Source organism: Hemicordylus capensis, chromosome 5, assembly GCF_027244095.1.
Source record: "Hemicordylus capensis ecotype Gifberg chromosome 5, rHemCap1.1.pri, whole genome shotgun sequence".
Taxonomy (NCBI): Eukaryota; Metazoa; Chordata; class Lepidosauria; order Squamata; family Cordylidae; genus Hemicordylus; species Hemicordylus capensis.
Genome location: NC_069661.1, coordinates 96184045 through 96328223, shown reverse-complemented (window position 1 = coordinate 96328223; position 144179 = coordinate 96184045). Strand labels below are relative to the sequence as shown.

Genomic DNA, 144179 nt, shown 5'->3' with positions numbered 1-144179 from the left:
AAGACTGCATCTTCTAAAATATTTTTCTAAGAACGTAGACCAACATTTTGTCTTGGGAGAAGGAAAAGGAAATGCTGTTAAGTGATTATGCTAGCTCATTTGGTTAGTTTTTGGTTTGCATTGGGCCTCATGCAGTGGCAGAGGGAGGCCAGCGGCGGACCATGTTCAGCCACTGCCACAGCCCTCTCACCCCAAGCCCTGTGTCTGATGTCAGACGCAGAGCGCGCTTAACCCCGCCCCCCACGTCTGACGTCACACATGGGGGCATGGTTTAGCTCCGAACGGGGCAGAGCAGCCTCGTTCAGAGTTAACTACACACTCCGCGTCTGACGTCAGGTGTGTGTGTGGGGGGGTGTTGGGGCCATGAGGCACGGCCCCTGAGGGCTGGCAGCCCGGATTCTTTGAAAACTGTCGCCCAATGTTGGCTCCACCCCTGGGCTTGCTGGTGCACTCCCATGGGTACTCTAAAGGTAAAGTGTGCCATTGAGACAGTGTCGACTCCTGGTGACCACAGAGCCCTGTGGTTGTCTTTGGTAGAATACGGGAGAGGTCTACCATTGCCATCTCCCACACAGTATGAGATGATGCCATTCATCATATCACTGCTGCCCAATATACCATATTTTATGGACTATAAGACTCACTTTTTTCCTCGAAAAATATCCGCCAAAATTCAGGTGCGTCTTATATGTTTTAACAGTTTAATATGTTAAAACTCTGAAAAACCGGATTAAAATTAAGGTGCGTCTTATAGTCCGTAGCGTCTTATAGTCCGTAAAATACGGTAGGTGTTTCTCATAGTCTGGGAAACATACCAGCGGGGATTCGAACCAGCAACCTCTGGCTTGCTAGTCAAGTCATTTCCCTGCTGCGCCGTTAGGTAGCTGTACCTGGGTTCATTGTCCAGAGTTTGAAAAGAACTCTTATCCAGCACATTTTCAAAAAATGACATTGTGAAGCCCTGTGTCAAATGCTTTATTGAAATGCTGATGAGAGATATGGTGTTCTCTTCCTCTTACACATATTGTAATCTTTTCAATTTCACCAAAGGAAACAATATGGACTGTCACTAGGCAGGAGCTGCTCCTTAAAAAAAAAAAAAAGCATGCATGCATAAGACATATTCATATGATCCGCCGCTGAGCATCCAAAGATAATGAAAATTAAGCTATGTCTCCTTGGTTTCAAATATGTTTCTTAGAAGCAAAGGGAGTTTTGAGGACACAGTGTGAAGTTGTGATCTGTATAGAAATCCTATTTTTTCATGCTTCATGCTTGGTCAGCTCTGCTGCTATAATAGGCAGGAAGTGGCTACATTCACCAAGACAGAGAAATATATATTGCAATAGCTCAGGAATTGGTTGAAGACATAACAGTAACCACAATGGTCATTTGTATCAGATTACAAGACACACTACCTGCTTGGGGAAATGCTATTAATGGTTGATAACCTGACCAGTTAAACTCTACAGCAGTTGAACTCTACAGCAATCATTCCCGCTGTCCCATTCAAAAAATATCCTTCTTCGATATATGAACTTAGCTTATACTGGCTGACATCCTGACTAGTGCTGTGCATATGCTCCTAACAGCAGCATGCACACAGTTCTAGCCTAGCTTTTCTAAAGCATGGATGCTTTTGTACACGAGCGTAAGGATTTTCACTCCTCTCCGATTGCTCCAGAAGAGCTGTTTGACAGCAGATACCTATCCCTGAGGTTGCATAGCAACAGAGCTGCCAGAGCACAGGGAGAGGGGTGAACATCATTGTGCTCTTGTGCAAATGGACTGGAGAGGGAAAGGTAAGAGGCTTGGAGTTTGCCAGCTAGTCTTTTCCATTCAGACTGACTGATGCCTCCCACCCCTCTTTCCCAGCCAGGCGCAAAGGCAGACCGCCGGCGGTCCTGATCACCCACCCCAATGTCTGACGTCAGACATGGGGGGCGTGGTCTGGCTCCTGAATGGCGCTGCACTGCGCAGCTCCATTCAGGAGTTAAGAGTCCGGCTGGCACTGTGTTGGCAGCATGGCCAGGAGCGGCTCTTCCCTGCCTTAAAGGCAGGGGAGAGCCGCTTCTGGCCGCACTGCGAATGCAGCGTTGGCCGTCCAACTCCCGAACGGGGCCGCATAGCTGACTGACATCAGACTGACATCAGTCTGACATCAGACGCTGGGGGCGTGTCAGGACTGCGAGGCACGGCCCCTGATTGGCGGTGGCCTGGGTTCTTTGAACCCGTTTGCCCAATGGTGGCTCCACCCCTAAGCTCTGCTCTGCTCTGCTCTTGCTCGGCTGTTGCTCTTTGTTGGAGCTGTTGCTCTTTGTTGCTCTGCTCTTGCTCTTTGTTGGAGCTGTGTCCTTCCTTTCCTGATTGCCTGATCAGCTGTACCTGCAGGCATTAATTACCATCAGCCAAGTCTCTGAGTCTCTTGTGAGAGGGACATGGCTGCCAAAGGGGCATGACCTTTGGTGTGGGACTGAAGGCTGGGTCAGAGTATATTCTTTCATGGCTGTTTTAGAAGCTGAAGTTGTTGTTTAGATAGCTTCTGTTGTCTGAGTCTTGAGTGAGATTAGTCTAAAATGTATCTAGGCTTGTCTGGAGATAGTAAGATAGGGGACACACTCATTGATTATGGGGCGGCTATTCCAGTGGTGGTGGGGAATAGATGAAGTAACTTTGGCAAGTCAGCAGGCCATTATGGGGGCAGGGAAATGAAATTTAATAGCTGTTTCATCATCCGGCTGTCCTGCCAGTAATTTGGCCTTGGGGAGCAGTGCCAAGCACCCACAGAGCCTCACCTTGCTCCTTTGTAATGCCAGGTTGGTCCAGAATAAAGCAGAAATCATCTATGATCTGATTATGGATGAAGGAGCCAACCTGGTATGTTTCACAGAGACTTGGTTGCGGAGGGGAGGGGGGAGAGGCTGTTGGCCCAGTCTGGCCCCAACTTCATCCTCCAGGTTACTCTGTTGAGAAGCAGGTGAGAGGACTTGGGTAGGGAGGTGGAGTGGCTGTGGTCTATAAGAACAATATCTCCCTTGCCAAGATTCCTGTTGAATGTCTGACCATATTAATGTGTGTACTTAAGTTTGGGGACCAGGGATAGACTGGAACTTTTGTTGGTGTACCGATCAACCCACTGTCGAACAGAGTCTCTAACTAAGCTGACAGACTTGGGCTTGGGCTTGGCATTGGAATCTCCCAGGCTTATGGTGGTGGGAGACTTCAATGCTCACTTCAAGACCAATTTGCCGAGGGCAGCTCAGGAGTTCACGGTGGCCACTGTGCCTATCCCAAGTGGTCTCTGGACCTATGCATGTTGCTGGACACACACTTAATCTGGTCTTTTGCTTTGATCAAGGCGGTGTTCTGTGGTGGAGACTCCTGTGATTTCTCCATTGTCATGGACGGACCACCATCATGGATGGACTCGCAATCATGTCCCACCTCTACAGGGATGAAGGGCCCATTAAGATGGTCTCCCCAAGAAAGTTATTGTATCCAATAGGATTGCAAGAAGCCTTGGAAGGATTTAGTGTTGGATCTGCCAGTGATTCTGTTGATGCCCTGGTGGAGTACTGGAACAGCAAACTCACCAGAGTAGTAGACACGATCACTCCTAAACATCCTCTCCGACCCACTTCAGAATTGGCCCCTTGGTATATGCAAGAACTATGGGGGCTGAAGCAGCAAGGTAGACAACTGGAGCATGAATGGAGAAAGATTTGACTAGAATTTTACAACACAGAGTGCATTTAAAGATCTATGTTTAGGCAATACATGTGGCAACAAAGCTATTCTTTTCTGCACATACTGCATCACAAGCTTACATCTAACGGAACTGTTAGGGTTTTGAGTGGGCCCTTCCCACTTGAATCAGAATTTGGAACTACCAGTTACCTGTTGTGATATTTTTAATGAGTTCTTTGTAGATAAAATCTCTTGTATTCAGGCTGACTTAGACTTAGACCCCCACAGTTATTGCAGAGTCTAATGCAGATGTGTCCAGCAACAACTCTTATGTAGTTTAGTCTGGATCAGTTTCAGTTTGTGACTTCTGATGATGTAGATAAGCTGCTTGGAATGGTGCGGCCTACCACCTGTTCTCTTGACCCTTGTACAACATGGCTTATGCTACCTGGCAGCGGAGTTGTTATAGAAGGCCTGGCAGGTATTATAAATGCTTCTCTGAGGAAGGGCAAGATACCTTCCTGTTTTAAAGAGGCAATCAGACTTCTTTTGAAGAAGCCTGCATTGGATCTCTCAGTGTTAAGCAATCATAGGCCTGTCTCCAAACTTCCATGGTTGGGCAAGGTAATTGAGAAGGTTGTAGCCTCCCAGCTCCAGGTAGTCTTGGAGGAAATGGATTATTTATTTATTTATTTATTTATTTTTATTTTATTAATTGAATTTATATACTGCCTAATATAGAAAACTCTAGGTGAAATATACCCATTTCAAACTTATTTCAGTGGGCTATCGGGTGGAGACTGTCTTGGTTGGCCAGATGGTCTTAGTTATCTCAAATGGGGAATTGACTGAGGGAGTGTGACTCTGTTGGTCCTTTTGGATCTTTTGGTACTATCCTTCTGGAATGTCTGAGAGGGTTGGGAGTGGGAAGCTCTGCATTGCAGAGTTTCTGCTCCATCTTCTCAGGCAGATTCCAGGTGGTGTTGCTTGGAGACTGTTGTTCCTCAAAGCATGAGCTTTTATATTGCGTCCCCCAGGGCTTCATACTGTCTCCAATGTTCTTTAACATCTACATGACACCCCTGGGGAGAAATCGTCAGGAGATTTAGTACGCTGATGACACCCAAATCTATTTCTTCATGTCAACACCATCAGAAGAAGGCATAACTTCCTTAAATGCTTGCCTGGAGGCAATGGTGGGCTGGATGAGGGATAACATCCTGAGACTGAATCCAAATAAGATGGAGGTACTTATTGTGTGGGATCAGGACTTGGGAGACAATTTTTATCTGCCTGTTCTGGATGGGTTCACACTTCCCCAGAAGGAAAAGCTACACAGTCTGGGAGTGCTTCTGGATCCAAACCTCTCCCTGGTGTCTCAGGTTGAGTCACTGGCCAAAGATGCTTTCTATTGTCTCTGGCTGATATGCCAGCTGCATCAATTTCTTGAGATAAATGACCTCGGAACAGCAGTACATATGCTGATAACCTCCAGACTTGACTACTGCAATGCGTTCTATGTGGGGCTACCTTTGTATGTAGTCTGGAAACTGCAGTTGGTACAGAATGTGGCAGCCAGGTTGGTCTTCAGGTTCTTGAGGAGACCATATTACTCCTATATTAAAAGAATTGCACTGGCTACCAATAAGTTTCCAGGCATAATACAAAGTGTTGGTTATAACCTACAAAGGCCTAAACAGCTTAGGCCCTTGGTACTTAAGAGAACATCTTCTTCGCCATGAGTCCCATTGAGATCATCTGGAGAGGTTCGTCTGCAGGTGCCACCAGCTCGTCTGGTGGCTACACAGGGAGGGGCCTTCTCTGTTGCCCAGGTGTGGAGCCAGCCAAATGGCAGCCTGGGTCTGACCCCGCCCTGCAGCCCCTCTAGCGACATCCTGTGCATGTGACATAATATGTATGGGACATAGCTCGGGCTCTGGGAGAGCCCTGAGATCATTCCCCCCACCCATGTCAGGGCTACAGAGAGCCCCAAGCGAGTGCTCCCGTCCTTTTCAGGCAATGTTTGCGTGTGTGCAAAGGTAGCATGGCCTCCTGCTTCAAACCACTTACTCCAGATCATATTCTTGAAAGAAAATAGCTAGAGAGACAAGGACCAAAGGCACATCATTTCCTAAGTGGTGAGAAGTTCAGGAGCCACAAGGTTTAGTTTCCTTTGGAGAGAGAGCACTGGAGAATGATGGTATCTTTGTAATATCAATTTTATTTACATATGTACAAGTCAAGCTGAATGGAAATAGACTCCAGGAAACAGGCAGCAGAACCACTGACCCTGGATCAGATTCCTGAGGCTGCTAAGTCCAGCTAACTCCAGTTAACTATTCCCATCCCTCTCTGCCTTTGTGTCCAAATTGAAACTGGAAAAGTCTCTAGCTTTCTCTGTGTCCTTCCTCAAAACTTTGATTAGTGTCACATTCCAAAGGCTAGAGGTAGATTCCAGCCCATTAAAGATGCTGAACACCATTTTGTTATGTCCCCATCAAGTCTATCAGGCAAAACTGTAGCGGTATAGTTAACAGAAACAGCTAAACCCATAGCAATACTTCATTGGGAAGGTATATAATGGAATTTACGTAAACTTGTAAACCAATGGCAAAGCTCAGTGAATGACAAGCAAAGTCTAGGATTGCTGCTGTCTGGAGATGTGTAAAGACTTCTGCCCTTGAAGTTTCCCCAAGAATGTGCTTACCACACAAAATGAGCAACATTGCGCCTCTTATATTAGAAGGTGAATCAGTTAGTTAGTACACTCATCACATTATCAAAGGAACCATGTGAGCCAAAGTCTTCAGATGTACTCAGACCTCTATCACAGCACCTGCAGGGGTGGTAATGACCATGTCACTAAAGATATATGGGTCCCATATATAAGGGACCTATTAGGATGGTCTGCCCAAGAAGGTTATTGGATCCCATAGGATTTCAAGAAGCCTTGGAGGGATTCAGTGTTGGCTCTGCCGGTGATCCTGTTGATGTCCTGGTGGAGAACTGGAACAGCAAATTCACTGGGGCGGTAGACATGATCGCTCCTAAGCGTCCTTTCTGACCTGCTTCAAAACTGGCCCCTTGGTATACGGAAGAACAACGGGAGCTGAAGCGGCAAGGTAGACGACTAGTGCGCAGGTGGAGAAAGACTCGGGTTGAATCCGACAGATTGCAACATAGAGCTCATTTGAAGACCTATGCTCAAGTGATACGTGCAACAAAGAAGCGATTCTTTTATGCCCGTATAGCAGCCGCAAGTTCAGGTCCGGCAGAGTTGTTCAGGGTTGTGAGAGGGCTAGTATGTGCCCCTCCTCCCTTGAATCAGAATCTGGAAACATCGATTACCCGCTGTGTTGTGTTTAATGAATTTTTTGTGGAAAAAATCTCTTGTATTCAGGCCGACTTGGATTTCATCTCCACACTTACTTCAGTATCTGATGTGGAGGTATCCAGCGACTCCTCTTACATGGTTAGGTTGGGTCAGTTCCAGTTTGTGACTCCTAAGGATGTGGACAAGCTGATTGGAACAGTGTGGCCCACCACCTGTCCTCTTGACCCTTGCTCGAAATGGCTTATACTATCTTGCAGGGGGGTTGTTGTAGAAGGTCTGGTAGAGATAATAAATGCATCTCTGAGGGCAGGTAGGATGCCTCCTAGTCTTAAGGAGGCAATTATTAGACTGCTTCTGAAGAAGCCTACCTGAGATCCCTCAGAGCTGAGTAACTACAGGCCTGTCTCCAACCTTCCATGGCTGGGCAAGGTAATTGAGAGGGTGGTGGCCTCCCAGCTCCAGACAGTCTTGAAGGAAACTGATTATCTAGACTCATTTCAAACTGGCTTCCGGGCTGGCTATGGGGTGAAGACTGCCTTGGTTGGCCTGATGGATGATCTCCAGCTGGGAATTGACAGAGGAAGTGTGACTCTGATGGTCCTTTTGGACCTCTTGGCGGCTTTCGGTACTATCGGCCATAGTATCCTTCTAGAGCATCTGAGGGGGTTGGGGGTGGGAGGCACTGCTCTGCAGTAATTCCGCTCCTACCTCTCGGGCAGGTTCCAGATGGTGTCCCTTGGAGACTGCTCTTCTTCAAAATCTGAACTTTTGTATGGTGTCCCTCAGGGCTCCGTATTGTCTCCGATGTTGTTTAACATCTACATGAAACCGCTGGGAGAGATCATCAGGAGATTTGGTGCAGGGTGCTATCAGTATGCTGATGACACCCAAATCTATTTCTCCATGTCAGCATCATCGGGAGAGGGCATAACCTCCCTAAATGCCTGCCTGGAGGTAGTAATGGGCTGGATGAGGGAGGTACTCATTGTGCTGGGTCGGAACTCGAGAGATGATTTTGATCTGCCTGTTCTAGATGGGGTCACACTTCCCCAGAAGGAACAGGTACACAGTCCAGGGGTGCTTCTGGATCCAAGCCTCTCCTTGGTGTCCCAGGTTGAGGCAGTGGCCAGAAGTGCCTTCTATCAGCTTCGGCTGATATGCCAGCTGCGCCCGTTTCTTGAGATAGACAACCTCAAAACAGTGGTACATCTGCTGGTAACCTCCAGACTGGATTACTGCAATGCGCTCTATGTGGGACTGCCCTTGTACCTAGTCTGAAGACTACAGTCGGTCCAGAATGCAGCAGCCAGGCTGGTCTCTGAGTAATCTAGGAGAGACCATATTACTCCCGTATTGAAGGACTTACACTGGCTGCCGGTATGTTTCCGGGCAAAATACATGGTGTTGGTCATAACCTATAAAGCCCTAAACGGCTTGGGCCCTGGGTATTTAAGAGAACGTCTTCTTCGTTATGAACCCCACTGCCCATTGAGATCATCAGGAGAAGTCCATCTGCATTTGCCACCGGCTCGTCTGGTGGCTACTCAGGGACAGGCCTTCTCCATTGCTGCCCCGAGGCTTTGGAATGCACTCCCTAGTGCAATAAGAGCCTCCCCATCTCTGACAACTTTTAAAAAGTCTTTAAAGACGCATCTGTTCACCCAGGCTTTTAACTGATAGTGTTTTGATTGTTTTAATGCTGTTTTTAGAATATTGTTTTAAAATTTAAAATTGTGTTTTAAATTTCTTGCTTTTATTTTTTTGTTTGTTTTTAATTAATGTTTTGCTTTTTAAAATCTTGTTGTAAACCGCCCAGAGACGTAAGTTTTGGGCGGTATAAAATATGCTAAATAATAAAATAAAAATAAATATGTAAAGGTGAAAGATTCATATGGAAAGAAAAGGTGCCTTTGAGCTTCTCTTGCACTGTTTGTATCACTGTTTGTGATGTGGGGCGATGCATCCTGGCACCCCAACTCCCCAAACTACTGGGAGCAGCTGGTAATTGTCTGGGTTGGTGCTCCACCCACTGAAGAGGGAGCCCTCGATTGTCTGCGAAGAGGTAAGCTTTTTAAGGCTTCCTCCCCACTAATCCTCTTGCCCTTTCTCACTGCTTGTGAGAAAGGGCTAATTTGGGGGCTTTCTATTCATACTATAGGCCTACTTAATACAAGTGGTGTTCCACTATGCAATTGTCTTGAGAGAGAGCACAGGGCTGCAATTAGTTCTGCTGCCAACATGGTCAAAACTGTATGGGGAAACTGACTCTTCTTCATGGATTGTGCACCAGGCGGGGTGGGATGCTTTGTGACTGGGCCATAGATTCCTGTTATACACAAACTAATTTAATCCTCAGGTGCGGAAAATCTTCCAAGAGCAAACCTCTTTTACTCAGAGGGATCAAAGTAAGATGGAGTTCAGAGCTCTATTATCCTCTTTCTGCTCCAAAGCTGGTAGATATGAAGATGATCTAAGAAGATGCACCACTATCACTGACCTCTTTTATTATGATCCTTCATATTTGCAGATAATTTTAGTTTTTCCCATAAGGGCTAACCATTTTTTTTTAAATGGACAAAACCAAAGAAAAAGCTAAGCAGTTTAAACAAGTTCACACACTGCAGTTGCAGATACAGCATCAGTTTTATAAACAACATCACAGCAAATGAATGATTCTTTACAATATTTGCTGCTGTTCAGATGAAGAGCAAGATTCTCACATGAAGTTATGAGAAATGATTAAAGGGCAGAAGAAATGAAACAGCGGGTCCTGATCTTGAACAATGAGGCAATTTATAATTTTTGCAAATATATTTTGGGATCACTAATATTCAGATGCAAGTTTGGATCCTATTGTAAGGATTCACATGCAGAATCTGAATGCCTCTAGATATGTGCATTTTAAAAACAACAATAACTACGACAGTCCTTAAGTTAATATCTCTTTAAGGTTACTGGCAGGCGTTCCAACATGGATCAGTAAAAGAATATGCTAGTTAGCTGATAATTTATGCCTAAAACTGCTTAATGCCATTTTCTTTTCCTGGGGCATAATTTACACATCTCCAATTTCAGATATGCACTGTGTTATTTATTAGTATGCAACTTAATCTTTAGCACATTTTCTGTAGGATTTAAAACACCATGTGTGCTCTTTTAATTTGGGTTATTGTTTCGATGACATTTATATTTACTTTCTTGCTTTCTTATGCTGATGTTAGAAATGCCCTCTAGCAATTTGCTGCGCTGTCACCCTGTGTGGGTATGTTGTTTTCCTCCAACAACTTGTATATTTGGTAGTACTGGGAAATAACATCTCTAGAGCTTTTAACTGATCTAGGAATTATCTATATAGTCAAACTATCTTCATTTGATTAGCTGTGACATTATCACAATTAAGCAAGAGATCCACACTTTCCACACACTTAGATCAGGTTGCCAGACCTTCTGAATTGGCCTAGGCTCTACAGGAATCTACATCAATCCCCTTGTGAAAGCAATCCTTGGCAAGGGCATAGCTAAAATTGAACAAGGGGCAGGGGAAATGCCTCTGGGCCCCTGAGGGAGGGGGGGTCACTAGCAGCTGACAGCTCACTCTTTGCTTTGTTGATATTGTATGAATATATCAAGTGACTGTAATAGGCATATAGGTTCAGAAGTGTTTCTGATCCAGGGAGATGTGTACACACAAGTGTGTCTCTGTGTGTGTGTGTGTGTGTGAATGTGTCCATGGGGAGTGTGTGATAATATCTGCATGCCTGTTTAGTCAGGCTCTTAGCTCATAGTTTTAAAGTTTAGAGTTTTTAAACTGTATTTTAAACTGTTTTAATTGTGTTAATGTTTTAATTGTTGTGTTTTTAGATTGTGAACTGCCCAGGGACTTGCATATGGGGTGGAATAAAAATGGGTTAGATAAATACAATAAATATAAATAAATAAGAGTAAGAGGAAAAACATGCTGAGAAAGTTTTGTTTTTTTAGCAAGTTCTGGCAGTCATTCTGCAGGGAGAAGGCCAGAGGGCCCCATCTTTACTTCTTGTCCCAGGGCCCACTCCAACCTTGCTATACCTCTGGATCCAGGAGATGATAATGTACTGATATTGTGGAAAATATTAGAGGTGGGAAAATTCCCAGAGTAACTTCACTCAGAATGACCCATCTAAACATGTGCTGCAAATGTGCGTGTTGGATATATCTTTTGATGTGAATCTAAATTTAACAAAATTTCTTCCTCCCACAACAAGGAAATAACTTTGCCTTGTGGAGTCAAATGCCCAGACACAGACTCTTTCGTACAAAAGATCACTCTATATGATGATACAACTGAAATCTTCAAATGAGATCTAGATTTCCCCAGGCTGGTGATGAAGGAAGAAGTAGCCAACTCTGTTCACAAGCTCATTCTTAGCCTTTCATTTCCTTAGGAGTCAGGATCACATGAACCCTTGAAAGTGCTGGATCGACGATGAATATAAAATCATCATTATTTACAGTGGCTTACAAGCAAGCCAAGAAAAGGGGAGTCAGACACAACAGATTGTAAACTGTAGAAAATAACATAAAGTTACCAGTGAATAGAGAAATGGCTGTTACACTCATAAAAAGGGGAACATTCTTCTATATCTCCCCAAAGTCCCATGTTTACTTACAAATAACATTATTTAACATACTAATACATTTCTTTTGCATTCAAATGCATGCTGTGCCAATCATGATATTGTTATCTTTTGGCCCAGAATAATAAGTCTGTACCAGAGAATTATAGATCTCTCATTTCTTTTGTTATGTAAACTACTTTTGTGAACCTTTTGTTGAAAAGTAGTATATAAATATTATTGATGAGCTACATTCTGTGTGGTCCCTCATGAACAGTAGCAACCTGGCAGGGCTGCTGCACAGCTTCAAAGGCAGCCCTGACGATGTTGCACCGGGGCTGCTGTGGAAACAACGGAAAGGAGTGCTGTGTTGCTGCCCGGATGCACTTGAAAGTCATTCTGCAGCAGCCCTGTTGCCACATTGTTGGAGCTTTGAAGTTGCACAGCAGCCCCACCCAGCAGGTCACTACAGTCAAAGGGGGGGGGGCGCTGAACAGAATGTAGTCCATTCATAATAATATTCATTCAGTCTTGACATTATGAAGCATAAGCAGCTGCGGTGTTTAATAAGATGTCGGTTCTGCCAAAGCCTTGGTGGCAATTCATGGTACTGTATTGTAGCCTCTTTGGATATATGCCTTCATGGGTGGAGATGGATATCTCCTCGTGGAGCTGAGCATTAGCAAGGGGCCCCTATACATCCAGCTATGCTTGTATTGGTTCTGTACGCATGATCAAGGGCCAGTACAGCTGACAAGATGAAAGTTTGGGGTGATATACAAATTTGATAGATAAATAAATAAATAAATAATAAAATAAAATAAAATAAAATAAAATAAAATAAAGCAGCCTGGCACACACGATAAGAAAGGAGTCACGCCGAGAGCATACCCACCATTATGTCAGTGGAGGCCATCCCAATGGCTCCCAATGTGTCTTTATTATATGAGGGGACTGTTCATCTAAATGGCCCCTCTACAGCTAATTGGGGTGTGTGTGTGTGTGTGTGTGTGTGTGTGTGTGTGTGTGTGTGTGTAGGGGCCATTAAGATGAGCTGCTCCCTCTCGTGATAAAGGGATGCACTGCATGTACATTAGGAACCCCCCGTCAGTGTCATAGCAGGTGTGCTATAGGTGCAGCCTCTTCCTTATTACGTATATGTGCCTGGCTCTATATCATGTATGTGTACGTGTGTATGTACCTGGCTCCATATCAGCTGTACCAGCCCTAAGAGTTCCACTGGGGAATCTACAGGAATACAGTTGTATGTTCATAGATCCTCTCTTGAGAACATTACAAACAACATGCAGGCATTGAGGATGGAGTGGGAGGTGTTAAAGAGTCCTTTGTCTGTGCTTCACTTGCATCAGATACAACAATTTAAAGGCATAATAATGGTGGACTAGTTCTTGGGAGCCAAATAAAAAGACCCTAGAGAGGCGGACATCAGACTTGAGACTTAGCCACAATTGCTGATCTCTACTCTATGTGGTGGATGATCTGGATAATAAAATATTCTTAACCATCTTCTTCCCCCAGCTTCAAAGTTCTGGGATAAGAATATAGGAAGAGCTCTGCTGGATCAGATCAAAGAAGCCAATGAACAGAGCATGAAAACAATAGCTCTCCCTCACTATTGCCCCTCAGCATATTGCCTCTGAAAATTTAGGCTGTATCAGTGGCCTTTGAATTCATCTGATCTCCTTTTAAAGCCAGGCCATTGCCACATCTTGTGGCAATGAGTTCCATTAACTAATTATGCTTTGTGTGAATAAGCATTACCATTTATCTATCCTGAACCTTATAGGCCAGCCTCCCATTTGCTTCAGGAAATCCAGAGCTAGAGCATCCTCAACAGAAAGCTCTTCAGCATCTGCTTGAAGACCCTCAGCCAGAAAGATCCCCGCTACCAGTAATTGGTTGTTCAATAGGTTCCATTGTTCAACTTCTAATGCTCAAATGGGCATCATTTCTAACCTAGAAGCCACAAATGCTTCAGCCTTTCCTTACAGAGAAGATGCTCCAACTCCTTAATATGGTAATTTTGGATCTTTCCATCCCTATTTCCATTTGTGATATGAGATGACTAGAACTGTACACAGGATTCCTAATGTGGTTGCACTGTAGATTTATCTAAAAGCTTATACTAACAGTTTATAGAAACTTAGAGGGGCGGTTGTCGGGGTTCCCGGGTACCCTATGTTACTCGTAGGGTCATAGGACGTCACTTTGCAAAGTTTGGTCCTGATAGCTCAAAGGGTGTGGGAATGTATAGGGAACAAACAGACAAACAGACATTCAATTTTATTTATATAGATCAATTTCCTAACATTCCTGGCTTGCAATTTTTCTTTTTAATTGCTGCTATACAATGAACAAACATTTTCATTTCGCTGTCCACCACAGCCCCAAGATCTATTTTATGGCTAGTCGCTGCCAGTTCAGCCCCATGAGCATATATATTAAGTTAGTTTTGCCCCAAATTAATCACTTTATCCTTACTAAAATAAATAATCATACTGAATCTCAGTTTTCATTTTGTTATGCATTCATCCAGCCGGGAGAGATCCTTTTGGGATCCTTCAGAATCCACTTGGGTTTGATACCATTCTTCACAGTCCATCTTGAAAAGTTTGATCCCATTCTCAAACTCTGCCCCTCACTGTTCATCCCTGACTCCAGACCCCCGACAGATGTTAATTCAGCTAGAACAAAGACTCGCTCATTCAGTGAGAACAAAAGAAAGCAGCATTGTAGTGGTAGTCTCTCTCTCAACCTGTGTGCATTCATGTGAACATCACCCCTCAAAGCTTAGGGCACCCTGGCCTTCTACAGTCCTTGTGGCTCAGAACAGAGAGGAGAGGGATTTAGACAGCACTCAGATCCTCCTCCTTGCTTTCAGCTTCCTCAACCACCTCCGCACCTTTGAGAGACGGTGTTAGCTCTCAGCCATCACTGACAGCTCTTTCCTAAGTGGGTATATGGAAAGTGACAAACTATGCATGTATGTGAGAACCAAGTGAGACTCTATGAAATACATCTAGGGTCCCACAGGGGCCAAGTGGTGTCACCATTGCCATGGCATCGCTGCTTGCCTGTGCATTGGCTCATGGAGCCCTCAGTTAAGGTCTTGTGACACCGGTATCACCGAATCAGCTGTGGCCATTGGGGGTTTTCTTTTGTCCTTCCCACATTTCATTGGGAACCTCGTTGGGACCCGTGACACTGGGTGACTTAGCTGGGTCATTCCCACCATTGGGGAGTGGATGTGATTCTGGACAAATTGTTTTAAATTGTTTTAAATTGCTGCCCTGATTTCCAGGGCTTTTTAGCTGTTTGAATTGTTTAATTGGTTTTATTTTGTTTTATAGTTTGATTTAACTGTTAACTTGTTTTAATTGTTTTTATCGTGCTCTAAACCGCCCTGAGCCATTTTGGAAGGGTTGTATATAAATCTAATAAATAAATAAATAATAAATAAATGCATATAGATTGAGGTGGAGCCTCAGCCTGTTGCTGCCACTATTCAACTATGCTCCACACACATTCGTTCTACCCAAATGAAGTTCTCTAACATTTGTAAACTAGTTAAATAGAATGAGTTCGAGTACAGATCCTTGGGGGATGCCACTGCTTACCTGCCTTCATTGTGACAACTGTCCGTTGACTTCTGCTGTCTCCTTCTTCTTCTTCAACCAGGAAGAACAGAATCTGTCCTATTATCTCATGTCTGCTGAAAGTTATATTCCCCAACAGAGATGCACCTAGGTAATTTTGGATTGTGGACCTAAAGGCCTTCAGAGCCCCACCCCCACCCCCTACTCAATTTTTATTTTTAACACAATTTTATTTTTAACACAATTTTAACATGACCACACCAGGACAGACTAAATAGGATTTGGGGGCTCCAGGGGGTGTGGAGGCCCTAGACTTCAGCCTATACCTGTAAGTCCAGGGGTAAGAGTGCCTCTGTTCCCCAAAGTTATCTATCTATCTATCTATCTATCTGAAATGTCTTGTATACCGCCTCCTCCAAAGACTCTAGGCGGTGAACAATAACAATAGCAATAACAATAGCAATAATTTTTAAAAAAAATTAAAGGGCAAAAGCCTGGTGAAAAAGGTAGATCTTGGAAGGGCCTTAAAAGCCACTAAGAAGGGGGCTGAACAAACCTGGGAGGAAGGGTGTTCCAAAGAAGAGGGCCGACCACAGAGGAGGCCCTCCTATGAACCCAGGCATCTCACACTACACCAGGGCCCAGGGCATAGATCCTAAATCAACGAAACACAGTTGTCCATTGTAACAACAACCACAACCACCACAACAACATGACATAATGATAAATAACAATGGGAAGAGAAAACCTGTGTCTTCAGGCAGCTCAGATGGAAGGGATAAGGAAATTGGCCATTGCCTTCTTCTTGGCAATGCTTGCAGTGCTGAGAAGACCTCAAGCAGAACTGCGCAATTTCACAGACTAAACAAAAGGACTACAACTGAAAGACAGCATGATAACTTTCTGTTTATCACTTAACTTGAAAAAATAAAGGCTCCACAACACTTCGGGGTTTTTTGTTGATGGTATCATGTAGCAGCTGGTAGATCCAAAGGAATCAGCATCATCTTATCTTTTCCCAGAGATAACAAGCCAAAATACTGAATGACTGTGGAATATTACCTAAAATGCATACTGTAATGACCTTAGCATCCAAATGTGCATGTGCTAAATGTCTTTTCAGACTGATTTTGAAGGACTACATTCTAGGTACTGATAAGTTTGCTTCTAAATTATCCAACATCTAAGAAAAGCAGAGGATTTTGTTCTGGTATCGGTATATTGTTCCGAGTCCTTGACTCCACATTCTGCTGCCTATCGTTGAGAGAGAGAGAGAGAGAGAGAGAGAGAGGATAAGATGACATTCTGGGCATAATGTTTGACAGTGGGGAGAAAGAAACTGGAGAGGTTGGTTATCAAGGGATATTGGTGATTCTTTCATCAATAAAGACATATCATCTCTACCTCTTTTTCTCCCACATTTCCTATCTCTACCAGTTAGATCACTGGGTGGAATAACTTGTGCAGCTCAGCCTCATCAACAAACTCCTAGAAGGAGCCCTCATAAAACCTAAAGATTGTTGATATGCTTTGCTCTATGCTGTTTTTAAATTCCAATAGGATTATAGTATATATGAAATACACAAGCTGAACATTTAATAACAGTGAAGTCAGGAAATTAAAAAAGTAATGGTTGCTACTACCAATCCATTTCCACTACCTAATATGTGAGCACATCCAATATTTACAAGCACATAAAATATGAAAATAGACTTAGCAGTAGCTGAAGAAAGTACACCTCTACATTTCCCAAGAGTTTATAGTCTCAACCATCATTTTGCAGTAATCTGATCTTTCAGCATGGCATTTGACAATTCTGCATTGTATTCTTGTATCATTATATTCTAATTTGATATAAACAAATTATATTGCTGCTTAAAGGGGGAAAACATCTGCTGCTGAGAGCTAGAAGAGCTAACCTTAAGTTTCTGTAGGAATGCCTTGTTACAAAACTCTTTTATAGCAATAGCACTTACATTTATATACCGCTTTATAGCCGGAGCTCTCTAAGCGGTTTACAATGATTTAGCATATTGCCCCCAACATTCTGGGTACTCATTTTACCGACCTCGGAAGGATGGAAGGCTGAGTCAACCTTGAGCCCCTGGTCAGGATCGAACTTGTAACCTTCTGGTTACAGTAGGGATGTGCACGGTCCGGAGAAGTCCGGACCGGCACCGAAGGGGGGCCTTGTTTTTAGGGCGGGGAGGGCTTGCTTAGCCCTCCCGCCTCCTTGCCCCCGCCAGCGCCCGTATTGTACTGTATAGGGGCGCTGGAAACCAGCCGCCCCCCCCCGCCGCCGCGGCGGCGGCGAAATAACCTCTAAAATCATCCAGCCCTCCCTCCCTCCCAGCTAGCTGCCCGCCCACCCAGTCGCTCACCCGGTCGCTGGATAAAAAGCGAGAGGAGCTCCGGCACAGAGCTCCTCTCGCTTGGAAGGCCTCCAGCAGAATGGTGGCTTGCGCGCGCGCACATGCGCGCACCGCAAACCACGCCATTCTCCGGAGGCCCGGTCTACCCGGCGGGAAAGGGCCGGGTAGACCGGGCCTCCGATCGCTGGGTAGACCGGGCCTCCGATCGCCGGAGGCCCGGTCTACCCAGCGATCGGAGGCCCAGTCTACCCGGCCCTCTCCCGGCGGGTAGACCGGGCCTCCGATTGCTGAGTAGACCGGGCCTCCGATCGCTGGAGGCCCGGTCTACTCAGCGATCGGAGGCCCGGTCTACCCGCCGGGAAAGGGCCGGGTAGACCGGGCCTCCGGCGATCGGAGGCCCGGTCTACCCAGCGATTGGAGGCCCGGTCTACCCGGCCCTTTCCCGCCAGGTAGACCGGGCCTCCGGAGAACGGCGTGGTTTGCGGCGCGCGCATGCGCGCGCGCGCAAGCCACCATTCTGCTGGAGGCCTTCCAAGCGAGAGGAGCTCTGTGCCGGAGCTCCTCTCGCTTTTTATCCAGCGACCGGGTGAGGCGGGCAGCTAGCTGGGAGGGAGGGAGGGCTGGATGGTTTTAGAGGTTATTTCGCCGCGGCCGCGGCGGGGGGGGGGGGGGCGGCTGGTTTCCAGCGCCCCTATACAGTACAATACGGGCGCTGGCGGGGGCAAGGAGGCGGGAGGGCTAAGCAAGCCCTCCCCGCCCTTAAAGACATACCCCCCACCCGGACCCGAACCAGGCAGGGCCGGACCGGTCCGGCAGTTCGGCCATTCTTTGGAATGGCTGCCGGACCGGTTCGGACACACCACTAGGTTACAGGGCGGCAGTTTTACCACTGCGCCACCAGGGGCTCTTTTGAAAGAAAGAGGAAAACTCTACTGAAGGAAGGTTCTTTGTGCAATATCTAACATACCATTTCTTTGGAGCTATTGGTGCAGCAGGGAAGTAACTTGCCTAGAGAGCAAGATGCTGCTGGTTTGAATCCCCGCTGGTATGTTTCCCAGACTATGGGAAACACCTATATCGGGCAGCAGTGATATAGGAAGATGCTGAAAGGCATCATTTCATACTGTGGGGGAGATGGCAATCATAAACCTTTCCTGTATTCTACAAAAGAAAACCACATGACTCTGTGGTCGCCAGGAGTCGGCACTGATTCGATGGCACAAGTTTACTTTTTATTGGTGGTATGGTTGGATTACATGGATGAACAAGTTGAACCTTCAACTCAGTAGGAGAGGATTAGCTTGAAACTGGATGATGGCACCAAAAATTGTGGTGGCTAAAAAGTAGGGGAAAGTACCTGTTTCTTCACTGAGTGAGTGTCTATCTAACATTTGAAGAATAGCAGAGATGTCAAAACTAACAGAATATATAAATTTGAGGGATGACAGGCAAAGAGCAGATAGCTTTATGAGGAACTGACTGCCATTTATTGACTTAATTAAAGAGATATACTTAGATATTAACAAATATAGTATGTTTTCTTGATTGTTTAATGATCCTTAGGAGCTCTTAACAGAAGGTTTTAATTAAGTTTTAGGGTGTGATATTTGAATTTTGCACATATATGTGCATTATTATAATTTATTTTAGGTTTTTAGGGGTATTTTAGGTTTTTAGGGTAAAAAACCTGTTTAGGTTTTTTTAGGGTAAAAAACCTGTTTAGGGTAAAAAACCTGTTTAGGTTTTTAGGGTAAAAAACCTGTTTAGGTTTTTTTGGGGTAATGTACAGTATTATTTTGTATTTGGGTTTTGTAACTTTTTATTTTTTCAGAATAAGACAAAATAAAAGCATCCATTGCTGCCATGTTTCACTGGATACAGGAATAAGAGGCACTTTTGAAAACTTGTTTTTAAGCTTCCACTTATAACAGTATAAAATGCCGTGTAACATGGATGTCACAGTACAAAAATACTTATCTACTCTGAACCTCGAAATCATTTGCTTGAACTGCAGATTATTATAGTTAATTAGTAAAAATGAACAGCTTGAAAATAAGTGATGCATTTTTATATAGGTAATAAGCAACGGTTTGTTTATAGTTCTTCCTTGCATAGCAGTGTAGTGTAGTGTAGTGAAGCAGTTACATTGCCATCCAAAATGGAAGTAGCAGTTTTTTCTCTCTTCTTGATAAGATGTGAGTACAGCAGTACAGCAAATTGTGTAATGCAAAGCTGATCTTGAGTGCCTAGCGTGTAAAGGCAAGATTTCTACAAGCCTGAACCATAATTTGTTATGGAACATGGAGCTAGAATTGCCAACCCCACAGTGTTGTACTGATCTAAAATGTCCAGTAAAGCTGTGCACTGTCAAATAACTAGTACTGAAGTCTGAAAAGCTACTGAGCTCCAGATTCTGGGAAATATCACCCACTACCTTTTAGCTTATGCCAGTTCCCAAATTACCAGGTATTGCACTGGTGCTGCCTATGACTCATCCTCCACTCTGACCTGCTAGATTCTGCCCTGGCTTCACTGAGCAGTACCTGACCTTACCTAATGTAAGGAGTTCAAATACTGATAACCATATTTAGGGCTCATATGCCACTCTAGTAATATCTGCATTTTCTTAACTATATCCTTAACTATATCATTTATAGTGATCCACCCTATCCATGTGGTTCTGAAATAGACACATCACCTGAGTAGCTTGGAGAAAAAACACAGGGAAGCAGCTCTCATGCTGCTGAGGTAAAGTGTGAATTGGACTTTCAGATGGTTTCCATGTTATAGATTGTATCCTTTAAGGTCAAACTCATTAAGCTTCATCATTTTATGCAGTGAAAACAAAGTCAGACACAAGACAACCCTCTAAAATGTTGCATCTTGCAAACAGGTCTTCTCCTTCCTGCCCGGCATAAAATCCAGCATAAAATCCAGTATGAAATCTAGACACTGGTATAAGGGGCGTACATGAGGTCATCACCAAAGGTTCATTTGGGGCATATTTTTAAATGGGAAATATGTAAATTTATCAAATATCAAACATTTCGTTTCTTCCACAGAACTAAAACTGATTTATAGTTTTGAAGTGCTATGCCATGTTGACAGAGCTGATGGTTCCCCCTACTCATTTATTTGATTAACAAGGGGAAACTGTACAGTACTCCTCTAAGAGTAACCATGATGTCAGTGTTTGGAACTCCTCTCTATGCTCCTCTCTATGCTCCTTTGCTATGCTCCTCTCTAAAGGGGAGAACCTCGTGACAGTGTTATTGTGACTGTGAATTGTGGAAAATTTTGTTCTAGAAATTCACTGAGGGAAGGTCGGTCTGTATACCTCCCTAGGCAAGTTGACACTGAGATTTTAGCAAATGGAATCAGAAGGGATTCCATTTGAAAAGACTGAGAGCCTATTCACACCAACAGACTGACCCAGGCTAGGGCATCTCAGCCTGGGTTGGGCCGCTAGTGTACAGCTCCAGGATCAGGTCAGATCCCAGTGCCGTCCTCCTGCCCAACCCGACTTTCTATCCGAGTCTTTCGAGTCAGATCCTGGTGCTGTCCTCCTGCCCAACCCGACTCAGGGCCGGAATGGGGGCACTGAGAGAGCGGTGGAATGTATGTGGAGAGGGCGCCGGGTTTTGAGCAGAATGGGTACTTAAGGGTGGGAGTAGTCATTGCTGCTGAGTGCGGCGAGGCACAGGGGTGCCCCACGGGTGGGGCACAATGGGAATATGCCCGGTTGCCCTGTGGGCCAGTCCGAGCCTGGCCAGACTTCCTATCCGAGTCTTTTGAGTCAGATCCTGGTGCTGTCCTCCTGCCCAACCCGACTTTCTATCTGAGTCTTTTGAGTCTTTTTTCCTGGCACAGTGCATTGAGGGATGCCAGAAGACTTCCTCCTCTGGCTCCCTGTTCTGCCACTCACCATGGCACTGCTCGTGTGTCACAGCGAGCAGCAGAGCTATCTACACAACTCTCATTGTGTGCAGCAAAGCAGGCAGGAGCCTGCTTTTATCTCCACTCTGCACTGATCGAATGCAGGCCTGTACAACTTATGTGACACACCACCACCACAAAGCTGAATGCCACTCACTAGTTATGTCTTGTCTCCTGCCACGTGCTTGACAACCCCCTTTTTTGCAATCCCAAGCAGGCAGCAAAAGCAAGAGATGTACTGAGCCCCTAATAAGCTTCCATATATATGTCTGGCAGGTTGGGGTGCATTGAGCTTGGGCAGATGTTGTGCTAGGCTGTTGTAAAGGAAAAACCTTTGAGAGTAGTGAAGAGTGATGAAGAATAAAGAATGAATCGTGAAGAATAAAGAATGAATCGTGAAGGTGTTTTCTACCCCATATTATGTAGCATATTATTATGCTACATTGTAAAAAGATTCACAACAAATTTACAAAACAGAATTAACTGCAATGCATTACTGAAATCTGACAAAATGAATGCCAAAATCGGTGAAAAGGAGATATTTGTGTCTTTATGCATAATCTTCAGGGAGACAATATTCAAGAGGTTGTACCATCAAATTATTCCAATTAAGCCATAATTATTCAGAATCAAGGATAGACAGACATCAAATGTGGTCTAGTCATGTGATTAAAACAAATCTTGGTTTTTCAAAGGTTATTTTCCCCCTTCTTAAAAAAATGCTATGAGATTTATTCTAATGTGAAATGGACTTCTAAAGTAAATTACTTGATGTAAACATGTCCATGAGCACTAGTAACTGCATTCTGCTTTACAGGAAAAAGACGGATCTACCAGGCGAAAGAGATTCACTGTCACAAAGATAAAAGCAAGCAAAGAAGTGGTGAGACAGCCATTTTAAACATACGAGGCAAGACTTTCATCTGATGCTGCCAGACCATATGGGATAAGGCTGTTAACCTTTGGGAAAAAATTGACAGTTTAGGGCACGAACAGACCTAACATCTCACCACTGGCAACTTCTTTGCTAGCTGACACCCTTGGAGATGAAAGGGAGGGGAAGAGAAAAAGATTCTCATTTATTCTGATAGTAGCTGCATTGTTATGAACAATAATATTTCTTTTGCTAAATCGGTATGGATTTCCTTTTGGCAATTGCTTTGAATGCTTCAAAGAGTAAATTATGTGCTGCCTTTGGAATATTCATTTTGAGAATAGAGAGTGTGAATGTCTTTATCTTTATTGAGGCTTATTGGATGCATCCACTCCACCTCCTCAGACAGTTGCCCAAGAGTCATGGGTACCATTTAAGGAAGATGCAGAACTAAATCCTTCTTTCCTCCGTGTGATTATCCATCAGGACTGTCTATATCTCTGGTCAGCTGCACTTGAGTGGCTATTGTTTGTTTCTTGTTTATTGCATTATACTCCCACCTTTCTGTTAGAATGCTCAAGGCAGCTAACAAACTACTGTTATAAATCTATTGTTATACATCTTCTCTGTGATACATCAGTGGTCTTCAGACTCCTCTCCTCAGGAAACCCTTTCCATATGGATTTGTCTGCCGAAGAACCTGGGCTCTTTGCTGCAGAATCTCTCTACATTACAGGGGATTTAGGCTGTGTTTTTGGGTGTAGTTCAGTCCACAGGGGGCACCAAACTGGTATGTTAGCAATAGCAATAGCAATAGCACTTACATTTATATACCGCTCTATAGCTGGAAGCTTTCTAAGCGGTTTACAATGATTTAGCATATTGCCCCCCAACATTCTGGGTACTCATTTTACCGACCTCGGAAGGATGGAAGGCTGAGTCAACCTTGAGCCCCTGGTCAGGATCGAACTTGTAACCTTCTGGTTACAGGGCAGCAGTTTTACCACTGCGCCACCAGGGGCTCTTTTGCGCCACCAGGGGCTCTTTGGTGTTGGGCCTGAGTTCAGTCCTCCCTTGCTACACATCCCAGAGAAAGATCAGTACTGGAAGACAAAGAGGTCGTTCACACAATCAAAAACTGTGTTCTATCCAGGTTTGGGAGCTGTGTGAGCTCCCAATTTTCAGTTGTGTGGAAGCAAGGTAGGAGGAAAACCTGGGTTCTACCCAGATAGAAGTGACTGTGTTTCCACAAAACCGAAAATTGGGAGCTCAAACAGCTCCCCAACCTGGGTGAATGACCTCAAAAGGTCTTTCAAGCCAGCTTATTTACTATTACTTATAGAGGCTATTGACACAACCTCTTGAAAATGGGCTAAGGGAGCCCAGCCTACTTTCAAGCGGCGGTTAGCCGCTTGAAAGTAGAGCCCCTGGTGGCGCAGTGGTAAAACTGCCACCCTGTAACCAGAAGGTTACAAGTTCAATCCTGACCAGGGGCTCAAGGTTGACTCAGCCTTCCATCCTTCCGAGATCGGTAAAATGAGTACCCAGAATGTTGGGGGGAATATGCTAAATCATTGTAAACCACTTAGAGAGCTTCGGCTATAGAGTGGTATATAAATGTAAGTGCTATTGCTATTGCTGCTATTAAGTACCCCCCCCCCCCAACACACACACACACACTTAAATGAGGTTAGCGGAGCTAGTACTCTGCTAACCCCGTTTTGGGAATTGCATCACTCCATGGCGACTCATTAGAAAACCCCTGACCAGGAGGCTCCAACTAGCCTCCTGACCTTGGGGGTCTCCCCAGAATCCTTATTTCTGGGTGGCCCCCAATCCTCACCACCCCTACCGGCTCCGTGATGGAGCCAGTAGTCGTGTGCGCAGCCAATCCAATCCAGCCGTCCAAGGACAGCTGGATGCTTGTCTGCGGGGACAGCAGGTCCCACTCTCCCCGCAGAAGCCCTGCAGGTTCTACACACTGATCGTGTGTAGAGCCTCAAATTCTCATTGAAGAAATGCTCAGAAATCTCTGAGGAACCATACTTCACATTTCCCAGGAAAACAATTTGAAAACACTTTTATGAACAATGTACGTGTGTACATTGTAGGACATGTGTACCTACTAGGTATAATAATTCATTGCATCACTAAAACAACAACTGTAAAATAGGTTTTACTCTTATGATTAGTATTATGAAGTGTATGTGTGTGTGTGTGTGTATATATATATATATATATATATATATATATATATATATATATATATGAAGAAACCACAACACACGTTCGTAAAATAAGACCTATTTTGTTTTGTTTTGCAACTTAGAGCAACAGTGACTTTGAACTTTGCTGTAAATCTCACCTCAATCTTCATTTGTCTACTAAAATGGAGACTCTGCTGAGAGCGCTGGGGACATTCCTCAAAAAAGCAGCAAGAGTCGTGGACTTCCTTTTCTTCTCAAAGTTCTCACTAAACAGAAGTATGTGGAGAAAAGAAACAATCATCACTTACTCTTCTGCTCAATTCTTCTTCAGAAACAACCAAAGGAACCCTTAAAACTAGTTGTACCCAACAGCATCAATATGGGTCTAGAGCTCTGCAGAGTTGGCATCTGCTGCAGTGATTGTAATATGAACAGGTCACCATGGGCCAGACGTACAACTTAACTAACATTTCCTTTCCTCATGTTGCTGTGGTGCAGCAAATGTGGTGCTTGTTGCAAGCCTTAACACAGCACAGCACAAAGCTAGAACACTTAACCAGGTCACCACATCATATCAAACTCTACACTCATTCACTTAGCTCACATTCTCAACAGGCCCACTGGGTGAATTAGGAGCTTTTCTGGAAGATACAGTAAACATATACATAGGGATGTGCCTGAACCACAGTCTGAAGCACGGTTCGAGCACGTTAAAGGAAATTAGAAAGGGAACTTTAAGAAAATGGAGAAGTGGTGGTGGAGGGCAGGTAAGCACCTGCTCTCCATTTTCTTAAAGTTCCCTTTCTAATTTCCTTAAAAGGGCTCAAACCGTGCTTGGAAATGTGGTCCGGGCACATCCCTACATGTACAAAATGCTACACTTGTTCTCATGGCCATTTTGAGGTGGGGAAGAGCCCAGTCGAGATGTTACCCTGTATGCAACACACAATCACCTCAGCTTGGTTCTGCAAACACATGAGCACAGCCACTGAGGGCACCAGTGATGGAAGTGGCAAGGCCTGCCCCTCCATGGAAGGGCCTCCAAGGGTGTGTATGCCATTCCAGCATGCTTTGCACTGCCAGCAGACTGGAAAAGCTTCATGATGTCAGCAGCTGCCAAAACTGCTCAAGCTTTGGGAACACAAAGTGTGCTTTGCAGGCTAGTGTGTCAGTTGATGTGCATTGTATGAACAGCTCTCCATGGTTTCTATGCAGGGGAGGGTGTGCTGGGTGCCAGTGACTGGGTAGAAGAGGTGTGAGGGTTCTCACAATCAGAGAATCAGGGTAAGAAGGCTCTCCACTACCGGGAAGACCCGAGTTCAAATCCCCATTCAGCCATTAAGCTCACTGGGTGACTCAGGACCAGCCACTTATCTCTCAGCCTAACCTACCTCACAGGGTTGTTGTAAGGATAAACATAACTATGTATGCTGCTCTGGGCTCCTTGGAGGAAGAGCGGGATAGAAATGCAAATAAATAAATAGATAAATAAGTAAATAAATGCTAGGAGCAACCTGGGCTGCAAGGAAATGTGTGAGTTCTGATGATCATGCAAATCTTGGGAGCTCTTAATTTTCACGATGGTGTGAACCAACCTGCTATAAAAGAGATTGTAAATAATAGTCTTGATCCATGCAAACTCAAGCACTTTTAAGTTCTATCACTTCCAGTGGAAGACTTATTTGCGCATAGTTCTCCCATTGCAATAGAATTTAATTGTGCTTAACTTTGGCTGAATCACGTTGAATACTCTTTAGATGCACAATCACATATGAACCCCAATGGCTTCCAGCGGAATGCCTCATAAAGAACCACTAAATCTTCAGCAACAACAATGATTATGAGAAATGTTTTCTTTGTAGAGTTTTGATGGAAGTGTGGGTAGCTTTCACGGAATTTGAGGCACCGTCGCATACGCCTTACTCCCCACACCCCACTCCTCCATAAAAGAAAACTTCTTAATTAAAATCTATCTCTTGAGAAGTTCAGCGACTTGGCAGAGAGATGTTTGATTTTCTTCCTCAAAGGGGAAATGACTCTTTAACTATCCATTAAAACGATTCCAAAAGATAGGGGAGAGCAAAATTGCCAGGTTTGAGAGAGTCAGGTCTCCTCCCCCCCCCCCAGCTCCCCGCAAAGCCCCTTGGGTTGGAAGCATGAATATTGTCTGCCTGAGCCAGTGGGCTGCTGGAGAGGGAGACAGAGGCGTGGTCGGAGGAGCGGAGCGGGGGGAGGCAGTGTGTAAGTGGGACTCCCCGCGCGGAGCGTCGGTTTGCTGGAGTGCCTGTCTCTCGGCTTCTACGCGTTGGGGACGCTTCGCCTGAAAGGTCAGCCTGGAGCGAGTCTCCGCGTGGAGGAGGATCGGACACGGGCAGCGGCACCATGAAACGCTCCTGGGCTTGGGGGATCGCTTTGCTGTCGCTGCTTCTGTGCACACCAACAGGTGGGGACCGAGGAGCGGCTCGAGCCTCCTTCTGGGGCTTTGGGCAAACCCGTCGGCGTGACCTGAAAGCTCAGCAGCCGAACAGGGGCGGGTAGGCAAAAACGAGAGGGGCGCGCCGCGGGTTGGCGCCGCGCCCTCGAGCTTGGTGCCGGGGATCGTGGAGCTGGGAATCGGCGAGCACAGAGCACGCTCCCACCTGAGGAGGCTAGGCAGCGAGATCGGCGATGCGGAGAGCGGGGTGCGGAGCCGAGACTCCTAGGCGGCTAACCCGCGTTGGTGGCTGCTGGGGATTGTAGTGGAGTTGGTGCAAGTTTGGATTTAAGCAGTTCACCACCTCCTCGGGACGATTAGGGTGGCTCTACCTTGCCTTCCATTGAGAAGGCTTGTCGAGCCGCCTGTGGCGTGTGTTACCTTGTGAGTGGGAGGGGGTGGGAAGTCTCCGGAACAAAATTTCGAGCCAAAGCCATCTGGGGATGCGCCTTCCTTGACCCTTACCATCGATCCACCGCCCCTCAATAGGAGAGGAGGGGATCAGTACGAGTTTGAAACGACTTTACGCGCCGATCACTGAACACGTTGCCTTAAAGGTAACTTCCATTGATTTCAAGGGAACTTTCCCAGGTCATGTATTTAGTGGGGTTCTAGTGACGCCTCATGGAAAAACACCAGGGCACTGTGCTCTGCTGGGCCGTCCTAAATGTTCTTGAAACAGAACAGATTCTTCTTCTTCTGCAAGAAACGTTACATCCTAAACACACTTTAAGTGGAAGGCAAGTTCTGCAGAAATCAGTGGACCGACGTATGTGCAGGGTTGCACAGGACTCAGGAGTAAGTCCTGCACAGTTCAGGGGGACTTCCCAGTCGGTGTGCATAGGATTGCAGTTTTATTATAAACGTATGTCAGCACAAAGTCAAGTGGTGTGGTTGTGTCTTGAAATAAGGGTCAAGGCTTTCAAACTGAGTCACTTGGTGACAACCTTAGATTGGGAAAACTCTGAAAGAACCACTTCCATGCATTGGTTTGCAGGATTGTTTGGATGTTAGGTTAATTGCATTGCTCTTTAAGAAGTGTTATGTTACCATGGGAAACCTCTACTGTGAAAAGCCAATATACTAAAAGCGCAGCATGTAATTTCTACAAGTCGCCTTTCCCGATAGTTTGTTTCCAATAGTTTGTTTTGTTGGGTTTGAGAACCATCCTCATCGTTTGGTCCGTATATCTTGGAGTGGATTCAGATGACAGTTTGGGTTGATCCACACAACCACTGGGTGTGTGTGATCACTGCTTATGAACCTTGCTTATGCCCACTCCAAGCCTGTGTGTAGCCAGTGATGTGCACATACTGTCATATGCAAGATCCAGCTTTTGGCATGCTTACAAATGCTGCTTTTAAAGCATCTGCCAAAATATGCTCATAGCTGAGCCTGCGCGTGGCAATGTATGCACACAACCAATTGGCCGGCACACCACAGAATTTGGAAGTGGTTCCATTTGACTACTACCATTGTCTCATTGAGATCAGCCCTTTCTCCTGCACCTTAAGGTGACCCCCCCCCATCATTTCACAGTGAAGCTACATGTTGGACATAGGAAGTCTAGCACGTGCGATTATGGATTATGGACCAACATATATTGAACGAATACCTGTGGCTTTTCTGTTTGGTTAAGTGCATGTCTGAAGCCACCCCTAATCCCATTATTTCAGTCATATAGTACAGTGAGATCTGCGTGGGAATGTGTTGTTGAATCTGTACAATATTGCTCTACACAACTCTCATGGCAGTGGGACATTGGAGAAGCGTTGGTCATGCCCCTTCCATGGCAAAAGTCTCTAAATTGTCAAACACATCGTGCTGACCACCATGCAAACAAGTAAATGTCTGAAATACTTATCTTTGCTCACATGCCTCAATAGGATTCCACAGAGAAGCAACCCCGTGATCACTCCTGAGACCTGCCTTCATGATTCTTTGACAGTATTTAATTTATTGGAAACAGAGAACATCACACATACAAAAAAAGAAATTGCCTTTACTTCTAGGATCAGGGTGTTAGTCCACAATTTAAATGAGTGCTCAAAGAATGATTGGAGGAAAGATGTTCTGGTATAGCTTAGTGGCAGATATAAAGCTTGACCACGATTAGTATGGATCTGGATTAAAATTCTCTAGAGATGCAGTCATGTTCCTTGGAAACAGTAGTAGATGTACATTAGAAAGGTTTGTAGACAGAAAATACTTGGGCAGAAATAAACTGTTAAATGTACTCAAATCAGTGGAAACTCTGCTCTTCCAACGTTTTGGCTTTTGTGCAGATTTTAACATACAGTAACACCTTTTAACATGCTCCTTTTTTGTGCATATCTTAACATACAGTAACTCCTTTTTATTTTTACGAAGGAATCAATGCTGCATGCTGTATAGATGCAGTTTCAAAAGTTGCCACAGAGAGGAGTCTTTAGTAACCATATGTGTAATAATTGGTCCTGAAGGTCTGCAAATCTGCCTGTGCTAACTGACTTTTAAAGCTTGATTTTGTGTGTGTATGCACATGTGTGTTTTGCAAACTGGTCTAGAGGCTCTGTCTGTCATCGGTAGAGAGAGTAAATTTTTCTGGGCTGGGCTGTTTTTGAGACAGAGTTATCTCCTAATCAGTACAAAATGTCTTTGTGGTTAAAGTGATCATTAAAAATGTATAACAGCAATGAAAATACACACAAGATTGAGGCTGTTTAGTTCTTTCTAGCAAAGATGAAACTAGAACTGTGTTTCTATTCTTTCTGAATGTAGATGAGTTTGTTAATTCTGTATTTCCCGGTGCTTCAGAAATGGTAATGGTTATGTGGTGCAGCTCAGCGTAGCAATTTTTATTTCAGGATTTCCTCCAATGGCTTATTAAGTAACCCAGCAATGTAATTTTGGCCACCAGTATCTTTTGATCCTAGCTGTGGGTTCCAAACCTGACCTTGTAATGAACCTGTCTCCTCTTAGTGTCTTGTGCTGCATTATGCTCAGTACCCACTGCTAGGAGCTTAGTGATATACCTGCATGAAACCATCTCAGGAAATACTGGTTTTCACCGCAATACCAAAATTATTAATTTGGAAGTAAAGGCCACTTTGCATGGTTTGGTTTTGTATTAATATACCTGTATGTGAGTTGAAAATAGATAGAAATAGGTATTTCTTATTGGTGCAAATAATTGGTGCCAGCAAAACATACGAGTGAGAGGAACCAGGCCTCTACTCACCTGAACTTTGCTAGCAAAAACCACAAACATCCACCCACTCATAAATGGCGATGTTTATATATGGTATTCCCCTGATAACTGGGCAAAGAGGCGCCTTTGGAAGTAGTGACCCCTCTTACAGTTATCAGGGGAGAGCAACAACAACGACTTTATTGGTTGGCCACCTTATAACAATCTTTCTCTAGACGACTCACAGTTGTTATCCATCTCAGTGTAGCATCTCTCCAGGTGGCTGTTGCTGGTGTTTCCTTTTAGATTGTGAGCCCCTTTGGGACAAGGAAGAAGGCACCATCTTCTCATTTCTTTTGCAGTATAAACCATTTGTGCCCCCCCCCTTTTTGTTGAAAAGTAGTATATAAATATTCTTAATTATATTAATTGTAATATTTTCTAGTCCAGAATTGGTTCCAAGCACAAACAGCAGTGTATGAAGCAGTTAACAAGTGTGTCAACTTTGATGACACACTTGTTAACTTAGGTTTGATCCTAATCATGATCCTAAGAACTGCTACATCAGAAATCAGTGTATACATCAGTGTATAGCATTGGTTGCATAGATCATAATATTAACCAAATATCACAATTCACTGTGTTGCACAGTTGGCGAAAACATGCAAGATATGGCATCGGCGTAACAGAAGTAATGCAATATTGACAACAGCTGCCATTATCAACAGGAGTCAGATAAATTCTTGGAGAATGTGTCTATCAATGACTGGCTAGATTAAAATTCCATGTTTAGAGACAATATATCTTTGAGTATCAAATATTGAGGATAAGCAGCCGGGATTGGTCATTTTCATCATTCTCTTCTAGTGAGCTTCCAGAGCCACCGAACCAGATGCTCTTGAAACTAAGCTGCTAGAGGAGATTAACTTTGGCCTGATCCAGTAAGATAGTTCCTGTGCAGCACTGCTGGTGGAGAGAGTCTCACAGCCAGCCTGAAGATCTTTGGCCACTGTGCATTGATAGGTCAGCATAAAACCTTGCATGTCTGCTGTATTGTAGAAACCTGATAAAACTAGATTGCAGTTGGCAGGTGGTATAAGAGGACAAATCTCCCCCATGCATGCATGTGCACACATGCACACAATTTGTCTTTGACAGGATGCTGCTGTAGCAACAGCTGTGCAAGTAAAATCAAGACAAAACCAGAAATACAATCCAGAGGAAGCTAAAACACACACTAAAGTTGTATTGAAATGAGTGTTCCATAACCAGCAGAGTTGATTTGATTTAAATCACAATTTAAATCACGGTTTAAATCGCTTTACAGAAAGACTCAATTTTAACGATTTAAGTCGTTAAATTTAAATTACTAGTCAGTAAGATTCTATTTAATCATCATTTTCTATAAAAGTACATTCTTGTTGTCTAATATAACCTTAATACATATTTAGAGATAGATGTAGGTTTCATTTTTAGAAGGTAGGGGTACACACTGTAATAGATACATTCGGATGACCAGGCCTTGTATTTCATTGTTGCACTGTTTGCATTTTGAACACGAACCTTTCTTATCCATAGGTGCAGGAATTTCATTAAAGTATTCCCAAATTGGGTCTCTTTTATGGCCTGCTGCCATGATAGATGTTTCCCTTCTACAATGGAGGATGCACTTGAAAAAAGTTTCCTCAGGATTGTATGAATATGTTCCGTTCACTTTTGGTTTCACTTTCTATCCCCCTTCCCATCCCATGCATTTGTAACCAGAATCCTCCTCCTTGCTCAGGTCTACTCCATTCCCCTAAATTATCATTCATTGACCTTCTCATTCACTGACTTTCTCCAAATCCTCATTCATTGACTTTATTTGTCTTTGCACTGGCAGGGTGGGAGCAAAGGCTTGATTATGTGTGTGTGCTGCATGTGCACTGTCTGCAGAATAGGACTGATCAGGTCTGTTATCTCTCATCCCCATATACTGCTGTTAACATGTTCATAGCATATAATGATAATTAATATTCATGATGATATCTTTGACCAGGTTCTTTATGACTTTTTTAATTTAAAAAATAATCAGCATCAATTTTCATCAGCCCCGATAACCAGATAGTAAAAACATCTAAGCCTTGTTCATTTTAATGGGACTTTGTGCACCTGTTGTCCTCTAGATTTCATCCAAAGCTTTTAGGGGGGAAATTTTCCAGCAAAAATACTTGGAAACCATTTTTGTTGAGGTGGAAACTTTGCTTTTAGATCATCTCAATGATGCCTTTGTTAATTTGACTGGTTACACACAAACCCCTAGAGAGAAGCTCATTCTTTCGTCATGGATTGGTTCATGGCTGGTGTGTATCTGCCATTGGAATTGCTCTCAGTCTGGTCTTTACTGTATCTTGCCTCAATCTGACACTTAATCTTGTTGTAAAGGACAGTTGATAGAATTTAGTGAGTAACGTTGATGGAATAAAACTGACACCTAATCCATGAAATTGTGTGTACAAAATAAATCTACTGACATGATCCTCCCAGGAACAGGGATCCAGTGGAGTCAACCCCTTGCTTGAACCATTGTTCGGAATCACTGTTACCAGTTCTCTGTGGTAGGGATGTGCACAGAACTGCGGGGGGAGGGGCAGTTCAAAGGCAGCAGGGGTGCTACTTTAAGAGCGGGGGAGGGTGCACTTACCCCTTTTGCTACTTTCCCCCTGCCAGCGTCCTTTGTTAAGAAAGCTGATCGGGGCAGCAGCATACCTTCCTACTGCCCTGTTGGCCCCATTGGCCAGATGTGGCTGGAAGTCTCCGATGCACCTGCATGCGCTGGCATGTCAGGGACTTCCAGCCATATCCGGGCAGCAGGGTGGCAGGGAGGTACACTGCTGCCCCAATCAGGTTTCTTAACAAAGGACACCGGCAGTGGAAAAGCGGTGGGAGGGGTAAGTGCCCCTCCCCTGCTCTTAAAGCGGCACCCCCTCTGCCTTCGAACCGACGGAATCACCAGTTCTCCGAACCCATTCCGTGCACATCCCTAGTCTTTTGCTTGGGAAGGCTTCATACATCTCTGAGCTGTATCTTCATACATGGCTTGCTTGGAATATGCAGCAGTTGTCCCTTGGCAAGAATACAAGTGCCAAAGTGTCCCTTCTGCATACAGGGCATTCTCACTCCCTTTCTGAACATATGTTTAGGTACCTCAGTACAGCCGTGTGCTGCACTTACAGAGCAGTTCTGCAATTTGCCTCGAGTAACCATCTCCTCACCCATTGATCACACACATAACTTGAGGTGTGAAGGGGAAGGATTTCACTAATTGGGTCTTTGTGCATGCAAGCCTCCACTTGGAACACTCACCTCATCAGTATTGTTATGTATGTGGTGAAGTGAAGGATGAGGCATGCACCTCTCAGTCATCAGATTGCAGCGTGGCCTGGTCAGTATATGAACTGGGCGTGCGTATGTGTGTGATTGGAATTGGAGATTGGATTGGGATTGGAAGCCAGTTGAAAGCATGTTTGGGTGTGTGTAGAAGCCCAGCCACTTGTAAACGTGCTGCATTTAACACAGAAGAAATTAAACAACTACATGCAAGGCTTAGGTTCTCCTTTACTGCTTTGAGTGCTTGAATGCTGGAGTTTTGGTGGTGAGGAGGGAAGCAGGCGCATCTCCACCAGTAACATTAATAATGGACCTGATAAATCCCAGGTGTCAGGGAGCCATGGCATCTAGATGAGGATATTTAGAGGAAGAGTTATTTTGATACACGTTTTATTAGTTCCAGGCAACCCTGTTTCTGTCCTAATTATGTTACTTCTAAAGAGGATGAAGAGAATCCCATTTACCTACTCCCCCCCACTCATAAGGTCTATTATTAAGTCCATTAATTTTCTCAGATGTCCATTGTCTGACTTCTAAAATTTGGGGCTGGTTCCTAGATCCAAAAATTTGTCAAGGCCTGACATTAATGATGGTCTATTTATTGCAAAAATTAAATAATGGTCAGAGGTACCAAAAACATCCTTCCCTGCTTGTTCTCCACACTTGTGATAGGTGCCTCATAATTTCTGTCCAATCTCAATCCCAGGAAAAACCTGGGGAAACCAGGCAGTCTTGCCACTCATTTGGAAGGGCATCACACCTTCTCAGGTGCTGGAGACTAGAAGTTACCAGAGTGATTATTTCTGCCTTCCGTTTCTTTGTTCAACTATTTTTGGACTTTGAACTTGATCTCCAGAGTCTCAGAGAAGAGAACATTGTTTGTTTTTGATTTGAGTGACATGCTGTATAAATGTATTAATATTGAGGGAAAGCATGCAGTACAGAAGGAGACACACTGCTCTAATGGATCCCTAGTCTCGGTAAACATTCACAGACATTTACATTAGGTTTAGTTTCTTTGTTTACTGTTCTGCTTCAGTCCTTCCAATAGAGGGGAACTGGCACCAGATCTGGCTTTGACTGTAACCTTCCTATGAAATTAAGCTGTTCAAGTCTTCAGCTCTCCCACTTTTTTTCACTTACATTTTGTGTCAACTTTGTGGCTTAATGGCCTTCCTCTGCAGTTCCTCCTGCTCACACCTTTACTGGAAAGTTACTGTATATACAGTGACCTTCCTTTTTTTAGTTTCTCCTATCCTATCCAACAGTGTTATGCCTAGGTTTTCTTTTAGAAGTGTTTTAGGGTGTTGATCTTGGATCATGGAAATCTCCATTTGACCATTAATCTCACTGGAAGATCTTGAGCAGATTACAATCTCTCATTAACGTTCCTGGCATGGTTGATACCATGATGAGTTAGGAGAATTTGAAGTACACCACCATGAGCCACTTACATACAGGCAGGATACAAATGTAATAATAGAAACTAGCAGTATGTCTACCAGCATCTGCCACTTGTTCATTTTTCTTTCAATTGAATTCATCTTCCCTACTATGTTGCATAACGTGCAGTTACAGAATAGGCTTTGTATTACTATATTACAGCAAAGACAGAGGCTGACATCCTGACTAAGCCAGCATCAATGTGCTAGGCAGATGCACCTGTGCTGTGGAAGGCTTCCAGAGCTCTCCAGTGTTGGGGGGGGGGCTATTTTCATTGATGTTTGTCAATCCCTGCTGTCCCCAGAAATGTCTCACAGCATTCAAAATTGTGTCCTTGAGGGCTGTGTGACCCTCAGGGATATATTTTCAGGTGGCATGTGACTCATCTGGACGGAGCAGAGATTGACAAAATCGCCCCCTACTCTACAGTACATAGCTAAGAAAACCTTTCACAGTGCAGGTGTGTCATCCTGGCATGCTGATGCTGGTTTAGTCAGGATTTCAGCCAGAATGTTCTGTAGCTATTGGCTGACATCTGGAGCAATGAAGTACTGGTGCAGGGAGAGGAACAGACTAGCAGCACTCCTAGACTAACTGTACCAGGGAAGGGTTGACTTTTGACCACCTCCCCTTCCCCAGGAAGCCCTGCCAACCAAAAACTATGTCCCTGAGAGCTGTGCAGCTCTCACAAACATATTTTTGGGTGGCACAGAAGGCTCCCTGGGGAAGGGGAAGTGGTCAGAAATCTCCCTTTCCCTGGTACACCAGTGCAGTTAGCTGTACTCCTCTTGCTTCAGTGCTACCACATTGCAGAGGATGTGAGCCATTGGGGCTATTCCTACGATCAGGGTAGCCTAGACCGATTTTGCCTGATCGTGGGAGCCACCAGGCGAGCCCAGTGGCTTCCTGGTGGTTAACCCTCCAAACCAGCCCTCCTCTTAAACCTGGTTTAAGGGGAGATGCCAAGTGAACCTCTCTGAACAGTAAGTTCCACAGCTGAGGCAGAACCACAGCCACGCCTACTCATGAGTAGACTCCCGGTGGGAGGCTTAAAAGCAGCCTCCCGGCTTGGGGGTCTCTTCAGTATGCCCTGTGTGCTTGTGCAGGGCATACTGGAGCTTCCGGGGGCCACGCAGCCCCCGAACTCCCCAGCTTCTGCCGGCTTCGTCATGGAGCCAACAGTCATGTGGGCGGACAATCCGGCTGCCCAGGGCTCCTGCTCTGCTCGTCTGCGGGAAGAGCAGGCTTAGCCCGCTCCCCCCGCTGAGCTTCCCAAACTGGTTCTCACTGATCATGAGACCCGGCTCATTGTTTATTACAAGAGGAGTTCCCATCTTTGGGTTCCCAGATATTGTTGGACTACAACTGCCATCATCCCCAGCCAAGTGGTCAAAGGCCATTGTGACTGAAGATAATGGGAGTTGTAGTCCAATGGCCTAGTTCACACAGCTGTTTGAATCTGTTTAATGTGGGTTACCAGCATTTGTGTGATTGTGTGAACCCATGTCAAGAAGGTTATGGCCTGAGATGAATCTATATTTGTCTTGGTGTGGGTTCACACAGTTGTGCTAATGTTGGTAACCCATATTAAGCCTAGGTTCAGACAGTTGTGTGAACAAGCCTCCTATCTGTATTACAGAATGAACTTCCATAGGTGTTTATCAGAAGTAAGCGAGTAACTACAGTACCTGAGCCTTTGGGGTGGCTGTAGTTCCACCTCAGCTATGGAACTTACTGTTCAGAGAGGTTCACTTGGCACCTTCTCTGCTGACTTTCAAATAATATTTTATTAAATTTCTAGGATTTTTGCTTTTTAGCTGAAGCATTTTGTCTTTTATTTCTTGTCCTTGTTACGCTTTATTTTGTATATGGCATTTTATTCTCAGTTGCTTTGAGAATTTTTCTATGGAGAATATGGAAATTAATTAAATTAATGAAGACAGCAATTTTAAATACATTTACTAGGGAGTGAGTCCCATTGAACTCAGTGAAACTTCTGAGTAGACGTGATTAGTGTCTTTCTAGATTGTTTCTTGTGATCTTATAAAGTAGGCTGTAGCCTTTGAAAGCCCATGCCACAGTAAGTTTGCTCATCTTTAGGGTTGTAAACTGGTTTATCCCCTAAAGAATGTCCATTTGGTGTGTTATTTCCTCTATGTCCATCATTTGCTGATCCCTTGGCAGCCAACACAGCAGTTTGGTGGAAACAAGATGTTGGTTTGGATGGTGCATCCTCATAGTGCAAAGAATGACAAAACACCACCCAACATACTACTTCTTTGTTCCCCTAGTTTTGATTCCACTGCTTTTCTTTTTGTGTCACACAAGCCATGGTGGCTTCTGTGGGGTTATCCCCAGAGTTACTGACCTACAACAGAACAGCTTAGAGTCTACTGTTTCAACTTGGAGCACTACGAAATGCATGTAGGCAGAACTCTTGTGGTAATAACTTCTGGGACTCAAGCAACATCTCACCTGTGTGGCTTTATGCTGCTGATCCTTTGCTTGTCTGGGTCTGGAAAACATTTCAAACACCTTGAATCATTCTTGGTTCTTTTGATGCTAGAGCTAAACAAATATTTCACATTTGAGGCACCAGTATCACATTTACACATAGCCAGAAAACCACACGGCTGAGATTTCCCCAGCATTGTCACTGCCTTCTTTCTGCCAGGGTTCCATCTTTATCAGGAATCCTGGTAAAGCAAAGGTCTCTGCTTACTAGCTAGCCTTTGTGCTGGTTATGCTCACTGCCAGCCAACTTTTCTATCCTCCCTTGAGTTCTCAGGAATTCTTGGGGGAGAGGCAGGGATTTTCCTCATTCACACTAGTGTATGGAGAAGGTAACAAACAGTGGGAGAGACTCTTGTAGTTTCTGATCTTCTCTAGAGCTCAGTGAGATTCCTGCTTTTTATTATCTTCTCACAAACCGCAACACATGTGAGAGTTCAGGAGAGAGAACATGTGTACTTCTGGGCTTCCTTCTTGCCAAGGAGTCAGAGGAAATCCTCTCTGGCGAGCTGGTGAGTGGATTTGTGTACACCTGTCTTTGTCCATTCCCCAGCTTCTTTTTAAAAATGAAGCAGTATCCACACAAGTGAATTTTCCACTTGTTTTGATTGTATGCCTGTTTCCTGTATATTTGTATATGTTTGTAACCATGATGTGTAGGTAGGCATTTGAGATTGTCCCTATTGCACAATTGTGTGATTCTCATAGGATTTTAAGTCTGTGGGAATCACAGAGAAGCAAGCCCTAAGCCATTCTGCTTAGTTAACCCAGTATATTTCATAAAGACCAAAGGAAAGGAAAAGAGCAGGAACTGCTGCATGCACTGACCAGAAAACCTCACAGTGAGGACAGTCAAATAGTTGTCTCCATTCCCTTAAAACTCCCTTTGTTCCAGTCAACTTGCCTCCAAGGTTGAGTGGACATGGCTTCTTGTATCTATTCTGTGTCCTTCAATCAACTGTACAATAACACAAGGAATATTTCCTCTGCCCAAGGGGAAGAAAGCTGTCTCCTAACACCTGCCAGCCCAGAGGGAAAGAGAGTTCAGGTATGCTTCCACTAAATAATTGGTTCAGCTCCATTATTTACCCAAGTGCCTTGCATTCTCTTTGTTTGTTTTAAACTGCTTTGTATATAACTTCCTCCCTTCTTTTCAGCATTTAGAGAACAGGTAGGATCTTAGTGTTGCCCCAAATGCGCTGTAAAACGCAGTGACGAAGACTACGTGGTAAACTTCTTTTTTACCAGTAACTTTAGGAAAGTGGTGTGAGCAGAGGCAAAACTGTAACAAGGCACTGAATATATGCATATGTCGCTGCATATAAATTGTAGTATGCACTAGGATGGCCCCATCACATATTTCGGGTGTAACTGGGATATACTTTGCCCCCCCAAAGGTTTATACTGGTTTATAGGGCCTTTTTTTATTGTGAGCTCTTTGGTAGGCATGGATATATGAAATAAAAATGGCAATGTTAATCCTAAACCCTTGAGTTAGAGAAAGAAGCCTTTGGCACAACACTCAACCCTCTATTGAAACAAAACTTATATCCATATAACCAAACTGGTGCGCATGCGCATCTATCTATCTATCTATCTCATGTTCCTCTTCTTCTCTTCCCTCTGTTGCCTCCCCTGTATTGAATTTTAGATTGTAAGCTCCTTGGGGTGAAGATCTGTCTCTTTGTTCTTGCTCTGTGGCATTGATGGTGGTGGTGTTATTAAAAATATACACACAATATAGTAATCATTTGGGGGTGATGACATCACTGGTGTGTCTATGTGATGCAGGGCATCAAATTCAGTACTCTTGTAATAAGCTGTGAGATATTCAAAATATTTTGCAACAAATCTCAATTTTATCAGACTAAAATAATGTGGTAAAATATGAGGAGGTCATTAAAGCTGAATTAAATATTATAAGAGCACTAAATGTTCATCAGTATAGACTGTACATGCATACACATTCAGTACATGATACCTAATTTATGAGAGATGTTTTATAATCAGAGATGTTAATAACTCAAGGTTATACAGGTCCTTTTCTTGTGCTCACAACATTTTCACTCTTCCAGCGTAATGCTGATCCACACAGGCTTTCCCTTTATATTTGCACATTATTTTACAGATGTTGTTTATCTTTGTGGTGTAGGACAAACATCTTCCAGGATTTTGACTCACTTCCTCAAGTCTCTTTTAGCTGTTTTAAAAGGACAAGAGGAAATTAGCTCTGATATCCTGCAAGGGACTTTTCCCCCCTCCTCACGGTAATAGTCTAGTGAAATTTCCAAGTTCATTTGCAGATCTTTGCTTCCATCCTCCCACTACTCTACTCTACTCTACTCTACTCTACTTACACTCTCTCTCTCTCTCTCTCTCTCACACACACACACACACACACACACACACACACACCACGCAGCCATGAGAAAGTTTTTCTGTTTAGTTTGTTTTCCATTTTTCATTCTCACTGGTCAAAAATCTTTTCAAAGCATTCAGCCCAGTAAAGTTTGTTCATGAGTCAATTTTTATTGAACTCAACGGTATTGTTTAAGAACCTAGATGTACTGTCATGAACAACTTTCTGAATACCGCTCAAAGACGCAAGTTTTGGGCGGCATAGATAGATATTGAAACAACAAGATTGTGGAGTCCCAACTGAATTACAGATAACTCATCTTTCTAGTTGTGTAGGGTTTTTTTGTTTTTGTTTTTGTTTGGTTTTCTAGGGGATAAAATGGATATATTTTCAAAGGCATGGTAGATTCCTGAATGGCTGAAAGTCTCTGTGAGACTCTGCAGGGCCCGCATCTATCCTTATCTGGTTACCTGCTTGTTCCCCCAAGAAGTTGCTCTGAACACTCCTACAAGTGGCCAGACAAAACAAGCTCAGTTTTCAAAGAGGGGAAGGAGAGTCTCATGCCCCACACCTCAGCCACCCCAGGATTTAGTTCTCTAACCCCGGGGGTTCTCAAACATGGGTCCCCAGGTGCTGTTGTAGTCCAACAGTATCTGGGGATCCAACCTGGAGAATCCCTGCTGTAACCTGGTGTCAAAACAAAAGCCCCATTGCCTGGCCTTTTGTGCCACTGGTGTGTCAGTGTGTCAGAGTTATGTGTCGGTGTGTCAGAGTCAAGCCATCTATCTATCTTCTATCTATTTAATTCTCTTAAACATACCCGTCGCTAATCCCATGTGTGGCAGCTCTCGTGAGTATATTATTCTCGCGAGTATATTAGCGATGGGGACGGGAGGAGAAGTGGGCGTGGAGGAGAAGCGGCTGCCACCAGACCGGCCACGCAGGGGAAGCGGAGGACGGCAGGGAGCTGCGCAGGAGAAGCAGCCACCAGCAGGGAGCTGTGAAGGAGAAGCGGCCACTGCCAAGCCGGCAGGCAGCCGGCCACTGAGGAAAAGCATCCTGGATGCCAAGGGAAAATGGGGCAGGAGGCGGAGAGAAAGAAATGGGGCAGGAGGGGGAGAGACAGGGAGAACTAGGGGCGCAGATGCTCTGCACCAGGTCAGCTAGTAATATATGGATTCCCCACTGCTCACTTTCGTTAAGTAACAGAGTTATGCCTACTCCTATGACTGCTCCATGGATGTTTGATTTCCATGGAATTGGTTTGGCCCTTCAGCCTTCCCATGGCTTCATCCATGCCTCTTATGGGCTTCTGGTTAAGGTTGCTTATCTCAATGTCTTCCTTAATTGTCATTTCTCCTACCTGTGCTAGACTGTCAGGATGTTCTTCACAACCCAGTGCTGTGTGCTTGGCAGAAAAGAGGCTCTTCCAGGATTACCCAAACACCAACCACCTCCATCTGGTCAGCCGGAGTTAAAGTTCAGCTATCCATGAAGTCATCAGAGCCAGCACTGTAGCTTCTGGCAGCCTTGCTTGTCCTGTCAACATTGCTGCTGTTGTGGCCCCTCTCTAAAGATATTTATGCTTCTATTTTCATTTAAACATGAGGCTAACAATGGTGTTTGATGTTCACTGTTTGTCCACTGTATATGCAGAAAATACTTGAGTCAGTTGACCATGTGGGGATGACTTCTCACTGTTGTTGTTTTACAACATGAGGGAAATTCTCTTGTAAATCAAGTCCCATGATTTGGGAAGAACTTTCACAGGCCAACCACCAAGCACAACAACATTTGTATTGCTCAGTTGCTTCTACATTCTAAATGTCCATATGTTTTCTCAGAGTGAGCTTGTTTATTTACCCTCCCTATTTAATGTTTTCAAGACATCAGAGTGAGTAGCGGGCGGATACTACTGTAACTGCAGAACACTTACAATGGCACCATAGTCTGTATAATTTTTAGCATTTTGTCTGACCTGGGAAGAAGCAGGTCCTGGAGGTGATGTCCATTCATCCCTTAATTGTGTCCAGTATTTGGTTTTGTATCACAGTCCAGAACACAGTTCTGTCAACTTTAATGGTACTTTGGCACATGTAAAACTATGCACATTACTGGCCCAAGTATAGACTTCCTAATTGTTTTGTGGTTTCAGACATGTGCAAGTGTCTGTCACTACATTTGAGGGTGATGAATTATATAGACTAATTATGTGTTGTATGTAGTATTTAATTAAGCCTTTGGCCTGCCAATTTCCATAGATAACACAAAGTTATTGAATTGTTTATCATGATTCCCACCCCCTTACCTCTTTTTCTTCCAAAGACAGCTAAAAAGATCTAGATGGATTCTCTCTCTTAAAAAGCCCCATTCAGTCATTTTTTTCATAAGAAAGATTATACCTCATAAGAAAGATTATTTTTAGCTGGCCTTTTAAGCATATTCTCCACTCATATACAGATAGCCCTCATTCTGCAAGGTCTTGGCACCCTGGTTTCGCATATCCTGGTTTCGCATATCCTGGTTTCGCATATCCTGGTTTCTCATATTTGTGGTTGGGTCACAGGGATCCAGTTTCATGGGGCAAAAATAGGGTTATTTTCGCCTATCTGTGGTTCTTGAGTGACCAGAAATGACTTCTTTCATTTCCTGCCACCATTTTGTAGTGCTGAGCCATTCTGTGGCTCTTTTCTGCCAAAAACCAACATCAACCCTCAAAAAAGAACAAAAATGGAAGGATTTGCAAGTTGTGGGGGCATTGCTAGAGAGCAAGGTACTGTTCTTATTTCTGTTCTTTTATGTGTGTGTGTATAAATACTGAATCAGAGCATTGCTTCATCTAGCTGAGTATTATCTACACTAGGATTGGACAACTTCAGCTGTATAGAATGTTGGACTGGACTACAACTTCCAGAATTCCTGACTATTTACTAGTGTGGCTGCGAATGATGGGATCTGTAGTCCAAAAACAGCTGGAGATTCGACGTTGCACAGCCCTGATCTACACTGACAGAGGTTCTCATGGTTTCAGATAAGGGTCTTTCCTAGTTCTAGGATTGAACCTGGGACATTCTGTATACCATGCAAGTGCTCTACCACTAAGCAAGTGACCCCATCCCTAGTGTGTTATATGCCACCCTATGAAGTGGTGGTGATGGGGAAATTGACCAGAATTTCACAGTTTTCGTTGTTAGGACATAAAGTGGAGAAATGGCATCTTGCTTTTAAGCATATTTAGCTTGGAAGCAAATTCTGTTGCAAACAAGGACTACTTCTGGATGGATTTATTCACTATAAGAGTCCAAGCCTTGACTGTGGTTTGTATTCTTCTGGGTGGCACAGAAGTAGTTCATAAATCTGATAATTCCTTTCTTCATGACTGATAGATTTCTGCAAATGAAGAAGCTGTGGGGTGAGAAGAAAACTCTAAAAATGATTTTCCCCCATATGTGAATACAAAGAACATAGCTCTATGCTTAACTTCATTGCAATTTTACTTAAATAATTTAGTAACATAAAATGATTATGAACATAGCTGATTATGTTCAGTTAGGGACATAATGAGCTGCACATTTTCAAGTCTGCAGTTTGTGATCAGTGTTGCACATATCATCGGAATACATAATTAATCAGTGTTACTACTAAGTATCCGGGACAAGCGTTCCATGGAGTGATTGTTGGACAAGTGTTGATGTCTGTTTCCCTGTTTCTTTCTTTGACCTGTTATTAGAAAACCTGACACTGGGAAAACCTCATGAGGCAAACTTCACTGCCAAACCTGCAGTTTTGAAGAATGGCTCTGTAAAGGACACTATCATAAATATATGTATTTATTTTTTAAAAATCATTTTGACTTGCTTGGACATTGGCAACTCTGTGGCTGAAATTCAAGAATTTAGCTTTGAATCTAATAGCTGTTTCGTTTGCTGCTAGCTGTGCCAGTGGGATGTTTCTCTTTGGAAGCATGACAAATGAATTATACTAGTTGGAAGGAGAGATAACAAAGGTATTCGGATGTGCTTTGCCGTTTCTTTCCTGTGAGTACTAGTTTTAACTTGGCAATGCTCAACATAGTGAAAACGGATGTTCCTCATGGCATCAAGTGAGCTATTAAAAAAAAAAAAGACCTGCTGAAAATATGGAGCTGAAGGATTAGAACTTATTGATTCTAATATTAAGCATCTTCTCTGAGGAATACTTTTCTGGTTTAAAAGGGGGAAAAGCTCAGATGAACAATAGCAGGAACAGAATAATGTTAATTTGATTGCCTGGACAGTTAAGATATGACTTCTAAGGAACTTGTTTAGGAATAAAGCTGGAGTTGAGAAATTCCAAAGGTTTGATAATTGGATGGTATCATAGGGTAGACGTTCGTATGTACTGCTATTAACACGTATTAAGGGGCAGCCAAGCCTGGGTTAGGCTGCATATGTGAAGTGCTGGGACTGGGAGCGAGGTTGCTCCTGGTGCTGTACCTGCACCAATTCCTACTTTCAAAGCCGGCATTGAGCCAAGTTTAAACGAACCTGTGGTTTGCTTAACCTCAGCTGGTGATTGTCTGGGCGATCACCACCGGGTTAAATGGCTTCCCCCCAGTCCACCACATTTTCCGGTGGAGAGGGGGGAAGGAGCATCTGTGCTTGTGCCCCAGGGCACTCTAGGATGCTGGGGGGATTTCCTTCCACCCCCAGCATCTCCCTTCGCTATGCTGCCACTTGTGTGGGTGTGTGGCATGGCAGAGGGGAGGATAGCGGCTGCTCGTCTGCCGGGGAAGGCAGGCCCACTTGCCCTGCCTGGCAAGGTCATGTGTACAAACTCATGTGTTTTTTGGTCAAATGCATGTTTCCTCTGTATACGTACTTCATATAGCACATGCTCTTAAGGTTTCTTGTTCTGCAGCACTTCCACATATTATGGAGGGGGAAATATTGGCCTTTTAACTTCACAACTCCCAGCAAGACATTTTTTAAAACATGGAACACACAGATGAAGTAGTCTCCTCCTCGGCCTCTTACCCACAAACAGCCCACATAAATTGTCATTAGAACAAACTGTGCAGTTATTAAAAGCACATGAATGAGAAAGAAGTGATCTGTGCTATATATTGAGTGATGGCAATCACTATGGGATTTGAAGCATTAAATAAATCATAAAGGCTATCCTTTCCAAGTAGTGAATCAGAATCCATGAATTAGTCACAGCCACAGTTTTGTTGGTGGACGGTCAGACTACACATGCATATAATAGTCAGGAGTAGAGCACAAGAAGTTAGGAAAAGGTAGCTTCCTTATCAGGGGATTGGTATCATCCAATAGATGACTCCTCTGAGAAGAAATTGGGGAACCACTGAAACAAGGAATGCTCTCCACTATTGAAATTAAGTAAGATGGCCTTATAGTGGATCTACACTATACTTCTAACACTTGTTTTCTTTACCATGAAATAGAAAACATTGACACAATTAGTAATATCCTTTGGCATTCCAAAATACCAAAAGATAATTCACTTGGTCTTCTGGGGATTCTGGCTGAGCATAAGCCCTTCTGGAATGGAACCAAGATCTGCTGCAATGCAGTGGATTTGGGGCTCATTCTGTAAATAGCATACACAGTGAGGACCATCTCAGGACTGTGCAAAGCCTCTACCTTGCATGTGGTGAGGCCTCTGACACCTTCGATGACAAACTCCTCCCCTGCCACTGTGGAGACCTCTGTGTATGTTGAGCGGGCGCATCTAGCATTTCACTAACTCTTCACTGTGCTGAAAGCCCTTGGCACCAGTGTTCTCTCTAATTTATTTCATCTCTGTGTGGAATGAGTTTTGTTCTGGGTGGCAGTATCAAAGCAGTGTGTTTACACACACATTCAGAGTGGGACCTTCCTTTTTCAACCGGAGAAGGATCTAAAATTAACTGGCCAGACATAAAAAAAATTTGAGCACACCTTAGAGGGAACACTGCTGGGCACTTCTATCTATCTATCTATCTATCTATCTATCTATCTATCTATCTATCTATCTATCTATTTCTCTAAGGCACACCCATTGCTAATCTCATGTGTGGCAGCTCTTGTGAGAGTTCGTGAGCAAGCTGCCGGCGGGGAGAGGAAAGTGGTGGGTAGGCAGAGAAAGCTGCAGTGGCAGGCGGGCGGGGGAAGAAAAAAGTGGCGGGAGGGTGAGGAAGAAAACAGTGGGCAGGGGAAACTAGAGGTGCAGATGCTCTGCGCGCAGCTCAGCTAGTATGTATATAAAGGCCCAGCCATGCTACTGTGGATTTCATGATATATTCCAGAGTTTGGGTGACAAAGAGTAGAATAATTCTGCTTTTCACTCAAACCGTTGAGATGAACTGAGCAATTCCACTCATTCCTAATTGAGATCACTGCATCAGTTTGACTTGCTCTGTTCAAGAAGACATACAGAGTAGATTGGGAGTTCTGTACAAAGTGCAAGCTTGCTTGGAATGGGCCTTTTGTGACCACCATATCTCTTCAAAACGTTCAGTTGTTACCACTGCTCCATGTGGATAAGACAGCTCTAGAGACACTCATTGGGACGTTCCAGATTTACTTCAGTTCAAGCCCAGAAAATAGTGAAGTCTACAGTGTATATATTGTTTAAAGGATTGGCTTTCAGATGCGTGGTGATTAGGAATGAGCCAGGAAGTGCCTTGTCCATTTCCCAAAATAATGACTGCTTGGTTTCCAAAACTAAAAGAGTAGAGCCTTTGAGTACATCATGAGCAAATCAAATGGAGACTCTTGTCTTTTGTGGTTGGCTCAAATAGTATTTGAATTAGTTATATTTTAATCAGTTGGACTTCTCAAACAAAGAGTGGATTCTGATATCTGTTATTCCAATTAAAAATCAATTGTGATAGCATTGAAATGAAAATGGTTCCTGTGCATTTGTGCTAATGGCGTATAGATTGGCATTCTTCCTAATATTTCCTTGTTTATATAAGAGATGAAACTGATGACAGACTGATCATTCTCCTCCAAGTAGCTAGATATGGGAATGCAATGGAAGGTACTTGGAATATAGATTTTGTTTTTGCTAACTAAAACACATTGGCAGACCTTCTGTGTGGTGTAACCTAGGCATTAGCAAGCCACTGGAACTATTACACATGGAAAAGGCCGCCCTAGGGCTGTTGAAGAGGTGGGCTGCTGTGAAGCTGCTTAGAACTGCACATTGGCACTTGTCGTGGTACTTCTGTTGCTTCCTATGGAAGTAATGCTGCAGAAGTGCCTGTGCAGGTTGCTAATGCCGAGTTGGGATGTTGCTAATACTGAGTAGGGATGTGCAAGGTCCTGCGGGCAGATAGTTTGGCGGGGGGGGGGGAGTTAAGGAGCAGGGAGCGTGCTCTTACACACAGCCTTGGCTGCATTTCCCCTGCTAGCGCTGTGCCCAAAATAGCTGCGTGAGGCGGCAGCATACCTTTTTGCTGCCCCGGTCAGCATCAGACCAGAAGTGACCAGTGTGCATGTGCACTGCTCCTTAAAGGTGATGAACCCCCCTGCCTCCAAACCTCCGAACTGGTTTGGCAGCCCTTTTACAGACCGCCAAACCAGTTTGTGCATATCCCTAATGCTGAGGTTACACTGCGCAGAATGTTGACCTTTGCTTGTCTTTCTGTTAAAAATATGATACATATTAAAGTTACTTACAAAAGAAATCACATTAGAGTGAATTATAGGTATGGGTCAAAATTATCCATAGTCCAGTTCAGATGAACTAGACCTCCTACATGTGATGAAGCTGGAAATGGTTTCCTGTCATAGTTGATCAGCCCTTAGTCTTGACAGTGTTTGCCTGGTTGCTTGGTTTGGCTCATGCATGTGTAAGGGCTTGATAGATTTCTTCCTTCCTGCCCACGCTTGCTGGAGTACCCCCAAACCGCTCTCTACTACCCTGTAGACTCCCCAGACTGCTCGCAGTCAGTATCGCAGCAGCGTAAAAAGCTCTTTCTAGGAAATGATGAATGCATAAATTTCTCTGAAGTTCCAAGTAACAAATTTGACATAAGCTGGAGACAAACTGGATTCTTGGAATATGCCTTGCTCAGGATCTTTGAGGGCATCTGACCAAGTAAAATCAAACAACCCACAAAGAAACAAAGTGGCAGATCATGAAAATGGCGCATACTTCAAACTGTAAATTAAAAGCTCACTGAAAAAAGAGAACATTTAGAATACATCTAAAAATGCCTAACCGTGGGTCCAGGCAGATCTCCATGGTATTCCAGAATGTCTGCATCACCACCAAGAAGGCCCTGCCTCATGTACCTGCCAATCTAATATCACATGAGGGTGGGATAGCGAGTGGAGCCATTTATGCTGACCTTTAGTGTTGGGCTGGTTCATGTGGGAGCAAATTATTTCTGAGGTATTCTGGTCCCAAGCCATATAGGGCTTTAAAGACTAAAACCAGCATTTTGTACTTAGCCTGGAAATAAATAGGCATCCAGTGGAGATGATGTAATTCTTACATTCTTTCCATCACTACATGACCAGCTGCACCAGCTGTAGAAATCCCTTTTCTACATAACTGTTAAAGGTACAGGAGCCTTTTCATCCTTTGCATCTGGTCATCCAAAGATGATTTCTTAACCTTGGTAATTGGAAATATTCAGCAGCTCTACTTCTGCTATCACCATGCTGCAGCTATGGGAGAAGCCATACCTCCTGAGCGTCTTATTGCCCTGCAGGTATTAAAGACATAGGTGCTCCTTTTGAGGTCAGCCATTGTTAACTGTGGTCGAGGTATGTAATATTAGCATTCCTTTGTCCTCAATTTAGTTGTGCAGATTATTTTAATCTGCATGTTTTATTCATTGTTGCATTTTTCTTGAAATAAGATATTGCAGAAAACTACAGAGATAACAAAATAGCAACAGTAGAATAATTATGTAGTTATTGCTATTTTTTTCTTCTTCTAAAGGCTTTATCTGGGAGACCATCAGTCTATCTTTAATGAAACTTCAATATCTTGATTAAATTGCTGCCAGAGCTTGAAATAATTAGCATTCATATTACCAAGAAGGCTACAATTTCTTATTCAATTCAGTGTTTTCTAAATGGCTGTTGATTCAAATTGCAGTATTGGGAAAGAATGCCCTGTGTGTTCCATCTTTCTTGCTTGCCTTTTATTGATGCTGCTTTCTCATAGAAATCTAGAAAACATCACCTCAAAGCCTCATTGCACATTACAAAAACCATTTATTCAAATGGAAAGCCAAGGAAAAAGATAATGTACTTTTAAAAGTGTTCATAGAGATGAGTTGCGGGGGAGGGGTGCCATTGGGCATTTGCAAGCCATCGAGCAAATTGTCCAGTAAAGGTTATGATGGATGAAAAAATAGAAATCCAGCAGATTTGAATAATGATTTTTCCACTAGTGTATGTTTTGATCCATTTTAATTGTTCCAATATTAATTTTCATATTTTGTATATTTAAATATTGCAAAAAATTAACGACGGGAGGAATTAGTTGATTCGCTGAGTATTATTCTAGAAACAATGAATATGTTTTAGAAAGCAGCATAGATTTTGAAGGTTTATATTAAGTCATATGTGAGAAGCATTCTTGGTAGGCAATATTTGGCATAAGTGATATCTATGGGGTGCAATCCAGCCAATGTTAAGCAGTCCTAAGTCTCCTTGATTTGAATATGAGACAGTTACGTTGGCCTTACAAATAAGCATGTAAAAGTTATGTTCCCACTGAAAACATTTACTAGCCTACCTGCCCACAAATATCCAACATGTTAATTATTGATGACATAACTGAAAAAAACCACAACACAGCTTTTTTGAAAGCTTTCATGCATGATTATCCGGAGAAGTGCTTGCTAAATTAATCTCCTGGGCCTACAACAAGGCTTCATTCCTCAGCTGAACAAGTTTACTCACACCCATTCTACAGGTGAAACTCGGAAAATTAGAATATCGTGCAAAAGTCCATTAATTTCAGTAATGCAAATTAAAAGGTGAAACTGATATATGAGACAGACGCATTACATGCAAAGCAAGATAAGTCAAGCCTTAATTTGTTATAATTGTGATGATCATGGCGTACAGCTCATGAAAACCCCAAATCCACAATCCCAGAAAATTAGAATATTACATGGAACCAAGAAGACAAAGATTGTAGAATAGAACAATATCGGACCTCTGAAAAGTATAAGCATGCATATGTATTCAGTACTTGGTTTGGGCCCCTTTTGCAGCAATTACTGCCTCAGTGCGGCGTGGCATGGATGCTATCAGCCTGTGGCACTGATGAGGTATTATGGAAGACCAGGATGCTTCATTAGCGGCCTTCAACTCTTCTGCATTGTTTGGTCTCATGTCTCTCATCCTTCTCTTGGCAATGCCCCATAGATTCTCTATGGGGTCAGGTCAGGCGAGTTTGCTGGCCAGTCAAGCACAGTACACTGTATACTTTTCAGAGGTCTGCTATTGTTCTATTCTACAATCCTTGTCTTCTTGGTTCCATGTAATATTCTAATTTTCTGAGATTGTGGATTTGGGGTTTTCATGAGCTGTTTTCATGATCATCACAATTATAACAAATTAAGGCTTGACTTATCTCGCTTTGCATGTAATGTGTCTGTCTCATATATCAGTTTCACCTTTTAATTTGCATTACTGAAATTAATGGGCTTTTGCACGATATTCTAATTTTCTGAGTTTCACCTGTATAGCTCTGGCCCACTGACAGCTGGGCCAAGGAGCTTGAGGCAGGCCTGCACCATGTCCCCAGAGCAAGTGGGATATGGTATTGGCCTCCCCAGTGCACCCTCACCTGCTGGATTCATCGACCTAATCGGCAAAGGGACTTTGAAGAGGCCTAGTAATGCTGCCTCGGAGTGAACACTGGAATTCTGCACAGCCCCCTCACCAACTTTGGTGAGGAACTCGTGCAGGGAGAGGCAAGGTAGCCAAAACATTGCTCTTCTTTTTCCTCCTTACACTCCCCCCGCCAACATGTTTCTTGAGGGGGTCACTTTTAAAAAATGCTATTATGAACAGATTTAACTACATAGCTTTATTGAATATATCAGATGTTGCCCTCTGATACAACTATGATGACGACAAATATGTATATACTGCTCTTCAACCCAAGTTCACAAAGTGGTTTACATAGGAAAATATATAATCCTCTATAATAAAGAGGTGGAGTGTGATCCCGTGCTGCCCGTGTGTTTTTCGGCAGTTCTGGGCATGCGCGGAGCACATGCCCAGAACCGCCGAAAAAGATACGACCGCCCAGGCACGGGTGGCCATGTTGGCCAAAATGATCAAATTGCCCTTAATGATTGCCGCCGCCGGCCGGCCGCCCTCCCAGCTGCCCGAGTCCTCCTCTCCTGGCCCCATGGTTGGCCATTTTGCCCCAATCGTTGTCCCAATGGTATAAAAAAAAAACTGCCGCCGACCGCCCGCCTGCCCTCCCAGCTGCCCGAGTCCTCCTTACCCTTTTAGGCCCGCTTCAGTCGGGCGATGAAAGTCCATAATTTGAAAGGGAGAGAGGAGCTCGCAAACAGAGCTCCTCTCTGTGCAAAGTCTCTGCCCAAACTGCCGCTATGGACGCAAAGGGCGTCCTTTGCGCCCAAAGCGCCAGTTCGGGAAGAGGCTTTGCAGAGAGAGGAGCTCTGCTTGCAAGCTCCTCTCTTCTTCTCAAAATATGGACTTTCATCGCCCGAATGATGTGGGCCGGGGCTGAGGAGGACTCGGCAGTTGGGAGGGAGGGCGGCGGCTGCCGCCGCGGGGACACTTGCATGGGCCGATTTGGCCCTTAATCATGTGGGGGGGGTGGAGAGGAGGAATCGGGCAGCTGGGAGGGAGGGAGGTCGGCGGCGGCGGCAGCGGCTGTAGGAGCAGTTTTTAGCGACTATGGGGACACCCTGCCTCCCTCCCTCCAGGGCACGTGGACGTTCTGAAGTCACGTGCGGAACAAGCCCGGAGGTCGCAATAATGCCGGAATGCTACCCCGGGACATGTTGCAGAGCGGGGCGGGAACAGGCAGCAGCTGATTCCCCCCGCCCCCAGCCGCATCCAGATTCTTTCCTCCTTAGAGGGTTATTTTACACCTTCAGACGATTTACGAGGGGCAAACCCCCCTGGAGCTTTGTTACCTGCAAAATGAATTCAAATGACCTGACTAGATTCAGCTCCAGAACGCTAGCGCCCGTTAATTTAACGGGCTTAAAAACACTAGTGCATAAATAAGATGGTCCCCTGTCCCTAAAGGGCTCACAATCCAAAAAGAAACATAAGGCAGATGCCAGCAACTGCCACTGGAGGGATGCTGTGCTGGGGTTGGATAGGGCCAGTAGCTCTCCCCCTGCTAAATACAAGAGACTCACCACTTTGAAAGGTGTCTCTTTGCTCAGTTAGCAGGGGTATTTATTTGTTTGATATATTCATATCTTCCAGTGTGAGTGCCCTCAAGGAGGGTGACAAACAAAGCATTTTAAAAACGATAAAGTACAATATTGAAATTAAATATCAATAACAACCACAAAATAAAAGTAGTAACTGAAAAACAGCAGCTTTAAAAAAAACTACAAGAAATTTAAGCACTATTAAAAGCATGCAAGAACAGGACTGACACTGCTTGTCAGAGATGTACTTAGGTAATTTTGAAGCCTGGACCTAAAGGCCTTTGGAGGCCCTTCCCCACTGGAGGCCTCACTCCTGCTGCAAGTTAAGCATCATCCCCCTATATACATACACACACACAATGTGACAAACACAGTATTTTTAAAACGGGTATATTTATTCAAATATGCATTAGCAGAAACATTTCAACACGCAACTTAACATACCCCCATCCCACATATTTCTTTCTTTCCCCACTCCCCTCCTCTGTCACTAAAGCACCCGGCACAAGCCCTATCCACCCCCAGCACAGTACCTCCAGTGACTGTTGCTAGTGTCTATCTTATGTTTCTTTTAGATTGTGAGCCCTTTGGGGCCAGGGATCCATCTGATTTATTTGTTATTTCTCTGTGTAAACCTCCCTGAGCCATTTTTGGAAGGGAGGTATAGAAATCGAATAAAAAATCATCATCATCGTCACACTCAGCTACTGGCGCAGTGCAGGCCAGCACTGGCCACACCACCCAGGACAGCCTAAAGAGGATTTGGGGGCCCCCAGCGGGTGTGGAGGCCCTGGAGTTCAGCCCCAAAGTCCAGGGGTAAGAGTGCCACTGCTGCTTGGCACCCAAAAGATAACAGGGATGGCACCAGGGAAACAGGTTACTACACAGTGTAACAAGTTAATATACACAGGCTTTGACAAGTTTTCTTTGGATCTAAGAGCAAGCCTACAGGTGAAACTCGGAAAATTAGAATATCTAATTTTGACTTATCTCACTTTGCATGTAATGCGTCTGTCTCATATATCAGTTTCACCTTTTAATTTGCATTACTGAAATTAATGGACTTTTGCACGATATTCTAATTTTCCGAGTTTCACCTGTACATACTTAGGAGCCATACAATGGACACTTGACAAAACTACTGGACTTAGTGGAGAACTTTGTGAAGGGGGAGGGTAAATTAAATTCCTCTTTATCTCTTTTACAGGTAGTATACTGTACTTAGAACAGAAACAAGATGTCCTTTTACCAATAAAGGTTTTATTAAATAACCCTGCCTCTGAATATCGTAGTCTGGGTGCCATGGTTAAATTTATAGCACCATGGCTCCCTGGCACCCGGGATTTGTCAAGCCTTGCCTATACATACGCTTGTAGCAGTCTCTTAACAGGTTGTATCTGGTCTGAGCAGAAGTTTGTGTATAACTAAGCCCATTCCATTTAGAATGTACCAAATATGCTGGAAACATTTTGGTTACCACCGTGCATAAGCATATCTCATACTGGCAGGTAGGATAATCTTCCGCAAACTGTGGTGGCTCCACTGCCGTAATCCATTATTGGCTTGCAATGAATGGGAAGAGTTTGTCCAACCAAAGTTGCATCCATTCCATTTTAAATGGTATAGCTTGGCTGAAGAATTCTGTAATCATTGTCCCCATACCCCAGTCCCAAGGAGTACGCAGACGCAATAGGGGCAAATTTTATTGACGTGGTATAGTCAACAAACTGTGTGAAGCAGACTCCACCCACTTGCAGTGCGGGCCTAACTAGGCCGGTTTTGAACATTGCTGTACTTGCCCGTGCTCCAAAATGGGTGACACACTCAGGATAAGCCTGCTTTATCCTCCTCCTTGTCAACCCGTCAGGGTCAGGGCAACTCCTAGGGCTTCACCCCCTCCAAACTGCACAGCCTTTGAGGTGTATGGAGCCCTGAAGCAGGTTTCCTGGCAAATCTAACTCCCTGAGCTGCCAAGCCTCTGAGGATCGATTGTCCAATCCATGTTTTTCTAAACTGCCCAAGGGTGCTCACCGATCTCAAACCCATGTGCACCTCCATCCAGCCTGCATTGTACCTGCCACAAAGGGAGGTCAGCCTTGCTTGGCCTTCCTACCCCATCACCCTCCAAGATGGCAGCATGCCCACTCTGTAGGTTCGCCAGGTACAAATCACACCCCACCATGTGATGAAAAACAGTGCACCCTGTCAGGATGAAAAAGTTGAGGCAACGAGTGCACCATACCCGGCTGCAGGATGTAAGTGCCCCCCTGAGCCACGACATACCTGCTCATGGCTGCGTTCAACTTCTTCGGAGCCCTTTCGATACCCTCAGGGCTCAGGGCCCCCCTCCAAACCCTACTTTGAAGGCAGTCAGTCCATACAGTGTGCACCCTGGGAGCCCACTGGCGAATGGTTGAGAAGTCGGAGGCGACTTGCTGAATCGGGGAGAGCCCAGTTCGCTTCCCCAGGTGGGATTGGCCAGCTTTCCTGCAAGCCTTCATGCTGCTGGAATGCATGGTAGGCGGCTACCTTACAGGAATAGCTAGCCCTCATGCTGGGGGCCAGAGACACATCAATGGCCCATCAGGGTTATCATCTCCAAGCCTCCAAAGAGCCTCCGGCATCACCTCTGGATCCAAATTGGCTTCTGGAGCTAATTCCCCGAATCTGGCTATCTGGAAATGAGATCAGGCATCAGCAACGTCGTTCAGAAGCCCAGGCACTTGCTCCACCAGGAATAGGATGTTGTAATGTAGGCACCTTAGAACAAAGGCATGCAGGAGCCCCATCACCCTATGTGAACAGGAGGTTTGGGAGTTCACCGCCTGATTGTCAAACCAGAAACGTATGGTGGAGTCACAAAACTCCTCCACCCATGGGTGGACAGCCACGACGATGGGGAATAATTCCAAGAAAGTGAAATCCCTCGTGACCCTCCCTGCCCGTAACCCACTGCAAAGGCCACCAGGCAGCGCACCACTTACCCCTGAAATAAACCCCAAAGCCAAACCCACCCACAGCATTGGAATGTACTTGGAGTTTGGCTTCCAAGAGCTGCTCCACACGCCAGAATGACACCCCATTGAAATCCCTCAAGAATACAGCCCACACTGCCAGGTCAGTGCACATACCTTCCGTGATGCGTACCCTATGATGTAGCTGCTGAACTCCCGTAACAGCATCACAAAGGCATCTCAAAAAGACCCGCCTGGGAGCAGTCTCCCTGTACGTGAAATTAAGGTGGCCAATCACCACCTGTAGTTCCTCAGGGTGGCCTTTCTTGCCGAAAGCAATGACTCGAGCAAACCCCTCAGCACTTCCAGCTTATCTCCCGGGAGGTGACCAAACCCAGCCACTGTGTCTAGCTCAATGCCTAGGAAAGACAGTCTTGTGGTGGGCCCTTAGGTCTTACCTTTGGCCAGGGGCACACCTAAGTCCTTACACAGCCTGACGAAACTGTCCAGCAGATGGTGACAGACTTTAGAAGCCCCCGACATGGAAAAAAGGAAATCATCTAGAAAATGTGCTGTGGACATAAAGCCTGCCCTCTGCCTCAGTGCCCATTCCAGAAAGGTGCTGAAAGCCTTGAAAGCAGCGCCCAAGACAGAGCAACCCATAGGGAGCACCCTGTTAAAGTAAAACTCACCCACAAATGCAAAGCACAGCAGTTCAAAGTCTAGAGGGTGCACAGGCAGGAGGCGGAAGGCCGACTCAATGTCGCACTTCACTAGCAAGGCCCCAGGGCCACAGCCCCTGACCATCCTAATCGCCTCATCAAAGGAGGTATACCATACTGAACACAGGTGCTCTAGGATCCCATCATTAACTGATGATCCCTTAGGGTAGGACAGGGGGTGAATCAAGCAAAACCCGCCGGGCATCTTTTTGGGGACCACCCCCCAAAGGAGAGTCCCGCAGATTAGGAAAAGGAGGGCTCTCAAAAGGGCCCAATACCCTACCTGCTGCTACTTCCTTTCCAGTTTTACGTAGCACCACCTCCTCCATGCCGTTCACTGAATGTAGATTGCTGGTCACCGATGCTTACCGCCTAGAGGACGAAGGGATCCTAAAACCATCACGAAAACCCCCCACCAAGTACACAGCTGGCCGGTGGTCCGGGTAACCCACCAGGAGCTGTGTTAATACCTCCAACCTAATTGGGCTGGGCCCCTTTACCTGCAGCTGGTTCGGGGGGATTCTATCTCTTCTGGTTGGCCACACGGCCCTTAAACCCCGAATTCCAGGCCCTTGCCCTACCACAGGAGGAGCTGGGATGTTTGGTGCCACACAAGCCACAGGTGTGGCAGAACTTACATTGGGACCTTGAGCAGCGCCCCCCACTGTTATACCCCCTCCCAACATACCAAGTGGGGTTGAACCCCCCTGCTGGCTGGCACCCGGGGTATGTGACGAAGCAGATGTTTTGGACAGCAGGTGACCACTGTCTGCCTTATCCCCATCAACAGGGCGTGAGGGGGACATAATGAGCAGCCACAACTCTTGGAGCAGTGTGTCCCACAGGAGGGTGTGGTCTAGGGTGGCACGCATCCTAAAATTTTCATCATACCGAACCCATGAGGACCCTGCAAAATCCATGATGGCTCAGTGGATAATATCCATGTATTTTACCAAGGCCAGGCCCTTAGCAAGTTGTGCCCGCAGTATGACACCCATGTAGATGCTGAACCCAGACAGCCAGTTGTTCCACGTACGCTCTGCCAGCTTTTGCTTAGGTACTTCCTGTTCTTTCACTGCCTCCCCATCCTTCTGTTTTACCTCTGATTAATGAAACGGCAGACTGAAAATTTCCACATCTTTGCCCCTGAGGATTTTTCCCCTCGTGGCAGGCAAAAGGTTATCCCCCAGAGGGAGGCCCATGGCCCCATAGGGAGAGTGCTGGGGAGAAGGGACCACCCCCATGGGGTAGCCACCCCAGAAGCTGCCCCAGCACCCACCAGTGGTGCCGCCCCCCTCCACACTTGCTCCTCCACCTCAGGCACTGCCAGTTCTCTCCCTGGAGCAAGTGGCCCTACCTCATTGGCCCACAGTTGCATGTGTGTGGCCAAACAGGAGTTGTAACCCCATCCCCCAAAAGCAGGCAATGGCCTGGGGTACATGGGCCACTGTCCATTGCACTCCCTTGCAGTCTCCAAGTAATGTCACAATGGGGGCTGGCTGTCCCGCTGGTGCAAGTTCCACTGGAACTGGTACCTCGGGGATGGGCTGTGGACCTTGGTAGGTGATGGTGCAGCAGGCTGCTGGCTGTCTGGGCCACTAGGTACTTTGTCTGGGCAAAGGAACCAGTGTTGACGCAGCCTCCCCTTTCTCCAAAGAAGCCAACCAGTCTGACAAAGATTTCAATAATTCTGCCTGATCAGCCGCCCTGGTTCTCTTCCTGTGTTTAGGGTGCAGACCTGACAGGCCCACATCCTTCTGTGGCGGTGCCTTCTTAGCATGCTCCAGAGCTTCCATCCTGTGCAGCAGGACCCGAATTTGCCCCATAACATGCTCATCTTCCGATGAGGAAGACTGTGGAGGCGGTCTCCAGGGTTGCTTTACTGGGCACCCCCCTTGCTTTCCTTGCGCTTTCTGGGGGGCATGGTGACATGAAGGCCCCTAGGCCTTGTGGTAGGTTACAATGTGCACCGGGGCAGACCCTGCTCAGCAAAGGAGACAACTCTTTTAGGGCTTGCAAAGAAAGTAAATGAAACCAGGGCGAAACCTGCTTAGCCAAGCAAACAGTTCCCCAGGTCTTGCCAGGAAATTAAACATTGAACAAAAACTAGGGTGGACGCCCAGCCAAGGAGATAATTCCCCAGGCCATGCAAGGAGAGTAACCAAACCATGGTGGACACTGCTTAGCAAAGGAGAGTAAATGGAACCAGGGCAGACCCTGCTTAGCGAATGCAGCGAAATGCTCACCCAAGAGTGCCAACTCAGCCAAATTTGGGGGGGAGGGGACTTTGATGCAAGATTGTACACACAGCAAACTGCCAGCCAGCAAGGGCTAATCCAGCCCAAACATGGGGGAGGTGCCCAGTGGAATGTCTGCTAAAGTGGGGTAATTTGACCAAAAACCTGGAGGAGATGCTATACAGTATTAGCTGTGAGGGGTGGATCCCGGATGCCTACACCCAATGCCCTCCATGGGGCCCTACCACCCAGGTCCCAGCACCCAACTCAAATTCCCTGCGCCCTTATAGAGAGCCCAAATGATCAGCCACCCAGCCCAGCTGCAACCCCCCTCCAGCATCCCCCAAACCGTAGTGCTGCCGCAGCCTGATGTCTCCCTCGGCTGGCCTCCTCAGTCTGTCCTGTTGACCCCCGAAGAGCCTGGCCTGTTGCCCCCTTGCTCCAGCCCATGCCATTCGTCGGGCCTGTCTGGAGGCTTCGCAGCTGGCTTCCCAGCCAGCGATTTCAGAAGCCTTAAAAGGCTCCTCTGGCCGCATCAGCTCGGCTCCCTGCCGGAACCGGCCCAGCCTTTTGAGGGCTCTCCGGAGGCCTTAAAAGGCTCCTTTGGCTGCGGGCTGCATTGGCTTAGCTCCCCACCGGAACTGGCCCAGCCTTTTGAAGGCTCTTGGGAGGCCTTAAGAGGCTCCTCTGGCTGTAGTCCGCTGCTGCGCCTGCTCCCAACAGGACTGGCCTGCTCCCCAGCCTGGCCATCGGCCACGTGGCTTGGAGGGACCGAGTGGTGAGCAAGCTCCTTCCTCCAAGCCAGCTGCCCTGGAAAGGGGAGAGGAAGCAAGGGAGCCGCTCGAACAGCACTGTTCCCGCCCTCTCCTTAGCCCCGACCAACTGGGGCCCCCCTAGGGACTGTGCTGGGGGGGTGGGATAAAGGCCCATCCCCCAGCACAAGGCTGCAGTCTGGGAGCATTCCTTCATAAGAACAACCCTGCTGGATCAGGCACAAGGCCCACCTAGTCCAGCATCCTGTTTCGCACAGTGGCCCACAGATGCTTCTGGGGAGTCCACAGGCAAAAGGTATCTGCCTGCCCTCTCTCCTGCTGTTGCTCTCCTGAAACTGGTATTGAGAGGCATCGTGCTTCTGCAGATGGAGATGTCCCACAGCCACCAGACTAGTAGCCATTGATAGACCTGTCCACCATTAATCTGTCTAAGCCCCTTTTAAAGCCATCCAAGCTGGTGGCCATCACCACATCCCATGGCAAGGAATTCCATAGATTAATTATGTGCCATGTGAAAAAGTACTTCTGCTTGTTGGTCCTAAATTCTACAACCTTCACTTTCATGGGGTGGCCCCTGGTTCTAGTGTTGTGAGAGAGGGAGAAAAATTTCTATCTGTCTACCCTCTCCACTCCATGCAAAATTTCATACACTTCAATCATGTCTCCCTTTAGTCACCTCTTTTCCAAGGTAAAGAGTCCCAGGTGCTGTAGCCTAGCCTCATAAGGAAGATGCTCCAGGCCTTTCTACCCCATTAATTTTGCCTTACTACCTATGAGGTCTGTGCATTGTCTTAAAGATATACATTTGGTAAGGATTTAAATAGCCATAGTAGACAAGGACTGGAACTTCTTGTGCTCTTGTGGCCACCTTCTATATTTACTACCACAGGACACTTTGCTGTTTTTGCTGCAACAGATGAACATAGCTGTTCCTTTGGAAGTTATCGCCTCAGATGCAGTCCTTTCCCATTGAATCATTTCTTTCATTTATCTGCCCAAGTTAGGGTCTCCACCTCCTGTCCTCCCCTCCCCTCACTCCTCCTTTTTCTTGCCCCTGCCACAGCTGTTTTGTGTCATTCCTGCCACCTAGCCACCACTTCCCTCTTCCTGCCTGCCTCCACTTTCACCTCTGCTTCTTGAGAAGTTCCAGGTGGCCACATTGGCTACACTATGTGTGTGGTCAATAGTTTTAGTAATGCTGTCACCATTATTTTATTTTATTTTTTCAAATCTGTACTCTCAAGGCAACCCCCAGTTGTTTTCCCTCAGCCCATCACATTTTGGCTTCTTGCTCTTCAGAGTTTGAAAGATAAAGGGATTAATGTTAAAAGAGAGAGAGATTATCATTATCACATTAACTTCACAGATGGTGTGAACATGCCTTTTGGTAAACAACAGAGCCCTTGTTAATCCTGTCTCTTTATCTTCCCTCTGCTTAAGAGTTTCCAAAGAAACCACTATTGATCTGCAAAAACCTTGGGATAGCTAGCTCAGGAACTGCAATTGTGAAGGATAATTGACCTGTTTTAATAAGGCTTGCTAGCCTATGATGTCAGTTGTATTTAATTGTGGCAACAGTACTTGATTCTGAAGGAAGGAAGGAAGCTTGTTTGTGAAAACTTTGCAAGGTATATGCTACTGTAAACAGTGAAAAAAGGTATTGTGGTTGTTGCTGCTGTTTTCCCTGGTCCTCTGATACAGAGATTTGCAGTGAGAATGTAAGGAGAGACTTGGTCTTTTCAAAAACTGCTCCTTGACTTTAATGGAAATGCAGGTGATGATCCCCTCTGATAACATTGTCCTTGGCTAGTCATGTGTGAGAGCACAGCAGAATGCAGCACAGGTGGTTTTCTCCTGCAAAGCACAAGATGACAGTGTTAAGTTGCAGGGTGAGAGGGGGCTCATAAACTCAAGGGACACAATTCAGTCATGTAAATACTATGATCGCAGTTATTGCTGTTAGTGTAGCAATGGTAATAACTACAATCAGAGAGCAGGAGTTGCTCTCGCAAGTGGTTTAAACAGCTAACTACCTCTTGGCTAAGGATGCACAGTACGTCTGAGAGGGCAAGGAACTGATATCACTTAGGTTTGTGGCAGAAAATGGCTCCTGAGTTTAAGAGAACATCTGGCACACAATGGTGTGGTGGGTGTGTTATTTTTTCTTACTCAGTCACATAGCCTTCTCTTTTCTTTTTGGTGCTGGAGTTTCATAAGTGGAAGCCTAGTAAGACGTGCCGCGATTGATCACTAAGGCTGCAACACAGCATGCAAGTATATACGCATTCAAGTTCTCTTGAGTTCCATACCATTTAAGCAACATACAGGATTGCACCCCCATTATTTATATTTCATTACCTTATATTTTTCCGATACAATTATTGTACCAGTATTGAGACAAAGATGTAATTATCTGTTAAGGCTGCCTATTCTCTTGAATATTATAACAGTTGCACAGTAATTGACATCCTGACTGGGATGCGCAGCCAAAGGAAGCACATGTGGAAGGGTTACATTCCTGCTTCAGCAGTGCTGGCACTTGCTGAGGGCGAAGGGCCATTTTAGCTATCCTCCCCTTCTCTCACAGACCTCCAGGACATATCTGTGGGATGTGCAAAGCGCTTCTGGGGCAAGGGGAAATCAGCAAAGGCCGTTCCTTACACATGCAAGTGTCTGTGCTGCTGAAGCGGGACCGCAGCTACCACATACGTGCTTTCTTTGGCTGCATGTGTGCAGTGTCAGGCTGTCAGCTGATATATTTATCAGCACATTTGTATATATAGCGTTGTCGTACAGTTTGCATTTTTGGCCACGATGTGGGCCAAAATTCTCACGAGTTGTGGGGGTATTTGCTTGACAGCCACTTTTCTGTACTTTATCTGTAACTGTGCAGGGGCATAACTATAATTGGGCAAGGGGAGACAGTTGTCTGGGGGCTAACTGCCTTGGGGGCCCCCCAGAGGCAGGTCACATGACTGACTCCCCCCGCCACACTCCCACCCGGGCTTCCTTCAGTTGTATTCATCCTCTGAAACTGATGTGAGTGTTAAGTCCTGGAGCTACCAGAACAGCATGTCTTTCTCTAGTACCATCAAATGTCTTGCATTGTCCACAATTTACAAAACCTTTATATATATGTACAGTATGTGTGTGTATACACACACACACACACACTTTGCTATGCTTTTTGTTACCACTATTCAGCCTCATTTAAGATTTCTTTACTTCTGAAGTCAAGCTTCAGCTGAGCTTCAGTGGGGCGGGGGGTGCATTTTAAAATCTTGTCTCTGGGCCCACTACAACCTTGCTACACCCCTGTACCTGTGGCTTGAATGTAATTGTAGCATTCAACTACTCTGCATTCACTCCCACCCTTCTCCTCCCTGCTTCCACTCCCTATACCCCCTAAAACGCCACTTTTTAAAGTAGGGGGTCCTCCAGAACTGCAGTGATAGGGGAGAATCAGAAAAATTTGGGCAGTTGCACTTCCTACTTGTGCTGCTCTGGATCCAAGCCAGTCTCATTTGAGCTTATCTCAGAGGAGCAGGAGCTTGTGCACAATTGATCCTGGGGGCCAACCTGTAAGGGCATCAAAGAAGGCTGTATTCTTGCCCCACTCCTGTTTAACTTCTACATTAACGCCATGGTGGGTCACCTCAGTAAATCAGATTTTGACACACACACACTCCAAGTTCGCACAGACACATCCCTACGCTGTTGTTTGCAGATGATGTAACAATTCTCTCTAGGACCCTCATGAAGAGCTCTGAGGGCCCTTGCCCAGTACTGTAAGGAAGACCAGCTGGAAATCAACGATCACAAAATTAAAATCATGGCCTTCGCTAAGAGACGAGCGTGTACACAAAACTGTTTGGAGGCCCTTTTACGGACCTCCGAACAGGTTCGAACACTGGGAGGTTTGATGTTCGAAGGGGGGAGTAAGGGGGGAGGGTGCATTTACCCCTCCCTCTGCTTTCCTCCCCACCAGCACTCGGTATTTGCAAAGTCATACCGAGCGGCAGCGTACCTCCCTGCCTCCCCATCTGCTCCCTGGCTGGAAGTGGCCGGAAGTAGCTGGTGTGTGCACGCCACACGAGCTCGCCCAACGTGCATGAGTGTGGCATGTGCGCGCACGCACCCGGAGTGCACACATGCGCCAGCTACTTCCGGCCACTTCTGGCCAGGGAGCAAATTGGGTGGCAGGGAGGTATGCTGCTGCCCCATAGGACTTTGCAAATACTGAGCAGCGGTGGGGGGAAAGTGGAGAGCGGGGGTAAGTGCACCCAAATCCATCTAGCCCTTAAAGTGCAACACACACCCCCCGCCACTGAGCCATCCCCTCTTGGTTCCATGCACAGCCCTATAAGAGACCCAAGACAAAAACTGGAACATAAACAGGCACAAAATCAAGGAGGTCTCATGCCTCTGGCACCAGGTTCATGGCTCTCACACTGCCCAAAGCGCACAGAGGAGCGCTGCTGCCATTCTGAAATTCCTTCTGTCAAGAGGAGGCCACTACAAACCTGCAGCCCTTAAACTGTTTGAATCCAAGCTGCTGGTGCAACTCATCTATGTTTGGCCCCCTTCTCCAACTTTGCCCCACTGGAGCTTGTCGAGTCCAAATTCCTAAAAACAGCTATCCAAGTACCACGGTGTGTATATAACGCTAGCCTGCAACTAGAGGTAGGTCTGGTGAAAGTGAAGGCCAGAGTTTGGATGGCCATGCTCAACTATTGGTTAAGATTATCTCTCATTCCACTGGGTCTGCCCCCCTAACACTACAGGACAACTCCCAGTCCAATTGGAAATGGACACTTCTGACAAAAATGTCATCCCTGGGACTCTCCCCTCCCCTCTTACTCCCCGTGGGCTACAAACAGGCAAAAACACTCAGCAAACAACACACAATGGGCATAGAGTACCAAATTAGGCAGGATCCCAACCTTCCCCATCAATGAAAAGCTAAGATACATCACATCTCCCACTGTATACCTCATGCAGCTGTAAGCCCCCAAACACAGAAGGGCCTAGACCCTGGCCTGTTGTGGTGCCCTCTGTTCAGCTGTGCTAGAAGGCAGATACAGGAAGACACCCCCCCCTTGTCGGAACACCTGTGCCCCTGCAATTCTGGACAAGTTGAAACAACAGAGCATGTCCTCCTCTACTGCCCATTCCACAGAGCCACTTGTAACACCCTCATCCTTCCACTATTAATAAAGTCCTCAAGTCTACATCTCTCTCCTACTCTCTGACTCTAATCCTGTTATCACAGATAATGTTGCCAAGTTCTGCATAGCAGCATGTAAAATTTGTCGGGTCCTAACAGGCAGCAAGATTTAAGCAAGCTCGACACAGTGTGTGGTCTCTGTTTAGTTTTAGCATTTTATGTAGCTTGCTTTATTTATTTATTTATTTATTTATTTACATTTCTAGCCATCCAAAGGCTCTGGGTGGGTGCATAGGGAAGGCTCTTTTATAGTTAGATAGCATTTTATAGTTTTACAGCTTTATAGACTAACCCATTTTATACTTTTTACACTAATTTTACCCATTTTTAGCTGCAGTTTTAAGATAGCTCACCATAGTCTAACAGTAGCTGTATAACAGTGTAAAGCTTTTAGCCTCTATACTCACAGTTCCAGGCATAGCCTGTTTTAATGCCATTTTAATGCTGCACTAATGTAATCTACTTTATGCTGGTCAAAGACTGTAATAAAGATTGATTGATTGATATTCTGTTCAGTCATGTGTGGGAGACCTGATGTTTTGTGTGTATAAAGGCACAGGTTCTACTTCTGATTAAAGCAGACTTACAACTTTTACAACTTAAAGTAGGACTTACATCTCTTACAGCTTTTAAAAAGGCAGTCAAGACACATTTGTTCACCCAGGCTTTTAATTAGATACTGTTTAAATTGTTCTTAAATTTTAAATTGTAATGTTTTAACTTCTTTATTTGCTGTTTTTATTGTTTTGTTGTAAACTGCCCAGAGACTTGCATTTTGGGTGGTATACAAATATATTATATTATATTATATTATATTATATTATATTATATTATATTATATTATATTATATTATATTATATTATATTATATTATATTATATTTTAATAAATGTGGCCATGTCACAGAGCTGGGGAAGTCTTTTGCCTAGGTCTAGGTGAGCTGCCACTCATAGTAGATGGTATTAAGCTAGATGGTTGATTGGTCTTACACATGCTCCTTTTTCTTTTTAGCATAACTGATCTGAATATGGTATTGAACCTATATGGAGTAGGATCACTATAAAAATGGATTGACAAATGACTTTGCAAATATCTATATGCTAATCTCTCTGCCTTTATTTATATTCCTATATCATTCCTAAGGCACTTTACACGTAAATATCCAAAGGTTATAAAGCAGTAATCGTGCACAATAAGACCACATAATAGAATAACAGTATAAACTAACAGCAGAATAATTACCAAATAGAAGAGGAACATCTTTGTTATCTTTTTCAGGCTCTCCAGAAATAAATGGGCTGCTTCGGGTGATCATCTGCTGACACACACAGTCATGAAGAGGACCACTGAGAGGCTCCCCTGATGTCACTGCAGGACATCCCAACACACTGTCTAGCATTTTTTAATTGGGGGAGGGGCATTCATTCAACCTGGATTTTAGAGTGCATGTAGGGGGCGATTCAGATTAATGTTTCCCTGTGCAATTCAAGGATGCCCTGACACCATGTTGGGAAGTCCTGCAGTGATGTCAGAGCAGGTGCACTCTCAGTGCATCTCCATCCTGACTGTGAGTGCTGGCAGACAATTGTCCAAACTTGCCCAATGATGGGCAGATTTCACAAAGGAAGCAGTGAGACTATTACAGTGCTACTGCAGCAGAGCTCCTGCTCTGTGTAACCACCACCCTAACCATAATCTTGGGGAAGCACTTGGAACAAGGCTTCATCAGCTGATTTTAGGTGGAAAGGATCATATGGGAGCAGTTGTTCTCAGAGATTCATGGGGCTCAGTTCACTTAGGGTTTTAATGATCAAAACCAACGCTTTGAATTAAGTCCAGAATAACACCCAGTGAAGCTCCTACAGCACAAGTAATATATGCTCCCTGCGACCAATTCCAAGTAAAAGCTCGACAGCTCCATTTTACATTAGCTGTAATTCTGAGGTGTCTGTTCTTCCTACTGACTGATGCGGCATCCAAGGGGCTACATTTAAGGAAGGTGGCTCGCCTGCCCCCAAACTTCAGACTTCCATATGATATGGTTCCCTGTCTCCCAGCCTTCAGGAGGAGAGTGAACGCTGCCCTTTATTCAGGCTTTTGGCCAATGAGCTGTCCGTGCTCTTTTTAAATTTTTAGCTACATTTTAAAAAAAATTGATAGTTATTGGTTTATCTTGTTTTTATTTTTTATTGAATTTTTTTCTTTTGTTAACCACTCTGGGGTCCTAGGACAAAGGATGGGATATAGATATAAACATAATTAAAAATAGGACTGCAAAAACAAGGGAACTGCCAAACACCTGTCAGGTCATGATACAAGGCTGGTGGGCTGCATTCAGCTTGGTGGGTCAAAGCTTGCACAGGTCTTAAGAAAAGCGTATGTGTCTTGTGCAGCCCCACCCCCATCTATTATGGATTGCCTTTCCATATGTGTATATGCTGCTTTATTACTATACTGTGTATAGAAATACAGAGTGCAGAATATAAAGAAATGATAAATATTTTTCGATCTTTGGTGTCACAGGCTTCATACATACACACACACACACACACACACCATCTTCCAGAGTAATCAGATTTGTGGGGGTTTTATTAAGTTGTTTTAGGTTTGTAGGGTTGTTTTTGGTCATTCTTTTATCCTTGTGACTACTCATGGGGTTGATTGAGCTGAAAAATGGACCCAAGGTCACCTAGTGCAAAGCATTGTGCCTCTCAAATTGGCCGAGGGTGGGGTGGGGGGAGAGTGAGAATGGTGCAAGTAGTCCTCTTTGGGATTTACCATTAGAGCGGTGTATTTTGAATGATATGGGGGGTCCACTGAGCTTCATGGTCTCCTTAGCTCAAACTCAAGTCTCCATTCAAATCCAAAATGCTATCCAATATACAACGCTCCCTCTTTTCTTTTTAATGTGGTTGGGTCTCTATTGATTATGTTGATTAGGCTCTCTTGAGAGTCTGACCTTCCCTCTTTATGTTATTCTGTTTCACTTTCTTCGGATTTCTTAGTAACTGGAGTGTTTACCTGACATCTTCTTAATCCATTGGCTCTTAGAAGTACACTAATGTTATGAGATAAGTACATTTGAGACTGTGCTACAATCTTTGTAAACCTCATTTGCAGACTAAGCTGGTCACATTGTCCCTAATAGCAAGAAAAATCTACTTTTAAAAGAAATAATTAATTGATATGTTATTACTGTGGGCATCAGATGAGCATACTATGAACCAGATCTAGCTGAACTTGAGCTGTTGCTCATTTCTGTCCAAGCATCAACTGGTAAACGAGCCCCTGGTGGCGCAGTGGTAAAACTGCCGCCCTGTAACCAGAAGGTTACATGTTCGATCCTGACCAGGGGCTCAAGGTTGACTCAGCCTTCCATCCTTCCGAGGTCGGTAAAATGAATACCCAGAATGTTGGGGGCAATATGCTAAAATCATTGTAAACCGCTTAGAGAGCTCCGGCTATAGAGCGGTATATAAATGTAAGTGCTATTGCTATTGCTATTGCTAAACGTAGTAAGCATGAAATAACTGGATCATGATTCACACAGCTGGGGTTGTGATGGTAAGTGGATATAGCTTCTGGGAAACATGGCCTTATTCTGTGGCCACATATGTAAAACAAACTGTAAAATATGCATTGGCCAGACTTAAACCAGTTTCCAGTTTTCTTTTCGCTTATTAACAGCCATCTGCAGTGAACAGACCTTTGGTTTGGACAAAGCAGTATTTGTTTGGACAATACAAACCAGTATTCGTTTGGCCAATACTCCAGCCAGCCTCCTCATGCCACCAGGATGTGTATATGCACGACCTTCCCTCCTCTTGGGGCACCATTCCTTAACTACGTGGGGATATGGTTTATCTCACGGCTGCACAACTTTGGCCCTCCTGCAGTTGTTGTCCTACAACTCCCATTCTCCCTGCCACTGTGGCTGGGGGTGATGGGAGTTGTAGTCCAACAAGAGCTGGAGGGCCAAAATTGTACAGCCCTGGTTTATTTGAACCACCCCTCTACACACACAACAAGCACTATTTGAGATTTCTAGTGTATGTAGGAACTTAAACATTTATAGTATGATTGAGAAATGGTGCCTTGGCACATCAATAGTGGGGGAAGGACATGTGTATTTATATTGTGCATATGTCCTTATCATGTGAGGTGGGCTGATCGAAAACATATCGTCTAAATCGGCCCTTTGTGTAAGTTAACTGTGATTATGCAGTCGTTGAACCCAGCTGCTAGAACTCAAATCTGAACAAGTTAGTTACAACAAAACTTTTTGATTTCACTGGGATTTAACCATTGCTTATATTTTCTTGATTGGAGCTACTGTCTAGCCCTATAGACATTATGTTGTACATGCCATGTGTATAGGGGTCTGTACATATGTACGTGTGTTATGAATGACTCTACATATGTTTACTTTAAAATTGAACCTGGATACAAGTCTCTCAGATGCAAGGTACAAATAGGAAATGACCTACTGTATGTGCATTAACTGTAATGTGTGAATAATTGTACATGTGTACAGATCTATACATGCGTACAGTTACACCGATAGTATGTGTGTTGCACATTGTGGATGGGACTTGTGGGGTCCTTAATTACAGAAATGTAGAATTAGGCAGTCCTCCTACAGGGCTCTCAAATAAGCTCTTTTTGGTTGAGTGTGAAGAGCTCAAAGGGGCTGTTACTAAGCCAGAGAGCAAACCTTCACCCCCACCTGGCCTGACCTCCTTTCCCAGCCACATACCAGAAGATGAAGCTGGAAAGCTGGGTTTATTCTTTGTTACTGTCATGAGAGTGAAAAGCCTTGTGGGAGATGTAGTACTTTTCTGTTGTTCACATCAAAGCATTTTATGAATGAAGGGCCTTCAATCCCCAAGTGGCTATATATGACTTTGGTTGTAGAACGGGAAACCGTCAACAAAGATGCATAGAATTAAAGCTCAGATTGATGTTTTTTAAATGTCTCTTGAGATAAGGCCATGTCTGCAATATGTTGCTGAATTTCTAACAATTTAGAAGGGTCAACTGAACAAAAATAGCATACCAATCAAGAAAGGTTAGCAGCGATGCAATTAATAATACTGTCATCATTTTAGTCATTTTTAACATTCGCACTTAAACTTATGTAATCATATATAGTATGATTTTAAAATAATAAAAATAGAGATGAACAAAATACTAATCACCAAATTTTATTTTATTTTTTGGCAGGAGGCAAAAAACCATTTATTACTCCAGCAAAATCTTATTTGGTTGTGGATAATAACCAAGAATTAAAGCTGTTATGTAGTGACAATGACCTGGTGATCTGGGATTTTCAGAACACAGACCCATCAGCACAATCAAAAACCTTTGAAAAAAAGGAATTTTACATAAAGAATGCAAAAGCAAGAGACACAGGAACATACACATGCAGAAACAGAGAGGGCTTGAACAACTCAATTTATGTTTTTGTTAAAGGTAAATTTTAATCATTATTTTCTCCCCATTCTTACCCTCCCCCCACCCCAATGTTCTGTAAATGTTATGGGAATGAAAGTTTGTTTAATACTTATACTTACATTGGACTTTCACATCAAAAGAAACCAATGTGTCAGCATAAAGAGTGCCCCTTCATATTAGGGATGGGCCCGGACCGGTCCGGAGGCCATTGAAAAGGCCTCCGGACCGGTCCGGACCTGGGTGGTTCAGTTTGGGGGTGGGGTAGCTTTAAGAGCGGCGGGAGGGTTTACTTACCCCTCCCGCTGCTTTCCCACTCTGGCACCGTAAAGTTACGAGTAATTGGGGCGGCAGGATACCTCCCTGCCGCCCCTTCCCCGATGTTGCTCTAAAAAAAACTCCCAGTAGTCCTTTGCGCGCGTGCACGTCAGAGACACAAAGGACTACTGGGAGGTTTTTTTAGAGCAACATCGGGGAAGGGGCGGCAGGGAGGTATCCTGCTGCCCCAAATTACTCGTAACTTTACAGCGCCAGAGCGGGAAAGCGGCGGGAGGGGTAAGTAAACCCTCCCACCGCTCTTAAAGCTACCCCCCACCCCAGTGCTGGACCGCAGTGTGGCGGTTCCGTGCACACCCCTACTTCATATATCAGCTGTACCCCATAATGTTGGTGTGCACTATAAGATTGATGTGATGGTTGTATAAATAGTTAGGTGTGCACCCTTTAATCTGACACGAAAAGTCTGGCAGAGGTTGCCCACTCAGACTAGAATTATAGAATTGTAATGCTGGAAGGGAGAACCCTGCTCATTGCAAAAATCTGGTACCCTATAGAATTTTAGAGCTGGAAGGGACCTCTTAAAAGCTGGTACATAGGAACATAGGAAGCTGCCATATACTGAGTCAGACCAGTCGTCTATCTAGCTTAGTATTGTCTTCACAGACTGGCAGCAGCTTCTCCAAGGTTGCAGGCAGGAATCTTTCTCAGCCCTATCAAGGAACTTGAAACCTTCTGCTCTTCCCAGAGCGGCTCCATCCCCTAAGGGGAATACCTTACAGTGTTCACACTTCTAGTCTCCCATTCATATGCAACCAGGATGGACCCTGCTTAGCTAAGGGGACAAGTCATGCTTGCTACCACAAGACCAGCTCTCCTCCTGTAAGCAGTTGCTCTAGATGAGTAGGGTCTGGTGCGAGGGTGACATTGCCTCATTCTTGAGCAACTGCTCTAGAAAGCCTTCTTGAAATATGTCTACATGTGTGGCATCATCCCTTTGCTTTCCCTGCACGGAACTATGATATGAAAGAAAGGTTTGAGGACTGGCAGATTTGGAGCAGTTTTTAAAACTACCCAGAACCTGCCCCCTGAAATAAGACTTTCATTCTGTATTACCATTAGGTTTGCTGTGTTTTCACATTTCTTGAAGTTTCTCAGAGAATCTTCTCTATGCTCGGGGAAGATGACAATCCACCAGAGGACCTATTGCCTTAATGAGAGACACAGAATGGATTCAGATGATCACCCAGCAACATCGCCTCAGTTACAGAAAATAGCTTAGACACTCAGATTTCAGACTCTCACATCATTCACCTAATCTCTGCCAGCCACATGCTTCCCCTCCCATACAACTTGGCACTTTCCGCTTTCCAAGATGCTGCTTCTCACATTCAAAAGTGACAGACTTGGAGCTTTTGAAACTTGTATGTGGACATGCCCTAAAAATGGATTATCTGACTTTGCATGCTCCCTGGCAACCATGTGACGCAGTTGACATGGCTTGGATATAGTCTGTTGTATCAATCTAGTCATTCTTGGGTGACTAGATTTACAGCAAAAGGAGGAAGAGTTTGGATTAAGTGGACGATGATGCTGGATCAATTTCCGATCCATTCTGTTCCATGGTTGTTGTAGGAAAGGGAGATCGATGTTCATTAATTAGCTAGGTAGCCACTTGGACCAACTGGCTATTTAACTAAATATTATGGTTGTACAGGTGATGGGCTTGCATGTGTGAACAAGCACCCAGATTCAGCAGGAAACTGCTCACAGAGGACTTACATGGTGGCACATGAACGAGAGACAGTTTAATTTAAATATAGTTTTAATTTTTATGCGTACAAAAAGAGAGTTTAATTTGCTCTAGGGCTCAACCTTGAAACCTGTTTTGAATGACAGAGTGCAGTTCTGGGATATATGAAGAAAGTGTAAAGACAAAAGTGCATTTTAACATATGCAGCATGTCTCCCCCTTTTCACTGGGGTAGCTCCAGTCTGCTGCCACATATCTGGGAGTGGAAGCAGGATATCCTAATCAGAGGCATGGCTTCCAGTCTGAATGGAGTACTTGCACCTATGGGATTTGAATTGGGCAATGTGACTCCCAAGAGATCCCTTTGAGATGTTGCTGTTGCTACGGTTTAGGCTGTGGCTGACTCCTTAAGCAGCTGGGAAAGCTGCCATGTGAAGAGAAAACATGGAAACTCAAGAGACTGACATCAAGAAAAAGAGGTTGAGGGGCTGGAGAACAGGATTCTAATGGGTCCCCTGGCATCATGGGCAGCTTTCTCTGGGCCTTTATAGTACTAGGGGGGATTTTGGTAGCACTGATGAAAGGGAATTGCATATTCTTCCCGAACATCTATAATCTTTTGCTGGTAACACTTAAAGACTGGTTCACATTTGTGTGCACATTACTTGATTAGTCAGCATTTGATGATTGGCAGTTGATTGTGTGAATTGACTCCAAAGGAAAAATTTTGCTTTTGTCAAGTGAGATGATATTTTAGGTTCTTGGTCTTAGATCTGTGATGTTTCACACACATTTGTAAGTCATCGTGATGAATATGCATGTATGATATTCATAAGTTCAGTATTGATATATTTTTCTGGAATTCACTTCCACTTCTACTGACTTCCACCATTGTTTGGAGGTTGCCTTCTCTTTGGAGCTTTATAATGCTTGGTGTGTGTTCAACAGAACCATTGGGAAGCTGAGAAGTTCCTCCTCTGTGGCGTTTCATCTCTTGGATGATCTTTCTGAAATACTTGTTGACTTAATCTGTTTATTTCTTCTGTTCTACAACAACTCCTGTACAGAAAACCTATTAGTATCCATCTGTCTTTTCTTTGTGAAGTGTTCTGTATATATGTGTTTTAAACTGGGGTGCAAAACGTTTCAAATTCGAAACGGGCCATTTCAAGCTCAAAACAGAACGACTCTGTTTCAATCAAAATGTTTTGAGTGTTTTGAGCACCATCTTGGAGGCCTGTTTTCCCCTTGCTCATTGGTTTTCTGGCACTGGTTTATGATTGGCTTGTGATCTCCTTGCTCCTTGGTTGGCTTGTTATCCTACAAATCCAGTATCATCATGGGCAACTATGCCCCCATTGGCTGAGGGTGGCAAGAGGGAGGAGAAACATTTTTGGAGGAAATTTCAAAATGTAAAGGGACTAGGAGCAAGATAGAACACATATAGTTCTTGAAGAGGATACATCAGGAAAGGAGGAAGGAATCAAGAAAGGTTTGATTTTATGGCTTTCTTTTTTCTCAGAGCTGAGTATAATATGCTGTGCTGTTGCTGCTATAACTATCTGGTAGTTTTGCTGGATCTCAGATTGACAAAGGCAGAACTTGGGTGCCTGCCTTCCTTGAGTTGTGGTTTAATTTGTTTGTAAGATAGTGTTGTGGCAAGAAATGTGGCACCTCTCTGTGTGTTATTTCTTGGTAGTTGCTGTGATGAGCTTGATGTCTGGCCTTGAGACTCTTTGAGGTTGAGTGGCTGGCAATGTTCTGTGTTGGGAGAGACAGATTCCCTTTTTCTGTGTGCTTCTGCAGTGTTTTTCAAGGCAGGATCGCAAAATATAATGGAAATTTCAATGCCAAACTCAAACTGTTTGGGCCATAGGGAACAATGGGGAACCCAAAACACCCCATTGTTCCCCATGGGTAACTCCTAGAGTCACCAAAGTGGGTTGTGTGGCAGGGCATCATGGGTGCTACCTGCTGTCCATCTGTAAAAGAAATAGGAAAGTGGGTGATTTAAAACAATTTTTTAACCTTTCCCCCAAAGCCCCATAGGATCCTATGGGGGTTGTGGGGGGGGAAGTAATTTTTTTAAAAATTGCCCTCTTGCCCATTTCTTTTGCAGGTTGAGTGGTAGGTAGCACCAATTATGCCCAACCACCTAACCCACTTTGGTCTCCCTAGGAACTACCCAGGGGGGAATAGGGTGTTTTGATCTCCCCATTGTTCCCTATGGGAACAACTTGAAACATTTCGAGTCTATTTCATCAGAACGGCCAGCTCAACCACTGTTTCGACAAAATGTTTCGGGCATTTTGTGTTTCATTTTGAGCTCAAAACGAAATGCAAAATGCATTTCACACAAATGCCTAGTGTAACGCTGTGAAGTGTCTGACCTGGTGATGGATGTAGAGGTGAGGTAAGTTGCATTTATGTGCAGCTGGGAATCAGATGAATTCTCTGGAGTAGTCCCTATGAGGCTGATATGTTACTAGTGCAGTGTGGGTGCCACTTCTGTGGGACAGATTACGTGAGATGTCACATAAGTGACGATGTCAGTGATGTATCTCCTGAGCATCTCAGCAGCACTGAGATGAAAACTTCTCACATAACTTGCCTGCCCCATGTTATTTCAGTGCTACACCAAGCTGGTAAGATCTATCCACACATAAGAAAGCAGCAGCCATCATAGGAATTGAGCATTTCCTCATTCACTTTACCTCACTGAAATAACTCCAGAGAAATTCTCTGATCCAGAGATTCCTTGTTGCTGTGGGAGCTCCAGAGTGGACACAAAGCCCTTCCTACATTAGATGACCTCATTTATAGAGGGAACAGCTCTGCACGTGCAAATGAATATGTTGTAATGCTGTTTTCTGCCATTGGAAAGAGGAGAATCTGCGGACATAGAAGCTGTTTATGCCCATCAGAGTGACTTCAAGCCTGTAGATAGAGTGGGAGGTATGGATAATCAAGACACTGAAGTGGTGAATAGCTTCTGCCTTTTAGGATCGACCACCAACAGTATAGGATCCAGAAGTCAAGAAATACTCCACAGATGAGCACTTGGTAGGGTTTCAATGAAGGCCTTAGAAAAGATATTTAGATGCCATGACATGTCTATACCTACAAAGATTAGAATCGTTTGAACAATTGTTTTTCCTGTGACACTCTATGGATGCAAAAGCTGGACTTCAAAGAAGCAAGATAGAAAAAGTATTGATGCTTTTGAACTTTGGTGCTGGAGAAGACTTTTGAGGGTACCATGGACAGTGAGGAAAACCAACAAATGGATCATAGAACAAATCAATCCAGAATTTTCACTCGCAGCGCAAATGACCAGGCTCAAACTATAATACTTCGAACACATTATGCAAAAACCCAGCTCCCCTGAGAAGTCCATAATTCTGGGATAGGTTGAAGGAAAGAAGACAACCAGCAGCAAGGTGGATGGACTCGATTACGACAACAGTGAATGCACCACTGAGAGACCTTAAAGGCCAAGTTGAAACGGATCATCCTGGAGAGAGTCTATCTGTGTGGTTGCTAAGAGTCGACACCGACTTGATGGCACTTAATCAGTCAATCTGTCCTTCTAAAGGAGGGATTAAACATCTGATCTCATAACCAATTTCCCTTCGTAAACGAGATGGGAAACGCTGTTCATGGTACTGAACTAGTGTATGAATTTAATCCTGAAGGCTACATACATTTCATATGTAGATCCAAACAAATAAAGGGAAACTGAGCTATGGTGGGAATTTTGGCTTTATATTACCTTATTTCCTCATTAGAGATTGTTATCACACAATAGGATACACTGGGGTTATTAAATGGTTAACCAATAAGTATTGGTCTTGCTGACTAACATCCTGACTAAACTTATTTGAAGAAGTTCAGTTGAAATTAAAAGGACAAGTTAGACATGCCTAACTTGTCCTTTTAATTTCAATGGGACTTCCTTGAGAATGCTTAGTTAGGATTTCAGCCACTGTTAATGTATTGCACTTAATATTTAAAAGAGATTGATTAAATTATTTTGTGACATTGTAATATCTAATGTGCACATCACACTGACATAATATTGGTTGACTTGCACCTTGATACTACTAAACCTTCAAGCAATTTTATGTGATTATTATGGTAACTACTTGGTCAGAGCTGTAAGTGCATCTATCCCCTCCAACAGTTTTGTTCAAAAGCCCATATCATAATGCAAGATTTAACATTGTTAATATAATGAAAGTTTTTCATGAGCCTTGGAAATACAATCACATTAAAGCTTCCTCATTGCCCTGGATATCCCCATTCGATATCTGGCCTTGGAGTAGGGATCACCTCTGTGGCACCAGAGTAATTGAATCAGTTGAAGGTAAGACACGGTACCTTTGGCTTCCATCAGGAACTTCCAATCCTAGGACCAGGCAACTGACTCACGTTTGCAAGAGTAACACAGACGCACTGTAATAGGCTGTAATGAGGCTGATTAGCCTCATGTTACAAGCCTCATCAAGAGCTGAGCCAGGCAGGGAGACCTGGCCCCTAGGAGGGGATTACAAGAATGAAGAACTTTTAGGATGAGGAAGGGAACACAAAACCATCAGGAGGAAGTTTCAGAGAGGCTCAGAGCTCTTCTTACTGATGATCCATTAGCTACTATGCTCGTAAATTTCTTCTACTTCCTCCCCCATCCAAGGCATGAATTTCTATGGTACATTTGGAAGTGAAAGTTTAATATTTTGGGGACAGTCGCAGAAAAATGTGTTCTAATTTTTTTATAGGCAAGAAAGGATTATAAATGTTATTAAAAATTGATAAGGTTTTGTGTAGAGCTCTTAATTGCCAAGATTTGAAAACCAAAATATGTCTCCATAGTGCTGTAAAATGCACACTCAATGAGTTCCTTTTTTCGTTAGCTTTCCTGATTTGAGCTAAGTCCACATGTTCATAAACAATTTGTAGAGCTGGAGAAAACAATAGAATCCAAAGCAAGACTATTGACTCACCAGCTGCTACCAGATTCACTAATGTTCCACATTCAGAGGTACGATACCTCTAAGGACCAATCTAGATGTAACACTAGTCGTGCCATTTGGCCTTGTGTTTTAGTTTAAAAACAAGCAAACCTATAAATAGCAGAAGTAGTTCCCTCAATCCAGATTGAGATGGCAAATGAGGAAGAGGAGCTTAACCCTTTTATCCCATCACAGTACCAGTTATCACCCTCATACCCCCCCATAACTGCTTTTTTCCTTGGGAGAGAAGCTCCCATTGTTGGCAATGAGAGCTTCCTCCTGGTTCAAATAGCCATGGGATGGGGGAGGTTTAGGTTTGTCGTGGAAGCAAAGGGTTAAGCTTCTCTCTGGCCATATTATGGTCCCCATCCAGATAAGGGCCAACCACACCCATTATTCATGGGCCCACTACACCCACACAAACATACACAGGGCCAACAACAGGATTAATATCATGCCTGCTTTGTTCCTGAGTACCAGATGCTGGAAATAAGCCATAGTAGAGGTCTACGGCACACTTTACCTTTAAAGGTCTGTTGCCTTCATGGCCTCCCTTTGAACTTTCCACAGCTACTAGTAGGCCACTGTTTGAAAATGAATGCTGGTGGGTGAATCTTTGCATTCTTTGTGAGAATCACCCTGAGCTAGAAGCAGAGGAGATTCACTGCAGGAAAGCTATCTGCAAAGCCAGTGGCACCAGATTGCTCAAGCTCCACACCATACACTAGCCCTTCAATCTTGGGTTGCCAGATGTTGTTGGACTACAGTTTCCATCATCCCCAGCCACAATGGCCGAAGACCATTTTTTATGATGAGAATTTTAACCCAACAATGTCTAGCAACCCAGATGAATCCCTTGAACTAGAAGGGAAGGTTACTTTGGCGAAACAAACCTTAGTTCACCTTAGGTCCTTTTTAATGTCTCATTCCTTCATTCTTCTCCCACACTGTTGTGTTGTTGTCATCGTCGCCTTCCTCCTCCTCCTCCTCCTAATTTTCCTACCATTTTCTCCATTTTGCTGCCCTCTGTCTTCTTTCTCATCCATATTTTTCTGCCTTTGCTCTCCTCCATGCTCATCCTGCTTCACTTTTTCTCTGCTCCCCTCCTAACCAGCATGCCCATCATTCCAGCTCCTTGCTCCCCTTCTCCCTCCAGCTGTTTGGCCTTCTTACTCTTTTCTTACAGTGGTTGGGAAAGGAGAATGCCTTCAGGATGGATGTGAGCAAGCATAGTATGACAATGGCATCTGTTTTTTGTGAAGGCCGCTCATCTACAGACCTGCTGTAGAAATTCGTTACATGGGTGGAAAGAAAGGAGGGATAGCATCCTTACTACTTTTGCTCCTCTTCTCTTCAGGAACTGCAAATTGTCATGAATTTTCACTGTTACACACTTCATCCTGAGCTATTAACTCATAAGAATATTAGTAGCGTGAAGTCATCTTCACCATAGAACAGCCCTTCCTACTTTTCCTTTGTTTATTAGTTAGCTTTTCTATTAATTCATTGAAAGCAAATGTTGACTGGTTCAGACCATGGTTTCTTGAATCAAGACTACTAGCCAAAGGAATGCTGAGCCCAAATGTGTCTCCTTTCTCCCCCTTTTCCTCATTGTGGCACATAGTTATGATGAAGGCATCTTGGTTTGAGAAACACTAGCTTCACATGTCATCCAAACCCAGGAGCTGTGGTTTAACTGTGGCTAACAAACCAGGATATGAAATAAAGATCAAATCCAGGTTTCATATCCTGATTTATAAATGAAAATTAAACCTCAGCTCCTGGATTTGGATGACACTCAAAAATGTGGTTCAGCAAACCAGCATTGCTTTCAGGCACAGGAAGAGGAGAGACAGTCCAGACTTGGTGCTACTTTGGCTCACATTCCGGATCCAGTAAACCACCGTTTGTTGGGCCATTTGACCTAGGTCTATATGACAGTTCTTCCCAATTATCAACATTTCATAGGGTTGCTGAGTGACCAGTAGAGATCTATGGGGCATCTCCACAAATCTTCCCTTAACTTGATCCTTCATGTGGGAAAAGGTGGAATATGCACATAAAATATATGAATTGCTTAATGCTGTTTGCTCTTGCTAGATGTATTGAATTGTTTAGTGAATCTGCAGTTAGGTTTCTGTACTTAAGTACATTGAATCTGCCAAGCTGTTATATCTGCTGACTTTACTTAGTGTGTTTGTTGCTCAGTGAAAATACTTTAAGAGCTCTGTGTCTGCTTGGAGTTATTATTGTATGAGTACTACACAAGATCTTATAGCTCTTGTTCATGTGAACAAGCAGGAATTGTAGTAGTAAGCAGAATGGATAAAACCTAATGTGTCATTCTGTACACTGGGGCAGGCTGTAGGTTATTTTTTCAATCTCTTTTCATGTAGGTCCAACTGTGTCTCATTAAACACTAATGTGAACAAATGTATTTAGTACATACACTTTAGCAAAATGTGTTTTGTTTCCCTTCCAGACCCACAGATCCTGTTCTTTCCAGAGTCCCCCATATTTGCAAAGGAAGACAGTGATGCTCTTATTCAGTGTCCAGTGACAGATCCGGACATTTCAAATTTCTCTTTGAAAAGATGTGATGGCAGACCTCTTCCTGAGAAAATGGAGTTAGTTCCGGATCCGCAGAAAGGAATCACCATCAGAAATGTACAAAGAGCATTTGTAGGCTGTTACAAGTGTGTGGCGCAACAAAATGGAATTGAGAGGATGTCAGAGGCCATTAGGCTCGTTGTGAGGGCAGGTAATGCATCCCTTCATTTGGACTGGCATGACTAATAAACTCATTAGTGGCTACCATTGTGACTGCATCTGTGTCACATTCCAGTTGTGTACCAGCTTCCTCCAGTGGCTTAGGCAACTAGTGTAGCTACTGATACTCTTTTATTTAAGTTGTATATTAGCAAGGGTAAAATAATTAGGTAATTATTTCATGCTAATAGTATACCCGGTTTCCATCAGTGGATGTCAAGGCTGTGAGTCATAACCTTATAATTATTGTCATGGAATGAGCTTTCCTGATTGTGTGTCAGTCTTTGCTGGATTAAGTACTGTGTAGCTTATCTGTGCATTGTTACGTAGTGCCAATAAATGTTTTCATACTTTAACTAAGAGATGTACTTGGCATAAAAGCACAACTCTAATAAATTGCAGAGATTTTAAATACCTCTAGGAGGTCTGATATTTTACTGGGAGGTTAATAACTGTTGATTTCCCCCCTCCTCTCTTGGAGGCTCTGCATGTCATGAAAAATAATGCACTTCTAAATTGTTTTCCAGTTCACAAATCCCTTCCAGACATCACCTTATCCAAAGGCAACCAGCTTCTCAAAGAAGGTGAAGAATTTGAAGTTACGTGCACAATCAAGGATGTAGATAGCACTCTGCAAGCTAATTGGATTTTTCAAGGCAGCGCGGTGAGTTCATTATACTTCACTGGTCTTAACTAATGTACTTAAAAGAACAATCTAAAAACACACCACAGGATCACATTGGGGGTGTGTACTTCATTACTTGTGTGAGAAAACAGGACTCCTGAGAAGTGTCGTTCTCAAGAGCACTAGCCTTGACAGCTAGTCAGATGGATGCCTCTGTGAATGCCTAGCCTTTCTGCCACACACCCCTTGGCAGTGATGACATGGAATGGCATAACCATCTCTTTCTTCCCGATTGACTGCAACTAATGGATTCCACCCACATGTCTGCTTCCCATAATTCATTTCAGCTGGAAGTAATCATCCCAGTCTAGAGCAACTAAGCTTACACCTGGCTTGCTCTAGCTCTGGAGTCCATATTGCTTTCTCTGCCTCATTCCTGTTTCAGCACAGCTTTAATTCTCCTGGCTTTGTCTTGATCCTTCTGATCATGCTTGTCCTCCTTTCTGCTGCTGCTGCTGCTGCTGCTGCTTCCACTTGCTCTTTAAGCACTTTATCTGGACAAAGATAATAACTCATGCCTTCAGTCATGCATTAACTGGATGTATGGAGGGGAAATGAAATCTTATCCATTGAATCTCACCCTTTGAATCTCACTCTTTGAGAAGGTGTGAAAAGGGCTCTGTGTTTGTACAACTAGATGCATGCTGTCCCTTCACACAATTGGGAACCTTGTGCTATCAGGGTTAATAACATGTTCAGAGCCCATCTGTTATGTTCAGCTATACATGTGTGTGTGGATGAATAGTGGGTATGATCCTCCATGCCTTCAGTGAATGCATGACTGGAGGTGAGGACAGGGCTTTCATTTTGACAGTCACAGGGCTCCTTTGTCAGGGATAACTACAAGTACGTCAGGGACCCTAACAGTTTTTAAAACAAATGCAAAGCCATTTGGAGGTGGGGGAATTAAGCACGAAGAAACAAGAAGAAGGAGGTACTGCACCCATTCACCACCTGCCATTTCTCTGCTGCAGATCAGCTCCTCCAGTGCTCCCCCCCTCTAAACGCCTGCTTGTGGGGGGGGGGGACACATGCATTTTGAGTTCTACTACTACTATGAATATACTGCTCTTCAACCAAAGAGGTTCTGGATTATCAGGGGAACTACTGGTTGCAATGGAGCAGTGAACAGGGAAAGCATTAAGTACCCCCCCTTCTCTCACACTTAATTATGCACACACACACATGTTTCTATGTTCTTAAAACCCCCATCCCCAGACATGCCTTGCTTTTTAAAAAGAACACATTGGCAGTCTCTTAAACACATTGGGTTGTGACATGTAGCTAACTCCCCAGGAACTACTCTATAGAGGGAATGTTCTTCATACAGAAACAAGATATGACAGGACCCCTGTTCCCTTTAACAGGGATTCCCAGATGTTGTTGTCCCAGATGTAGCAATAGCACTTACATTTATATACCGCTCTATAGCTGGAAGCTCTCTAAGCGGTTTACAATGATTTAGCATATTGCCCCCCAACATTCTGGGTACTCATTTTACCGACCTCTGAAGGATGGAAGGCTGAGTCAACCTTGAGCCCCTGGCCAGGATCGAACTTGCAACCTTCTGGTTACAGGGCGGCAGTTTTACCACTGCTCCACCAGGGGCTCATTTTTTATTTTTATTTTTGAGAATCCATTTTTTGAGAATGTAGTCAACAACATCTGGGAATCCCTGTTAGAGGGAACACTGGACAGGACCTGAAAGACAGGTCTGAACCAGGTAATCAGTCAGTAAGAAAAGGGGAAATGTTGAAGGAGTTCCATAACAGGTAGGGTGAGGATTCAAGGAAGGCAGCTGAGGAATCTGGGTTGCAGCAAGGTAGCTCCATGTCAGGTTTGCAGAGCCCAATTACCTAAAGGGTTTGCCTGTTACTAGCTGTAATTAGCAGTTCACAGATAGGTAGAGACACTAAAGCAAATAGGGCAGAAGGATTCATCTAAGTGAATTAGCCCCAACCTTGCAACTCTGTGGAACCCCACCCATGAACATTATTTTCAGTGGCAGACACTTTGCTGAGGTAACAGTCAAAGTGGCTCTGAATTGCTGGCAGTTTAGAGATCTGCAGATTGCTTGTGACATATCATGTAAATTGGTACATAGGAAAAGCTCCTATAAGAAGGCTGCTTCTAACCTTGCGGAGTACAGTCGCACTGTTAATTGACAACAGTGATTGGAATAGATAATCAGCAATTCATGTATGCACAGAAAAAGGACTTGTGGCACAGTTGTACTAGATAAATTGCACCACTTCAGGAAAATATGTCTTGGGTAATCTCTCCCTGGAGTCCTACATGCCATTCCCAGCTAATCTGTAATGCTGGCTGAGCTTCTGTCTCTTAAGTGCTGCCTGTTGGCAAATCACAGCTCACCCACTCCAAGGGTAAAGGGTGCTATCAAACATGGGACCTGCAGATGGGACTTCTGGAAGTGGTCCAAGGTTGTTATAATTTTTTTAATTCAAAAATGTGTTTCTACTCTGATGATGTTTGCCTGTACATTCCTATTTTTGTTGTTGTTTATATTTGTATGAAAAAAGGCTGCCAAAATATTTGGTGGTTTGATAATTTTAGCCTCATTTCTTCAAAACATAATTAAGAGGCAGTCTGTTACATCAGAAATGAGAAAATGAAACTGAGTCTTGAAATTTTGGGGATACATGTTTAATTGGCTGGTGGGGCTGTTAACATTCATTCCCTGCTAACCATGGTTAGCAAATTGGGAACCAGCCTCATGAATAAACTTTTCCTCCCCATAGCTCCTCCCATTCCTGGAACAAATCCCTCTACCATTAACAGCAATGCCAATTAAGCCACTCATCAGCACAAAATTAACAGGGAGAATAACCTTGTGACACTAGGTGAAATTATTTAAAGAAACTGCTATTGATTGGGAAGTGCATTTTCTTGGCATTTAATTCTGCCAATCTGAGACTGGAATCCTAAACTTTCCAAAGCTGTTGCTGTGTCTCTCCTTCTCACACTGATTTGGCAGTGTCAGTAATCTGAAATTATGTGGGAGAAGCTGGTGACACAGCTGTTTCCCGGGGTCAGTGCAGTCATAGGAAGGATCTGCACTGGGGGGGGGGCTCCCCCCTCACACCAGAGTGACTTAGGTCTTCTGATGTACTGAATATAGCTTCTCTGCTGCTGAAATAAAGATGGAAAGGACCCTAAAATTGCATCTCTCTTAATCAGACTTGATAATGTTCATTTGTTTTAGTTATTACTAGAAAAGAGGCAGCAGACCAAGAATGTAGGAGTGAATCTGAAGAAAGGAAATAAGAAAAAGCGGGGGGTGGGGGAGCACAGCTCTGGGAAGGACATTCCCCCCCCCCCAAAGCACTGAGAATGTAGTTGTTTTGTATGGAGAAGTTCCAGTGACAGGTTTGTCATGATAGTTTATTATTCTGGTTTTAAGTTATGAATATTAATATGGTGAAGTTATAATTACATCTATTTTTAATTTATCTGGGAAAGATGCTGTGTACATTGTATCTTAGATGTTAATTTTTTTCTCCTTGCTGACAGAGTGTTACAAGGAAAAGCAAGAATATGGGTGATTTTGAATATGAACAAAAAATAAAGTTAAACATCCGTTCAGTGGGAGTTAACGATTCTGGAGAATTCACATGCCAAGGAAGAAACCCTTTTGGAACATCCAATGTCACTATAACCTTGAAAGTACTAGGTAGGTAGCAAAATTGTTGACATGTATAATTTCTGTGCCATAGGGAGGGCAAATAAAATATACAAATACTGTTCCACCCCCACTGCCAACGTAGAAGATGGGGAAATTGTTGGAAATACATATGGTTGTTTTTTTTAATCGTGCTGGGGAAAAATATCAAATATCAGTATTTCAACATGTATAAATTAATATATGAAAACAGATGGCCGTGCGGGACAAAACAGTATGCTCTGGGTTTGTATGTGTGATTTATTATTCCACATGGCACCATATTATTTACATGGCACCACCAGTGTAAATGCAGGGCATAGTCTCTTTTTATATTGTACCCATTCCAAGCAGGCGCTAGGATGCCCCTTATGTACATGCCCAGCTGTGTGGAAGCGGCTGCTGTGCAGTTTGATCCCATGCTGCTGGGGTGTCCTCCAGTCATCCATGCAGCTTCTTAGCCTTCTTATCCCTGGCTCCCCAGCTGATCATGAATAAAAGGGAAGTGTATATAAGAGGATGCACTATTTAAAGTACAGCTTGACTCAGGCTTATGGTTGTTTCCTATGTTCTTGCTTTAGCATTATAGGGCCCAATTAATATGTTACCTTCTGCAGCATATGCACCACTGAAAAGCCTGACCTGTGTGGTCACGATCCACGTCACAGGGATGAGATGTCCAAATGCTGCTGAAATGGATCTCTCAATGAGCTGATGCCTCATGTCAGCACTAGCAGCTCCAGTGGAGGGAGTGGCATTGCAATGGGACGTAATCCCCTAAAGAAGGAGAACCTCATTAGCAGCACTTGTTTATTTTACCATTGCAGGGTGGGTCCTGAGTCTCTTGTGTGGCGCCTGTTCTTCAGGAAGCAAGGCATGAATTGGGTCTAGGATGCAAAGGGAAGTGTGGGAGGGCTGCCTCATAAGAGCTACCCTTTGCTGGAGATGTCCTGCACTCTCAGAGAGAAAGCAACCATGCAGATGGGAGGTTCATATGGCAGGTTCATAATGGGGAACAGGTGCAAGTCCAGGCACCTCATGCCTGTACGTTGCAGAGGTGAGGTGCCCTCAGTTAGTGCCTAGTCTGATTTCCATTAAATCAGACTTATGGGATATGTTCCTAGCTGGCTTGAAATTCAGTATTCTTGCTTCGGTGCTTTGTGGACTCCCCCAAAACCAATTTAAGCACTAGTATGGCACACTGAAATAGACTGCAGTCCATGAGACAGGTCTCTTAATCAAAGTTTCCTTGAAATCAATAGCATTATTTCTAGGATTACCTCACCATCACGCTTGCCCTGGCTTTTAACTTTCTTGCTTAGTCATCATCTCCACTCAATGTGAAAGACAGTGGCACACAGGCGTGAAGATGCTGTGTGCAAAGTGCCTCGACAGCAGAAGCACTTTGTACACAGTGCGAGATTTTGCACACAGTATGAGGCTGCATAACCCTCAGGGACATATTGAGGGGTGGTAAAGAGAACTTCTGGGGGAAGGAGGGATCATTGAAAATTGTCCTCTGCCCATACAATGGGACTCTGGATTACTAAATGCTGTGGAAGCACTTTGGATACAGTGCCTCTGCACTGTTAGTGGGGATGTCGGCCAGTATTCCTACTAGCCCCATGGATATTGGCCTTATGCCATCTCTGTGCAGAATACATTTGGCAGGGCAAAATTATAAAGTACAGCAGTGGTCAAGCAATACATCCTCACTCTTACACCATGCACTTGTGAAGCTCCATTTGTCATAGATGGCAGAGAAGCTTTGTGCATGGAAGTACAACACAGAACAGGGAAATCTATAAATAAAGCTATTATTATTATTATTATTATTATTTATTAATTATTAATTATTAATTATTCATGCATACTTACCCAGATACACTAGAATGTTCCATTGTTTGTCATGCTAATTATATTATGCAAAGTACTTAGGTCTTTTTGGAAAATTGTAGTGTTTTCTGTGAAATCCTAAAAGAGTTTGTTTATGCAGTTATAGAATGCAGTTTACTGGAAAGTATGTTGCACAAACCCCATTGAAATGAACAGGAATGCAAGCACAGTAGGGCTTGTGTAGTAGAGCTTTTGATGACTGTCTAATATCAACAACAACAACAATAATCTATCTGTACATATCACTTCTCAAACAACAACAACAAAAACCCTTCTCAAAGTGGATTACATAGAAAATAGAAGATGGTTCCTTGTCCCAAATGGGACACTTACGCACTTACTCACACACACTTACTCACTCACACACACACACACACACACACACACACACACACACACAGGCTCAAGGCTAGCAATGCTTTACAATGAAAAAAATTTGTAAAAATACTAAAACAACAGATAAACAGGATGCACACAAACACAAATAGAGCTGAAGGGAAATAGCCAAGTATGAATTTGCGAAATTGGAGGAAAACATTTTGTGAGGGTTGCCTGCAAGTGCTTGCCCCCTCATATCCCCAGAAGTCCCATGGGAGGCATGCCATGTGATGATATAGGATTGTTCCAGGGGTTTTTTAGGGGCATGTGCATCTCCCAGAGGAATAGCATTTCCACCACAAGGAGTGCTACTGCAAACCTGGAAGTGGGATGTTGATGAAAAGAAGTGAGCAGGGTTTGGGTTTGGTACAGTTTTTGCATCCCCACTCTGTTCTCTCCCCACCGGTACCCTTCCCAAATTCCAAGCTACATGATTTCTAAGGAGAACTTTGCACTCGGCCTTAGAGAAAACTTCCAAACAAAAGCAGGGTCAGGATATAATTTATTTATTTATTCTATTTTCTTTGTATCCATTAAATTGTGCCTACAGTAAAAATGCAAATAATGCATAACAAATCGAAGCAGCTTTTGAGAATAAGAAAGCCAAGTTAGCCTTTGAGAAGACTAACCCATTAAAATGACACTTCAGCAGAGAAAACCCTACTCCATGCATTAACAGATTTTTGCTTCCCAAATGGAAAGCACATGAAGCATCTGGTAATTTGAGCAGGGAGGAACATATGGGAGAAACTGCTCCCTAAAGTATGCTGGATTGTGCCCAAAGAGTGCATTTGAGTATGAACGGTTTGGTTTTCAGGGCCCACTGAAAAGCCTGATCTATTGTGTGTGTCTCATGCACTCTAGATTAGCTCTGTCAAGAGCCATCAAAGATGCTTACATTGTCTTGTTTATTAACATGCTTCCCTGAAAAGCCGCCCAGAGTGCTGGATTTCTGTGACACGTCGTACTTTTTAAATATTAAAATTACCATAAGTGCTTAAACTGATTAGTAGCATATTCATGTGCTGTAATTAGCAGGAGTATTCTGAACATGTCTTTATCCGTAATTGGCAAAAAGGTTTTTTCAGTCTCTCTTCTTAGATAGTAGTATTTCATGTAGGAACTGAATAAAACCTAGCTAGGATATTGCAGGATCTCCTGTTGACATGGACAGTTCATTGAACCAAGTTCATTTGTCAACTGTAAATAATATGGGCATAATCCCAGAAATATAATGGGAGCAGATGACACCAGTGTTAAGAGTTCCATTGGTTGCCAAGTCCTGGGCTGTATTCAAGGTGCTAGGTCTTATATTTAAAGGCAAACAACAACAACAAAACCCAAGGGGGCAACACTGCACACTGGAAAAATGAAAGCAGAAACTTTCTGCTGCAGGGGATAGTTTAATGGAAATAATTACCAGCGGTACCAGCAGATTTTGAGACAGTGGTTGACATCATGAGCTGGGTCTCACGATCAGTGAGGCCCAGTTTCTAAGGGTGAGCTGGGAGAGCGGGCTTAGCAGGCACATGAGCAGACAGTCTGCTCTGGGAGGCCGAACCAGCCGCCCACACGACTGCCAGCTCCATAATGGAGCCGGCAGGTGCTGGGGGGAGTGGGGGCCGATTGGCCCCCAGAAGCTGCAGCATGCCCTGCGCGAGTGCGCAGGGCATGCTGGAGAGACCCCTGGAGCTGGGAGGCAGCTTTCTGCCTTCCCTCCAGGGGTCTCCTTTGAGGAGCTGCGCCACAGAGCCGCAGCGTGGCTATTCACGATTTTTAAAACCAGGTTTGCGATGCGCTCGCTCCGCAAACCTGGTTTAAGGGCAGGGGTAGTTAGGCAGGTTACCCACTTAGGAACCACAGGGCTTGCAGCCGAGCCCGGTGGTTCACACGATGGGACAAAATCAGGCTAGCCTCTGGTAGCCTGATTTTGTCCCATCTTATGAATAGCCTCCATGTCTATCAAAGCACCAATGCAACAGGAGAAATGCCAATGTGTCTAAAAAGTTCAACTAATTTAGCTCCACTGCTGGCTCAGTGGTGAAAGCAAATGTCAACATCTTCCCCTTCCCGAGGGAGTGCTCTGTGCCACTGAAAAATATGTCCCTGAGGGGCACACGTCCCTCCGATAATATTTTCCTGTGACACAGAGGGCTTCCAGAGGAAGGGGAGGTTGTCAAAATCTACATACACACTAACACCACTTCAGCGTTAGTCTGGAACTCTCTTGTTGCACTGATACTTTGTTAGGGTGTCAGCCAGTAGCTGTTCATTAGAGATTAAAACAGAAATAACTTAGCAAGAACAGTCCCCAAAGGAGCTGAACCACCCTTTCTGGACTTTTTCTTAAAATCATGCTAATCTTAACTTTTCTTAAAATCAGATGTTCTCTGGGTATAGGAACAGTTAAAACCCAGAGAACATTTGCTTTCCCCTTCCATTTTTAAAGCCCCCATTTGCTTAGAATTGGATATTTCACACAGTATCTTTTGTCATATGAATCTTCCTGTGTGCTTAAATCAGCCCATGGGATCTTTCTCCAAGTTTCATGGCCTTCAGAGGCCAGACTGGGGATTAGGAGGAAGCTTGTATTCTGACAGTCTAGGGAGGCTTCTCAGACCTGTTTGCTGGTGGCTTTTAGATGTCTGGTAGAGAAGTGTGTTATTTGAAATCATGCTACTGTTGGTAAACCACATTAAACCTAGATTTGAACAGTTGTGTGAACTAGGCCTAGAATAGTTATCTATCCTGGTTAAATGCTGGTTTTACTGTTTTTATGTTTAACTTTATTGTATTTTTATGGCTATTTTTGATCATATTTTTAATATTGTGAGCCACCTGGGAGCCGTGATACAGGCAAAAAGTGGGTTATAAATAGAATAAAATAAATACACAAGTGAATTCACAAGTGAAATAAATACACAATGTGGGATGTCACCTCTTTTATTTCCTTCAGAATCCTCAAAGCCTACCTTTCCCCTGAGCTTTTGGCACAACTCCATAGTTTTCATATAACAAGGGCTAAATACATGTAACTGAAATGCCTAATTCTTCCCTGTTAACCCCAGCCTCCATCTCCTCCTCCTTTCTCTCTTGTCTCCTCTATGTCAAATTTTAGATAAGTTATTTGAAACAGAGAACTGTCCTTTTATATCTGTAAAGGACCATGCACATTGATGGCACTATATTATGTATGTATGTATGTATGTATTTATTTATTTATTTATTTATTCGATTTCTATACCACCCTTCAAAAAATGGCTCAGGGTGGTTTACACGGAGAAATAATAAATAAGATAAGATGGAACCCTGTCCCCGAAGGGCTCACAACCTAAAAAGAAACATAAAATAGACACCAGCAACAGTCACTGGAGGTACTGTGCTGGTGGTGGATAGGGCCAGTTACTCTCTCCCTGTTAAATAAAGAGAATCAATAATAAATAAATATAGCCCAAGTAAATGGTGTGTTAAGTTATGTTGATTGAGGGCCAGACTAGGCAATACACCTAAGGGGATTGATGAAATATCACTATAGGGCAACCAATCCAGATTGAGATCGCAAGTGGAGCAATTGTGGTCCCCATTAGGATCAGGCCCCCACTGCTGCTTTTTTGTGTCCCACAAGAAAAACTCCCATTGGCACCAATGGGGACTTTTCTCCTTGGGCAAATAGCCATGGAGGTCTCAATTTGCATAGGGATCACAGTGGAGGCAAAGAATTAAAGCTCCCCTTCCACCTCACTTTAGTCTCCCATGTGTGCTATTTACATTAGCAAGATCAAGCACACCGGCTCCATTCATGCAATGGGTGTATAGGTGAGTTTGATTCTGTACCACTAAAAACTCTAGTAGGATGCAGGTCTGTCATACAAATATCTGTACAGAAGTGCAGGATCTGTTGTGAAGTATAAGGAGTTATATTGCTCACCTCACTCAGTAAGATATCATTAACACGGAGACACACACTCAGCTGATAAGACCTGCTTTTCTGCAGATTGCAATTTATAATCTACTTTGTCAATAACGTTTCTTTTTTCCATTGACCTTGATTTAATAATATTTATTTACCCATAAAAGCACCCCCCCTCAAAAAAAAAAAAAAAAACAGAGAGAAAGAGAGATTCCAGGTAGTGATTTTTTAATTTTCCATGTTACAACCACCAGGTAAAGGATATGTCAATTTATCAGCTTTAACAAACACAACGGTAAATGTAAATGAAGGAAAAAATGTGGACTTAATAGTGGCATACGAGGCATACCCCAAACCAGAAGAAGAAGTATGGCTGTGCATGAATGGAACATTGCAAAATTCATCTGATCATTACGTCAAAGTCACAAATGTGGACAAAAACAGGTAATGTGAAATGGTTCAAGCAATACAGTTTGATTCGAGATGGTGTCTGGGAACTATCTTGTCTGGGGAAAGAGATGAGCACCAAAGAATCATTATGGGTGGCTTGAATGATAGTTCACCCAACTGGTCCTCCTCATGTGATCATGATGCATATATGCACACCCTTCCCGCTTCCCAGTGTCATTCCTTAATCACATCCATGCAGACAACCCCTTATACATGCTACAAACACTGACTGACATGAGGAAAAATACTCAAAGTAGTCCCATTGAAATTAAAAGGACAAGTTAGGCAATGCCTAACATTCTTTTACTTTCAGTGGGACAACTTTAAGTAATTTTCCTCCTGTAGGCTCCTATTTTAAAATATTAAACCCATACGATTAAGAAACAGTGCGGTGGCAGAGACACACATATGTCCTTGTCATATGAGGAAGGCCAGTCAGAAGAAATACTCTGATGGTTAACCCCCCTCCCTTCCCTTCCAACCTCCTCCTACTATGGGCTAGTTCTGTGTTTGATTTGATTGGGGAGAGTTTTAGATATAAGAATGTGGATTTTAAACTTTGCCTTCTGGATTCTGGTGCCACCAACCTTCCCCTGCAATCTCCACCACCCTGCAGTGGTGGGTAAGTTGAGGGATACCCAACAGGTCTATTGTTTTAATTGTTTGTTGCGGGTTTTTTAGTGCTTTGAAAACTCCACACTTCAACCTTTGGGAGTGGGGAGTCTTGAGCTTAAGGACATACTTTGAGGACTCCCATTAGTCTTAAGCCACAGCAGAGAGCAAGAAGCCACATGATTTTTCATAGCCATTCAAAACGGTCATTTTAGCTTCTCAACATCTGTGAGGTAAGTTAGGCTGAGAAATAGCAACGTGTTAAAGGCATCCGATGGGCTCTATACGGAGTTGGATTTCACACAGCCAGACCCAACCACTAGCCACTACACCAGAGCAGATCATGAAATGCCACATGATGGCAAACAGCCTTCTCCATGTGCAGGAGTAATACAAGTAATAAAGTTGAATTTCTTCCTTCTTCCTCTGTAGATATTCCAGTGAGCTTCACCTCACTCGACTGAAGGGAACAGAAGGAGGCGTTTACACATTTTTTGTGGCCAATTCAGATGCCAACTCCTCTATATCATTTAATGTCTATGTGAACAGTAAGTAGAAAAGACAAAAGAGCAGTCTGCTGCATTTCTTTATCACAGATTGTTGTGTTTTACAAAACAAAATGCACATCAAGATGGTGAAGTGCTTTGTGACTGAAACAGAGGGCAGCCAGTAAAAAGTGGGAGCAAATCTCCCCTCACTTCAAATTGGGAGCAAACCTCAGAGAAACACAGACCTTTAATTAATTAACAGTTTCTCAGATAACAGCATTAGAATGTCACTAAAACAGGATCAGCTACATAGAAGATGAATTTTCAGAGCCCTTTTGAATGTTGCCAGAGATCCTTTTCGATAAAAGTTCTCTAAGTAGTTTACACAGCAAATAACAGTTTCTGTCCCAACAGTGCTCACAGTCTACAGTAAATTTAAATTAAGGAAGTATTACTTTGAATATACATATTAAATGGAGGACTACTATATATATATCTTGACAAACTTCAGAATGCACACCCCCACTGTGTGTCCTGAGTTTCCTATGACAGCCTTCTTCCGGGAATGTTAAGGTAGCGTACATGGAGTCAGTTACTTTATCCTTATAACAAGCCCTAAGAGGTAGGTTAGCCTGAGAGATAGCGAGGCTGTTCTTACCATCAGCCTAAACTGGGCTAGGAAAGCCAAGCCCAGTCTTTGCCTAGCTTATCATAAGAACCGCTGGGAGCCACACAGCAGCACGAGGGCAAACCCCGCAAAGAAGCCACTCTCTTAAACAGCCCCATTTTTTCTTAATTGTCTGCCAGTCCTGGCTGCTTGCATCCTGATCTGGAAGACTGGGGGTCTCCCGGCCAGCATCAGGGGGATTCCCATAATGCATTGCACACTCATGGCTATCATTGTGCACTCATGCTGCAATGCTTCCCAGCCCCCGGCCCTCTGCGCTGCCTGGTGCAGCTAGCAATCATCTGGGCAGGCGATCTGCCCACCCAGCAAAAACAGAGGGATTGTCTGCGGGGAGGTATGTGCTAGCAGCCTTCCTCCCCACTCTCCCTTGAGCCCTTTCTCACTAATCATGAGAAAGGGCTCAGGGAAAATGAGGTTTGTGGACGTTCACAGTTTTGAGTGGTATTACTAGTCCAAGTCCAACTTGTTCCCTTTCTTGCTCTCCTGATGACATCTTCATCTGTATTCAAAGGGTTTTATAGAAAAATCGATCCAAATGTGGACTGGTATTAGCAACCGTAAGCACTGATTCCCTTTCAGAGCTTCATCCTGGGAGCTGTTTTGGAAGGCTGGCTTGATGCACTCCACTGTTTTTAATTATCCCCAATATCAAGAAAAAAGATACTAATGGCCATATATTGCTCACTGCTTAAGCACCAACAAATTAATTATTGAACGTTTCATTAAGCTGTTTTGCATAGTTCCATCCTCTTGTCAATAATCAGCCATTAAGTGCTTTAAATCTCTAATTTCATTAGTTTATTAAGTGCTATTGAGCTACTATCAAGACGAATTCCAAGCACAGTTAAGGAAGCCTACAGAAGTTACTTTCCTACTTTTGCATCTCTATAGTCGTCAGTTCAGCACCATTGAGTCAATTCGTGTAACTTTTATTACCAATTTCTTTCTGTATCTAATTACTAGAGGCAAATAAATATTTAAGATCACATGGCTGTAATGCGAACATTATTGCTATCATTCTTTGGAGAAGAGTTTGTTACCCGCGGCTCAATCCTATGTGCTGCCATGTTGACAAGTTAAATTTGTAGGTTGGTTACAAGGACGGGTTGCATCAGTGTTATTACAGTCTGCAGCATTGAGACAGAGATGTGAGTCGATATGAGAAATTGCATCTGAAATAGCTGGTGCTGTCAGATGTGGTTTAAAGCTTTTCTGTGGCCCAGACATGGGCAGAAGGGAAGGGTGGCAGGAGCAGGATATGGGATAGGAGGCGATGCAGCCTCCCAAAGACCTTTTGTGTAGTCCAAGAACACACAAGCATCTACTTTGAACAACTATACTTGCTTCATCCGGAATAAGGAGAAAGCAACTAACTAGTTGTTCAATGTGATGGATTTGACCCACCTTCCAAATACACACAGTACCAGTGTAGCTGTATTGGCCAGAATTTGTGTTGCTGCCACAATGCATTTCTGTAGGATCAGAATGTAATAGTAATATTACTGTGAGCGTTAGGGTCAGTGCAGCAGCCAGGCTGTTGACAGGCTGCCTGTTGAGAGCAGCTCACCCCAACTTTACGACGACGACAAATATTTATATACTGCTTTCCAATCAAAGTTCCCAAAGCAGTTTACATAGATATAAATAAGAATGTTATCCTCATTGGCTGCCAGCTGTTTCCAGGCTCAATTCAGCATGTTGGCTATGAACTTTAAAGCCCTCAATAGTTTGGGACCTGGGTACCTTAAGGACCATTTTCACCTTTTCTTATGCATTAATCATCATTTGAGATGCCAGTGCCCCTAAGACATGGTGAGCATCATTCTTTGTTGCAAAATGAATGATGACCAAAGAGTCCACTCAATTTGCAAAGAATCCACTTATAATACCTCAGTTTGCAAAGAATGCACTTATAATACCTCACAAATTGAAAATAATAAAGCTCAGTACTCCATGGGCTTGTGGTTGGGAGGATGGTTGGCACCCAATGTGCACTACACCATAACCCACTTTTTGCCACCCTGGCAACACCCACGGGGAGTAATGGGGCCCCTAGGAATCACCATTATTCCTGATGGAAGAAGAAAAAAACACTTCAATTTCAAAAATTCCTTTTAAAAAATCACCCCTTTGCCCGATTGCTTTGGGATTTGAGTGGTAGCTGCTGTCCCCGGCCTTATTTCCCCCCTGAATCGATTTGATTCAAATCTGAATTGAATCAGGGTTGATTTGGTGGGGTCAGATTCAAATTGAATCTGGCTGATTCAATTCGAGCTTGAATCAAATTTAAAAAAAATGATTTGTGCATATCCCTACTCAAAATGGCTCTCAAAACATTTGAAATGTTTTGAGTGTTTCAACGTTGATTCATTTGGAGGCTTTGGTTTTGAGGATTTTGTGATTCATTTTTAGCTCAAAATGAATTGCAAAATCTGTTTCATGTACATCCCCTACCCATACTGCCTTCTGAACATACCTCTGACAAAGCTGGCAGTAGCTCATGAAGACTCATCCTCTATAATAAAAGGCTTGAGCGTGATCCCGTGTCTTTCTTCGGCCCGTGTCTTTCTCGGCCGTTCTGGGCATGCACGGAGCGCATGCCCAGAACGGCCGAGAAAGATACGGCTGCAGGGACACGGGTGGCCATGTTGGCAAGAGCGGCGGGCTAAGAAGAAACTAAGGGGAGGGAGACGCAGGGATCGGGGAGGGCAGAGGCGGCGGCGGGTCCAGCCCGGCCACTGCCGAAGCCAGACAGGAGGAGGCGGCGGAGGGGGAAGCCAGCCGAGGCGGTGGCTCTGCCGCCGCGTCGGCCAGAGAACACGGTACGGCTGAGCGGCTGCGAGACTGGGCCCGCTGGTGGCGGGGGAACTGAGCCCGCTGGCGGCCGCCGGCAGGGAGACTGGCCCCGCTGGCGGCGGTGGCCGCTGCAGGGCGACTGGGGTCAATGGCGGTGGAGGCGGGGAGAGGACTGGGTCTGGCCTGCTGGCGGCTGTGGCCGCCGCGGCGGGCTGAGCCCACTGGCGGCGGCGGCCACACTCGGCCCCGCCAGAGACGGAGGGAACGGGAGGTGGGGGGGGAACGCTAGCGCCCGTTATTTTAACGGGCTAAAAAACACTAGTTTCATCATAAAAGTGCCGGCCTTTGTAAGGTGCTTCAGGACTCTGTTTTGCTAAAAGAGACTATCACAATTACTCTTAGGGAAGCTGGAGGTTGGAAATGTGTCTCCCTGCACAGCTCATCCCTCTCATGGCATCTAGAAATTTAGCTGTAGCACCTAGACTGAAATCTTTATTTGTCCCAGGTAGCCTTGTTTCTGTTATATCTCAGTTACTTGTAAAGAGGATAAAGGGAAGACCATTTACCTTCTCCCCTGCACCCTGTAATCCCTGTCACTGAGTGCAGTAATTTTGTCAAGCTTCTAAATTTTTGGGCTGGATTCTAGATGGTCTATTGTCTGCCTTCTGAATTTTTTGTCCGGCTTCAAGATCCAAAGAAAATTTGTCAAGGCCTGATTTAATAAAACAGATGGAAATAACATGGCATCCTCAGCATCGGCAGCAGTTTCAGGGCTATTGTCAACAGTAGGCCCATGTGCTCATAGCTCTGCCCCACTTACATAGGGTGCTAGTTTTCATTTGTACTGTATAAGCTTTTGTTCCACTGTAGTATAAGATCAGACTGCCAGTTTGACAGTTGAAGTGTATTATGGAAAAAAGTTAGTAGTTTTTGAATGTTTGTTTGGTAACTAACTAAATAAAAGGAGTTTGAACTTGCCTAGAGCTATTTTTCCAGATTCTCCCTCTGACCAGGATATGCATAATTGCCGTGTTCAGCACTCAGTTGAGTCATCCTGCAAATCAACCCTGGCAATTTTGCAGCAGGGTTGGTTGGTTTGTTGTTTCGACAGAAATACTACATGTGAATGCAGAGAGAAGGGAAAATGTTCAGTTCATGTAACATAGGCCATTTGTGAAGGAAAAGAGGTTGTGCATAGAGACCACTGTTCGCTGTGCATAATCTTAAGAAGGGTAAATTATTTAAGTGTTTTGAGGCCTTATACACTGTAAAGAGCTGACCTGCATCTCTACTAAACAGTCCTTAAAATGTATTTATGAATTTGTAATTTCCATCAATATTTTTATAATATATATTATATTGGATTGAATATATATTATATTGGAGATAATATATGTGTTTGGAGCCTTTGAATACTAAATAAATAATCATTATTTTTTCTTTGGGTGTTCAAAGGCTTTACATATATTATCTCAGTAATCCTTTCATCAGTTCTGTAAGAAAGGCCAATATTGATAGCCCTAGATGAAAGATTGTAACTCATGTAAGTTCACTCAGGGGCTGACATACTGTGCAACGCTAAGTATGCATGGCAAGATAACATCTCACAGTTGTGCAAGAACACTTGCACAAGCATGAAAATTGTGCAAATGCATTTGCACAGTGGTATAGCCATTATTTCCAATGGCTATACTATCACACAGCAACATTTGTGCAATGTTTGAGCTTGTGTAAGAATGCTCTTGCACAGCTGTGTGCACATTACATTGCAATGTTCACGTAACATTACAATGTTCACATAATATTGTACAGTGCGTCAGCCAGGGAATTCATGGCTGAGTTAAAATTCGAGCTGGAGATTTCCTGGCTCATAGCTCGTGCTCTTACCACTATGGTATGCTAATTCTCAACTAAAACTGCTTGAGGTTTTCCTTTTGTTTCTCAGGATTTGGAATGAATTTGAATGTCAAGATATTTACATGGATGTTTCCAGATCTGTATGGCCTCAGTTCCTATTAGTGCTGTCCAACTCTTCCATTAAATAAATCCTTACAGGATGTTATAGGAAAGTTTTGTCCAATCCACAGTGTACCTGTTCTTCTGAATGCTTTTTCAAAGACAGCTAGAATAAATGTCTGCAAATCCTATTTATTGCTGCTGTCTTCCCTTGGGCTCAGATAATAATCTTTTAAACAGAACAGTGATATGATTTCTTAAATGTAATAAAAGAAAGCATAAACTCTTGGAAAAGGAAGCAGAATACTATGATCTTTAATTGTACAGATGTCTGTTTTAGGTATGTAACAACATTAACAGGTCATTAAATGAAATGAAGATTAATGGAAACCCTCTTTTTAAAAACTGGGTTTGAACAGTTGCCATTAAATCTCTCACTTTAACTCCACTCATGGTAAAAGGGTGAACAGCAGGCATCAATCTGATGCCTAATACCTCTGTCTTCAGAGCACAGTCCAAGAAGCAAACCTGGGAGGCTCCTATTTCAAAATTTCACCTTGGTCAGTGAACTCACTCAGGCCAATACCCAGGTTTTCCTCCTCCTTTGTTTCTACACAACTGAAAATGGCAAGCACAAACAGCTCCCAAGCCCAGGTAGAACACAGTTTTGGATTGTGTGGATGATTTAATTATTAAATTGAAACTTGGGTTTCTATTTATGTGTAAAACAATGCATGTGTACAGTGTTTGTGTACTCACTGTGTTGCATGGGGCTTACTCCTAGGTATTTGTGCATTGGATTGTAGCCTCAGGCAGATGCCTTTGTTATTATGGCACATTTTTTCAACATTTTTTTAGCATTTGGGTTGAATTATGAGCAAGGTAGGAGTATGCTGTAAAATGACAGTAGCCCTGTGCATTTATTTCTAGCCAAGCCAGAGATTCTCACTTCAGACAGACTTAGCAATGGAATGCTTCACTGTGTTGCCTCTGGGTATCCTGCACCTAGAATAGACTGGTATTTTTGCCCAGCAACTGAGCAAAGGTGAGTAAGTGAATCACTTTCAGCATTTATTTTGTCTTTTGGTTAGATTTACAGTGTAACAAATTCGTATCATCTGTTCCATATGTTTAAAGATATGTATGTACCGCTCTGTATATATGTACATTGTACATACATTGACCGACATCCTCACTAATCGTGCGCTTGCAGAAGGACATTGCCTTGCACAAGGATATTGCGCAAGTTCTGATACATTGGGAGCTTGCATTCCAGATTAATATTGCACTAGTATAATGTTGTTTTGTTAGCTTAAGGATGTAGCTCAAGGATGTTGCAGAAAGAAAGAGACATCTGTTCAGGACTAGTACTCTCACTAGCAGAAGATGTTGGCAAGTTGCACAACACTTGTTCCACAACTTTGTTGAGCAAGAACAGTTCCACAACACTCATTGCACAACCTTATTTATGTCCTGGGGTTGGTCTTCCACAAGTGATTGTGCTACATCACAGAGTACCACAACTTTGTGCAGCTCTGCAGGCTTCTTGCGCAAGTGCATCTTGGTTCATTGCACAAGCATACCATTAGTCAGGATGTCACTCACTGTATGTGTGTTGAACATGATGTGTGAATAGGACTCATATTCCTTTGTCTCTAAGTTGGCAATGGGAGGCACCAATCAAGAGACTGGGTTTGGTCAAGAGGCCCCGGTTGCTAATTCTACAAGTAGCCTTACTTATGGTGGAATTTTCTGTTGTCAGTTTCTTTCTTGAAGGAGTTGCTGTAATTTATGACTAGGTATTAAGGGCTAAATCGGACTTCAACAGACTTATACGCACTTACTGCTGGTCTTTTCTTGGCCCTAATTATTTAACCCTGTAGAATGACAATTACAAAATAGCTTCTGTGTATGGCTATTATCTTTTGGATTTATCATGTAATAACACAATTTTCCAGGACAGAGGGTAATTAGATTTCCATTTACACACAGTAGATTGTATGGTAAATGTGTCTTGTAAGCTGAGGAAGAAAAAAAAGAATTAACCTCAAAGGTAATTACCAAGTTTCTAAGAAGATTGTATGTATTTCCAGTGCAGGTAGAGGATTTGCAAACAGAATTATAAAATACTTTGCTTATTTTGTCAGTGTTCCAGATATTGTTGCTAGAAGATAATTCTGGCCCTATTTGAATCATTTTGCAAAAGTTATTATTCCTAAGTTTTCTTTTGAAATACACATTTTTCACCCACAGTGGTGGTGGCAATATTTTAAAAATCAGTAAGGCTATTCACACGACCAGGGGTGGGTGGTGGTGTTGTGGGGAGGCTGCACTTAATTTACCTTCCGCCAAGATGGTCTCCTTGCCCTGGTGATGTAGCTCCCGGGAGCTACACAGCTTTCCAGAGGCCGGGACAATGCACCCCATCCTCCGGGAATCCCACAATGCACCATGCAATGAGCTCTAGGCACCCGTCTCTGTGTCTGCTTGGGCTGCAAACACACGATGCCGGCTGCTGGGTTGCTACCTTGGTGGAAAAGTATGCAAACCCTTCATTCAGTAATTAGTGGCACAGTAACTGCAACTAAATATGTCCTTTAACTGGTGAACAGTCTCTCACATCGGCTTGGAGGAATCTTGGCCCAATCTCCCATACAAAATTGTTTCAGCTCTGTGACATCTGAGGGCTTTCTTGTAATTTACAGCTCGTTTCAGGTCTTGCCACAACATTTCAATAGTGTGTAGGTCAGGAATTTTCACTTGGCCCCTCCAAAACACGAAATCTCTTCTTCAGCTAGCCAGAAGTGGGACATGCAGCAAGACAAGGACCCTATACATTCAAGTCAGTCTACCACAGAATGGCTGGAGAAGAAGAGATTTCGTGTTCTGGAAAGGCCAAGTCAAAGTCCTGACCTAAACCCTGATGAAATGTTGTGGCAGTAGCGGCCGTTGCCGCCAAGAGGGGGTGCAGCAAGAGGCATCTTTAAGCATACATTACAAGGTGCTTTCATCTGCTTCGAGCTGCAGTGCAATGCACAGCACTTCCTGTGGTGGGAGATCAGCTCCGCCACTCACCTGGCTTCTGAGGAGCTGATACCCCGCTGGTGGCCAGTGAGTGGCAGAGCTGATCTCCCGCTGCAGGAAGTGCTGGGCGGTGCACTGCAGCTCGGAACAGCTTGCAGGTGCTGCCAGAGCAGAGGTAAGCACCTTCTAATTTATGCTTAAAGGTGCCTCTTGCCGCCCGTCCCTGGCGGCGCACTGCTACTGTGTTGTGGTAAGACCTGAAGTGAGCTATTCATGCAAGGAAATTCTCAAATGTCACAGTGCTGAAACCCTCAGATGTCACAGAGTTTTGTATGGAAGAATGGGCCAAGATTCCTTCAGGTGGATGTGAGAGACTGATCATCAGTTACAGGACACATTTAGTTGCAGTTATTACTGCTCAAGGAGGTTCTACCAGTTATTGAATGTAAGGTTTGTATACTTTTTCACCTGTTTGTTGCTGAGCAAATATTCAAATATATATCCTTTTTGCCCGAGTTATTTATTGGGGTTGCCTTTCTCACTTATCATGGTTTAGCTTAGGAACTAATGTTTTGAATATGAATTGTGCTAACATTTCCGAGGGGGTTCACAAACGTTTTCTCAGCATTGTATAATGAAAAAGAGGATACCGACATTTGAAAAAAGTATTCCTACGGTGGTCAAAGTTTTGTCTGCCCCAGAAATAAGAGTTGCTAATGGGGGATCAATGCTGTTCCTAGTTCTGGAGGTTGCACAACACCCTATACGAGTCAAGCAGAACAGAGCTGTCCAACTCTCCCTCACCTAATTTTCAAACTGTTCCATTACTTTTTGCTGATGCAGGCATGTTAGGGTACAGAGTTGCCCTCTTAAATCCTATGCTAGGGCTCTAGGTGACTCCACCTATTCCATCCACCCCACCCACATCTGCCTGCATAATGCTCCTACCAGATCAAGAGATGGACAAGCTGTTGGCATAACATAATAGAACCTTTGTTTTCACCAGTGCTGGGAGCCCATGTGCAGTTTGGGCTCTATGCTTCCTTTCCCCCTCTGCTGTTGTGCAGCCTTGGTATACCAGGTGAACTGCAAACTTGTATTGTCAGATATGAGTAGTTACATTTACATTTGAAATAGGTTGATTGTGCTCTACTTTAGTTCAGCTGCTTCTGGCTGGATAAAGTTCATTGATATCTTGACCTGCTCTGTATCCATTGAAACATATCCACATTGTCCAGCAATGCTCTTGCCTGCCTTCCATCAATAAAACTTTAGAGTCCGCATTACAAGATTAAACATCCTCTAAGCCCTTGGAATTCAAATGGGACTTGCGCCTACGCAGGGCTGCCACCTGACAGAGGAAACCAACAGCCTGGTCTCCTTTAACAGAGTTGCTTAGCTCTTCACAGCATGCAACTAAGCAGGATCACTGACTTAATACCTTCAGATCTGAAGGCACAGCCACAGGGTTCTGTAAGGAAGTTGGCAACCTTGCTTCCACTTAAAAGAGGTGACTACAGCCCACTCAAACTGTAATGGATGACATCTGTTCAGGACTAGTCCTGTCATTAGCAAAAGATGTTGACAAGTTGCACAACACTTGTTCCACAACATTGTTGAGCAACAACGGTAACACAACACTCATTGCACAACTTTATTTATTTCCTGGAGCATTTGTGATTGTGCTACATCATAGAATACCATAACTTTGTGCAGCTCTGCAGTCTTCTTGTGCAAGTGCATCTTGGTTCATTGCACATGGACACCATTAGTTAAGATGTCACTCACTGAGACTGTTCTCATGCACAGGCATTTAGGCAAAACTGGGCTAGTGAAGCCAAGCCCAGACTTGCCCGGAAATGAGAACCACCAGGATTGCGCCTGGTGGCAAACCCGCCAAGCCACACACCCTCTTAAATAGGGTTAGGGGATCAAGCGCTCACTTAGTCCCCTTTGTTTGAGCGACTGCCAGCACAGCTGGAGCTGAGAGATTGTTGGGCTCTTGGCCCGCATCGGGAATCTCCATAATGCACTGCACACTTTTGCAGTGCATTATGGGAGTTCCGGGGGCCAGGGCGACATGTCCCAGGGCCACCACCCTCCGCGCTGCCAAAGGAGGCATCTGCATGTCTGGGCGCACAATTTCTGTGCCCAGACCAACAGCGAGGGTCGTCTGTGGGGAAGGTAAGCCTTGAGGCTTCCTCCCCTGCTCTTTCTAGCCCTTTGATGTGGATCCTAAGAAAGGGCTCACTGTATGTGTGTTGAGCATGATGTGTGAATAGATTTCATATCCCTTTGTCTCTAGGTTGTCATGGGAGGCACCAATCCGAATTCCTCAAGGACCCTGGGTTTGGTTGTCCAATAGTCTTTGGACTATTGTAATACTTGTGAAAAATTCTTACAACAGGCTGGGACCATCATGTAGCTTTTTTGTTTGTGTGTGTGTAAATAAATGTTTTTATGCGTGTGTGTGTGTGTGTGTGTGTGTGTGTGTGTGTGTGTGTGTGTGTGATAGATATACATAAATCTGTATAGAATATAAAATGAAAATGGAGATAGGGCAAGACCATGCAGTCTGGTGTTATATTTCCCACAAGATAGTATTTCAGAACAGGCATGCTTAAGTCTATGCCCATTGTATTAAAGGAAAACACAAGTTATCTAGAAAATTGTATCCACATATTGCATAACTTGTCAGCCATCCTCCAAGTTGTTTCATTCCAGTGAATTGCTTTACTCAGGTGTTCAGATTCACCAAACATTGATCCAGTGAACGTGAAGACTAAAGATTCGCCCCTTCCTTCCTTTGGGAACATAATAGTCGAAAGCACTGTTGATGCCAGCATGTTCAAGAGCAATGGCACAATTGCATGTGAGGCTTCCAATGATGTTGCCAGCAAGACAGCTTTTTTCAGCTTTGCAATTAAAGGTAATGATCAAATAGAACTTTGAAATAATGCATTTCAGTGTTGTTACTTCGGTTAGGCCACCCTTGTTCTGTAATATATACACTTAGTATGTGCGTAGAAATCAGGGTAGGCAGACTTGGCCCTCCAGCTGTTGTTGAACTACAGCTCCCATCACCGGCCATTATATATGATGGGAGTTGTAACCAGCCATTATATATGATGGGAGTTGTAGTTGGAGAGCCAGGTTTGCCCACCCTTGATATAAATGTTCAATAGAAATAATAGTCATGGTTGACATCTTGACTAACACTGCATGTGTACTCCAAACACCAGCATGTACACAGCTCCCACATTGGTCCTAGAGGCTCTACACATGATCCGTGTATGGGGCCTAACTGGGCTCTGTGGGGAGAGTGGGCTTAGGCTGTTCTCCCCACAAATGAGCAGGGAGCTCGCCCTTGGTGGCTGGATAGGCCACCCACACAGTTACCGGCTCCATCATTGAGCCGGTTGGGGTGGCGGGGATCAGGGGCTGCATGGCTCTGCATGGGGGCATTCTGGGGAGACCCCCGTGCCGAGAGGCTTGTTTTAGTCTCCCGGTCGGGGGTTTCCTCATGAGTCGGTGTGGAGCCGCACCATGGCGACTCATGTTCAGGGTGGTATTTCATGTGGTTTGCTGCTGGGAGCCACACTGCTCCTGTTGCAGCACACGGCCGTTGGAAAGCAGGCTGGGCTCCCTTAGCTCACTTTCCAGTGGTCGTGAGAATAGTCCCCTTGTGTTTATAAAGTGTGGGCACACTTGCACAGGAGCACAAATACTTCAGAGTTCTTCCAGAGGGCCAGGAGAGCTCCGAAGTATTTGTAGTCTTGCACAAGAGCACCTAAGTGCAGAGGGTGTGTGAAAGCACTGCATGCACATTGGTGTTTGAAGAACACACACAGCATTAGGATGTCAGCCAATATTACAAATGCGGCAGTATATGCAGCCTCCTCTTCCTGTCCTTCTCCATCTCTTTCCTTCCCCCTTCCTTTTTTGTTGTCATTTGTACTGCATTGCCATTTATGTTGCAGGCTCCTTGGGAAAGGGCATAGCCTTTTTGCTTATACTGTAAAGCACCATAACTGAGCTTTTGCTTTCTTGTTTATAATATTTCTACCATTTGACCCTGGATACCTGGATGTTTTAAATATCCAGATATCTAAAGAAAAGCGCATAAAAGTTAAACTTTACAATGTCATTGTGTTTTGCAGTGCCAGAATAATTTTACTTTAATCACTGATCCCCCTACTTTGTGATCTTTCAGAAGTTGTGAACACATCTGCACAGTGACGCCTTGCACTCGTTTAAGTCGTTTAACACCAGACTGGAATAACAGTAAAAGGCCCAGTTGGTATTAAAATGATCTTATTGCAGTATTTAAACTGGACTTTTCTCTGTGTCTTTCTAGAGCAAATCAGTACCCACACCCTTTTCACTCCTTTGTTAATTGGCTTTGGAGTAGCAGCAGGACTGATGTGTATCACCGTAATAGTTCTCGTGTACAAATATCTCCAGGTAAGGATCAGGCTTGTCAGTGCCCTTTCACTGTTGTTCCCCCTCCCCACATACCCACAGTTCTAACATTCAAGCTTATTTTATCTGTTTCCTAGAAACCCAAGTATGAAGTTCAGTGGAAAGTAGTTGATGAAATAAATGGAAACAACTATGTTTACATTGATCCAACGCAGCTTCCTTATGATGACAAATGGGAGTTTCCTAGAAACCGGCTAAGTTTTGGTTAGTTTGCATGCACGTGATTAGACTCTGTTGAACCCAATTGAACTCAAATGATGCCAGTAGGACCATATTGTTTCCACTGCCCCAAATGTAAGAATAATAATGTGTGCAAATAGTTCAAGGAGCTTGTTTCCTATTGATTGATTTGATTTGATTTGATTTGATTTATATACCGCCCTTCCAAAATGGCTCTTTAGAGCAAAGTTAGGCATTGGACAGACAACTGAGACTTCTCCCCAGTTCACACAGCCTTCTACCAGTGCCATCGCATCTACAGGCTAGTCCTACAGATGCCTTACATTAGCACTGCACTGCTGCCTGCCACAGGTGGGGAAAAGGGTGGGGAAACTCTCCTGGGGAGAAGGTCCTTTTTCTAATTCTCCTAGCTGTGATTTGCCATTCTGGTTAGTATTCCCTGCCTAAGTGTGTGTCACATACAGGGGTGTAGTGGACGCGGGAGGTGCAGGGACGGACCACCTGTACTTCTCGGCTTCTCTGACTTTGGGGGTGGACATAGCCATGGAGCCTGTCACAGAGAGTGCTTGCACTTCCGAATTTGCAACTGTATCACCGGTCACATAGCATGGCACCCACCTTAAATTTCTGTCATCTATAGCTCTGTTTAGTACATGAATGGTCAGAATGTTAGGATAGGAGACAAGGGGGATGGTATAGAACAGGCAAAGGTTAGGTCAGATGGGATGTCATGGGGGTGGGGTGGGCAGGAGGAATCAAGGGAGGGTGGGGAAGAGAGGATAAAGGGAAATGTACATTTTGGCCCCAAACATGGTGTTCCAAAGGAACAACTAGACATGCCATGAGAGTTCTGTGAGCAGGGTTTTGTAAAAAAAAATTTTTTTAATGAAAAAAGAGGTTTTGTAAAAAATTTAATTGCAGCTGTGGGGGAAGGGGGAGGGGAGGGATCAGTTCAAGGTTATGGCATGGTGCTGGGCAAGGAGGAACTTAATTCTTTCCCTTGTGCCATTTCCCTTGTCCCTCCCCCCTTCCCCACTGACTTGTGGCAAGAACACACCAAAATATATGGCATATGTATATTTTGCTCCATGGGGCAAATAGCAGCTTTGGGTGCAGGAATATTTCAGTTCAAGAAAGGTGCTTAAAAACCTCCCCCAGCATCATGGCTCTGGTTCAGGGGCCTCATAGCTGCGTGTGTGTGTGTGTGTGTGTGTGTGTGTGTGTGTGTGTGTGTGTGTGCGCACACGCGCACACACACACACACACACACACACATACTGAAAACTGAGATCATCGTCTGCAGTTGCCACCGGCTCTTCTGGTGGCTACTCGTGGACGGGCCTTCTCTATTGCTGCCCTGAGGCTTTGAAACACACTTCCTGCCGAAATAAGAGCCTCCCCATCTCTTACAACTTTCAAAAAGGCAGTCAAGAGGCATTTGTTCACCCAGGCTTTTAATTAGATATTGTTTTAATTGTGTTTTTAATAGTTTTAACATTTTAAATTTTACTTGTTGTGATGTTTTAATCTTTTTATCTGTTTTTGTTGTTTTGTTGTGAAGTGCCCAGAGACTTGCATTTTGGGCGGTATTTAAATGTAACAAACAAACAAATAAATACTAATCTGGATATCCCACATCTCATCTACATTGGCCCTAAATAATTGTGCTGGAGAAGCTAATGCTCTTCCTTGTTACAAAACATCATGATTTTGCTACACCCTTTTCCCACCTTCTGCCATGATTCATGAAATAATTTTTCAGTGACCCCCTATGCGAGTAAGACGCTGCCTGTGAATCCTATCCCTGCTTTATTTTATTTTTTTAAATCTGTATTTAAAATTGATCGGATAAGTTATATTACATTACTTCTATTTTCTGGTATAATCTTTATGCCTTTTAAAATACTGTCTGGAAATCCTTTAGGCAAGATACTCGGAGCTGGAGCATTTGGGAAAGTTGTTGAAGCAACTGCCTATGGCCTGTTCAGACCTGATGGGGCCATGAGAGTAGCCGTAAAAATGCTCAAGCGTAAGTTCCTGCATCTTTATTTCTTTTTATTCTAAAATTTCACTCTTGCATTTTCATTCAAGAAGTCCCAAAGTATCAGTTAAAAGCTATAAAATAATTCCATGAAAAAATATAATAAATCTTATCATCGCAGCCAACAAGAACACAGTTCTCTGCAGGCCATCTTGGGCAGCAGATTCCGTCTAAACAACGATATCTTCACCAGCTTTTTAAGCAGCAATAGAGTGAGCTTGGAGGGCCTCCTAGGAAAGTGACTTGCACAATGAATCTGTGAGAAGGTTGAGAAGGTCCTGTTTCTCAGAGCAACATTCTTCCCTTCAGGCGTAGGTTTTAGCAAGGCCTTCTCAGAATATCCTAAAGCACTTGGGAGTATATATGAGGAGAAGATACCTCTCTACATGTTAATTTGCCACTTTTTTCTGTTGCGTGTTTCATTTGCTGAGCTTCATCTTTCTCTTTCTAGCCAGTGCCCATTTCACCGAAAAAGAAGCCTTGATGTCAGAACTGAAAGTGCTGAGTTACCTTGGCAACCACATGAATATTGTGAATCTGCTTGGAGCCTGCACTGTTGGAGGTATAGCTTTCGACAAGTTCCTCAGTTTGGGTAACTTCAGAGGAAAGCAAGTGATGTTCCCTTTCAAAGGTCCTAGTATTGAAAGCATGCCTCTCATGTATCTGGGAAAGTGTTTCCCATGGGACCCTTCTTCCACACCGTCAGCCCAGGCCACTGGAAGGATTAATGGCCCCTCTTGTTGAACTTGACCTATTGATTACTGCTTCCTTGCCCAACAGATGGCCTGAGCTCTTGTCATAATAAGAGACAAGACTCTGACTTCCTGACATAAACAAGTGTATTTTTTTGCTGTTAGGAAAACTCTAATTATTGAATGGAGGCATCAGTGGGAAGGGAGGCTATCCAGATTAAGTAATACTGGTACAGAATCCTATAATTGAAATACTAGGCAGTGTTATTGGATATTCAAATGACTTAGAGGCAGCCAGGCATTCAGAAAACACAAGTAAGTTTGATCTGAAACATTTGTATCATAGACAACTTGATTCTGTCTTCAATTTTATTTTTAATAGTTTAAAAGGTCTAGAGGATCCATCGTTCTGTCTCAGTATGCTGTTCTGTCTGAATGATTTTTTGCTATTACGCTGGACTATATTTTATATCATTTCCAAAACATTACTGTAAGAGTGAGACGTTCTACTGTATACAGGAGTGAATCAAAGGGATTAATGTTAGAAGCTTACATTTGGAACAGATAACTTCCTTCAGGAAGAGTTCCAGAATGAAACAGATGTGTCTGGTTTGCACCATTATCACAAGACTAACTTAATTCATGTGTTGTTTTTTTAAACCAATGCAGTACTATTGATGTGTGGAAATAATTAATTGGGAGTGACATCGTTTTAATTGGAAATTGGGCCCAACTTCTGAATAGAGAAGATGCTGACGTAATTTCACTATGACTTTTCAAACGGAAACACTGCTCTATAGTGTGGTTTGAAATAGCCTGTTTTTGTACATGTTGCCGAATAATCATTTTCTTATATATCTGAGTCAGAATGCCAAATTCACCCAGTGCTTCTGATTTCCTCTACATCTGCAGGTCCCACTCTGGTCATCACAGAATACTGCTGTTATGGTGACCTTTTGAATTTTCTGAGAAGGAAACGTGATTCTTTTATTTGCCCAAAGCATGAAGAAACAGCTGTTTACAAGAACATTCTCCATCAAAGAGAACGTGTATAGTAAGGATATATTGCCAGTATTTGCAAGCCATTTCCAGAAAATCACAGTGCATCTTTTGTATATTCTTCTATACCCAGATTTATACCCATTTTCTAAGGGGGGTGGGAATCCTTTTATTGATCACATTTTTTATTCACTCTTCCTCTAAGGAGTTCAGGTGGTGTTCATAGGGATATCCTATTTACCTTCACAACTAACTTATGAAGTAAAAAGGGTGGAAAGATGTGGCCTTGCTCAAGGCCATCCCAGTGAGCTGTGCAGGAATTTGAATTCTTTGTGGTTCTAATTGAACGTTTTACCTCCCGCCACCACCGCCGTCCCCTGCAACACCTTTCTAAGATAGTGCTTTTGACAGGATCTCATATGGATTAGATCTTCATAGGAGAATGCCACCTTATACTGAGCTAAATCAGTGGTCTACCCAACTGTCAACCTAATGACAGAAACTGTTTCCAGAGCCTAAATGAAAACATAGATACAGTAATTCGAGTTGAGAATTCAGGTCCTCTTATCTACCCATTTAATCAGGATAATAATTATTTAGGAGTCACACACCATTTCATATTTGTCCCAAGTGGACATCCTTTCAGCTTGTCACCTCTCCTGCAACCTGGCCAAGTCTTGGATTACTCAAGTCTTGGATTACTCATGTGCCCCAGATTATTCGGGGCACATTAAATGGCATACAATCCAGGATGTTTCCGGGCGTGTGAGGACTCACCTGTCCCCCAGTCTGGGAAACACTTGGAGATCTGCTCTAAATATTTTTGAGTACTTGGAGACTTGCATTTCCCCCAAGTGGTTCCTTTGTAAATGCTGATTTTTATTTGTGTTGCAAAGGTGGCCGATGTATTAGGTAACATCATTCTTCTGCTTTCCACTTAGTGATGCCACCAATGAATACATGGACATGAAACCAGGAGTTTCTCAGGTCATCCATGCCAAAGCCACTAAAAGAAGCCCAGGGAGGCCAGGTAAGTTAACAACAAGGACGGATGGACAGGCTTCAGTTTTAAAATTATCTGTACCTGTCAAAACAGGTCCAATTTTTAAAAAATATTATTCGGTGTAATAGAACTTTAACAATGTACACTGAAGCTGCAAATGATTTTGCAGTTTTCCATTGAGTGGGTAAATGTAGATAGGATATTTGGAATTACTTCACATTTTGATAGCAGATTATGTAAATTTCAGTGTTATTTCTATGTTAATTCAGTGCCAGGCTCTGTTAATAGAAAGTCTGCTATCTTTGCAAATGGCCATAATTAATCCATTCATGTATTGTTCCCACGTGTTGCCTAGGATCATTTGCTAATCAGGATGTCACCATTGCCATCTTAGAAGATGATGAACTGGCTCTGGATATAGAAGACCTATTAAGTTTTTCCTATCAAGTGGCGAAGGGGATGAGCTTCCTTGCGTCTAAAAATGTAAGGTGGAAACTGAGGGAAATAATGAAGTCTTCATATACAGTGACATCAAACTGAATATTTGCTACCGAATAAACTTTTAAAGAAGGGAGAGCCAACTGGGGTCCTGTGAATTGTAGTTGCCTCCCTATTCTGATTTGTTCCAGCACTTTCCGCTTCCATTTATGCCATAGTGAAAGTGCAAGGCACTGATTCTTGCCTGGCAGGGCTCCCTCACTTTGAGGGAAAGGGCCCATTAAGACATATTAAGCTTTTCTTATCAAGTGGTGCAGCAAATGGAAAGGGCACTAGACAAGCTTTTCAGCCTGAGGAGCCAAGCTGTTTGGGCAGTGTGGTGGTATGACATCATGAGGGAAGGCCCTAAGAGTGGTCAGGGAGTGTCTGGCCCTGCAGACTAATGAAGATGGGCAATAGTATTTTCGAGCAAGCGTTCTCAGCTAAGGTGATATTGTTGACACTTGTACAGTCTGTTTTGTTTAGTCAACCTTTTAAAAATGTTGATGTGCTTTATCTGCTTGGTACAAAATATTGGGTCTCAGTTAAGTAATAGAACCACCAATGATTTTTGGTGACTGGTCCTTTCTCTGTACAGCTGAAAAATAATGACCCAAGTCATTAAGGGTGCAACAAATAAATAAAAAACATCCCAGTTCCAAAGATGTTTCTTGGAAACATATTCCATTGCTTTCAGTATAGCTTTTATCCAAGTAAATGTACATTGAATGTTGTGTTTTAAGCTGAAGTGTTGGAGGAGTGGGGAAGGGAAACAGACACCTTTTATCTCCTTAGTGAAAACAGATTGGAATAGAAACCATGCTTTCCTGCTGTGGTCACCATGCACAATTTTGTCTATATCCAATAGGATTCTGGTTCCTATCTTTTCTTTCTGCTATATCAGGTGGACTTTAGCAAATATTTTTAAATATTGCCTTAATGTCAAGAATCATCAATTTTCCATAGGGAATGGGAAGGAACAAAAATGATTGTTTAGAATCTTTATTCCTAAACAGTCATTTTTGTTTCTTCCTCTGTGTGTGTGTGTGTGTGTGTGTGTATGTATGTATTCATTCATTCATTCATTTATTTATATTTACTCTTTCAGTGCATTCATAGAGACTTGGCAGCAAGAAACATCCTCCTTACTCATGGTCGGATAACAAAAATCTGTGACTTTGGTCTTGCAAGAGATATCAGGAATGACTCAAATTATGTGGTCAAAGGAAATGTAAGTGTGTGTGGGTGCAGCCTACATCTCCATGAGATATGTGCTAACTTGGCAAAGAGGCACTTTTTAATGTGCTGATTCTCTTTATTTAGCAGGGGGAGAGTGAGTGGCCCTCCCCACACCCAGCACAGTACTTCCAGTGACTGTTGCTGGTATCTATCTTATGTTTCTTTTTAGATTGTGAGCCCTTTGGGGACAGGGATCTTTCTTTCTTTCTTTCTTATTTATTTATTTCTCTGTGTAAACCACCCTGAGCCATTTTTGGAAGGCTGGTATAGAAATATAATAATGATAATGATAATAATAAAGGCCTCTTGTAAAAAGATCGCACAGACTGACTACAAACAAAGGCATGACAAGGTAGCAGGGATGATACACTGGAACATCTGCAAAAAATACAAGCTACCTGTAGCCAAACATTGGTGGACCATAAAATTGAAAAAGTTGTAGAAAATGAAGATGTAAAAATATTATGGGACTTCCGACTACAAACAGACAAACATCTGCCACACAATACACCAGATATAACTGTAGTCGAGAAGAAAGAAAAACAAGTTACAATAATCGACATAGCAATACCAGGGGACAGCAGAATAGAAGAAAAAGAAATAGAAAAAATCACCAAATACAAAGATCTACAAATTGAAATTGAAAGGCTGTGGCAGAAAAAGACCAAAATAATCCCTGTGGTAATTGGCACCCTAGGTGCAATTCCAAAAGACCTTGAAGAGCACCTCAACACCATAGCGGCCACAGAAATCACCATCAGCCAATTACAAAAAGCATCTTTACTGGGAACAACCTATATTTTGTGATGATATCTATAATAACCAACAGTATTGATGATAAAATGCAGCCATCCCAGGTCCTTGGGAAGGACTCGATGTCTGGATAAAACAAACCAGTCAATAACACCTGTCTGACTGTATAAACAAGAAATAATAATATGTGGTAGAATTCTGCTTGACTATTGGCTGTAGTTCACACTATTAATCATTTCCCACTAAATCATTTCCGCCCGGAAGCACAACTTAGAACAAGGATGGAGATGGAAACAAATTGGGCTGATCTTGCAAACAGGAGGTACAAAGGAGGTTCCTTCTGTCATCAGTTAGCTCAGTGCAAATTGACTCCCCTTAAATAAACTTCCCCTCAACTTAATCTCTTGATTAGATGTGTAATCTCTTCCTGTGCACTGGGGGTTCAGTTGAAGTGATCTCTTGAAATAATGAGGATCCAACTCATCCCAGGCTCAAGTAAAGAAGACTATGCTCCATCCGCTCAAACCTATTTTACCTCCATTTTGCTACTTTCTTCTGCAAAATTCAATGTGGGGCACAGGCAGTTCAAGGGAGATAAAGGATATGAAAAGACAAATTGGTGACTGAACTATTACTAACTTAATACATGTACAGAGGAGCTAAAGGTGGGAGACTGGATTTAATTTTCAGCCTCAGGCTAAGTGTCTGTATGTAGGATTTTTTCAGGACAACAGCTTGCAGGTGGGCAATAAGTAATTGAATTCCATTTGTCTAGATTAGGGGGTTTCAGTGTCCTGAGTTGCCTGATGTTTCATGGTCTGAAAGAGTCACAAGAGGAATCGGCTGCAGCTGTCAGGAACTGGGGACAGAAGATGTTCCTTAATTGTGTCTGGCATAATCTCAAACCAGATGCAAAGGGAACTCTGATCACTCTGGAAAGTGACAGCAGCCATCTCCTTGGTCTGTAGTAAAAATGATGCGATTGTCCTTGGATAATCAAAGATGCGATGGCTTTAATAGCATTCTAATTCAAGGCTTTTGCTCCTACTGCAACTACGCCTAAGTACATGTTCATGAAATAATTGTGTGTTCTTCCTGTGTTTACCTTGCCTCCACTGTTGTCTCCCTCCTGTCTATTTCTAGCCTGTGAGCCTCTCACAGGTGGAGCTTGTCCTCTCATCTGTTGTAAGGTGCCATATATAGAGATGGCACAAATAAATGGTATTAGATAACACAGTAATACACATTGTGTCCCAAAGTGAGTTCTTGCTGTACTTTATGATGGTAGCCATTTGTTGAAATGCATGACATGTAACGATGTGCACAAAATGTGATTCAGCATACAAATCGCTGCACATCCCTTTAAAGTGGAGGGCTTACACATGTGCATGCTGATGTGCGGGAGCAGCTGTGCGAAAGTGCTGCAGGCAAACACTGATAGCTGGGTGGAGTGCCATGATTAAGGAAGTGGCGGCATACAGTGGAGGAGCTGCTGTGGACCTGGTCTCCTCTGTATTAAATGGGCTGTGTTGAAATATAAGCCCTCCATTTTAAAGGGATGTGCCACAATTCAGACACTGAATGGTGTTTCGTGATCATCTCTGTGGATATGATCTTTCAAAGTGTACTGATTATTACACAAGAGAGCACATACTGTCTGTCAAACCCAGCTATAAGGATTCACTAAGTAGAAAGTGTAATTTTCAATCTAATATTTTAGGATATTATATAAACTGTAATTTTTAATGTAATATTTGCATCAAATATGAAGGGTATACTAGGCCACATACTGTGTGGCATCTAGGAGGTGATTTCTGCAGCACCCACACTGCTGTGGGCATTTAAAATAAACTTGCCATTAGTTGTGCAAGAACACTCTTGCACAAATCCCAAACATTGTGTAAATGCAGTTCTGTGGCAAGATGCCTCTGAGTACCAGTTGCAGGGGAGTAACAGCAGGAGTGAGGGCATACCCTCAACTCCTGCCTGGTGGCTTCCAGTGGCATCTGGTGGGCCACTGTGTGAAACAGGATGCTGGACTAGATGGGCCTTGGGCCTGATCCAGCAGGGCTGTTCTTATGTGTGACACTACGGCCACAGGAAATAATGGACCACAGTGTTGTGCAACTGCATTTGCACCTTTTTCTGCATTTAGACAAGAGCGCTATTGTGCCACTGAGTTGGTTTTGTTTTAAATGCCTGCAACAGTGCAAGCTCTGTGGAGACCAGCCACAGGATGCTGTGCCATATTTAGGCCACTAATATACAACTAGAAATCTAAACTGTTCAGAACTTTACAAGCCAAAGCAACATTCACAGTATAGAAAAACAAGTCAGACCAAGTACTGTCTATTCTGGTTGAGCCCAAAGGAGAACCCAGTGGGACTTTCGAAGACTTACCCCCACCCTTGCAAGGCACACCTGCTAAAACCACCCAGAGATGCAAGTTTTGGGCAGTATAGAAATATTTTAAACAGACTAACTAGTATTCAAAGGTCCTTGAACATACAAATAGTTTATTCGATCCTGGCCTGGTTTGTTTTGATTTGACTAGGTTTTATCATTACATTTGTTAAAAAGTCTCAAATGATTAGTGAGGTAAAAATGTTTTAAAGAGATTAAAAACACAAAAGATACAATGAACAGTCATGAGGTGTACTATATATAAGATGGCAATGAACAATAATCATACTTATGATACCATTACCTAGCAGTATGGCTAAGTCTCTACAGGAAGTACTCTTGATTACCAGGATTGCAATTATAGTTTGCATTTGGCTGTAGCTAATCCCAAAGATGCCAGCACTATAGGCATTTCCCCCAAAACAGACTGTAAAATTTTAGCCCTGATTTCAGAATACAATGGGGATAACTATCAATACAGTAGTGTGGAAGAGTCTGACGCTTTTGTTCTGCAGATATATAGATAATTAAAGGAGATAACATCCTTTCAATAACTTGTTGGTACTGTTTGGTATCTTTCAACAATGAATTCCCATCTGTTTAGCTCCTTGCACTCCGATAGAAATCTCTTTTTTTGTGGTCTTTACAATAATTATAGTTGTATGTGTTAATTGGTTTAATTGGTACATTAATCAACTAAAGTTTTAGTTGTTTAATCAGTGAGAGCCACTTTTAACTAGCAAAGTTAGACATTAAGATCACACATAATCTTGGTTCTTGAGTGTTTCTGTAATGTATGGAATCAAAAAATATAAATTACAGCATTTCTTTCCAACACTGAGTGGTAACTTTTGTTGATAAAATTGTAACTGAGCCTTTGTTATCTGAAAAAGACTAATATGTTAAGATTTTAGTCATATACAAATTTATTTTAATTTAATTAAACGTAGGCATTAATTAACTATCATTATTTAATCTATTGATAACTCTGCAAATGGTCATCATAGTTCATTATTATGATGACAGGGACTTCTGTGTGTTTTATTCTTAAACCTTCCTTCCTTTGTCTTCAAAGGCACGACTTCCTGTGAAGTGGATGGCCCCCGAAAGCATCTTTGAATGTGTGTACACATTTGAGAGTGATGTCTGGTCTTACGGGATACTGCTTTGGGAACTCTTTTCTCTAGGTAAATGCATTTGACTATTGGTGATTTGTACTAATGCTTTCTTTTTTCCTCTTTTTGAAAAACCTTCAATATGATATATTAACAGACAGCTTCTGTGTTCACAGGAAGCAGTCCCTACCCTGGAATGCCTGTAGATTCCAAGTTCTATAAAAGGATTAAGGAAGGATACAGAATGTTCAGTCCAGAATTTGCACCTGCCGAAATGTGAGAATTCAAACTGATAAACATTTTGAAATGAAAAATTCAAATGTTCACATTTTGATTTAAACAACAAATGTGCCACTCGGCCCGCCCACCCTTCCTTTCCAAAGTTCCAGTTAGTGGAATGAATTGTGCAATAATTTATAAGAATAGTTACTTGGATATTTGTCTGTTGAACTGAATTGAACTTACTTGCTAGTAAGTGTGCATAGGATTTTAATCTTAACTGTATAGTGAATATTCAAATGAACTCATCAATTGAAATCAGTGGGATTACATCTAAGTACATGTACAGAGGAGTATTATATATGCTTAGTGATCTGTACTCAGTTGTGTGTATTTTGTAGTAGGCCGGGGTGGGGCGGGGCGGGGGACAGAACACCCAAATACAAGAAGTTGAAACAATCCTGCATTAAGAAAATCTGAAGATGGCAGTCTGTGAAATTATATCAATTTAGTACAGGGTTTCTTAACCTTGGGCCCCCAGATGTTGATGGACTACAACTCCCAGAATCCCCAGCCACAGTGGACATGGCTGGGGATTCTGGGAGTTGTAGTCCATCAAACATCTGGGGGCCCAAGGTTAAGAAACCTTGATTTAGCACATTTCCTAGCCCTTTTCCTGAGATTCTTTAACTGGCGCTATATGCAAATGGGACCATAGCTCAGTGGTAGAGTATCTTCTTAGCATGCAGAAGTTCCCAGGTTCATTCTCTGGCATTTCCATGGGATGCCATCACTACTGCACTTACATGTTCTTCATTAGGCATGCAGCAGCCCTGCAGGCAGGCTTTATATTACAGTCAGGGGCATACCATTGGGCCAACAGGTTCAAAGAACCCGGGCCACTTACCAATCAGAGGCCGTGAGAGCGGCCCCCACATGCCCCCTGCATCTGACGTCAGACACAGGGGTGGTAGTTTAGCTCCCAAGCGGGGGCCGCGCAGCCCCTTCGGGAGCTAAACTAAGGCTGGCGCTGCGTTTCCAGCGCCAGCCAGGAGCGGCTCTTCCCTGCAAAGGCAGGGAAGAGTCACTCCTGAAGGGGCCGCGCGGCCCCTTCAGGAGCTAAAAGACTGGCGCTGCCTTCATAACGCAGCCCAGGAGCGGCTCTTCCCTGCCAAAGGGGCTGCGTGGCCCCTTCAGCAGTTAAACTGCAACTCCCAAACGGAGCCTCAAGGCTCCGTTCGGGAGCCAGACCACACACCCCGCATCTGATGTCAGACGCGGGGGCATGGCTCGCCCCTGCATCTGACATCAGATGCGGGGCTAGCGGGGGCACCCGCCACGGCCGTACACGGGCCACCAGCAGGCTGGCTACGCCCCTGATTACAGTGCTGTGGAAACAGGAAACACCTCTCCCTTTGATTGGTGGCTCACTGCATAGAATATAAGCCAGTGTTCTGAACCAGGGGCGTAGCTAGGGGAGAGGAGGCCCGTGTTCAGCACTCTCTCTGGCGGCCCCCCAGTGTGAGGGAGATAATGCAGAAAATAGGGAGGGGTGGAGCTGGAGGGCCCTCAGGAGTTGGGGGCCCGTGTTCTTTGAACCCTTTCGTTCAATTATAGCTACACCCCTGTTCTGAACCCTGTATAAACACAGAGGGGCATGAATCCACCCCAAAGCAGCAAGGATGGGAATAAAATAACAGGCCCAATAGTGAGGCAAGAGGCATCTTTTGCAAAGGAATTTAAAGGGAAAGAGAAACATTCCATTGATTGAATTTTCATTGCTAACAAAGACAGACCAGTTCACAGCCCCCACATCACTGATTCTGAGAGCATATTATCTTGGCTGCAACCCTACAAAAGTTTGTGTGCACACCGGGGAAAATCATATGTACAGTTAAAGATGTCTTATATTGCAACAGCATCTCAAGATATATTTATTCTTGCCAGCCCTCCCTTATTTGCTGTGATTTTAACTTAAACTACTCTTAATACGTTCTCTCTCCTTGCCCTCTTCTTTCCTTTCCTTTTGTTTCTGTTCGTATTGAAAGCCTTCAGGCAGGGTCTTGTCATTCTTAATCTTATGTTTCTCCAGTGTCTTGTCGTGTTTGGGACATAATAAAGAATGATTATTGGCCCACATGTTGCGAGCATGAGGAGCGCAGAACCAATCTGCCTGTGCTGTTGCGAGCTCACAGAAAAACCCCAGTGGTTTAGGGTACTGTATATGTGCAAAAGCACCAAAACTTCAGATAGCCCAACTGTGCTATGTTAGATTAGAAACATATCCAATCTGACAGTCATGTGATGTGTTTCCAGTCTAACTAGTACTTCTGGAGTGCAGGTGGCATATTCAAAGTATTTGCGCTCTTGCCCAAATACCCTAAACTGCCAGGGCTTTACTGTGAGCCTACAGCAGTGTGGGCGGATCAGCTCCACCCTCCTAACTCTGTCCAATATTGGGCCATTGTGATTATTATCATTACAGCAAACACTCATGCAGCTGAACATACACGCTACTTTTCACTCTTAAATTGTTTACCTATTCAGCCATATAAACGGCTACAATATCAAAGAAACCTTTGGCAGTGCATGCATCTGTGATGTGTGTGCACGTAGCTTTGTAATAATCAGAATACTGAGAATGTACATATAATCTGAATATTTAGAATTTATAAGCCATATTTCTATGCCATATTGAAGCTTCACATACATTATCTCTGTGTTGTGTTATCCCTGTATTGTCTATATAGGGCTGGTGGTGAGGCTTAAAATCTTGGCCAAGGCAAGATTTGACCTGGGAAGTTTAGCCAGTGTGTTACACAAGCTCTCTTTTCAGAATTCTGGCCTGCATTTGTATATGTTAGTCTTTCTACTTTTGACTTTTCATTAATTAACTCAGTTTGTTTTGATAACTGTCAGAATTCAGTAAAATAGCACGCATATGAATGTTCTAATGTTTGTGATTTATGTACACATTACTCACCTTTCATCTACTGCCAAATTCCCAGTTGATAAATTCTAACCACATTTGCAGGTACGAGATCATGAAAAGTTGTTGGGATGCTGAACCTGTCAAGAGGCCAACCTTTAAGCAAATTGTACAACTGATCGAACAGCAGATTTCAGATACCACAAACCATGTAAGCATTGAGCCTTTCAGCCTGGCTTCCTGAAAGAGATTAGTGTCGAGTGTCCTGTTTAATGTAGTTATGCACTGCAAATGTTTCCATTCTGATTTCATCTCATCGCACACCTTTCAGTGTTGCAAGAAGGCTTTAAATGAAAAGATGTAGTCTTTAAATAGTGTTCTTGTGTGCCTTTTATTCATTTAAGTAAATCTCGCTGCAAGAATAGCACCTTGTGGATTATGGCCCAAAGTCTACACCTTTTCTGAAACAGGGCTGAACTTGCTGCAATAATTGTTGGATGAAAACGTTTGGTCTGTTGCACAAGAAGAGTAAGCAGTCACAATAGTGTGCAGTCCTGAGGAGAAGGATGTATACACAGGCACAACCAGGCAGCTATCAGCAGTTAGGGGATGAAAGGGAATGGGAACAGCCCCGATAGCCTAGTTGCAATTAAGGGCTAAGGAGTGACCACCTCAGAGTAATGCTACATTTCCAAAGGGGTGGAAACCATTACTTTACAAGTAAGCCACACTGGAATTCTTATGGAACAAAAGATAGCAAATCTTAGCAAATGGTAATTATTTCTGGATTTTAGTGATGAGAGAAATGAAGAGCTTTGAAATTGCTGGTGTTCAGTGACTTTTACTATGCTTTTTGACAAAGTTATTATTATTAACTTATTATTATCTACATTTTATATCCTGCTCTTGCTCCAAGGAACCCAGAGCAGTGTACTACATACTTAAGTTTCTCCTCACAACAACCCTGTGAAGTAGGTTAGGCTGAGAGAGAAGTGACTGGCCTAGAGTCATCCAGCAAGTACAAAGATTACTGAAACAAATATATAAATGAGGAAAATGTTGGGAAAATCATTATTGGTTTATAAATATGTCAATAAGAAGTATCTTGGTCGAAATTTTGTAAATTTCCCATTTTAGCATTGACTCACAATTTTTTGAGATGAAAAAGTCACCAATTGCTTTCAGATGTTTTAAAATTGTGAAATGGTTTTATGAAAGTTCTTACACTTCGTATCATCTTGCAAAATGTTGGACCTTTATGCACATGTTGCTGAGCTAAAGGATCTGTCTACATGCACTTGGACAGATAGTAGGTACTATCAGCTTTGATAACTTCAAGCACCCATTGAAGGTAGAGGAAGAAGAGGGGGCTGGATTCAATCCTTGTACTCATGTAAACTGATGATCACATGTGGCCATCTGGTGATTCATCAAGGATCATTGAACACACAGCCCTGAATACTGGATAGTGGAGGTTACCCATAAGAGCACTTTTTTGCACAAAGCAGTTGCAGCCATCAAGGTAAATCACACACAGAAACCTTCTTCTGTGAGCATTTGATCCTTGGGGCGTTTGATCCTTGGGGCACTACGTGTTCTAAGCTTCTCTAGAACATGGTGCATATTAATCTTATCCCCTATATTCATAAGACCATTTCACCATATGAAAACTGATGTAGGGTCACCTTGTTCAAAGATACTCCTGTGAAACACCATTATTCAACTCAATTTTGAGAAAAACTATAATGCAGCTCAAGCTCACTTTCCATTTAAAACAGTTAAGTTTATTTTTGAGTGGAATCATCAGTCGATTTAAGTAACTTCTGAATAAGACTTTCATGTGGTGACTGATATTCAACATGACAGGCATTCTTCCCACTGATTAGCAGGGCCTTGTTTAGACTTTTTGAAGTAACTATATCATAATACATAGGTTGATGGATATAATGGCCATTCTCAAAGGAGGAGTCTGTCATGCTTGATCGTGCAATAGAGTAGCTGTGTGATAGTTGAAATCCCCAAGAGATGCTTTAAGTTCTTGCCGATAAAGCACACACAAATTAAATGAATAATAATTTCAAAAACTAGCAGATATAAGCAGTCATAAAGAGAAGCAAAAACAATGACTAAAAATAGATTGAGGCATGAACTTTTGTAGTGAAGAGGCTTCTTCATCAGATGTATGAAGTGCAAACTTAAATGTCAAATCTGCTGAAACTGAAAGGTGGCAGCCATTCGTTACTGACTCTAGGTTATATCTTCTCCAGATTTACTCGAATATTACAAGTGGTCTTTGCAGTCAAGGAAATGCTGCAGATCACTCAGTGAGAATTAACTCGGTGGGCAGCAGCGCTTCGTCTACTCAACCTCTACTTGCACATGAAGATGCTTAACAACTGCCAGTCCTGGTAAAGCCAACTCCAACAGAGAATCTACTGTTATTTTAGGAATTACTGCTGATTGTTCTCATTTTTGTCACTATTGCATCAAGGGTAGTGGGAATACTGCAGTAGTTTTCTCTCTGTGTTTTATTTTTTAATCATACGAATTGGAAACAAACAAACAAAGAGTGAATTATCCATCACAGTTACAGCGGTGTTACACTGTTTTCTAGAACTACACTGTGTATAGTTGCTGTGTTATATGCTTTAATAGTATAGAAACAGATCTGGGAGTGGGAAAGAACTTGATTAAAACCCATATATTGAGACTTTAGAAAGCTGGTGTGCGTGTTTAGAAGTGAATAAACGCAGCTCTGTAAACCAACTTTCTTTACTTGCCAAACTTTGAAATGTTAGTAGAACAAGCAAAAGCAAAAATGGCATTCCAAATCAAAGAGCAGAAGATGCCACTTGGCTGGAAGGAAACAGATATACCCTGAATAGTACCTCAACCTGAGCATTAAGGAGCACCTTCTACACAACCCGAGAGTAGAACTCTTCTCTCAATTCACATTTCCATATCTTCCATTCTGTATAAGGGCAGAAGTAGTGGAGAAGAGACAGAAGATAATTCAAAACCCAATTCTCATGCTTATTGGTTTTATGCGTAGGTTCACATTCGTACACAAATATCTGTATTTTGTAATGTGTGAATGCAGCAATTTCCCACAGTGTATATTGGGGTCAAAAATTACACTGCTATTATTTGGCCATTTCCAAGTCAACAAAATAGTCTCATCCCCATCACAAACATAGACCTGAGTGTAAGAAAATGTTACATCTCATTAGTGTTGGTCTGGTGGAAACATAAGGTACAATGCTTTTGTATTTCAAAACAGACAATTGTATGTTATTTGAATAGCTCTTGTAGTTTGATCAGAGAAAATAGCAAGGTATTGATGCTATGAGCTATGTATCTTTTAAAGAGGAAGTTCATTTTTCACTTTAAAAAAAAATCAAGTCGTATTTTCAGTCTCCACAAAGCACCTCTTGGGTTCATTCCCGCACATCTGTGAAAGTTTATATTAGATAAACCTATATTACATCCTGAGATGGCTTATTCCCATGTAACATTGTATACTACAGAAATGGCAACATTAATAAGAAAAGTAACTACTTGAGATCTGTGGATTTTCATGTTAGAGCCAAATGGAATATAGTAAGCAGGTGAACTTGATGTATCTGAAAGGAATGATGTATTTGTATTGATGTTTCAAAAATCACTTTTACTGGCCCTGAACATAAAAGGATACTTAAAAGTTCTAAAGACTACTCCTGTTTTCCATAACTTAGCAAAAGCCTAGAAAAAAGCATTTAGGTCATGGGTGTCACACTGTGGCCCTCCAGTTGAAGCTGGCCTACAGCTCCCATCATCCCAGTCACAGTGGCCAGTAGTCAGGGGCCAGGGGGGCTGTAGGCCAACATCAGCAGGATGGCTGCAGTTTGACACCCGTGAGACCAATGCTGAAGTATCTATTTATTTACAGCACACCAGCACTTCATCATCCAGTTATTTATACTTAATATACCAGCCTTCTTTGTTGAGTTTATGTTTTCTTGTTAGAGTTAAACATTTTCCCAAATGCAAGATACTGTAATTTGGGGAAGAAAGGCTGCATTGGTGTAAAGTCTGCAGTAAGGGAAAAGCTGAAAAATTGCAGAAACACTGCATTGGCATGAACGCCACAGTTAAAGGGGGACATCATACTTTTTTTTCCAGGTTGTGTTGAATGCTTAAAATTTTACTTCAACTTGATCCTGAATTCTAGCATAAAAGCCACATTGGTGTAAAGGCCACAAGCGGCAATAAACAACTTTTAATAACTTACCCACAGTGGCCATTCTAGCCCAAATTATGGTAATTTAAAAATGTGCATACTGCCAGGGTCGCCTTCAAGTTACACTGAATACCACTAGTGTTTTGCTGTATACCTGATATATTCTTCTTCATGTTGTTTAGGATTATAGTTACAGAAATACATTCGCCAGTTTTATAAAGTAGACACCTGCACTGGAGTTTATGTTGTTGCACCTTTGCAGATTTTGCTGGGGTTTGCAAAGGTGAGGGAATGGCTCAGTTCTAGTGCCACATATAGAGTGACTTCCCATTCTCTTCTGTGAAGGGAAATGCTCCATACATGTACCAGATTTGCACATTTCTCACATTCCGGTTATCCTTCTGTTCTGAGGATGGGGAATCCACTGCATGCACAAAACACTGTGCACACTGGAGCCATTAGATTGTAGTCATTCTATGGCCCTGGTCTCACCTTCAATACATGTCTATACTGCATGTGTGGAAGTGGGAAGCAGGATCTTACCCAGCTGTACCATAGCCAACTTAACTCATTTGGCAGAAACTGTGAAAAATAACCCTGAGCATAGGTTCTGAACACATGATTAGGAATGGCACAATTGTGGTTCCTACTGACGGAAGAAGCTACATTTGTACAGTTGTATAAATTTATACATGCATACGTTTATGCAGTGGAGCTCTATATACATGTACATTTATACATTGGTATAGAGCTCAATGCATACCTTTTGCTAACCACACAGTGTTTGGGGATGGAGCCAGTGGGCACGATTCCTTTCCCTCCACCACATATTCAGTATAGAAATGTGCAATCATTGTCAATAAGGCTTATATCTATTCTCCCCCACCTCAGTTCTAATGCTATGCTCATAAAAAAACAAACACCTTATGGCTTCTATAGCTGTTATAAACAAACTCGTAATAATTGTAGACACAGCGGTACTTCATTGGCACTTCACTGAAAAGTGGTTTTTTTCCTCCTTTAATATTTTCCAAAAGTTATATTTTTATAATTTTGTTTTTGTTAAAAATATATATAGTTTTTGCAGCAGCTGACATTTTCAGATTGTTTGATTGTTCAGATTGTTGTTTCATGTATATGCTAAAATGTAGCAATAATGTCTTCTCAATCCTTTTGGTTCTTAAGTCTTAAAAAATATTTTTATAAACATATACATATATATATAAGCAGCAACTGTATGTATAAATATGTGGATGTTTGAAAGTTGCATTGTTAAGGAATTTAAATAAAAGTGTAAATAATACTCATTCATAGCTCTTACCATGATGTACTTTTTATTAGTCACAGTCTTGATGAAAGAAAAACCCCAGTTCCCGTATCTGCTGGGAACAGTGGTTACTTAGCATGTTGGGAGAGTCTTAACAAGTTTTTGCTCTTCATGCTTAGTCTGAACCAAGCACTCTATATTAGAATTGGACACCCTGTTTCATCTATATATTACCTGCATGGATGAAGTGAATGGGCTTGCAATATTCTTCCACTGCACAGAAGGCAGAAGGAAAGGCACCGAGATCAAGGGAGATCACAACGTCCGCTCCCATAGAGATCAACACCAAGATCTGTTGAGGCACACCATCCACCACCAGGGAGGGGGCTGAATGAATCTGTCGGGGGAGAGTGTTCCAAAGAAGAGGGGCGGCCACAAGAGAATGCCCTCCTACAGGCTCAGGCACCACACACTAACAACACTAGGGCCCGAGACACTAAGGAGGGCCAGCTGAGAAGACCTCACCAGACGGGATACAACTGGTTGAGAGAGGTGATCCCTGAGATATACAGGTGCTAAGCCCATAAGGGCTTAAACATTAAACTCGGACAAAACTGTGTTTACCTTACTTAATTTTTGTTGGTTTATTATTTTTTAAACCATCTTGAATGTCCAGACAGTACATAAATGTAGTAAATAATTAAACTTGAGTGCTGGCTTGTTAAATATGTGAATTGCAGCCAGGGGAACTCAAGGCCTCTGCCTGCCTGAGCCAGGGCACCAAATGTTGCCTGCCACTTGTATGCACCCTCCTCACCTTTTTTAAAAGCAGGGAGAAGAAAGGCATCTTGCCACCTTGCTGGTGCCTCAGTAATTTGCTGCTTGAGGTGACTCCCTCACTTGTTTCCATGTTTCTACCTTTCTCATGAGAGAAAATAGGCTCTTTGTAAATACTAAAAGAAAGAAAAAACAATGAGTTAATATTATACATACAGTTATGAATACTCCAGGCTGGCCCAGGCTATGAATTGAGAGTTTATAGCTGCAAAACATGCAACAGCCTTATTAATCTCCAGTCTAGTTTTCCAGCCCTCATAGGAACATAGGAAGCTGCCATATACTGAGTCAGATCATTGGTCTGCCTAGCTCAGTATTTACACAGACTGGCAGCAGCTTCTCCAAGGTTGCAGGCAGGAATCTCTCAGCCCTATCCTGGAAATGCCAGAGAGGGAACTTGGAACCTAGATGCTCTTCCCAAAGTGGCTCCATCCACTAAGGGGATATCTTACAGTGCTCACATGTAGTCTCCCATTCAAACACAACCAGGGTGGACCCTGCTTAGCTAAGGGGAGAAGTCGTGTTTGCTACCACAAGACCAGCTCTTATCTCCACCCTCACAGCCAATGCCTCGTTTCTAAAATGAGAGGGCTTGAAGTCAGGCCTGGCCATGAGGAGCTCTGCACACACAAAAAGCACTTAAATATTATGACTGCACATGTCCTGGGGTTGAACCCAGAGCCGCAAGTTTTGGGCGGTATAAGAATATGTTAAATAAATAAATAAAACCAAGATCTGGGTTCAAGGCCTCATGAGCCTTTGCTTACACACAACCACATTCACTAAACAAGGCCAGAGTATTTAGATTTTGTTGACATAGGAGCATAGGAAGCTGCCATATACTGAGTCAGACCATTGGTCTATCTAGCTCAGTATTGTCTTCACAGACTGGCAGCAGCTTCTCCAAGGTTGCAGGCAGGAATCTTTCTCAGCCCTATCTTGGAGAAGCCAGGGAAGCAACTTGAAACCTTCTGCTCTTCCCAGAGCAGCTCCATCCCCTGAGGGGAATGTCTTACAGTGCTCACACTTCTAGTCTCCCATTCATATGCAACCAGGGCAGAGCCTGCTAAGATAAGGGGACAAGTCATGCTTGCTACCACAAGACCTCTCCAGACTAGCTCTCCTCATCACATGATGAGTAGCGGGTCGGCACCGCAGCACACTGTGTTGGAGGTGTGTGTGTGGGGGGGTAACTGCATTTATGCTGATGGTGCAGCCGATCCTTCGCTGCTGCATCAGGGGTGCCTTAGGAATCCACAACAGCCATACCACTGCACATCTTGTCAGCCAATATGATCAGCAATGAGATCCAAGGATTGGTTAGGCAGATGTACATTGAAAACCAAAGGGATTCCAAGTAGTCTTGCTTAATTTGTTTATAGCCACACATGTTCCTGGTGCTTTACAAAGAATGGGAGGACAGGTCCCTTCCCCAAGGAACTTATAACCTAGCTACTGTTAAAAAGAAAACATCAGGAATGGGAGGCCAGCCAGAATATGTGATTGATTCAGGTTCAAGCATTTCAGCATAGCTGCAGTGAGGAAAGAGGGCTGACTCTGCCAATTTTTTCATAGAAAAGGGAATTTAAAAAGAGATTTTAAGAAAGTAACAATGGAGGCACCACACAAGTTTTCCAGGAGGCAGTTTCAAACATAAGGGGCAGTAAGGGAGAAATGACAATGACATATGACTTCTGGCCATAGGTCAGTAACAGATCATCCACTTGCATGCAGAAGGTCCCAACTTCACTCTCTGGCATCTCCAGGTAGGGCTGGTTTCTCCTGCCTGAAACCTTGGAGAAGGTGCTGCCAGCCAGTAGACTATACTAACTAGATGCACAACCATACTATACTAATAAAGTAAAGTTGTGCCCTCGAGTTGATGGTGACTCCTGACGCCCACAGAGCCACGTGTTTTTCTTTGGTAGAATACATGAGGGGTTTACCATTGTCTCCTCCTCGCACAGTGTAAAATGATGCCTTTCAGCACCTTACTATATCGCTGCTGCCTGATATAGGTGTTTTGCATATTCTGGGAAACAGAACAGCAGGCCTATACTATACTGAGGCTACTATACCAATACTATACTATTATAGTAATAATACAAACCCTATACTAACCAATGGTCTGACTCAGTACAAGAAGCTCCCTATGTTCCTGTCTGAAGGAGCAGGAGAACTTCAAACAGTTAAACTGGATGAGGGAAGGTCATAGGCAATGAGATCTAAGAGGTAAGGAGGGGCAAGGTCGTGCATAACTTTGAAGTTACCTTCAAAGCAGCTTGTGGAGAGGAAGGCAGTAAAGGGGTTTCCGGAGGAGGGTGACATGGTTGGAGTGATGAGACAGGTGAATAGTTTTAACAGCAGAATGCTGGGTGGAGAGCGGGAACCAAAATGAGCCAATGGAAGACCAGCGAGGAGGAGGTACAGTAATCAAGGAAAAGGATTACTAGGATGTGAACTAGAGTTTTTGCCAAGGGAATAGACAGGAAGGGCTGTATTCTTTTGATAATATAAAGAGAGAAGTAGCATGGTTTGGCAACAGACAAAAGAAGGGAATAAAGGAGAGGGAGGGGTCAGGGATAAAGCCAAGACTCAAGCATGTTCAACAGCATGAGCGGTGGTACCGTCAGTGGATAAGGAGAAAGAGTGGAGGACTTGGGAGAAAGATGAGCAGTTTGGATTTGGACAACCTGAGCTTGGAACAATGATGAAGCATCAAAGCTGAAACTGGGACTGCTGGAGTCAATACAACCAAAGTAATGATCATAAACATTTGCACTAGTGTATCTGCCTGCAAATCCATCAGAGCATCCTTGTAAAACCGGCACACATTTTGTTTTGTGGGCAGATAAGCCAGAGAGAACGGTGTTGTAGTCTTAGATGGTCAGTTGCATTCAATCTAACTGCTTAATCACAAACAACACTTGGTTGTGCATACCCCTCTTTGAAGGGAAATGGCAGAAGGCCTCTGGGAGTGCAAGCTACATGTTTCCTTCCCACCAGCTCCTTCCAGATCACAGTACACACTCCCAGCCAAGTTAGGCCAAGTGCCATTAATTTCACTGTGAAATATTTGATGATGTGCTTAATTCTCCCATCCAATTTGTTTGCATTATTTCTGTATTTTAAAGGTATATACCCCACATTTTCATCAAATGATCTCCAAGGAGGCTTACAACACAAAACAACACAAAAAAGTAACTAGTGCCTTTGTCCCTCTGGCCACCAGAAAGGACGAGAGTTTCCTGCTCCTTTCTTCTGCAGGGCAAACCTCCATGAATTTATCTAATTCCCTTTTAAAGACATCAAGTAAGTCACCATCACCACATATTGTGGCAGCAAATTCCATAAATTAATTCACTGACATCCAGACTAGCACTTGAGACAAAAAATATTTTGCATGTAATATAGAAAATATTTCCAATTATTATTTAGAATATTTCTAATTACTCATTTTCTGGTTCAAATACAAAAAGAGGTTGCTTTCCCCCATGAAATATGAGAGCCACCTACTTAAAAATGTTTCTCCACGCAGTTAGTAGGGGCATTCTCTACTACCCCAAGCGATGAGTAGTGCATTCTCTGGGTAGTGGAAACTTCATGGACAGTACTGTAAGTAAAGTAAGTTGTGCCGTCGAGTCGGTGTCAGCTCCTGGTGACCACAGAACCCTGTGGTTGGATGCAAGGGTTTTAATTGCTTTTTCCATTACTCGTGTTCCCTTACTTACTTGTTCCACTTTGGGAGTGACTGCACTAGCCTCAAGTTTCTCTTCTCTTTGCTGAGTTATATCAGACAATGTGGATTAGCAGAAGAATGAGAGCTAAACTGGAGATCACTATCTATTGCTCGGTGTCATCCCAGTTTTCACACTCGCCATGATTTTTAACTATGGCAGCATAAACAATTAAACTTGAAACACAATGAAGTGCAATCTTTGTAAACATTGTAAAATTAGTCTCACAGTATTTTGGGTTTTACACCACTAGAATGAGAGTAACTTTAGATCGATTCTGATATTGCAAGGAAAATACTATAGCTCAGAAAGCATCTTATGGAGTAGAGATGTCTATGAAATGGATTTTGCATTTTGTTTCGAGCTCAAACCCAAATGCAAAATGACCAAAACGTTTTGATGAAGCAGCAGTGGAAATGGCTGTTTTGATGAAACAAACTTGACTTTCCAGTGTTTCAGTCATAGGGAACAATGGGGGGACTCGAAACAGTCCATTGTTCCCCATGGATTAGGGACTAGCAATGTGCAGAATGTTCTGAACTAGGAACGTTCTGACTCCAAATTGTGGCTGTTTTGAGTGTTCTGAGCTTGGAGTAGGGCCTGTTCCAAGCTCAGAAAGAAACAACTCCTTTCCAAGTCAGAACTTATGAGTGTTCGAAGCACCGTTTTGGACTCCAGAATGGTGCTCTTCTGACCTCTGCACATGTGCAGCAGCCACTTGTATGGTCAGCACCACCATTCAAACGGCTGCCAAGAGGCCAGAAGAGCACCATTTTGGATTCCAAAGTGGCAATCAGAATGTTTCAAGTGTTCCAAGCTTGTTCTATCGGAGCAACCAGCTCGACTAGTTGGTCCAGTGGAATGTTTTGAGCATTTGTGTTCTGTTCCAAGCTCGCAACACAAATTTTGTCCTGTGCACATCCCTACTAGGGACACCAAAGTAGGTTGGGTGATAGGACATGATGGGTGCTACCTACCACCCAATCCACCAAAGAAATGGGCAAGCAGGCCATTTAAAACAAACGTTTAACCTTTCCCTCAAACCCCCAGAGGATCCTATGGTTAAAAGCATATTTTTGAAACTTTGGTGTCCCTAGGAGCTACCCATGGGGAACAATGGGGTGTTTCAAATTTCCCCATTGTTCCTTATGGCTGGAACAAGCTGCACTCATAGAGTATAAACAAGTTTTGCATTGCAGTTTGCATCCTTGCCTTGAAAAGCACTGCAGAAGCACACAGTAAAATGGAATCTGTCCTTCCCAGTACAGAACACACATTTCATACACAGTCCAAAAATGGCCAAAAAATAATCACTGATCCAGAATCTACTGCCAGCCACAGTGCCTGCACTGCAGTAACATCATTGGCACAAGCTGCTCTCTTACACACAATTATGATTTTTATGTTACTTCCTAGCTCTGGAATGCCACAGCAGCACCCTTACTTAGCGGTAAGCACAGTCATAAGCTCAACTACAGCAACGTCAGCTGCATTTTGACTGAGTACACCTTGTAGTAGAGATTGCAGAGCAGATCAGAGCAGTGAGTGAAGCACAAGTTAGTCTCAAGGAAGGTCAGACATGGAGCTCATCACAGCAACCACTATTACACACATATAGAGCTGCCACTGTCAATTCCTCACCACAACACTATCTCACAAACAAAACAAACCACTACTCAAGGAAGGAAGGCACACATGTTCTGCCTTTGTCAATCTAAGATCCAGCAAAACCACCAGATAGTTATAGCAGCAATTGCACAGCATATTATACTCAGTGCTGTGAAAAGAAAACCACAAACTCATGCCTTCCTCAATTCCTCCTCTCCTCCTAATGTATCCTCTTCAAGAGAGGCACACTATAAGTGCTCTCTCTGCCTTCCAGTCCCTTTGAATACATTTTGAAATTCCCTCCATTTGTGCTCCCACTCCCTCCTCCCTCCAGCCAGCCAATGGCACAGTTGCCCATGACTTGTATGATAACAGGCATAACAGGTATAACAGGCCAAGAAGGAGCAAGGAGATCACAAACAAATTTGAAGCCAGTGCCAGAAAACCAATTAGCAAGAGAAAAATAGGCCTTCAAAATGGTGCTCAAAACGTCGAAACGTTTCAATTGAAACAGGGTTGTTTTGTTCCAAGCTTGAAACAGGCCCTTTATTTAGAAGGTGCTTTGTTTTGAGCTCTAAACACTCAAAATGGTGAGTTTCAAGTCAAAATGTTTCCTTGCTGAAATATTCTGCACATTCCTACTATGGAGAAGATGCATTGATGCAAGTGGAAGTATTGAAAATCCAAAGACAATTAATCCCTGGTGTCATTAGAGACTATCACAAGCAAGCAATTATTAGCATTAATTTAATAGAAATCTGCTAGAACTAGGTCAAGCCATTTACAGAGCATGTCAGCTGTATGTCAATGCAAGGGTGAAAAGAGGAGACATGAAGACATCCGGACTACATATTGGTGGAAGAGACAGAAGGCACGAAGTTAGAAGATTAGTAGCTAAGAGACAGGCAAATGAATGGGGCTAGGGGTGGGATGTGCTGTGGAGAGAATCATATGTCCAAACAATACGTATGATTACTCCTACATCCTCTTACAATTTCTGGTAAATCTCTCTCTCTCTCTCTCTCTCTCTCTCTCTCTCTCTCTCCATGGGTTTTTACCTAATCTAAAATTAGGTACATAATAGGATTTGAAGATCTCTAGAACTCACAGAGATCTGACTGTCAAATTGGGGTAATGTCTGAGTTCACATCTGTGAAGGCCAAAAATACGGTAAGCACAGCATGGCATTGGCCCATGCTTCTTTCTGCAAATAAGTGAAACATGAAATGCTGTATGTGATGCTCAGAACTGTGAGAATTAAACTGGGCATGCATATGGATAGCATGTACATGTCACAGGGTCAGGTCACATGGTCCAATTCTCAGTGAAGCAATGTTAGTGTGAACCAAACTGGTCACATGCCAGAGCCATCAGTGGCCTTCTTGATATATGGCTGCTGAAAAGGCTGCAAGCCCCAACCACAGAAATGACTCCCAGTTCCCATTTCAGTCCATTGCCTTTTTTTTTATACCTAGGCATTTAGAAAAATTGAGAGTTCATTGGCTTCCCCCGCCATATGGTTATACCTACAAGCGCAGTTCATCACTTTTTAAAAATATGGTTATACCCACAAGTACAGTCATGTAGAAAATTCCAAGAGGGTATACTGGAAGGCGGCAGTGGTCTCAAATGTATCAGCGGGACCCAGGCATCTTACTTGCAAGACCAGCATGAAAGCTTGATAGCAGATGCAACGGTTTTGCCTCCTCTCTGCTGCACTGCAGCATCACCACTGCGAATGGCCAAAGAGAGGTACTGCAGGAATCCAGTGGTTCAAGTAGCCACTTGGGTTCCATCTAGTCCCTCTAAGCTGCAGGCTCTAGCCTGGCTTGTAAGTCTGAGCAGTGTGTCACTGATGGCTGGGCTGAGCTGCTCATCCCCAGTTTTGATCAGAGGCTTCCAGACCTTCAGCCCTGATACAGACCACCAGCCCTGAAGGCAGGTGTGAGTCACTTCCTACTGCATACACAGCAGTTCTAACTTTCAACTGTGTGAACCAGCATAAAGAATTGAAGTGAGGTATGGAAATAGCTCAGTAGCAATGGTCTAAGCAATCGGGAATTTTGGAGCTTCGTTATTTGAGCCTCCTTAAATCTATAGTTAATTTTTATGCCTAAGGCACAATAAGACAGACTAGTTGTCTGGCAGCAGTGCATCTTGCTCCCAAAGTGAGGAAGGAAGCAGCCTCGCTTGGGACATAGTCCCAAACTTGTGATTGGGAAGGTTTTACCAGCTGGTAACCTAGAAATACTGTGAGGTATGTTAGGTCTCATTTCCTGTGCCCCTAGTTAAGCCTAATCAACTGAATACATATTCTTCCCCTGGTTATCCTCACATGCATCTTCCTCCTCCTTTCTCTTGCTTTCCCTGTGCCAAATATTAGATTGTAATGTTCTTGGGCCAAAGACTTGCTTTATTCTTATTACTCTATAAAGTGCCATACACATTCATGGCTCTGTGTGTATGTATGTGTGTGACAGACAGACAGATAGATATGAGCCCCTGGTGGCGCAGTGGTAAAACTGCCGCCCTGTAACCAGAAGGTTACAAGTTCGATCCTGACCAGGGGCTCAAGGTTGAGACAGCCTTCCGAGGTCGGTAAAATGAGTACCCAGAATGTTGGGGGCAATATGCTAAATCATTGTAAACCGCTTAGAGAGCTCCGGCTATAGAGCAGTATATAAATGTAAGTGCTATTGCTAGATAGATAGTCTTCATAAATTTAGCTGCAAGTCAGTTTAATGGCTTCTTTTGCTCTTTTTTCACTCTGTCTCTGCTTCCTCCAGCACTGTTTCTTCAGGAAATAGTGCTTTCAAACACTGGTAGCTTTGAGAGGATTGTGATCAAGAGGACCAAACCACAATCATATGGCCAAGCCCCTGCTTGTGTTGCTTAAAGGAAAAGTAACGGACGCCAGCAAGTGGCAAAAAATATCTTCAGGAGGCAGAGCGCCTGTTATTTCAAGAGAGAAAAGTGCTACAGTTACAATCAGTGCACATGACTATCATACGTACAGAAAGGCTAAATCATTGCGCAGAGCTTCAGAAAGTGATGTAAAAGAAAGAATTGTTCTGAATGCAGTTCAGAGAAATGTTAAGGGCTTCTTTGATAACATAATGCCCTTGTTCACAAGTGCTTAATCAACAAATGTGTGAGAGTTATTCATGCCCTGGTAACCTCTCGTTTTGATGACTGCAGTGTATGTCTATGGGGCTGCCTGGGAAGGCTTTTTGGAAATACCACTTAATTCAAAATGCAGCTGCTAGGTTGCTAACTGGGACCAGCTATAGCAAACATTACTACCTCATCAGTTTCGAAGCAACTGGACTGGCTGTTGGTCACAATTCAAAGTGATGGTTGTTACCTATAAAGGTTTAAATGACTTGGGATCTGACTTGTTAAAGGTAGGCGTATGCAAGAAAACAATTTGGTTTTGCTGTTCCATTTGTTTTCATTACTGAAAGCCTCATTTATTCAGTTATTCACTAAAATCACCACCCGTTTTTGTTGGCCCCCCCCCACTCATTTCCATAAAGTGGGGCTTATGTGTAGTGTGGAAGAAGTCGTAGTGCTCTCCCTCTCTCCCTCCCTCTCTCTTTCAGTTTAAACAAAGTTTAAAAGGAGCTACAGAGTACTTTTGGCAGCTGCTCCATGGGATTGTTCTTGAGCACTGAATGGGGCAACATTCTGATTGGCTACAGCCTGATAGCCAACATCACCCCCCACCCGCATACTCTGGAATCTTGCTAACTGGGCAAACCGGCAACTTTTAAAGTGATGGCTCTTATATTTTTAGCAATGGGAGAGCAACTGTCCCTAACCAACACCAGCACAGCATCCCTTCAGTGGTTGTTGCCTTGTGTTATTTTGTTTTTGTTTTTTCTTTTCAGATTATTATACCTTTGGGGACAGAGATCATCTTCTTCCTTTTTCCATGTAAACTTTGAGAACTTTTAAAAAAATATTGGGGGGGGGGCATTGAGAAGAAGAAGACCTCAGGCATTGAGAAGGGTGTGTGTGTGTGTGTGTGTGTGTGTGTGTGTGTGTGTGTGTGTGTGTGAGTGAAAAAAGGGCAACACCAGGTGGCACTCCTAAAGGAGTTTGGCTTCTGCTTTTAAATGTCCTTGTTCTAACAAAAAGGGGGGAAAGCCCATAGCTACTGCTGTGCTACAGGTGAGCCTTCCTGCTACAAAAATGAATGGAGATGATGAATAAAACAAATGATATGTGTGCCATTAGGAAACATAGGAAACTGCCATATACTGAGTCAGACCATTGGTCTATCTAGCTCAGTATTGTCTTCACAGACTGGCAGCTGCTTCTCCAAGGTTACAGGCAGGCTGCTTCTCCAAGGTTACAGGCAGGAATCTCTCTTAGCCCTATCTTGGAGAAGCCAGGGAGGGAACTTGAAACCTTCTGTTCTTCCCAGAGCGGCTTCATCCCCTGAGGGGAATATCTTGCAGTACTTACACATCAAGTCTCCCATTCATATGCAACCAGGGCAAACCCTGCTTAGCTAAGGAGACAAGTCATGCTTGCTACCGCAAGACCAGCTCTCCTCTCCATTCATTCATTCATTCTCTGCATTCATCTCAAAATGAATGAACAAAGGACCCAAGTGGGCCTGATTTGGTCAGTTTTCTATGTGCAATGGGGAAAAAATGCACACTCCTACATAAAGCATCAGCTTCTTACACATAAGCTTGCCCAGACCTTGCAATCTTTACCTCAGGATCTCCTGTTCTCTCGCCATCTGAAGTTAGGCAGCTGGTAACCAGAAAAAGATCCTTCTTGGTACTCTAGATATGGAACATCCTTCTCAGAAAACCTTGCTACCAACTTTCAAGACTTTTTAGCACCAAAGTCTGACATGACGTGCAGCCCACCATCACCATAACTCAGCCCAGGGCTCTTTTGGACTTGTAACCAGTGCTGACACTGCTCAGAACTTCAGTCATTCGAGCAGCACTTCTGCAGTTTCCACACTCCCCATTGCAGCAAATAGGAAAAACTGGGGAAGTGCTGCTTAGCTTCTGAGCAGCATAGCGGCTGCTTACACAGGTGGAGCAGCCTTGGGGTAGAGAGCTATGGTGATGGTGGGCTGTGCATCATGTCAACCAGTGGCTTTTAGTTGTCTAGGCATCTGAATGAGCCAGTTTGGATTGTTTGTCCTCTGGCCCATCCTAAATGCCTAGGGAAAGAGCATAACCACACACTCTCCTCCTCACCTTAATTGGCAGATTTAGGAGGAGTTTATTCAAACTTGTAAGTTTGGACGGCAGCCAGATGATGGGATGGATTGGGGGAGACATTAACACCCATGGTTCTCCCCAATGTAGTTAGGATGGGCTGGTAGACATATTGACTGAACTGACCCATTGGGGCCATTCACACAACCAGGCAGGCAGGGGAGTAGGCAGGCGGGGCGGGGGAGGCTGCACAAAGACTTCCCCCTAGATGACCCATGTATCATTGCTGGGAGTGTGAACTGCACTCCCAGATGATTCTCTGATGTACTAGGCAGTGCGGAGACCCAGAGGCCAGGACAACACATCCCAGCCTCTGGGTATCCCACAATGCACCACACACTGAGTGCAGTGCATTGGGGGATTCCCCCAGGAGACGGGCGCTCTAGGTGCCTGTCTCTGTGTCTCCATGGGCTAAATGAAGCCCAAGAAGACACATGATCCCAGAGCATGAGATAATAGTGCATTGGCACCATTAACCCAAGCAAAAGGCCAGGCTAAAAAGCTGATCCTGGTGGTTCTCACACATAATCGAAATCCAGCTGGACTTCCCTAGCCTGGGTTAGACTGTGTGTGAGAACAGCGTCTATGTTTTAGCTGATTTAACTGTGTTTTATGTACTGGATTTAATTATTCTGAATGCATCTGTGATTGTTTTCCTTTGTGGGTTTTTAAAACTAATTTGCAGTCTTGTTACTGCAAGGTGGCAATACATTTTCAAAACAAATAAATAATATGTATGATTTTCAGACTTCCATGTCCCTTCCTCAAATAACATCTTAGAAGCCCATAGCCTCATCTTTTTTTTCACTCTCTTCTACCCAATACCCCCCTCATTATTCAATCTCTATTCTTCCCCCGCACTTTGCCTTTAGACCATCTGTCAATTTTTCTTAGTCCTGTCTAAAAAACCTAATCAGAAAAATCCTGAAAACCCAGATCTCTCAGTGTCCCCAACCACAAGTCATATATCTCATTCCCCCCACCCCCATTCATATATCTCATACATCCCTGTTTTGGGGGTGGAAGAATAGTCATGTTTATTTATTTTGAATATATGATGACACCAAATACCACAGCTCTTGAGAGGGGAAGTGCACTCTGAAGGGGGGGGGGACATTAAAATCCCAGGAATTTAAAGTGTATCAGATGGGAAGAGGAAGCGTCTTCAGTCACATGCTGCAATAGTATAGGAACATAGGAAGCTGCTTTCTACCAAATCAAACCATTGGTTCACCGAGCTCAAAATCGACAATGACTGACAGCAACTCTCCAAGATTTCCGGCAGGAGTCTTTCCCAGCCCTACTGAGAGATACCAGGGATTGAACATGGGACCTTCTGCATGTAAAGCAGAAGTTCTACCACTTAGCTTCAGCTCCATCCCCCTGTCTCAGGCAACACCTTGTCCTCTTTCTTCCTATGTGGTTTTTGGGAGCTCCTGCTGTGTAGCTGTGGTCTTAGCCGTACAACTCAGTTCTTAGGGCTCTACACAACGATAAACAACAATGACAAACAATGATAATCAGGGGATGCTAAAGGTATGGATTATGTCTGAGTGGCAAGGCAACCAGGCTGAGAATCAACAAGGTCTGATTCTCCATGACCAGCAGTCCAGCCAGAAGCTTCTCCATACCTCCTTTTCAAAGTACCACAGGTTTTGAGGGTGTGCACATATTAGGTCAGAAGTGTTTAACTAGGACAAGCAAAGAACCTAGTTTCACAAAATAATCATAATTGCTTGTACTTCACTCAGGCAATGTTCTTGTCAAATTTTATCTGTGTATATTCCACCATGTTGTTCAAGAGAAGCAATAACTATTTTAAATGAGAGAAGGGCTTCTTCATTTTCTTCATGATCCAAAACAGTTTTTATTGGTTCTGCTTCAACTGTACAGAAAATTGCCTTCAGCAAGAAAGCTCTGGGAATGCATATCTATGAACAGCTGAAATAGGTGGTTTAGGGTGCAAACTGGCAGGAAATAGTAAATAACTATCCAGGCTGGGCATTAGTTCTCCCCCCGCCTGCCCACTGGCCACCATTTTCTTTGCCCACCTGCCCACCACCACCTTCTCCCCCTCTCACCTGCTGGCCGCTGCCATCATTTCCGCTCGCCCACCCACTTCCACCGCCATTTTCTCCTACCCACCGGCCCAGCCACTGCTGTTTTCTCCCACCCGCCTGTCCGGCGCTGCTGCTTTCCTCTCCCCCTGCTGGCAGCTCGCTCACGAACTCTCGCGAGAGCTGTCATGCATGGAATTAGCAGCAGGTAAACCTTAGAAAAATAGATAGATAGATAGTATTCATTCACAGTCACTAAGATATATGAAAACAAATTCCTACCTAGAATCCCTGGAGCATCCTATTTTATTTAGTGGCTGTTTGTAAGTTTAGACTATTAGAATATTGCACTATTAGAGGAGGGATTTTCAAACTTTAGTTTGACTTCCCCAATAATATATCTATGCCAAATGGTCACTTTGGTGTTTTTGGTGAATCCAGGTCAGCTTTTGAATAGTACTTTAGTTACTTTTATTCCAGTCCTGGAGTAGAGGCAGGACTAACAAACAGCCAGCAGAAAGAGCAGTGAGGGCCATCTGCACTTCTTCATTAAACCATTAATATTCCTGATTCTACTCCACTGCCTTGTCTTTGCACGTCACAACTCACAACTCTTTCCTCCTGATTCCGCAGTCACTTCCTGCTGGACTTTCTAGTCTGTTAACTTCCTAGGCCTTCATATCTTCCAGTGAGTTCCAGCAGACACACCATGGAGCTAGCAAGCTGATTCTGCCCAGCTGCCATAGGTGCCCTCTATGCTCTCTAGCTTTTCCATTATTGTTGAGATACCTTGTCTTTCGTCTAGCTTTTCCTGCTCACACCTGGCAGTGGTTTTCAGACTCCATGTCTAAGGAACTCTTTCCACATCCGTTGTCTGCTGAAGAATATTTGCACATCTGCCATGGAACACTGCTCACTGCAGAGGATTCAGGGCATCTTCCAAGCAGAACTGGCTCCATGTTTAATTCAAGCTTTCCTCAACTGTCCTCCATGGGCTCCTTTCTACTTGGGTGGACCTCCAAAGAGTGGTTCCACACCACCACATGAAGGCTATGGGCAGAGATGCACCTAGGTAATTTTGGAACCTGGACCTAAAGGCCTTTGAAGTGTTCCCCGCCCCACACCAGCTGCAAGCCCCTACACACACACACACACACAGAGAGAGAGAGAGAGAGAGAGAGAGAGAGAGATTGAGTATTTTTAACATGTCAGTTTTTGAGGGGTCAAACATCAACTGAATTCACAAGAATGTAAGAATATAAATCAGGTATATTTATGCAAATATGCATTAGCAGAAATATTTAAACATGCAACTTGACATATTGCCATCCCACATATTTCTTCTCCCACTTCCCCCTCTGTCTCTAAAGCACCCAGCGCAGGTCGCAATTGCACTCGGCCACCTAGCACAGCATGGGCCAGAGGTGGGCCATGGTGACCACACCACCCAGGACAGACTAAAGAGGATTTGGGAGTTCCCAGCAGGTGTGGAGGCCCTGGACTTCGGTCCTGAAGTCCAGGGATAAGAGCGCCTCTGGCTATGGGCACAGAGATGGTCTCAGGTCTCATCTACAGTGGCCCTTCTGGGGCCCTAGTATCTGAAGTTATGTCAATCCCTTTTGCTGACCCTTGTACTCATTAAGTTCCAATGGGGCTTGCTGGACCTCTACATTACCCAGTGTCATGTCAAATAAGAGGATGTCAGAGAAAACAGACGAAAAGTAGTAGTGGTACTGGTAGTCAAGCTGTTTTTCAAGGCTGCTCATCCACCATTACTCATCTTTGGATGGAGAAACCTCTGATAAATTACCAAGAAATATTAGGGTTCCTGGAACAGTTTGAGAACCACTTTTGTATGGCATTATTTATTTATTTATTTATTTATTAACATATTTTTATACTGTCAAAAACATACGTTCGTTTACAACAAAACAAAATAAATGACTACAGGAAAGTTAAAACATTAGTTAAAATAAATGACAGCAGAAAAAGTTAAAACATTACAATTTAAAATTTTAAAGCAATGTATTAAAACTATGTTAAAAATATTAAAAGAGTATTTAATTAAAAGCCTGGGTGAACAGAGGCATCTTTACAGATTTTTTTTTTAAATGTCAGAGATGGGGAGACTCTTATTTCAGTGGGGAGCACATTCCAAAGTTGAAAGGTAACAGTGAAGAAGGACCATCCCCAAGTAGCCAGCAAAGGAGCCAGTGCCAACTGCAGATAGACTCCTCTTGATTATCTCAATGGGTGGTAGAGTTCATGCCGAAGAAGACGTTCTCTTAAATACCCAGGGCCCAAGCTGTTTAGGGTTTTGTAGTTTACAACCAGCACTTTGTATTTTGCCTGGAAACTTACTAGCAACCAGTGTAGCTGTTTCAATACAGGAGTAATCTCTCCAAGATGACCCAGAGACTAACCTGGCTGCCACATTCTGGACCAACTGTAGTTTCTGGACTACAAAGGCAGCACCACATAGAGCACATTTCAGTAATGTGCTGAAGAGAGCCAGCATGGTGTAGTGGTTAGAGTGCTGGATTAGGACCAGGGAGACCCGAGTTCAAATCCCCATTCAGTCATGCTACTTGCTGGGTGACTCTGGGCCAGTCACTTCTCTCAGCCTAACCTACTTCACAGGGTTGTTGTGAGGAGAAACCCAAGTATGTAGTACGCTGTAGGCTCCTTGGAGAAAGAGTGGGATATAAATGTAAATCATCATCATCATCATCAACATCATCCAGTCTGGAGGTTACCACCATATGTACCACTGTTCTGAGGTCATTTATCTCAAGAAATGAATGCAGCTGGTGTATCAGCCAAAGCTAAGAGAAGGCACCTCTGGCCACTACCTCGACCTGGGACACCAGGGAGAGGCTAGAATCCAGAATCACCCCCAGACTGCGTACCTGTTCCTTCCAGAGAAATGTGACCCCATCCAGAACAGGCAGATCAAACTAACCTCCTGAGTTTCGACCCCACACAATTAGTACTTCCGTCTTATCTGGATTAAGTCTCGGTTTGTTATCCCTCACCCAGCCCATCACTGCAATTTGGGTGTCATCAAAATACTGATAGCACCCTTCACCAAATCTTCTGATGATCTCTCCCAGCAGTTTCATGTAGATGTTTAACAACATTGGAGACAATATGGAGCTCCAAGAGACACCATCTGGAATCTGCCTGAAAAGTAGGGGTGGAGCCACTGCAAAGCAGTGCCCCCCACCCCCTCAGATGCTCTAGAAGGATACTATGGTCGATAGTATCGAAAGCTGCTGAGAGATCCAAAAGGACCAACAGAATCACACTTCTTCTGTCAATCCCCAATTGGAGATCATCCATCAGGCCGACCAAGGCAGTCTCCACCCCATAGCCCACCTGAAAGCCAATCTAAAATGGGTCTAGATAATCGGTTTCCTCCAAGACAGTCTGGATCTGGGAGGCTACCACTCTCAACCACTCTTACCTTGCCCAGCCACGGAAGGTTAGAGACAGGCCTATGGTTGCTCAACTCTGAGGGATACAAGGCAAGCTTCTTCAGAAGTGGACTAATAATTGCCTCCTTAAGGCAAGGAGGCATTCTGCCCTCCCTCAGAGAAGCATTTATGATCTCTACCAGGCCTTCTACAACAACCCCACGCCAGATAATATAAGCCAGATAATATAAGCCAAGGGTCAAAAGAACAGGTGGTAAGTTGCACTGCTCTAAGCAGCTCATCCATGTCCTCAGGAGTCACAAACTGGAACTAATCCAACCTAACCACACAAGAGGAGTCACTGGACACCTCCACGTCATTCATTCATTCATTCATTCATTCATTCATTCATTCATTCAGTTTATTTACCATCCTTCCTGAAGTGGCTCAGGGCACTTTACATTAAAATCGAAAACACAGAACAGAACAATTAAAATCAAGAACGACAGGTTGCTTACCTGTAATTTGGGTTCTTCTGGTGGTCATCTGTGCTCTTACACGAATGGGCCTTGCACCCATGCAGAAACCACACCTGAGCCCCCAAGCCAGAGCTCCCAACCCTCGGCGGCAACCCCGCCCCCTCGGTACACAGGCGTCTGCGCGGGCCTCCCTCTCCAGTCCTCTGAGTCCACAATCTGAAAGAGACTAGCAGAAAAGACATGAGAAGAGGGGAGGATGAGTGGGCGTGTAAGAGACACTGACATCATACACGGAAGTAATTGTGGAGATTAAGTTATCCTGAATACGAGAGATTTATTCCACAAAAAAGTCATTAAACACATCACAGCGGGTAATCAATAGTTCTAGATTCTGATTCAAGGGAGGAGGGGCACATACTAGCTCTCTCACAAACCTGAACAACTCCTCCGGATGTGAACTTGTGGACACAATATGGGCAGAAAAGAATCATTTCTTTGCCATGCATATTGCCTGAGCATAGATCTTCAAATGTGCTCTATGTTGCAATCTGTCAAATTTGAGTCAAGTCTTTCTCCACTTGCGCTCCAGTCATCTACCTCACTGCTTCAGCCCCCGTAGTTCTTCCGTATGCCAAGGGGGCAATTTTGAAGCAGGTTGGAGATGATGCTTAGGAGCATTCATGTCTACTGCTTCAGCTCAGTTAGGGACTCTGTTGAGCAGCAGGGTGATAGGTACATCAACAGAAGTCCCAATCTATCCATGGTCCTCAAACAAGTACACATATTCAATATGTTCTGGCACTTTAACAGGGATCCTGGTAAGGGAGATGTTATTCTTATAGACCACAGCCACTCCACCTCCCCACCCAAGGTCCCTCACCCACTCCTCAACACTCCTCACTAAGCCCTCTCTAAGCCCTGGGTATTTGCTTCTTCCCCTGATGTTCTTGAGTCCTAAGCTGATTGTAGGTGCAGATGACTATTCCATCTAAATCCACAACATTTCTGACCTCTTCCCTCTTTAAAATGCTGACCGAGTGACCACCAAGCATTGAGACCTAGTACACTGGCTTCACTTGTGACAACAATGGTGATCTTCGGCCATGCTTATGGGGCCTTTTTTCAGTTCATACCAAAGACAGTCTATATTAACAGAAATACTTGGTGCCCTCATCTATAAAATCTCCACAGAATTCACGATTCATTGGAGCTATCATGTTCTTTTTAATTTCTGTCCAACATTTGCCTTTAGGTCAATATTTTGTTCCCCTCTGTGTGCTTATTGATATTTTTCTTTCTTTTAATATTTGTTCTGTGATTTTATTAGGCAGTGAAGCCAATTTTAACAGGTGAATGGAAAATAATTATCTGGATGATTATTTTTTCTATCTTTTCTAAAATGACCATTCTAATTGCATTTTTTGTAATAACGTAGTTCTCCTCCCATGCTTCTCACCATCCTTGTTCAATCAATTAATTCCATTAGCTAGCAGGCCAATTCTATGACCCGTTGTACCAAGAAAAAGATATTTAGGAAGGAGTATTAGAAATGCTGCACCTTGGCAACATTGTAGCTTGGGGCATTACACTGGTACTGTAAACCAATACTTGGCTGTCCACTGTTGGAAGCAGAATACTGGACTTGATAGATTTGTGTGATTCAACAAGGCAATTCTAATGGGCTTATCTAAGGTGATCCAGAAGGTCACATTAGTGAATCAACCACTGCTAGCAGATCTATTATAACGGCATCAAAGGTTTTAAGAAAATAAGAACATAAGAACAGACCTGCTGGATCACGCCCAAGGCCCATCTAGTCCAGCATCCTGTTTCGCACAGTGGCCCACCAGATGCTGCTTGAAGCCACAGGCAGGAGTAGAGGGCGTGCCCTCTCTCCTGCCATTACTCCCCTGCAACTAGTACTCAGAGGCATCCTGCCTTTGAGGCTGGAGGTGGCCCACAGCCCTCCGACTGGTAGCCATTGATAGACCTCTCCTCCATGAAGTTATCCAAACCCCTCTTAAAGCTATCCAGGTTGTTGGCTGTCACCACATCCTGTGGCAGAAAGTTCCACAAGTGGATCACACGTTGTGTGAAAAAGTACTTCCATTTGTTGGTCCTAGACCTCCTGGCAATCAATTTCATGGAGTGACCCCTGGTTCTAGTGTTGTGTGAGAGGGAAAAGAATTTCTCTCTCTCCACTTTCTCCACACCATGCATGATTTTATAGACCTCTATCATGTCTCCCCGCAGTCGTCTTTTTTCTAAACTAAAAAGCCCCAGGTGTTATAGTCTTGCCTCATAAGAAAGGTGCTCTAGGCCCCGATCATCTTGGTTGCCCTCTTCTTTTATATGGTTCAGAACTAGATGAATGGATGAGGGGCAAACAGAATAAACCCTATTGATGCAACCATGTACATCCATTTTTTCCATTGTCACCTTTTATTATAGATTTGCAGTTGAGGGCCAGTTCATATGACCAAACTGGCAAGAAAAGAACATGGGTTGTGTGGAACCATGTCAAATTCAGCTGAAGTGATCATGGTGGTTGCTTAGCTTGCAGTTTAACCTGCATAGTCAGACTTACCACTTAATCCACTTCCAGCAGCTTTGGTTGGCCTGTTAAACACGGGCACTGTGTTTAAAAAATAAGGATTTATGTGTTTTAAAAAATAAGGATTTTTTACTTTTTAAACAACTTCCTTTAATTTCCAG

The 144179-nt window shown here is 43.6% G+C and overlaps 1 protein-coding gene across 2 annotated transcripts; it reads left to right on the top strand.

Moving 5' to 3' along the window:
• Nucleotides 1-26830: 26830 nt before the first annotated feature.
• On the top strand, nt 26831-124117 carry KIT (KIT proto-oncogene, receptor tyrosine kinase). Of its 2 annotated transcripts, XM_053258497.1 has the most exons (21): nt 26831-27065; nt 69468-69716; nt 79215-79493; nt 80029-80165; nt 83718-83877; nt 90304-90493; nt 91544-91659; nt 97970-98084; nt 102805-102992; nt 104421-104527; nt 104623-104749; nt 106650-106754; nt 107218-107328; nt 108371-108512; nt 109399-109487; nt 109816-109943; nt 111046-111168; nt 115408-115519; nt 115624-115723; nt 118701-118806; nt 120863-124117. In XM_053258497.1, the coding sequence occupies exons 1-21, from the start codon at nt 27005-27007 to the stop codon at nt 120986-120988; spliced, it is 2871 nt and encodes a 956-aa protein (XP_053114472.1). In that variant the 5' UTR covers nt 26831-27004; the 3' UTR covers nt 120989-124117. The 2 variants fall into 2 exon arrangements, with proteins under 2 accessions (XP_053114472.1, XP_053114473.1); XM_053258498.1 differs by lacking the exon at nt 69468-69716.
• Nucleotides 124118-144179: the final 20062 nt, after the last annotated feature.

What these genes read in the sequence shown, in the direction of transcription:
- KIT (XM_053258497.1), top strand. Translation starts at nt 27,005, where the DNA reads ATGAAACGCTCCTGGGCTTGGGGGATCGCTTTGCTGTCGCTGCTTCTG. An exon ending in TAGGCTCGTTGTGAGGGCAG is followed by an intron (nt 79,494 to 80,028) that starts GTAATGCATCCC and finishes ATTGTTTTCCAG; the next exon opens with TTCACAAATCCCTTCCAGAC. An exon ending in ACAAATGTGGACAAAAACAG is followed by an intron (nt 90,494 to 91,543) that starts GTAATGTGAAAT and finishes CTTCCTCTGTAG; the next exon opens with ATATTCCAGTGAGCTTCACC.